We start from the raw sequence: 144,179 nt of genomic DNA on the forward strand, positions 1-144,179 counted from the left end.
AAAAGGCAGGGGGACAGTAAAGAGATGGGAGGATGTAGGATATTGCATAGGGTAAATCACATTACATGAAGAGGTACAAAAGACCTATTGCAATAGAGGGGAAGAAGGGAGGAGGTGAAAACTGCCTGAATCTTATCTTTCATAAGATTTGGCTCAAAGAAAGATTAACATACACACACTGAGTTAAGGGAATTATTAACCTTTCAAATATTAAAAGGGAAAGGGGGATGGGGGAGGAAATGGGGAAATAACAGAAGGAAGGGAAGGAAGAATCAACAAAGGGAAAGGGGAAGGATAGGGGAGGGGGGAGATATAAGGGGTCATACACATTGAAGGAGGTGGTATCCAGAAGTAAAATGCTAGGGAATATGGATAAAGTAAAAAGAAAGGGGGGGAAATACAAACAAAGGGACATGGAAGGCAATAAAGAGTAAGTAATTATAACTCTGAATGTGAATAGGATGAACTCTCCCATAAAATTTAAGTGAATTCCAGAGTAGATTAAAAATCAAAATCCTACAATATGCTGCTCACAAGAAACTCATGTGAAGCAGAAAGATACATATAAAATAAAGGTAAAAGGTTGGAGCAGAATATATTTTTCTTTAGCAGAAGTGAAAAAAGGCAGGGGCAGCAATCCTTATCTCAGACAAAGCAACTGCAAAAATAGATTTCATTACAAGACATAAGGAAGGAAACTATATCCTCTTAAAAGGTGCCATAGACAATGAAGCAATTTCAATACTAAATATGTAGGCACCAAGTGGTATAGAATTTAGATTCTTAAAGGAGAAGCTGAATGAGCTACAGAAAGACAGACAGCAAAACTCTACTGGTGGAAGATCTTAACCTCCCTCTCTCAGATTTAGATAAATGAAACCATAAAATAAATGAGGTGGAAGTTAAGGAGGTAAATAGAATGTTAGAAAACCTAGACATGACAAACATTTGGAGGAAATTGAATGGGGACAGAAAGGAATATATACCTTCTTTTCTGCAGTACATGGCACTTACAGAAAAATTGACCATGTACTAGGGCATAAAACCCTTATAATCAGACAGAAAGGCAGAAATAGTGAATACTTCCTTTTTAGATCATAAGGCATTAAAAATCATGTGCAATAAAGGGCCATGGAGAGACAGACCTAAAACTTATTGAAAACAAAATAACCTCATCTTACAGAATGAGTGGATCTAATAACAAATTATAAAGAGAATTAATAATTTCATCCTTGATAATGACAGTAATGAGCAACATACCAAAACTTATGGGATACAGCTAAGGCAGTTACTGGGGGACATATTATATCTTTAACTGATTACATGAATAAAATAGAGAAAGAGGAAATCCATGAACTAAGCATGCAACTAAAAAAATTAGAGGAAGAAAAAAATCAAAAATCCCCAATTAAATACCAAATTAGAAATTCTAAAAATTAAAGGAGAAATTGATAAGATCAAAAGCAGCAAAACTATTGAACTAATAAATAAAACCAAGAGTTGGTTTTATGAAAAAAATAAACTTGATAAACATTTAGTTAATTTGATTTAAAAAAAGAAAGAAGAAAACCAAATTATTTGTATCATAAATGAAAAAGGTAAACTCACCACCAATGAGGAGGAAATTAAAATTAATAATTTGGAACTATTTTATCCAACTGCATGCCACTAAATTTGGTAATCTAAGTGAAATGGATGAATATTTACAAAAATATAAGTTCCCCAGGTTAAATGAAGAGGAAATTAAATACCTAAATAACCCTACCTCAGAAAAAGAAATTCAACAAGCTATCATTGAACTCCCTAAGAAAAAATCTCCAGAGCCAGATGGATGCACAAGTGAATTCTATCAAGCATATAAGGAACAATTGTTTGCAGTTCTATATAAACTCTTTGGAAAAATAGGTGAAGATAGAACTCTGCCTAACTTCTTCTATGACACCATTATGGCACTGATACCTAAACCAGGAAGAGTTGAAACAGAGAAAGAAAATTATAGACCAATTTCCCTAATGAATATGGATGCAAAAATTTTAAATAAAATCTTAGCAAAGTGATTACAGCAAATTATCACTAGAATAATACACTATGACCAAATAATATTTATCCCTGGAATGCAGGGTTGGTTTAATATTAGGAGAACTGCCATTCCTACAAAAACACTAGACTATAGGAACAAATGGATTGTTCCTTAGAATAATAAGCAGTATCTATCTGAAACCATCAACAAGAGTTATATGCAAGGGGGATAAGCTAGAGGCATTCCCAATAAGTTCAGGGATGAAACAAGGATGCCCATTATCACCACTACTATTTAATATTGTACTAGAATTGTTGGCTTCAGCAATAAGAGAAGAAAAAGAAATGAAAGGATTTTTGAATTGGGAAGGAAGAAACAAAACTTTCACTCTTTGCTTATAACATGATGGTATACCTAGAGAATGCTAAAAACTCATCTAAAAAACTACTAGAAACAATGAGTAACTTTAGGAAAGTTGTAGGATATAAAAGAAACCCTCATCAAATTTTCAGTATACATATATATATATATATATATATATATATATATATATATATATATATATATAGCAAGATACAGCTGTAAGAGCTAGAAAGAGAAATTCCATTTAAAGTAACTTCAGGCAATATAAAATATTTGAGAGTCTACCGCCAAGGCAGACTCAGAAACTCTATGAAAACAACTATAAAACACTCTTCACACAAATAAAATCAGATTTAAATAAGTGGGCAAATATCAACTGCTCATGGATAGGCCAAGCTAATATAATAAAAATGACAATTCTACCTAAATTAACCTACGTATTTAGTGCTTTACCAATCAAACTTCCAACAAATTACTTTAATGAGCTAGAAGACATTGTAACTGAATTCATATGAAGAAACAAAAAGCCAAGAATATCCAGGGATTTAATAGGAAAAAAAGTGCAGAAGAAGGTGGCTTAACCTTACCAGATCTAAAATTATATTATAAAGCATCAGTCATCAAAACTGTCTGGTATTGGCTAAGAAATAGAGTGGTGGATCAGTGGAATAGATTAGGTGCAAAAAAGACAGCAGGAAATGATTCTACTAATCTGTTTTTGATAAACCCAGAGTCCAGCTTCTGGGATAAGAACTCTCTCTTCAATAAAAACTGTTGGGAAAATTGGAAGTTAGTATGACAGAAACTCCATTAGACGAACATCTCACACCCTATACCAAGATAAGATCAAAATGGATATAGGATTTAGACATAAAATTATATTATATTATATTATATTATATTATATTATATTATATACATTATAATTATACATTATAATGTATATAATATAATATGTAATATTAATATATTGAATAATATTATATTATATAATATTATAAGTAAACTAGGAGATCAACGAATAGTTTACTTGTCAGATCTATGGAAAGGGAAGCAGTTTATGACCAAGGAAGAGAGAGAGAACATCATTAAAAACCAACTAGATCATTTTGATCATTAAATTTAAAGGCTTCGGCACAAACAAAACCAATGTAACCAAGATCAAAAGTAATGTAGTAAATTGGGAAACAATTTTTACAATGAGTATTTCTGACAAAGGATTCATTTCTATAATATATAGAGAAATGAGTCAAATTTATATTTAAAAAAAACAAGCCATTCCCTAATTGAGAAGTGGTCAAAGGATAATCAAAGGCAATTTACAGATGAGGAAATCAAAGCTATCCCATAGTCACATGAAAAACTGCTCTAAATCATTACTGATTAGAGAAATGTAAATTAAAGCAGCTCTATCAGATTGGCCAATATGACCAGAAAGGACAATGTTTAATGTTGGAAAGGGTGTGGGAAGTCTGGGACACTAATACATTGCTGGTGGAACTAGGAATTCAACCAACCTTTCTGGAAAGCAATCTGGAATTACACCCAAAAGGCAATAAAAATGTGCATACCCTTTGATCTAGCAATACCACCACTGGGTCTATATATCCTGAAGAGATGAGGAAAAAGGGTAAAAACATCGCTCGTACAAAAATATTCGTAACAGCCCTGTTTGTGGTGGCAAAGAATTGGAAACCAAGCGAATGTCCATCATTTGAGGAGTGGCTGAGCAATTGTGGTATATGTATGTCATAGAACATGATTGCTCTATTAGAAACCAGGAGGGACGGAATTTAGGGAAGCCTGGAGGGATCTGCATGAACTGATGCTGAGTGAGATGAGCAGAACCAGAAGAACATTGTACATCCTAACAGCAACATGGGGGTGATGTTCAGCCTTGATGGACGCTCTCATTCCATCAGTGCAACAACCAGGGACAGGTTTAGAGCCCCTGCAATGGAGAATGCCATCTGTATCCAGAGAAAGGACCGTGTTGTTAAAACAAAGACCAAAGTCTATTACCTTCAATTTTTTTAATGGAAAAAAAGTGTCTTATGTACACAATTATTTTCTCCTTAAGGATATGATTTCTCTCCCGACACATTCGATGTATATGTAGCACGGAAACGATGTAAAGATGAACAAACTGCCTTCTGTGGGGAAGGTGGGTGGGAAGGGAGGGTGGAGGAAAAGATTGTAAAATTCAAAACCTTAAAGAAAATGGGCAGAAACTAATATTGTATATAATTGTAAAACAAAACATTAATTAAAAAAAAAGAGTTGGACCCGTCATCAGGATGTGTAAATAGTGAGGCAAAACTAAGTGTCTGAGGACCTGGGGTCCTCCGCCTCCAAGACACCGCGGCCATCCGCCGGGGCACGCAGCACGGGCTCGCTAAGGCCCAGGCCTTCCTCGGCGCAGCGCTCTGCATGAGGCTCAGCTCCAATTCGGCCTCCTCCACCGGGAGCATCCACGCGTGTGTGCCTGGGGCCCTAACGCCGGCGTGCAGGGAGACGCGCGGGCGGCGGCGCCCCCTGCAGGCCCCTCGGGGAGCGTCCCGCGGCTGCGGCGCGGAGCTCCGGGCCAGCCCGGGCAGCTCGGAAGGCTGCGCCCCCTGTCGGAAGCCCGAGGACGCTTCGGAGCCTCGGCCCGGCCCGGGGGGCGGGGCCGAAGGGAGCGGAAGCTCCCTGGGAGGCGGGGCCTCCGCGTGCGCGCCGCACGTCGCACGTCGCACGGGAGCTGCGGGCGCGCTGCCGCCTCCTTCAGTCCGGGCTCCCGGGATACGGCGAGCGGTCGGTGAGGGCCGGGCGGCGACGGCGGGGAGCGGGGCTGACCACGTGGCCCGGGAGGGTCGCGGAGCCGGGCCTGGGGCGGCGGGCGCCCACGCCGCCGCGGGGACCCTGGGCCGGGGGGCCGGAGCCGGGCCGGGCCGGCCGGCTCCCCCAAACCACGGCGGCAGACACGCCACCGCCGGCCGCTCGGCGCGGGCCGGCCTGCCGGGGGCGGGGCGACCGCTCCCCTCCGTGACGTCACGGCAGTCGCCCAGGCAACCCTTCCAGACCGCCTGAGGCTTTCCCGCCCAGACCGGTCACAGTGGGTGTGGGGACCTGGTTTGTGGGGGCTGCTCCCCCGTGTTCGCGCAGTTCACGGGAAGCTTGGGGTCGCTGTGAGCCTTGTTTCAAGGAGGCAAACTGAATGATGTAGGATAAAACATGTGGGTTCCAGGTTTTTGGATCATCAGAGGATTTGAGTGCGTGACACGGGACCCTTAAGGACCCCATTAGCCTAGCCCCCGGACCTGAAGCCTATTGTAGCTGTAATTTAGCCTAAGATTGTGCCACCAGAATAAGACAGAACCTCCTGGTTTTTTTGTTTTTTTATTTCTAATTCAATTTTCTTTCCAAAGGCCTGATGAATTCTAGGCCCTTCCCTAAGTCCGTAATCTTTAGGGCCATATGCTTGAAGCTTCTGCAACAGAACAGTTCGGATGCCTTTAAAACAATTCTGGATGAACGTAGTTATTTTTGCCTGAATGTTTGCAAAAACTTGAGTTTGTATGGGCAAAGAAGGAAATGGAGTTTGGCATATTTTGTCTTAATAAAATGCCTTTTTTTTTAGGAATTGCTATTTGTTTGAACTGATTGAGAAAACCATTGAAATCCATAGTACGTAGTAGAAAGGGGAGCATTAAGATTCTTATCTTGGATGCTCAGTGATCAAGGACTAGGTAGGTACTTTTCAAACATTACCTTTTTCCAGGGATAAAACACATATTGTCTCACAATAAGGTTCTTATAAAAACTGCCAACAGAACATTTTAATAAGGGCTTACTATGTGTCTTAAGTGCTGAGGATACAAAAAAAGGCAAAAGATATTCCCCTGCTCTGAAGTTCACATTCTGAGGGAGAGAAACACGGAAACAACTATATATGTATGTGTCTGTGTATGTATATAGGGTCAATTGGAGAGCATCTCAGAGGAAGTCAATGGGAAGTCTCAAGAGAACATACAAAACAATGTTTTTACATCACATTTCTGGAAATAATCAACACCCCTTTCCAAGAATTCAGTCCCTTTATCTTCAAACAAAAACAGTTATGAGATGACCTTGTTTGATGAATCTTGGAAATCTACCCTAGTGTAGTCCACTAACTTCCTTACTGAGGAGTTAAACATATTTGGTTTTCAGTTTTAAACTTGGACAGCTTAGAATTCTCTTTTGTGCTTTTTCTTCAGGCAATGGGGAAGAACAAAGGGAAAGGGCAGAAAATCAAGAATGTATTTCATATTGCCAGCAAGAATTTGAAGGCCAAAAATAAAGCAAAACCAGTTACCACAAATCTTAAGAAGGTGAGTGTTAAGAGTAAATATAATTTTGTTTACAATCCTTTTTTCATTAAGCATAGAATGGATGTGAAACTTTTAAAACGAATCACGTTTCTTAAACCACTAGAAATTTCTTAAGCACAAAATAAATTCAGCAACCCTGAAACAAAACCAAAAACCAAGCTAGATAAAATCAGCACACACATTTTTGCCTTAACAGCCATATGTAGCACTCCTTAACTATAATCTATCTTTTCAATGCAAGGAAGTTCATTTTTAAAAATCTCTTCTCAGGAGCAAAATTGGTCCTTAAAATTTACTGCAGTTTTGTCTTACTGTTCTAGTCACTTTTTTTGATTTCTTCATTGTGCTGGTTCATATAAATCTTTTTTTCTTACACTAACGTTCACTTTGTTTCAGCATTCCTTTTTTTAGACATTCACTTTTATATTTACTGGCTACACTTTTAACATTATGTGCCAACCTTGAATAAATAGTTTTGTGAGACCTTTTCTGTCTTTAACCTTCTTGAAGTATGTGCATTCTTTACATGATGGAATGAAGATAATATTCTACAAACTGTTATAAACCAAGTCTTTTGAAGTAGATGTAGAAAGTTTCTAATGTGATGTTTACAAATAAACACATCTTTCTGTTTGCTTTTTTTCCTTTTCATACTAAACAATCCTAACTAATCCTATTTACTGTTGAACTCTTTACTGTTAACCTCCCCCCAATCTTGGCATTATTCAGAAGGCAATTAGTCAATATTTATTAAATGCCTACTATGTCACCAGTACTGGGCTGTGAGCTGAGGATAAAAACAAAAAGTTTTAAAGGTCAATGCTCTTGAGGTTATCATCTTTTCCTAGCAACTATGCCATGTAAAGTTAACCCATCTCAGCTTTGTTTTGAGTATTGGGTGAAACTTAGTGCTTTATATTTCAAATGAACTCAAGTTCTTTAATGCAGTTCTTTTCCTTTGAAAAAAATTTTATTGATTTTTAAAATGTGCTGTCACTTTTTAGTAATGCCTAACACTAAAAAGACCAGAATTTAAAGAATACTTGAAAGGATCAAGCTTCATTATCTGATAACTGTATTTTTTAAAATCTCTAAGGCAACGAAAATAAATAATGAAAACTTAGTAAAAATCATAATAAAATTTTTTACCATTAATTAAGTAAATCAAACCAATACACTGGTCATGGTTTTTTTTTGTTATAACATCCTTTGAAGACAGAGTTCATAGTATCTTTGGTGTGAGGTGTTTTAGATCTTTACTCCTTTGTTAATATAAACTTTTAATATGATTTGAGGTTTGGGATTAAATCTTATTTTCTTTTCTTTAAAAGATAAACATTGTGAATGAAGAAAAAGTTAGAACTGTAAATAAGGCATTCATTGATATCCAAAAAGAACTTGCACACTTCTCAAAAGGACTGTCACTCGAACCACTACCAAATCATCTGGTAAGTTTGATAATAAACACCAGAAATTTGAATTAAATTAGACATCTTTCATTCTAAACATTCATCATGAGTTAATGAGAAATATGTACAAAAGTTAATAATTTGTCCTGACTTTTCCCTTAGGTTTCTCAGTGCTCTGAAGGTGAAACAATCAGTGTGGATGATGCTACAAGATTAATGGCTCAGTTGTAATATATTAGAAGTATTTGGATTCTAAAAATGGACCAACAAAACTGGTGTTTGTACAGTTTTATTTTTTTTAAATTGTTAATGTACAGGCATTGGCACATTTTAATGCAAACTACATACAGAGAGCTTTCCTAAAATCTAGGAAAGTGGAATGTCAAGGAAGTCAACAAAACATGAAAAACTTAAAGTGCTAAAACAGAAGGCACTTCACAAAATATGTTCACTGAAACAATTTATGTGTCATTTTATATCCTTCATTTTGCAAATGGCAGTGAAAAACTAATTGGACTAGAAGGATATAAAGAAAAATAGGGACAGCTGATGGCAGTAATGGTATAAAATATTTTAAATGATAAGAGACCCGAGATCAATTATTTTGTAGTGACCTAAAAAGACCTACTTAGTATTAACTTACCTCCCACAGAAGGGAAAAATAAGAGATGTTGGGATGATAACAACAACAATAATATGAAAATCATCCCCCCTTATCTCCTCCAATAACAATCTTGTGGCTAATTTTGTTCTGGGGGAAAAAACAACCAAATCATAAAACTTGCAAAGTCACTTTGCCCTGAAGAGATCAAACTCCCTTTTGTTCTTTTGGGTACAGTTTTGTGAAGTAATTAAACAAAAGGAAAAATACTCCCAGAGTCAGTGAACTAAAAAGTTGTTACATTCATTATTTTAAATACTTAGATTATGAAGAAGTCTAGGGTGTTACATAGTTAGAGGTAGATACAGGCCAAATAGTTCTTATGGAATCTAATAGTTTAGTATCTGTACATCAAAGAGATCGCACACTCCTTCATTCTCATCCAGGTTAAAGTTGTAGTCATCAGCAGGAGTAGGAGAGAGCCGTAATAGGGGAAACACTGTAAAAGAACACATTGAGATTTAAAGGGAATAAGAATTTCAGAATAAGGGTAAAATATGAATACATTACAATTGATGCAGATGAAATGAGGAAACATTTTCATGTTCACATAGTATTTTAAAGTTTATAAGGCATTTTCCCCTCAGTCTATGGTGTATAGGAAAGCTCATGACAAAATTTGTGAATCAGTTCTCTATTCTTTCTGTTGAGAAGGATGCATTGATTAAGTATCAGTAAGTGAAGTGCTTATTGGAAACTTAAGTCCTTTATATGAGATGGGAGATTTGATTTTTCAAATTTTTTTCTTTCTGAATTATTTTTATGGGCAATAGGTCCTATTTCCCATTACCTTTCTCTAGTTAACCCTGCCAAGAACTTGCACTTGTGGATTGTTCTTTTATGACTTTAAACAAATGTTTTTACTAAACCAGTTATCTGAGTGATCCTCTAGTTTATATTGGTATCAGTTCTTAATTTAGTATTTTCACTTCTAGGTAGATATTAAATAGGAATTAGTGTTTTGGTAACAGTGTAACTGTAGTTGAAAAGGACAACTGTTGAATTAGTGACCATAGTCCCAAAGCTTTGACTATGATTTCACTGTTCTCTGGACAGCTAATAGATTCACATTAATCTGAAAGGTATACACATATCCATAAAAAAACAACATAGTACCATGTAAAGTTCTGCATCTAGAGTCAAGAGATCCCAAGGTAAAATTCCATTTCTACCATTTGTGTGACCTTAGGGAAGTCAATCTCTGGGTCTGTTTCTTCATTTGTAACAAGTTTATATTAAAGGGCCTCAAAGTCCCTTCTAGCTCTTACTCTATGATCCTATGAAGTTTGCCACCCTTTGAATCCTGGGAGAAATTTAGAAATGAGCATAAACTATCTTAAGTACTACTGCAAATCACTCAGAAAACTACCTTTAACTTTTGTCCCATTTTTAATCACCCAATACTGACATTTAGAATAAAGAAAAATGTTTTACTGAATAATCAGACACTAGCAATATAAAAGGGCAAGTATGTTTCACTTTATTAAGAAGGAAAAAAATCTGTAAATGATATAATAGTACTTTGCATTTACAGAGGCAATGTGACCTCTACTGCATAGAGAACTAGTCTTTGGAGTCAGGAAAATGTGGGTTGACACTTGCCTCTGACACTGGCTTTGAGACTCCAGCCAAATCACTTTAACCTCTAGGCCTTAATTAAGAATTTTAAATTTTAGAAAAGGTAGTTTGTATTGACAAAAGGGGATTTCCAGATCTAGAATAAGTCACAGATTCAGTCCCTATTTTATATTTGAATGGAGATTTATGATTTAGAAGTACTTTATTTTACAACAAAGGGCAGTTGAATATTAGAAGTATTTAAATTTAAGATTTTGATGTGGGGCATTTGCTCAACAGGAAAATGAAAGAGAAAACACAAATCTGGCAGTTGTGCCTCTAGAGCAAGCTTTGGAAGGAAGTGACTTGTATTTCAGATTACCTGTCAATATCATTAACTATCCTATTGTTACTCTCCATAATTTTAGCTCTTCAAGATTTTAAACAAGATTATACACATGGTCAACAAATACAGTTTGGTTAGCATATATGAGAAATGTTCCTCACAGAATGACTGTTACTCTTCCCTGATAATTACATCCAATACTCTTGCCATATCCTTGCTCCTTCTCTACATACACACATGCACACACACTCTTATTAAGGAATAATTGATAATGTAACTTTTTATGAATAATCATAGCAAGCTAAATATTAAGGGTTAATAAATCACAGAAGTTTTGTAATAGTTCACTTCTATAAATTTACTTAAAGACAGACAATAATAAATGAGTTTAGGATACTTACCATCCGAAGACATTAATTCATCAATGATATCACCACTAATAGAGCCTGTGCAAAAAACGTGATGATTTTGTTATATTCTAGTGACAGTGAAAGATGACTTGATAACTAAATAACAGGCAACCAAATTAGCTCCATTATTATGTAGTCCAAATACTGGAACTTTTGAGAAGAGAAAATATTAGCTTATTTGCTTTAAGAAAATTCTCCTTGAGCTGGGAATGATAGTGCATTCCTGCAATCCATGCTATTGGGGAGAGTGAGACTGGGTAGATTACTGGAGCTTAGAAGCTTTAAACCACCGTGGGGCTAAACTGATTGTGTGTATACACAAAAACTTGTACCAATTAGATATTGTGGAAGGAGGATGTGGGAGTCAGGGTAGGAAAACCAGGCTACCCAAGTAGAAGTAAACCAGACCAAGTTGGAAATAGGTCAAAGCTTGTAGGCCCCAAAAGTGGTTACTGACTTGTTTCTAGCTAGGTGCAGACACAAAAGAAAAAAATGAGAAAAACTTTTAAACAATGCAAGAATGTTTTACTGTATATAGTATTAAGCTATGGATACTCCATTTCCCATAATTCACTTGAATTTTTCTCTTCCTAGTTTTATAACAACACATTTTAAAGGAAAAAAACTTAGACCTAAATAACTATATTTCTTTGATGATAAATCAGCAGATAATCAGGAGAAATCTTATTTTAGGAAATCAGCAGTTGCAGGATAGATATTAGGGTTCTAGATGAAGTAAAATTTGAGGCATACATATCAGTCTGAGTATTTCATCTGTGAATTTAGTTGGTATTCCCAATTCTTAATAAAATAGTGTTCAATTCTACTTCATTTATGTTTAAATAAATCACACAACACCAATGCAAAAAAAAAAAAGGCACTAGAGAGTTAAAACATGCAATAAAAGAAATAATTTATATCTCTCACTTATATATATTTAATACAGTTGACTATGAGGTATATTTCAATGGTACAATAATTACCTCTTCTTGTCTCTGACATCTACTTAGCCTCATCTAAGTATTTAAACTTTGGTGATTAAATTCCCATCCTCACAACTCTAAAACTGAATTCTTAAAAATAACCAGTAACCTAATCCTATAGGAAATCCAGGTACCATATTTTAATTAGCCCTTTCCAAAAATCAGAAATTTACAATCATTTAATTTAAAACTCTCCACCTACCTCAATGAATATGCCTGTCTCTTTTCTCAGTTCCTCTCCGTAACTGAGCACTCCCACAGCACAGTTCTTGGTCTCTTTTAGTTCTTTTCCTCAAAGAATCAATCGAACTCATAACTTCACCTATCGGCTCTAATTTGAACAAGCCCTAAATCAATCTGTAGCCATACACACTAGATCTGTATCAACTATATTTCTGTTGCATGACCAAACATCACTTCCAATTTAAAAATGTATAAAACTGAGAAAATTACCATTTCCTGAATTCCCTTTTTTCCCATTATTCTCCCAGTCAAGTACTCTTGAAACTTTGGAATCACCTTTAATTTCTCTCACCAACTTCTCCCTCTCCAATGTTGCCTACATATATATAATATAAATAAAATTTCCTTTTTATTTCTATTACTGTTGGAGAGAAGCAAAGAACCCCAATAGTCAAGACGTATTTCAGAATTTTATCAACTCAAAACTTGATAACTTCAAGAATCTAATTTATCTCTAGCCTTGACATTCACTAATTTATCATACATTCAACTGTCAAAATAATCATCCCTAAACCCAGTTTTTATCATGTTCAAAAACTTTCAATGATTCTTCATTGCCTAAAGAATTTTATCAAAACTCCTTAACATAGTATTTATGTCCCTTTAGAGACAAGTTCAAACATGGTTTTCCAACTTTATTTTCTTTATTTTTAAAACAAAAACTATGCATGTGATAGATAAAATAAACATTTGTTGAATACTTCCCAATCCAGGTTTGTCTACATGCTAGAGTATTTCTTTAGGATATTTCTTTCATTCTTTTCTTAAGCTGTTTCCCCTGCTGGAATGACCTACTCCAATCCACTCTCTGCCTAGACACATTCTACTTATCTTTCACCACTCAATGTGCTTCCAAGGAAGTCTTTCTTGCCCAGACCAGTCCACAATGATTTCTTTCACTTGGAAATCATATAATATTCACTGTTTGTCCTTTAGTCTTTAAGCTCTTTTTTTTAACTTCCCACTCAGTGGAGTTCAGAAGTTTGCATATAATAGCATTTAGTAAACATGAGTCCACGAATGAAATAAGACAGCAATTAGCTCCAAGCTGCCAAGTTCATTCTAGTTTGGTTTTCCTAAAGGTTATGAAGCTGGGTTTACCTGAATTTTTGTCTTTAATTTTCAGAATATTAGACATAATTCATACTTAAATATAAATCTGCATTTTAGATATAAATGGATTTGGGGATTATGTGCTCAACTGTTAAGATTATTTGTACCTCCTCTATTAGTAGGAAGAACCAAGTATCAATGTTATTTTTCTTTATTTTTCAATTTAGAAATCAATAAAAGATTTAGAGAATGCCAACTCTTCAATAAGGCAATATATTATATACTATGAAAATTCTCCTGTTCAAGGGAATAGATGATTATTGTCCCAGCCTTCAATGACCTGTCCGCAGTGAACTAAACTCCAACACTTTTGTTTATAATTCCATTAGGGAACTATTAGAAGCAAAGGGGCAGCTAGGTAGTCCAGTGGACAGAGCACTGGCCTTGGAGTTAGGAGGACAAGAATTTGAATCAGGCCTCAGACATTTAACACTTACTAGCTGTGATCTTGGCCAAGTCCCTTAACCTTGATAGCCTTGAATCCAGAGCCATCTCTAGCTGTCCTAGCCACTGGACCCAGATGTCTCTGGAGGAGAAAGTGAGGCTGGTGACTTAGCTTGGCACACCCTCACTCAAATTCAATTTAGATACTTGTCATGGCATCACCTATCTGATGTCATGATCTTTAGGAACAAAGGACAAACATCATCATCATTATTATTAAAAGCAACAAAATTTCCAACCAGTAAGGTTCTAAAGCATTAACACCTAAATCCCGAAATCCTCAAATTATTTAGCTAATTTTTTTTGAAATGAGTCATTGAATTCTAAACTAAATAAATGAATAAAAAATGTTTAATCCAAGGCAGTTATTAAAGCATGAAAAAGGCAAAGGATCTTATGGGCAAAGAAACAGAGTAAGGAAAATTTGTGAAACATTCAAAATAACATGAACTCAATGACTTCACTCTTTTCAAGTAACTGAGGTTCTTGATTGTGACTTGCTTTGAACTCTGATCTCAGTAATTTTGAGTATTCCTAAAGATTTTATGCATTTGATGAAAAAAGAATTGCCTTTCAATTTCTCTCTACATACTTTGAGAAACCAAAAACTTTAAACTTGGGAAGGGAAGAATAGCATAGGCAACAAAAACCTTGCTTTTTCTATGAATTTCTCTAATAGCTATATAAAATCTAATTTATTATATGATTGCTTATATATATACACTTGATTCGTTCTCTACTCTTTCTTTCTTTCTTTCTTTCTTTCTTTCTTTCTTTCTTTCTTTCTTTCTTTCTTTCTGCAAAGCAAATGGGGTTAAGTGGCTTGCCTAAGGCCACACAGCTAGGTAATTATTAAGTGTCTGAGGCTGGATTTGAACTCAGGTACTCCTGACTCCAGGGCTGGTGCTTTATCCACTTTGCTACCTGGCTGCCCCAGAAACAGTATGTTTCTAATACTTATTTTGTACTTTTCACAATGCTTAGTATAATAATGAGCATGAGAAAGTATTCAATAAAATGCTTATTGAATAAATATTAAGTTAAATATATTTAGCTTAAATAATGTAGATGTATAGTTTAAATAATGAATTAATTTTACTTTAATTGACAAGATAATTACCATGCTTTCTGATGCCTCTTTTCCTCCTCATATGAAATCTTAGCCAACAACAAAACCCAGAGGTGCCAAACTTACTTACCTGAGGGTGTATCTGAAACTGGTGTCTGCTGAAGAAGTTGACCTCTAGTAAGGGTATGTTGCTCAGGTAGATTCTGGGTCTCTATATTAGGTTTCTGTGGAGTCACTGGAGTAGAAACTTGAGAAGGAGGTTGTGTGAGGTCATCAGGTGGAGGAACAGGAAAAACCACTGGCTTAGAGGAACTGGATTCCTTATTAATAAGCAGTACGTGGATAGGTCCTGAATGACTCTTTAAATTGATCTGGTATTTCTTTTGTCCATTCTGGCCCTTTGGTTTTGTTTAAAAATATAATTTAAATTATTAACTTGGAATTTGCTCTTGTAATAAGACAAGAGCATACCAGCAATTGATAGGAAATTTGATATTAATATTTTTTCAGAAAGAGATGAAATGAGGAATTGGATGAAATATATTTAGTAACATGACAACATTCCCAGAAGGGATAAATATTCATTTTCAAATTACCCTAACACATATAAAATACAACTAAGCTAGAAGGAATTATAACTAAGTTCAGAAAAGAAAAAAATTGAATTTACCAAAGTTAGGATTGTGTGCAGAAAATAGTATTAAGGGCTTTATAATAAAAGTTTATAGCTCAAAATTAGCTTTATACCATTATAAAAGATTATAAGCACTAAAATGTGCAATTCTGCCACTCATTCCATCTCTAAAGTGAATACTTCTAATTTGCCTAATGTCTTCAGCTATATGCCTAAAACAGGACATATACAATCTAATCTCTCTTTATAATTATCTATATACTTTTTTAATACACATGTCTAAACTTTATTTAAAACTATATTTTAAGTTTAAAGTTACTAAGCAAATCACAATAAAAAAATACACTTCATCTTCAATGAGGGCTGTTTTATCATAAGTCAAACTTTTTCTCTCATTGAGACCACAAAGATAATAGTTTTCTTAAAGTTATAAATATGAAACATTTCAATTTACATGTATATTATACATATCATGAGAACTAAAAAGCTAGTTAGAAGGACAGTGTAGACTATATTTGAAGGGAATTTGAAGGGAGACTGTCTTGAAGCAATACAATTACATTACTTTTTTAAACTACGTTTAATCCATCTTGGAATAAATCTGAAGGAAACAAATTTTCCATAAGTTAGAACGGTGGATAGAGCATGAGGTATCACATCAAGAATACCATCACCCCCCCCCCGAAACAGTAAACATAGCTTTATTTCCCAGCAATTCATCTTTTTCTTCTCTTGGTTCACCTTGTGTAGTACACAGACACAGATCCACACACACACCCTCCACTTTAAGTCCTTGGCAGAGTCTGCTAGCTCTCCTTGCCCAGGAGTTGCTACTGCCTAAGACAGAAGCTCCAAAGTAATTAGGAGTGAATTCAGAGGAGAAAGCCCCAATTCTTGCCACAACTACTGCTGTGCTGTATCTCTGTGGAGGTTTAAACCAAAAATAGCAGGAGTGGGGCTCCTTATGCTTCCTGGAGCAATACAGGTTGAGGTGCTAATTTTACTGTCTTCCATCAAGTGGTCTTTGCCAGACTCACTGTGTTTGGGCCTGAGTCCAATTGAGTGCCAATTTTCTGTAGGAACTAACCATGTGGATCCACAGCCTTTCACAGGGCAGATGACAATAGTACCTCAGAGAAGAACATGAGCAGATCAAGGAGTACAGCAGACTCCCAAGTGAAAGCTCATGGCCCTTTATACTTTCAGATACACTTGACATATACACACAAAGTTAAGTTACAGATACACAGATTAATGATAGACAGTCATTAGTTGGGTGACTGAGCAAGTTACTTTAATCTCTGTCTGATTCAGGTTTCCTCATCTGTAAAATGGGATAGCATTTGCTTCAAATTTGTTGTGAGGATCAAATGAGATAATACACATAAAGACTTAGCACCGTGCTTCTGCTTAGCATAAACTATATAAATGTTAGAAATCCTTATCATTATTTTTATTATTTAAGATAATATGTTAGTGTACAAATTTGTTATTTCTTCCCCCTTGTCCAGAATTTTCATAACTTTCACTGACTTGATCATTTTATAAATTCTTTATAGTTAATTCCTCACATCATTACTGATTTCCTATTATTGACTTTGGGAAGAAAGAAATTATACTGATATTTATCTTTGTACTCAAATGTTAAATGACTTTTATTCACTTCCCCCAAAAATCTGAGCTTTAATTTAGTAATTATGCAGACATGCAGATTTATGGTATTAACACAAAAATAGACTTTGTGAAAAAACTGTCTTTTCAGAGAGATACATAAACATACCATTTCAGGAATAGGTACCTCCAGTTGTGTACCAGAAGGTGCTTGAATAGCAAGAAGTGTATCTCCTAGATAAAAATACACATTTAAAAAAATTTTTGAGGTTCCATTAATCATATGTATATTCATTTAATTCCAAAAGATTACCTATATATTGAGGAGATCTATTCTCTAGCTTGCTTTTCAGAAAAGGGTCAATAATAAATATGTTTTCCAAGCACTACTTAGATAAATAGACTCACCAGCATTCTACCTCTAGGTTAATAAAATGTTTGACTTGAAGATTATCTAAGTCAGATGAGGTTAGGATCTGCCCCACTCATCCACACACATGAAATCATTGATGCCAGAGTTATTTAAACATCATGTAGTTTCAGACTTTTAATCAAAAAACAAATTTACAAAAAAAAATGAAGACAATAATTAGATTAATCACTCATGGTTTTCAGTATACCTATTTCAGTTATGTTCAACTCTTTGTCATCCCTTTTGAGGTTTTCTTTCTTTTTTTTTTTTTTTTAGGTTTTTGCAAGGCAAATGGGGTTAAGTGGCTTGCCCAAGGCCACACAGATAGGTAATTATTAAGTGTCTGAGACCGGATTTGAACCCAAGTACTCCTGACTCCAGGGCTGGTGCTTTATCCACTATGCCACCTAGCCACCCCCCTTTTGAGGTTTTCTTAGCAAGGCACTGAGGTGTTTTGCCATTTCCTTTCAACTCATTTTACAGATGAGGAAAATGAGGCAAACAGGGTTAAATAACTTAACAATCTCATAGCTAGTGTCTGAAGCCAAATTTGAACTCAGGAAAATGAATCCTCCTAACTTCACTCTATCCACTCACTGTGCCACCTATCTGCCCTGGTTGGACTATGCTAAGAAATTATACCTAAATTAATTTACAAATTTAGTACTATAAAATTATCAAGAGGGCTAACTTTAAAATAGTTATGATAGCACAACATAAAATATATAAAACCAAGATATGAGAGTTGTTGGCCAAGTATTTAGTGTAAACTAAAGCACTAAATGAATGAGAATTATTATTATTATTATTGTTCAATAAGCCAAATGTCCCTGTATATCTCTTAATCATCCCTAGCAGACTTAGAAAATCATTAAGTTCTTATTAAGTGCTTTCTATTTACAAAGCATCATGCATAGTTCTAGGGAAACAGAAGAAAAAATGGAAAAATTCACCAGCAATACTTACCGTTAAAACAGTTACAGATATCTTCATGAGTTATATAAGAAAATGTACACATCACAAGTCAAGGAAATTACTGTGGTATTCTTCATGTAACTTCTAACTTGCAACAAGATTCCCCCCCCAAAATTCAACTCTTAAAAACATTTTTTTTCTTTTCCTACAAATTCAGAAATGTTCTCTACATAGCATTTTAATTTTAGGCTTGCCAGGCACTAGGAAAGAAAAGGTGGAGACCCTGAAGACTGATGATCAAGTTGATCAGGAACTTGCAGTCAGAGGAGGCAGAGCCTTCCCTGACATCATGAAAAGTTAAAAAATATTAATACTTATTCACTAATCTGGTAGATATGTAATTTCTGCATGATCCCAGTCATTTTCATAGATAAAAAACAGTTGAGTTTGCATATTTAACCTCAAATATAGGAAAAAAGCACAAAATGAGGCAGCAGCAAGCTGTTCTTTACCTCAGAATGTGTAATCCCTCAGAAACTGGATTGAGTATGCACAATGTGCATGTGCCTCTTGCCATTTCTCTTTATGTCACCTGTGTAATGTTTGTAGACTCATAGTCTAAAAGATGCATTTTCTTTATGTGTATAACATAGTATTGCTGATCTAGATTTTAACTGCTGAAAAACCACCAAGTGTTAGTCAGTATATCTGCCTTACTGAAGGTGCACACACATGCCATGCTCACACATGCAAGCACATTACCTCTATTAGGCTCATCCAGTGCAGATCCTGACTCTTGATACTGTTCCTACCTCACAGTTATGAACCCCTCCACAAGTCACTGAACTGTTGAATATTCAAAATAAAATGAGGGTATTCATGGGTTTGTTTATAAAACCCAGACTATCAGAACTAAAGGTGCTTGTTGAAGCTCCAAAGTGACAATTTAAAACAGACCAAAGACCTACTGAAAATATAATATTCAATAAAACTTTAGAAATGTCTGAGTAAGAATTTGAACTGGATGTGTCTTTAACCTTTTAGGTTTCATGTCATAGAAGACAACCATGTCCTCCATAAAATTACCATGAAAAGATAGGTCAGATTTGGGGAACATGTCAAGTACAGGCTAATAAGCTAGTTGGATCATGAAATAAATGTTATGACATCTTTTTTGAATTATAATTGTTGAAGAACTTAAGATAAATGCTGAATTTTGATTATTTAGATTGTTGATCATCTCCAATTTTTCCTGTGTTGTTTTAAGAAATGATTCTTTCCATGCCTCTTCTGTTTCCATCCTTTAAAAAAATTGAAGTTTTGACTTGCTAACATAGAGAGATATTATGATTCATAAGCCAATTTGTTCAGCCAGACATTCTGGCAAGTTAAAACTCCCAATTTGAAAAATTTATCTGAACAAATTACTGTAAGTATTGTAGATCTTAGCTTTCAGCTTTATAAAGACCTACTTCTGCACTAGAATGCAGTTCTGCTATGTATGCACAAAGCTGTAGTTTGTTTATAAGTTAAAAGGATATCTGTTATTAATGGAGTCATCCATAACATTTTTGATGCTTTGCTGTAGCCATAATTTCTGTTGATCAAGTTCTCTCTCTTTTAGTTCCAGATCTTCAATTTCTGCTTTGAGATATCTCAGTCTATCGATTACTTCCTTTGTATTACATCCAGCACCTACACCTCTGAAAAATAGAGAATATTCATTAGGTTAACTTCAGTTAATTCCATTTAAAAAATGATTAACTGAGTCATAAGACAATGATAACAGTGTTTATATTAATGTGATTAAAAACAAAAAAATAAAGTTACAAAAGCATTTGAATGTATTAAGAGAAACTATGAATATGAATATATTTACTTAGGAAAAAAAATCTCTCCATGAAAAGTTGATATACTATCTAAGCTCTCTATTTGCTTTGCAATAGAAGGCTAGACATGGCTTCCATTCTAAGGGGAGTAGTTACTGAGGTACTAAAAAGATCTCATAAGAAAGCATTTCACAGAATAGACACCCAGTAAATATTTGTTGAATTAAACACATTCTTGACAGCCTGCAACCCAAAGATACTTTTATAGAAAGGCTCCAGGGCATTGGAAAAACCAACATACTCTTATTTGACTTTTATGAGAATCCTGGCTAAAAACTAGGGAGGCCAAAAGGATAATTCTGATTGCTGTCATTTTTTTTTCTGTGAACAACATTCAAACTCATTACTGTATTTCATTAGCCTCAAGATATACTCATTAGCAGAATTTTCATGTTGGTAGCTATTCATTATAAGAAATTTCCATATTTTACAATAAATGTTAGAAGTGTTAACAGTTTGCGAAATAATTTTACTTTGAATATGTAAGACGTTTCCTAAGAATACTAACCACAGTACTGATTAGGTAGAGAACAATGAACTATCTTTTGGAAATGGACAATCTTTAGAAATTCATCAAATTAAATATTTCAATGTCCATATTTGTAACTATGATTTTATTGCCAAGGGACTGTCTTCTCACCAAAGTGTATCACAACCCCTCTATGACTAAATGACATTATGGTTCCACATTAAAGCCAATTTGGTAATAAACCAATCTGTACTCAGAAAAACTGATAGTAGATATAAAATCCATCACCAAGCCTATTCTTAAACCTTTTTCAGCATAGCAGGACCTAGTAGAGCTTGCATTCCATTAGCACAGTACTTTGAAGCAATGAAGGGGGATCTTGGTCCTACTTTTTTTAAGGGTTTAGGATATCAGTGGATTTAGGGTATAACTTCTAGAGTAGAAATTGCTTCCATTGATACATATAGGCCACTGGTCTGATAAATTATTGCCCTAGGGAATTTCCGGGGAATACTGAGAAGAGCTGTGACTTGTCCAGGGTCACATAGCTAGTATGTAAACATGTAGGCCTCCAATCCAAGTTTACTCATCTCCAAGACTGGCTCTTTATTCATTATGCTGTGCCAGCTTTACAAGTTAAATGAACTAAATAAATGAGTGTCAAGTCATGGGATCCATCAGTTATGTATTTGAGTACTTACTACATTTAAGGTGGCCAATTAAAAATTAAAAACTCCTTTCAATGAGTTTACAAAATTTCATTTGGGGAGATAAACCATATATCTATCTATCTAAAAAAATAACAGTATCAAGATATATATTTAAAAAAAACCCTTTGACCTAATTTCTTTAATTCAGAAAGTTCCCTGGTGAGGAATCAAGCTCAGCAACTACTTTATAATTTATGATCTCAAGTGCTTTGCCCCAGGCCACATAGCCAGATCCTGTATTCTGTCCATCTTCATCATGGGATTAGCTCTTTCTGCATCACACTTTGCATAAGGGTATATGTAGCTAACTATCAAATGATTGGGACAAAAAATATATGCTCCAGAAGGAAGTTTAGAAGAGGGAAAGTCATCATCTCTGATAGGAAATTTTTCACAGGGTAGAATTTGAATTTGGTCTTGAGAGATGATGAGGGTTTAGAGACAGAGAAAGGGAAAAGGCAATTTGAGTGGGCTGAACTGCCAGAACCCAAGCATTATGAAATGTATATTTGAAAGTCAAAGAGTTGAATGGTCTGACCAGAGTGGAAGGCTCATGTTGAAGAGTACTACACAACAGAGTGGTACACAGTAAGCTCAGGAACATGGACTGGGACCAGATTTTGGAGATAAATGGAAAGAAGAATCAAAATTTCAGATAATAACAATAATCTATAACTTACTTCCACTGGATACTATTTTTGGACTTTTTTTCAATTAAATCAATTCCTTCCAAAACATTGGTAATATCATAAATTCTTCTTTTTTGCCTGACAGCCAAAGTATCTGCAGCCTGTTTTTTAAAATAGGAGAAAAAAAAAGATAAGGAACAGTTTGTATTTTAAGAGAAAAAGAGTTCATTATAAGATCACAATATATGAATGCAATTCCAAAATTAATACAATGGGTACAACATATGCTCAATTCATCTCCTATTCACAAAAAAGAAACCAATAAAACATTCACTTCAGGGCCAACAGCAACAAGAACAAAGAGGTATCATCATAGAAAACACATGAAGACAAAATAAAAAATTTAGAATGCTACATATTGTTTTAGGAAAAATATTTCTTTACCTGATGAACAGAATTCTTACCTACCTCGCTTTTCCAACTAATATGACAAGATCTAATTTTAGAATAGTAAGTTGTAGTTACTGAAGGCTATTCAAATTAAAGTTAGCAAAATCAGATCTGCCAGCTAAATTATTTTATTTAGGTTAAAAAAACTCTAGGAAAAATCCTGGTTATCAGAGATTATTTGGATTATCTTGATGTATGCCATCTACCCTTTGATGTTTTAAAACAAAGTAAAAATAATAATGAAATATTGATGCAAAACACACAAAACTGTGTTGAGTGGAGACTTTTGAGTCACTTTAGTTCAAAACAAACATGAGACACTTACTAACTTTGTGACCCTGGGCACAAACATCACTTAATCTCTGTCTGTTCTGGTTTCCGCTCCTATAAAACAGATTCCTATAATAATACTTCTCTGGATTGTTGTGGAGATAAAAAGAAATATTTGTAAAGTTCTTTGCAAACTGTAAGTGCTATAAAATGCTAGTTATTATTATGAAGAAATCAAGATTTGACTAAGCAAAGGATTACTGTACTTTTGTGACAAGTTCAGTAATTTCAACATTTCTGTTGTTCTAAGCATTTCAATTGTGTCTTGACTCTGACCCTTCTTGGCATTTTCTTGGAGTGGTTTGACATTTCTTCTTTTACTCATTGTATAGATAAGTACACTAAGGCAAATAGGATTAAACAATTTGACCAGGGTCACACAGCTAGTCTGAAGTCAAATTTGAATTTAGGAAGTCTTCCTGACTTTAGGTCCATCACTCTATCCACTGGTGCCAACAAGCTGCCCATTTTCATAGTAGAAATGATCAAAAATTTAAACTCTAAAATTGACAAACTTTACATATTTTTTGGATTTTTATGATCAATTTCAAACTTTTAAGCAGTGACACTTCAAATCTATCTAATCATATCTCAATAATATTCCTAATAACTCTTAAGTGGACATTAAGTGAAAAGAAAGTTTTACTCTCTAGTAGAACGAGTTTGCTTTAGGTTCAAGTCAAATGAAAAATTAAACAAATTTTTCAATTAAAAATATTTAGTATTTTCCCCAAATTAAATATTAATACAATTTTAACATTTGTGTTTTTTTTATTTTTGAGATCCAAATTGCTCTACAGTATGGTTGAATCTGCTCACAACTTTACTAGTAGTATATTAGTATCTCAGTTTTCCCACATCCCCTTCAATATCTATTATTTTCCTTTTCTGTCATATAAAGTCAATTTGATAGGTGTGAAGTGGTACCTCAGAACTTCTTTTATTTGCATTTTACTAATCAATAGTGATTTAGATTTCTATTTTTTTATATGGCTATTTACAGACATGATTATTCAATCTGAAAACTGTCTATTTATATCCTTTGACCCTTTATCAATTGGGGAATGGCTCTTATGTTTAAAAATTTGACTTAATTCTCTACATGCCTGAAAAATGAGACCTTAATCAGAGAGACTTGCTGATTTTTTTTACATTTCTGATTAGTTATTTCCCTCCATTCCATTTCCATTTATTTTATTCTCTCTTTTCAATCTGTCTATGCTCAAAAGTATTTTGCTTCTGACTACTTATCTCTCCCCCACTTCCCCTCCCACTTTCCTAAAGCATAAGATAAATTTCTATACTCAATTGAGCATATATTATTTCCTTTTGAGCCAGTTCTGTTGAGAATAAAACTTGTTCTCCATCACATCCTGCATCTTCTTCCCCTTCATGTTGCTTTTATGTGAAATAATTTACCCTGTTCTACCTCTCTCTCTTTCACCTTCTACCAGTACAGTTCTCTTTTTCACTTTTTTTTTAACTTTCTTTTTAGGTAACATACCATCATATTCAACTCATACTCATACCCTCTGTTTACGTATTCTCCTTCCAACTGCCCTTAGGAGTTAAAAAAATCATATTCCTATGTAGGGATATAAACAGTTTAACCTTATTGAATCTCTTTTGCTCTCTCTTATGCTTCCTTTTTTTTACCTTTTTTTTGAGAGGTGGGGGGAGGCAATGGGGTCAAGTGACTTGCCTAAGGTCACAAAGCTAGCAAATATCAAGCATCCAAAGATGGATTTGAACTCAGTTCCTCCTGACTACAGAGTCAGTGATTTAACCTTAATGCTTCTCTTAAGTCTTGTAATTGAAAGGCAAAATTTCTATTGAGCTCTGTTCTTTTCATTAGGAATCCTCTATTTTATTGGATATCCATCTCTCTCAACTGAACAATACACTCATTTTAGCTGGGTAAGTAAATCTTGGGTATAATCCTGGTTTCTTTGCCCTTTGGAATATCATTTCCGAACTCTCCAATACTTTAATATAGAAGCTACTAAATCTTGTATTATCCTGACTTTGACTCCATGACAACTTCTCTTCAGTGGATTTTTGTTCCTCTTATCATCTGAATTGTTTCTTTCTGGCTCCTTACAATAGTTTCTTCTTGTCTTGGGGGTTCTGAAATTTGGCTATAATATTATTCAGAGTTTTTATTTTGGGATCTCTTCCAGGAGGTGGTTGGTGGATTAATTCAATTTCTGTTTTACCCTCTGAATCTATAATATCAGGGCAGTTTTCATTGCTATCTTCCTGAAAGAATTCTATAAATTAGGGACAGCTAGGTGGTGCAGTGGATAGAGCACTGATCCTGGAGTCAGGAGGACCCAAGTTCAAATCCAGCCGCATACATTTAATAATTGCCTAGCTGTGTGACCTTGGGCAAGTCACTTAATCCCATTGCCTTATATAAAAAATTTTTCTTAAAAATTTAAGAGGTCTATAAATTAATCTGTTTGATTCTCCAGCTTCTGAGCACAGGACTATTTGACAAAAACTGCTTGAAAAAGATTGTACAGATGAAACAACATAGAACAACATCTCTCACACTAAACCAAGATAAGGTCAAAATGGGTATGTGATTTAGATAAAAAGTTAATACCATAAATCAATTAGGAGAACAAGGAATAGTTTTTAAACTGTCTATGGAAAGGAAAGGAGTTTATGACTAAATAATTTAATCTATGAAAAGGAAAGGAATCTGATCAAATAAGAAATATGGATAATCTTGATTATAATAAAGTTTTGCACTTAATAAACCAATATAACCTAGATTAAAAGAGTGCAGAAAACTGGGAAACAATTTTTACAACAGCAGTTTTGATGGACTCATTATGCACTGATGGTAGAGTTGTGAACTGATCTAACCATTCTAGAGAACAATTTGAAACTATGCTCACAGGGCAATAAAAGTGTGCATACCATTTGATCCAGCAATACCACTACTAGATCTTCCAAAGAGATCACTTAAAAGGGAAAAAGACCTACATGTACAAAAATATTTATAACAGCTCTTTATGTAGGGGCAAAAAACTGGAAATTAAGGGGATACTATCAACCGGGGAATGGCTGAACAAATTGTGGTATGTGCATATGATGGAGTACTACTATTCTATAAGAAATTATGAATGGGTAGATTTCACAGGAAAACAACAAAATTACTGTGCTTATAAAGGGGAGGGAGCAAAAGGAAAATGTGGAACTTAAAATCTTGTAACAAAAGAATGTTGAAAATTATTTTGCATGTAGCTGAGTAAATAATTTATTTTTAAAAAGATGATGTGTTGGCTCTTTTTTTTTTTGATCATGGCTTTCAGGGAGTCCAATAATTCTTCAATTATCTCTCTCTGATCTGTTTTCTAAATCAGTTGTTTTTCCAATAAGATATTTTGCATTTTCTTTTATTTTTCATTCTTCTGTTTTTATTTCATGGAGTTATTAACTTCCACTTGCCCCAAATTCTAATTATTTTCCTTAATTTTTGTACCTTCTTTTTCATTAGGTCAATTCTATTCTCTAATAAACTCTTTTCTTCAATGAATTTTTGTAGATTTTTTTTTCTATTTGACCAATTCTATTCTTTAAGGACAACTTCTCTTCATTGGATTTTTGTTCCTCTTATCATCTAGCCCATTTTGTTTTTTAAGGTGTTTTTTTCTTCAGTATTTTCTGTGTCTTCTTTAGCAAACTGTAGGCTTCTCCTTTTCCCATGATTTTCTTGCATCAACTCTGTTATTTGGTTTTTAAAATCCTTTTTTGAGCTCTTCCAGGTATTCTTTTTTTGGGGTCTGAGACCAATTCATATTTTTCTTTGAGGGTTTGAATAGCAGCTTTGACAATTGCTCTATTCTTCTGAGTTTGTTTTTATCTTCTGTTACCCTGATAACTTTCTATAATCAGGATCTTTTTTGGGGGGGTGAGTTAAGTGACTTGGCCAAGGTCACACTGCTAGTAAATGCTCAGTGTCTGAGGCTACATTTAAACTTGGGTCCTCCTGATCACAGGGCCAGTACCTTATCTACTGTGCCACCTAGCTGCCCTGCTTATTTTTCTAGTCTTTTATTTGATTTTGAATTTTTTATTAAAGTTTGGGCTCTGTTCCAGGGTGGAGAAGGCACTGTCTCAAGCTTAACTTAAGGTGTTTTTTTTATGCAGTAGGTTTTAGAGCTAGTTTGGGGGGGGTGTCTATGAGCTTTTAGTTCTTTCAAGGTGGTGTGTTCTAAGGAGAGGTATTTAATACTCTCTTCACCTAGACTCTGATCTTTTGAGCAGCTAGCCTCAAGCCCACTTTTCTGCCCCAGACCACCCCAGTACCCCTACTCCCCTGTGGCCATAAGCTCTGGGGAGCATTAGCATCCTTTACATCCTGGACTGAGACTCAGATCTAAAATACACAATTCAACAAGAGTCCTGAGTCCAGTTCAGCAAAGGGACTTCTGTAATCTCCTGTCCAGCTGTCCAATTCCCTTACTGTCTTATGGGCTGAGTAGCTATTAACTCTGCTGATTCAGTTGTTGCCCCTAGTTTGCTGCAGTGCCACATATACTTGTATAGCCTGTGCTTTACTCTCATCCTGTTGCAACAGACCTTTCCAGCCAAACTTCTAAATTGTCTTGGGTTGGAAAATTAATTCACTAGCCCTTTTGTGGGTTCTGCCAATTAACAATTTGTTTTGTCACAGGGTGACTGGAGGACCATCATCCACTTGACTTGGCTAGTTCTTCAAACTCTACCATGTCCATGATTTCTGTGTCTCCAATATTAATCATGTATTAGAGGGGTCATCTTTTAGACCTCTTTCTTATCTTCTTTTTCCTTCAACTCAAAGGAATTGCCCTACTAGAACTGATAGCAACAGCTCTGCATAAGATTGGTTCCAAATTGCATATCTAGATTCAAATCTGTGTCAACAGAAGACAGAAATGAGTCTTGAAGAATCCCTCATAAATGGTAATGGGAGAGAGTAGAGTACATTTGATTATGGTACTTTCTCTTTTTCTCTCTACTTCTCTACAAATAGGTGTAAGGAGTTGACTTTAAATTCAGATTGGAAAAGATACCTGAGATAAGTCTGTAGGTGTGTCAAGTATTATACATTTCTTTTCACACTATCATGATAAAATGCAAAAATCAAAGTACTAGGTACCAAAATTGCTAGGTACCATTGTGTACTAACTCTTCTGATCTGACATGCATGGTTATTAGTTTTTCAGGGCTATACACACATACTTTTAAACCTAGATGATCTTATAACTCCTAGTTAAATCCAATACAGCTTATTCAGAGCTGAGTAATGTACTAACAAAGTCCATAGCAAGAATATTTCAGGAATTTAAAAATATTGCTTTCTACTCTCTTACTATATATGCTGACAAGAGAAAGATGACATAAAGCAGATAAGAACCCAAATAAGAAATAAAAATCAAAGTCTAGCTTTTCTGCAAATGATTATTTCTGCATCATCAGATAGTATTTTTACTGGAGAATAATCACCTTTGCTGGCCTTTATCACTAATGTGGGTACCAAAGAATGGAAAAATCACTTCATTATTTGGAACCTGTTTCTTCTGGACTTCTTCCAGAAGTATTACTTCCAACTCCCACCACTCCCATTCAATCATTTGCCAAATCTTTTCAATATTTCTTTTATCCATCCCCTTCTCTCTACTCACACTAAAAGGCAGTTAGATGGTAATTAACTATAATAGTAGATAGAGCATTGGCCTTGGAGTCAAAAGGATGGGAGTTCAAATCCAGCCTTAGGCATTTGACTTACTAGCTGTGTGACCCTGGGCAAGTCACTTAACCCTGACTGTCTCACATTCAGGGTCATTTCCAGGTGTCCTGATTCTTATCTGGCCACTGGACCCAGACAGCTCTAGAAGAGAGTGACTTTTGTGCATGTCATGGCATCACCTCCCTGATATCATGGTCTTCTTCAAGAACAAAGGACAAGGATCATCATCACTCACATTACCCTAATCAAGTCCTTTACACCTCTCATTTGAGCTACTGTAATAGCCTAAGTAATATCTCTACATTTCTCTCATCTCCAAATCATTCTATTTGCAGCTGCCAAATTAATATTCCTAAAAAAAAAATAAATCTGACCACATCATACTCCCCCACACCAAGAAACCTTAGTGGTTACTGAAGGATGAGAATGAGTGTGCCCATTTTATATTAAAGCTCTTTATGGCCAATTTTCCCCTTCTCAATGTACTGTATACCCAACTTCCAGCCAAGATGCCGGAGAGAAGACAGGCACAGTTCTAAAGTCTCCTGATCTTTCCCCATCTATCATATGAAACAAACCTCTTAAAAGAAATCTGACCCACAAAACCCAGAAAGAAAAGCCAGGAGAAAGAACATCTACCTCAGGATTTGTCTCTGGCAGCAGCATCGGCTGAATTTGGAGGGCCCAGGTGTGTGAGCAGAAGAACCAGGCCAGGTGACAAATGACCTCAGGCCAGGGTAAACAGAGCACTGTTTGAAGCACATTGATTGAAGGCAAAAGAATTCAATAGCTCCAACTCCTTACTTCAAGCAAAGGGAGAAGGCCTCAATCAAGGTCACAGACACTCCAGAGGAAGCAACTAACACCTCCTATTGGCCAGCCAGAGAAATTGCACTCAGTGAGTATAGCCTTTAGCAATCCCAAGCCCCTGTAAACCAGCCCCTCCCCCAACTCAAGGTCTTAGCAAAATGAAGAAGGGTCAGCGGAAAGGTGGATCCATAGAAAAATTCTTGGAAGGGAAAGACCCTAACTCAGAAAGACCTAGAACCTCTGAGGAGAATATGATCTCGTCTTCAGCACAGAAAGACTTCCTTGAAGAAATAAGGAAGGAGCTTAAAAATTTGGGAGAGACAACTAATACCTTGCAACAAGAAAACAAAACCTTAGAAAGTACAATTGGACAAATAAAAAAGGAAAATAAATCTCTCAGATCAACAATTGGACAATTACAAAATGAGAATAAACCTCTCACATCATCAATTGGGCAAATGCAAAAAGAAAACAATTCTCTCAAAACCTCAATTGGACAAATGGAAAGCTCTTTCAAAAGTAGAATTGACCAATTGGAAAAGGAGTTGCAAAAGGTTAATGAAGAAAACTCTTCCCCCAAAAAAAGAATGGAGTCTACAGAAACTAATGACTCCATGAGACAGCAAGAGTCAGTTAAACAAAATCAAAAAAAAAAAAAAGAAAAAATAGAAGAAAATGTAAAATACCACATCAACAAAAACACTCACCTTGAGAATAGATCGAGGAGGGGCAACCTGAAAATTATAGGACTTCCTGAAAACATTGAAAAGAAAAAAAGCCTTGACTTAATATTACAGGATCTAGTGATGGAAAACTGCCCTGATATCATGGAATCGGAGGGCAAAGTAGTTATTGAAAGAGTACATCAATCCCCACCAGAAAAAGATCCTAAAATGAAAACACCAAGTAATGTTGTGGCCAAATTCCAGAACTATCAGATAAAAGAGAAAATCCTGCAAGCAGCCAGAAAGAAACAATTTAAATATCAAGGAGCCACAGTAAGGATCACGAAGGACCTGGCTGCATCAACATTGAGGGATCGAAGGGCCTGGAATGAGATATTTCGCAGAGCAAGGGAGCTTGGAATGCAGCCAAGAATTTACTTTCCCACAAAGCTGAGCCTTCTCTTTCAGAGGAAAAAAGATGGACATTTAACAAAATGGAAGAATTCCAAAAATTTCTGATGAAAAGAGCAGAGCTAAACAGAAAATTTGGACATCAAACAGGAGGTTCAAGAGACACATGAAAAGGTTAAAAAAAAAGTGGGGGTGGTAAAATTAAAAAAAAAAATGCTATCCAGTAAGTTGAAACTGGCTATATCCCAGCATGGGGAAAAAGATTTTCAAAAATCTTGAGAATTGTAACTCTAACAAAGAGAATATACCTAGCCAGAAATGATGGACATTCATGACCTATCCATGACACTGCTATCTAAAGAGATGTAACTGACTTCAACCCCACTTGGGAGAAAGACTCTAATAACTCTCAGGAATTTTGACTCTATTTGATAGAATATACTGAACTAGAAGGGACAATCAGAATTTTCTATGACTTAGAATGATCTCAAAAACACTACCTCCTTAAAAAGGGGGACAGGAAAGAGACAGGAGGAGGGAGGGGATCATTACACTAAGAGGTACAAAAAAACCTATGGTAATAGAGGGGAAGAAGGGAGCAGATGAGAAACACCTGAATCTTCTTCTCATCAAACTTGGCTTAAAGTCAACCTACACATACTCAGTTAACTTATAAAACATCTAACCTTTCAGTATTGAAAGGGGAAAAGGGAAGGGGGGATGGAGAAAGGGAAGGGGAGTGGGGGGGAAGGGTGAAATAACAAAAGGAAGGGAAGGGAAAAAGGGAAAGGGAGAAAGAAAGGGGAGGGTGTGATATAGGAGGGCAAACACATTGAAGGGGGTGGCATTCAGAAACAAAATACTGGGGAATATGGATAAAGGGGGGGAGGGGGAAAAATACAAACAGAGGGAAGATAGCATGGAGGGCAATAAAGAATTAGTAATCATAACTTTGAATGTGAATGGGATGAACTCTCCCTTAAAACATAAGCAAATAGCAGAGTGGATTAAAAACCAGAATCCTACAACATGCTGCTTACAAGAAACTCATTTGAAGCAGAGAGATACATATAGAGTAAAGGTAAAAGGTTGGAGCAAAATATATTTTTCTTCAGCTGAAGTAAAAAAAAAAAAGCAGGGTAGCAATCCTTATCTCAGACAAAGTAGCAGCAAAAATAGATAGCATTAAAAGATATAAGGAAGGAAAATTTATCCTCCTAAAAGGTACCATAGACAATAAAGTCATTTCAATACTGAATATATACACACCCAGTGGGACAGCACCCAAATTCTTAGAGGAGAAGCTGAAAGAACTAAAGGAAGACATAGACAGAAAAACTCTACTAGTGGGAGACCTCAACCTCCCACTCTCAGATCTAGATAAATTAAATCATAAAATAAACAAGAAAGAAGTTAAGGAGATAAATAGATTGTTAGAAAAACTAGATATAGTAGACTTATGGAGGAAACTGAATGAGGATAGAAAGGAATATACCTTTTTCTCTGTAGTACATGGAACTTATACAAAAATTGACCATGTACTAGGACATAAAGACCTAATGATTAACTGCAGAAAGGCAGAAATAGTGAATACATCTTTCTCAGATCACAATGCAATAAAAGTCATATGCAATACTGGGCCAAGGAGATATAGACCCAGAACAAATTGGAAACTGAATAACCTCATTTTAAAAAATGAGTGGACCAAAAAACAAATTATAGAAAGAATTAACCATTTTATCCTAGATAATGATAATGATGAAACAACATCCCAAAACCTATGGGATTCATTCAAAGTGACTCTCAGAGGATATATTATAGCTCTAAATGCTTACATGAATAAATTGGAGAAAGAAGAAATCAATGAACTAAACATGAAACTAAAAAAATTAGAGAAAGAACAAATCAAAAATCCCTAATTAAAAACCAAATTAGAAATTCTAAAAATTAAAAGAGAGATTAATAAAATTGAAAGCAAAAAACCTAGTGAATTAATAAATAAAACCAAAAGTTGGTATTATGAAAAAACCAATAAAATTGATAAACCTCTGGTCAATTTGATTTAAAAAAAAGAAAGAAGAAAACCAAATTGCTAATATTATAAATGAAAAAGGTGAACTCACCACCAATGAGGAAATTAAAGTAATAATTCAAAATTATTTTGCCCAACTCTATGCCAATAAATTTGATAATCTAAGTGAAATGGATGAATATTTACAAAAATATAAGTTGCCCAGGTTAAATGAAGAAGAGATTAAATACCTAAACAACCCTATCTCAGAAAAAGAAATTCAACAAGCCATCATTGAACACCCCCCCCAAAATCTCCAGGGCCTGATGGATTCACAAGTGAATTCTACCAAACAATTAAGAAACAATTGGTTCCAATTCTATATAAACACTTTGGAAAAATAGGGAAAGATGGAACTCTGTCTAACTCTTTCTATGAAACCAATATGGTGCTGTTGCCTAAACCAGGAAGAGTTAAAACAGAGAATGAAAATTATAGACCTATTTCCCTGATGAATTTAGATGCAAAAATCTTAAATAAAATCTTAGCAAAACAATTACAACAAGTTATCACTAGGATAATATGTTATGATCAAGTAGGATTTATTCCAGGAATGCAGGGTTGGTTCAATATTAGGAAAACTGTTAGTATACTCAATTATATCAACAACAAACCTATCAGAAATCATATGATCATATCAATAGATGCTGAAAAAGCTTTTGACAAAATACAGCATCCATTCCTATTAAAAACACTAGAGAGTATAGGAATAAATGGACTGTTCCTTAAAATAATTAGCAGTATCTATCTGAAACCATCAACAAGCATTATATTCAATGGGAAGAGGCTAGAGGCATTCCCAATAAGATCGGGGTGAAACAAGGGTGCCCATTATCACCACTACTATTCAATATTGTATTAGAAATGTTAGCTTCAGTAATTAGAGAAGAAAAAGAAATTGAAGGAATTATAATTGGGAAGGAAGAGACAAAACTCACTCTTTGTAGATGACATGATGGTCTACCTAGAGAGTCCCAAGAAATCATCCCCAAAACTACTAGAAGTTGCAGGTTATAAAATAAACTCTCATAAATCCTCAACTTTTCTATATATGTCTAGCAAGATACAGCAAGAAGAGCTAGAAAGAAAAATCCCATTCAAAGTAACCTCAGACAATATAAAATACTTGGGAGTCTATTTGCCAAGACAGACTCAGAATCTGTTTGAAAACAATTATAAAACACTTCTCACACAAATTAAAATCAGATTTAAATAACTGGGGAAATAGCACCTGCTCATGGAGAGGTAGAGCTAATATAATAAAAATGACAATTCTACCAAAACTAAACTATCTGTTTAGTGCCCTACCAATCAAAATTCCAAAAAATTACTTTAATGAGTTAGAAAAAATTGTAAGTAAATTCATATGGAGAAATAAAAAGTCAAGAATTTCCAGGAGCTTAATGAAAAAAAAAGTGCAAAAGAAGGTGGCTTAGCCCTACCTGATCTAAAATTATATTATAAAGCATCAATCATCAAAACTGTCTGGTATTGGCTAGGAAATAGAGTAGTGGATCACTGGATTAGACTAGTTTCAAAAGACATAGCAGAAAATGACAACAGTAATCTGCTGTTTGATAAACCCAAAGAGTCCAGCCATTGGGATAAAAACTCCTTCTTTGATAAAAAACTGCTGGGATAATTGGAAGTTAGTATGGAAGAAACTTAGATTAGACCAACACCTCACACCTTTTACCAAGATAAGATCCAAATGGTTACAGGGCTTAATCATAAAAAACAATACTATAAGCAAATTAGAAGATCAAGGACTAGTTTACCTGTCAGATCTATGGAAAGGGGAGCAGTTTATGACTAAGGAAGAGTTGGAGAACATCACCAAAAACCAATAGGATGATTTTGATTACATTAAATTAAAAAGCTTTTGCACAGATAAAACCACTGTAACCAAGATCAAAAGAAATGTAGTAAATTGGGAATCAATCTTTACAACTAATGATCCTGACAAAGGACTCATTTCTAAAATATACAGAGAACTGAGTCATATTTTCAAAACAAAAAGCCATTCCCCAATTGACAAATGGTCAAAGGATATGCAAAGGCAATTTACAGATGAAGAGACCAAAGCAGTTCATAGCCATATGAAAAAATGCTCTAAATCATTAATTATTAGAGAAATGCAAATTAAAGCTTCTCTGAGGTACCACCTCACACTCTCAGATTGACCAATATGACCAGAAAGGATAATGATCATTTTTGGAAGGGTTGTGGGAAATCTGGGACACTATTACACTGTTGGTGGAGCTGTGAACTCATCCAACCCTTCTGGAGAGCTATCTGGAACCACGCCCAAAGGGCAACAAAAAACGTGCATACCCTTGACCCAGCAATACCAGTACTGAGTCTATATCCTGAAGAGATGATGAAAAAGGGTAAAAACATTACTTGTACGAAATATATATAGCAGCCCTGTTTGTGGTGGCAAAGAATTAGAAATCAAGTAAATGTCCTTCAATTGGGGAATGGCTTAGCAAACTATGGTATATGTATGTCATGGAACACTATTGTTCTGTTAGAAACCAGGAGGGATGAGATTTTAGGGAAGCCTGGAGGGATTTGCATGAACTGATGCTGAGTGAGATGAGCAGAACCAGAAAAATACTGTAAACCCTAACAGCAACATGGGAGTGATGATCAACCTTGAAGGACTCACTCATTTCATTAGTGCAACAATCGGGAGCAATATTGGGCTGTCTGCAAAGGAGAGTACCATCTGTATCCAGATAAGGAGGTGTGGAGATTGAACAAAGTTCAAGGACTATTCCCTTTAATTTAGGAAAAAACCAGATATCTTATTGTCTGATCTTGTTACCTCTTAGACTTCTTGTCTCTTCTCTAAGGATATGTATTTCTCACCCATCACACCCAATTTGGATCAAGGTACAACATGGAAATAAAGTAAAGACTGACAGAATGCTTTCCATGGGGGGGGGGGTTAGATTGGGCAGAAAATTGTAAAACTCAAATAATATCTTTAATAAAAATAATTTTAAAAAATGTACTCTATCCCCCAATCAACCTGACTCCCTGCTCTTCCTTGTAAAATGACATTCACCTGTCTAGGTTTCTTTCAATAGGCTTTCCCATCTTCCTTCCCTAGAAGGCTTTATCTTCTCACCTGTATTCTTTCCACTCTTAATTCCCTTTAATTTTCTTCAAAAGGTCTTTTCTAATTTCCCTAGTTAAGCACTTTTACAAAGGAATTCTATAAAACCACTAAAACCTATGTACTTAATATTTGCATCTATATAGTACTCATTTCTCTTCAATTAAAGTTTTATCTCCCAATAGAACATAGGCTTCCAAGAAGTAGGACTGTCCACCCCTTCATCTTGTATCCCTAGAAAAATGCCAGATTAATAAGAGCCTATGATTCTGGGGCAGAGGGAAAAAAAAAACAGAAAAAAAGGTGATTCCAGTCTCTGAACCCCATTCACGAACTGCAGTTTTTAATATAATGGGGGGGAGTCATAATTTATTTTTTAATGACCAAACGTTAATTTTCTTGATGTTTCTCTGAACCATAGGTGTTTTCAATACACAAAATAGCTCATTTTCTATCTGTGTTTGATACAATTTTAAGGGGCAAGATCGGTTACTTCCCTCTAAACAGGCCCTTTTAAAAAAAGTTTACACAGAGCCTTCTTAGCAGTTGTTCTCATGTACACAATACAAAGGCTTCAAACACCATAGCAACAGTTTGCTGGTTTGTATTTTATAATGTGCATTTTAATGAATCACTGCAAATTCTATTTATATTTAACTTGCTTAGCAAAAGGTTATGGGTTCTTTTATTTCCACCTTAAAAAAGTCAGAAGAGCATATCAGTTTTATATTTCTCACTGTTTAGTAGTATCAACTTTTGAAAATTTCAGTGCTACAACTCAGCATTATATCTTTTCAATAGTATTCATTGTCTTGAATACAGTTCAAAGCCCTAACTGATCATGAGTTTTCATAATTGAGCTTCTCAACAGTACAGTAACATTAAAATAACCATCAGACCAAATTCTTTTAGACTTGGAACCTTGAGAGGTTGTCTAATTTCTGTTATACTAGAATTTTGCATAGATAAAGAATATTTGTATAATTAAATAAAGAGAGTTCACTAGCATGTCTTCACATAGAGACAGAGAGGATAAAACACTGAGCCTGGGTTAGATTTCAAAGATTTTTTTACATGCTAATGAAAGGAATCTATATTTGATCTAAGGTAATAGGATACCACTGATCAAAACCCAACCATGACATCAGGTAAGTCCTAGAAAATTATTTGTATTACTTGTCTGGAATTATACAGTTTTTAAAAGTACTACAGGCAGAATTTACCCCAAGTTTTCCTGACCCTATGCCCAATATTCTGTTCTTTTCACTATATGGAAGGATCATAGATTCAGAGTTAGAAGGGATCTTAAGGGGCCAAATACCACTACCTCCTTTTATAAAAGAAAGTGAAAATATGCTGTCTATAAATCATTTTTAAAAAGGATAATTCACTGAAATGACAAACTGATTAGTAACTTCTGTATTAATATGATACTTTGAAAAAGTATCTTATAATAGTTACTCTGTTGAAAAAGAGAGATTTTCACCTGACACAGTCAACCCATAAGTATATAATTTGTAACCAGGCTTGGAGGTTGACAAAAGTTAGAAAACATATAGAGAAAATAGAATATACACAGCATCACAATAAAACATGACTACTAAGTTCAGCTATTCAGAGATAAACACTAAAATGCTTAGGATTTACAGTATGAAAATAACTGGATGATGAGATATGCTTGGTTTGGTTTAATTTTGAAAAGACATTCAAGAAAAAGCGTTTAATAACTAGACTTGAGATAGCAATCAGGAAAGAACAAAGGGCTGGATACATGGAATTGGCAGTCAACATAAAAGTGATAAATGATGTGAGAGAATAGATGAGCTCTTTGATGGAAAGAGTGTTAGAAAAGCAGATTGAATAAAATGGTTAAGAATGGATTATAGAAAATGGAGGAAGGGTATAGGCAGCTTATTCATGACATTTGGCAATAAAAGAGAGAAGAATGTCAACTAAAGGGGACATAAGGCAGTATACAAAAACCTCCTTTCTCTTACTGAATAAAAAATACTCCCCCCCCCCCCCAACTTTCCTTGCTACTTGAGCACAAGAGCACTAAGTATTAGTTGTTTCATTCCCAAATCCTGCTGTCTAGGAATCTGATTTCTTAGTGGCATGTTCATGTTTACTTGGATGGAAAAAATCTATATATTGTGTGGATTTCATTTTTGTGATTTTATCTATATTTTTGTTTAAAATATGTTAATGATGAATAAACAACATGCCATGCCTAAATATAATTTATATACATGTTTTTTATTTTTTAAAGTTCATAACCCAATAAAATGCTCTTCATTTTAATCATGACTCTCATTTGATATTCACAATAATCCTAGAAGTAGGTGTTATTATTTCCCCATTTTTAAAGATGAGGAAAATTAGTCAGACAGAGGTTCAGTGATTTCCCTAGGGTCACATAACTAATACATGGTGGGATTCAAACTCTATCGTGCCAAATAGCTGTCTTTTGGTCATCTTCCTATAGCTACCTAGATCTGGTTGGTAGGAAGTCCTTAAAACTTATTACAACAAAATTCCTACATGCCATCCTTTCCACTTGCACAATTTTTATAGCATCCTAATATCCTAATATCCCTCAAATGTGATCTTATTATTGGGAAGTTTTTCCCCCAATGGTGGAGGTAGAAACCCATTCATGAGTGCCCATCTTGTGCAAACTAATACAGGTTCTTCCAAAACTTTTCCAGAGTGGAGCTTCCACACGCTAATGGCCTTCCTCACTTTCTCCCAATATTGTTAGAATACCAGTGGAACACTTTGGTTGTCTACCTTTCAACTCTCATTTTGACCAGGTGACAGAACTGAGTCACATTCTTTGGTTCTTTGTTACAGCCCACACATAGCCACAATCACTATTATTACAAAGAAACCAAAAACAATAGGATAGTTACATTGCCATTTAATACAAATTCTTCTCTCCACAGTTGAGAGAAATAGTATATCTTGTTTTCTAAAAGTTAATCATTTCATGTTTAATTGTAATTTATCATACTATGTTGTAAAAAATATGTATCTTAACTAGGGGTTGTTAATGTGTTGGGGTTTTTTTTGCCATGAACTCCTTTAGCACTCTGATGAATTCTATCGTTCTCAAAATGTTTTTAAATAACTGAAAAAAACTATATTTCATTTAGAGGTTAGTAAATAATGAAAATTTTTCCCTCCATTCAAGTGCAAATGGAAATCAAAATGGATCTGATCTCAGGTTAAGAACCCTTCATCTAAGCTCATTAAAAACAAAACATGCTTTTTTTCCCCCCCATGGATTTTTATTTCATCATTCATAAAGTATAGATCACAAAGTATAGATCTTTTCAATTGGAAAAGAATACTTAAAATGATAGAATCTTAACACTGTCAAGATGACAGGTGAGAAAACTGAGACCCAAAAGGCTAAATTATTTACCAACAGCAGGAGTTCAACAAATACACAATTTCTTAAGGCAAAGAGTAATACATGAGCAAAAAAAAGTTTTGAGAATCAAGGGTCTCTAATCACATAGTTGATAAGTGCCAAAGCTGGAAGTTGAATCCTATTCTATTGGACAATTCTCTTTTCAATATGCTACTGCCACTTCTCCATTTTAAAAAAATCAAGGTTTGGGGGTAGCTAGGTGGCACAGTGGATAGAGCACCAGCCCTAGAGTCAGGAAGACCTGATTGCCTATCTGTGTGACCTTGGGCAAGTCACTTAATCCCATTGCCTTAAATAAAATTTTTTAAAAATTATGATTTGATTAAACATTGATGACATTTTCATATGTACTAGTTCTGCTTAGATTCTCTTTCCTTTTTTCTTCCTTTCTTCCCAAGACATTTTTTCTAGTCCCTAGCCGCCCCCTTAAATTTTTTTTTAGCTTAGATAGGGAGAATTTTGCATCATCAGTTTTTTTTCTTTGTAACTCTTGATATCTTTAGTCACTGTTTTCTATGTGATTTTTTTAATGCATTCTAATTCTGCAAAGTAGCTCACTGGTGGCTTGACTATATTCTTTTAAACTGATAATATCATTTGAAAATTTACTATATTGAGTTTATCACCAGAAGGGAGGCTATTCCTCTATTGAGTTCTTCCTTAATTTCAGCCAAAATTATTTTGAAGTTATTTTAATATATAAATCTTTTTTCTGTTTCAGTAAAGAAACACAAAAGTATTTGATACATTTTTTTCATCACAAATGGAATTTATCAGTTTTTCCTGATTTTATTGGTTAGCATATATAGAATGCTATATAGGGGAAGAGGTAAAGGTATTTTACAACACTGTCATCTTGATAAGTCATTAATTAAGCAGCTCATATTTTTTAGACATATTCTCCTATTCATTTCTGAGTCGAGTGAACTGTCCATTGATATACACAAAATCCATAAAACACAATAATGGGCATGTTATGTGGTTTGTCCATCCAATTACATACTGGTTAGTAGATATTCTAGACTGACTTAAATTTCCAACTTTCTGTAACCATCACTATAGAAATAGAATGCATAGAAGGCTATTTTGTATTTTCTTTGTTTCAAGTGACCAGCCTGCTTTCAAAAACTAAGACCATGGTAGTAAAACATATTGATAAAAATCTTAATTAAGGTTCTAAAAAAGCTGAGGCAAATCTTTATTATTAGTCATTGCCTAATGGAGAAATGATCTGAGGACATAAAAAAATAATTCTAGAGTTAGAAAATTGTGAGTAGCCTCTTAAAAAATTATTCAAATTGGGGGCAACAAAGTGGATAAAGCACTGGCCCTGGAGTCAGGAGGACCTGTGTGACCTAGGGCAAATCACTTAACCCCATAGCCTTGCAAAAAAAAGTATTCAAATTGTCTACAAACCAGGAAAAAAAAGCAATCTAAAAATAATTTAAAGTTGTCATTTTATTGCCATTAAAATTGGATAAATTTATGAAGAAATGGAAATTTTTTTCCCCCACTATGGAGCTGACTGTTATTACTGAAGAAGGGAGAAGGATTAGTCTTGTCTATGGTTTCTACCCTTAAATGAAACCTCAGGAGCAATTGCAGCTCCTTCATCAGTTTCACTGTGGTTCAGAAATATTCCAAACAGCTGCTAAGGTCTGAACTAATCTGCTTCATATGGAAGTTGTAAAATTGCCAAAGTTGAGAAGGAACTGGCCAAGCAGGTTTTCTGAGACCCTGAACACAACAAATTAGTTAGGCATCTTTAATGATGCCTTTAAGAAATAAGTTTTGAAAACTGCATAGTCTCTTAGTTGTATGAACAATAGGAATTAAAAAGGCAATTTTACTTTTAAAGCCAGGACCTACTAAAATGTTTGTGTCTCAGAAAAGAAAACCAAAAACACCCCCCCAAAAAAATCATGGGACATAAAAAAAAGGTTTAAAGAGTAAGGACCTAAGGGGTTCTTTGTGACTTATTAAAAATAAAACAAACCTGGTAAGCAACTAAATGACACTAACACTACTTTTAAATTCCTAGGAGGAAAAAAAGTTTGCCATGACCTCTATTCACCCTCCGGTCTAGAGAACTACATTTAAAAAAAATGTTTTGATATAACAATCAAGAAGGATCATTCTCACAGGCTCTCACTAATGTAATCTCTAGGTTCTCTCTCATATTCTCTCCATTTTCCCTTTCATTTTACCAGGCACTCAGTACCTTTTACCTGAATGGTCGACTGATGCAGCTAAATGGTGCAGTGGATAGAATGTTGGGCCTGAAGTCAGAAAAACTCATCTTCTAGAGTCTAGACTAGCTATGTGACCCTGGGCAAGTCACTTTACCTTGTTTGCCTCAGTTTCCTCACCTACAAATTGAGCTGGAGAAAGAAATGGCAAACCACTCCAGTATTTCTGCCAAGAAAACCCCAAATGAGGTCACAAAGTGTTGGATGTGACTAATTCACTGAACAAGAATATATTCTTTTTATGAAGTCTCTCAAACTGGCACTGATGTAGCCTGGTAAAATAGAAATGAATTTAGGATAAGAGGACCTATGTTGAAGTCTGGGTTAGCCTCCTCTTCCATTCTTCTTTGATCCTACTACTAACTTTGTTTTTCTTGTATTTCTTGGATAAGCCCTTTCCTTCACTGCTCAAAAACTTTCCATGTTTCTACACTGCCTTGCTGAGTAAAGACCAAACTGCTAAATCTCAATAAGAGACTTTCATAGTTTGTCTCCAATCTAACTCTTAAGCCTTGATAGCTAATGAAAATAGATTTCCAAATACGTCCCATGTTTTTACACCTTTGCTGATGCTGTTTCCAGTACTTCAAATACCCCCTCCCTAGCACTGTCCTCTTTGTTGATTTCCTACCCATTTTCTAGATTGAATTCATGAGACTTTTTCTTATTTCTCTCCCTAAACGACAAGGATCATGTCTGTATCAACTTAGACTGTTTTCTACTCCTTGTTTGCCTTCACTATATCGAGTCCCTCTCTCCCTACTCTATTGGCATCAGGGCAGGGATTCCATATTATAGTCAATTTTCAACATCAGAGAATTTTAATTTTTTCAGTTTTAAACATTCATGTGATTTTATTAATATTCAAATTTGCACTTTTTTGTTGGCAAATGCACACATTTGCATTATGAAAAGAGGTATGATTTGTGTGAATTTGTGGAGAGGCTAGTATCCTCTTAAAGGTGCATCACTAGTAAGGAAAAAACTCCTGGTACATTCATTGCAAATTTTCACTGCTTGCCTTTAAAACTCAAATTTTGTGTTACAATCATATCCCAAAAGCATTGTACAAGTCCTTTGGGCTCTAAGGTGATGTTGAGACCTTGCCATTCTCAGACAATGTCTCTCCCCCTTCACTTCCAGAGGGCCGCCAGGGTAGTAGAGAAGTGTATAGTAGTATGATATGTGGTATAATAGCCTTACATCACCATCTAACACAGTGGAAGAGAAGATTCAGGGTAAAAGAATATTCTAGTTTTAAGAATTTTATTTAGTCTATGATAGGGTATTGTAGACATTATCAGAAAGTGATTATTAATTAAAAAAATTAATTGGGATGTTAGAACAAAAGATCACAGAATTCAGAGGAATTATTAGTAAGGAAAAATGTTTTGCATGCTACCAATTTTATCATGGGTATTTTTTTTTATCATTTTATGGGTTATTTCATGGTTACTGTATTAGCAAAACTCTTTTTGTCCTCAGATAAATGTAAAGAGTCTCTTGAGAAGAGATGCTGAGTCCCAACTCTTCAGATATTCCAAAGTGGTGATGTGTACCTCCTTTAAGGTCACAATTACTAAGAAGAGAGTACAAATATTTATTTATTTGGGTTTAAAGCTTTTAAATCCATAGGACACTGAAATACAGATAAACTCAAATATACATTTATTAAGTACTCACTGACTATGAGCTACCATTGAGAATATAAGGAAAAACCGAAACAGTCCCCCTGCTCCCCAGGAGTTCACAATTTAACCAAAAAAGACATGTACACATATAAATATAATAGAGAAAAAAAACTGGGTACACGGGCCATCTTGGGCACCTGGAACTCCTCTAGAAACTATAAGGGATGCTATAAACATACAGTGGTCTCTTGGTATTTCTCCTTCTCCAGGGGCAGGGAAAGCAGAGTGCTATTATCAATTAGAAGAAAGGTTCTGGCTGATTCTCAATTTTACCCTCCAGGATCATGTAACTTATGGGCAGAGAGTAGGGAAAGAATGATCCTTCTTCAATCTGACAGCATAGTGACCTCACATATAATGCAAGAAGAAAAGGCTGCCTTTTCTGCTTCTGAGTTTGTTCTTTCCTGATCTTAATTAGTTCCTTTGTCCCAAGGGAAAAATGTTAAGGGCTGGAGATGACCTTGTGAGTTTAATAAGTCCAAGGTCTGGATAAGTGGAGCTGGCTGGTAAAAGGCCAAACTTCTACAGTATCAACAGTGATAGCCATGGAGAACAGGAATGACCCAAGGCTAGACATTTTATCAGTTGCATGCTCCAGGAATTGTTTGGACAGTGCAGAGGTGAGATCAAATGAGAAATGCTTAATCAGCAGTTCTGTACACTGCTTTATGTTTGATGAAGTTTAAGAATCAAATATCCCAACAGTATTCTTTTTTTTAAGGTTTTTGCAAGGCAATGGGGTTAAGTGGCTTGCCCAAGGCCACACAGCTAGGTAATTATTAAGTGTCTTTAGGCCGGATTTGAACCCAGGTACTCCTGACTCCAGGGCTGGTGCTTTATCCACTGAGCCACCTAGCCATGCCATCCCAACAGTATTCTTAAGGTGCTAAAGCCTATTTAAATGATTATTATTGCATTTTGTGAACCTTTTGTGTTTAGCATATCTTTTTTGTCCTGTACCTAACTCACATTGAATAAATATACATTTCTACCCTCTTCTTTTTGAGAATGTCCAAAATGTGAACCTAAGCCCAAGTATTAAATAATTCTCTAGGCCACAGGGTAAGGCTTTGGTGAAATGACCAATGAGCAGCAAATGGTGAAAAGGTATAAAATAGGAGATAAATGCAGCACTTTCCTCCTTTGTTCTGAACAAAGATAAAACCTGTAAACTACTTGTGGTGAAAATCAGTAATTTATCTTTCCCTTGAAAAAAGGGAGAGATCAAGAAAGCTAGTCACTGTTTGAAAGCATGTTAAAGTCTCCCTTTTTAGTACAACTGAGAATATTAAGTAATAAATATTTCCTCACTCTAAAGACTTTTTGAAGCAGCCAGGTGGTTCACTGGATATAATACCATGCTGGAGTCAGGAACATCCGAGTTCAAATTCTACCCCAGATACTTACTAGCTGAGGGACTTTGGGTATGTCATTTAAAATCCGTCTTAAGTTTCCCTATCACTATAATGAGCTGGAAAAGGAATTCCTTCCCAGTATCTTTGCCAATAAATTCCCAAAAGAGGTTATGAAGAGTCAGACACACCTGAACCAAGTTTTGTGATTTTTTTTTAAGGATTTTCAAGGCAAATGGGGTTAAGTGGCTTGCCCAAGGCCACACAGCTAGGTAATTATTAAGTGTCTAAGGTCAGATTTGAACTCAGGTACTCTATCCACTGCACCACCTAGCCACCCCCCCCCAAAAGGCCTTTTCAGATCTACCTGAATGAAGGCAATCATAACAGTGCTTAAACTTCTTGTACATATGAAGTTTAAAGTGCTAATTCACTGTTTTGAAACTTAATGAAAAGACATTTTACATGGTTCAAAGCATTTGTCTGAATTTTCCTACAATGGTTCTCTCTAGTCTTAATACCTTTGTGTGTCTATACTATATATCAAGAAAACTGCCAACATTTTTTGTAATCTAAAAAATATTCCTTCAGTTTCTAAGAACCTTTAATTTCATCATTGATTATTATTCTACCATTTAATATCAAAATACCCTCAATATTTGTGATTTTGTGGCCAAAAAAAATCCCTTTTGTAACAACTATTCTCAATAGCTCAACATTGTCTTTCTGATACCTTAACAACATTTGTTACTTTGTGCTTCTGTAATTGAAGATATTGAAATTCCTGAGCTCTTTAAATAAATGGACTGCAAAGGATAATCAGCAAGGTAAAAATTATAATTACATTAGATGCACCTTTTAAAAAATGATAGAACAGTATAACAGAATGAACCTAATTTATACTTGGGTCAGTATCATATTAAACATCTCTTTCAAGCTGAAATAACATGAAAAAGTGAGAGGAATGTCTAAAAACTTAGTTATATGTAAGAGAAGAATAAACTCATCTTGGTTCATAAAGTGATTAGTAAAAATATCTAAAAAGTTCTCTATTAACTGATTGCTTTTTCATAATAGACATAAGTCAAAATCCCTGGGCTTTCTGGGGAATTCCCACTACTAGTGAAACAATATTTATATGAAACATCAAACATTAGACATAATTTTTTAACTTTTGATTAGTAACAGAATGATTCTTTGAATGGCCAGTGATTATCACAGTGCCAGGAAAAACAGCAGCCTATTAAAAGGTGGATTGATTGAAATAGTAAAAGCAAGAAGGGAAAGTCACTTTATTGAATGAGTATATATTGAAAAGTATTTAAAACTGGTTTGCTATGAACTGATGCTGAATGAGATGAGCAGGAGTACACCCTGACAGCAACATGGGGGTGATGATCAACCTTGATGGACTTGCTCATCCCTTCAGTGCAACAACCAGGGACAATTTGGGGCTATCTGCAATGGAGAATACCATCTGTATCCAGAGAAAGAAGTATAGACTTCAAAGACCAAAGACTATTACCGTCAAATTAGAAAAAAAAAGTTATGCTATTATGTAATTTTACTATGTCATACTTTATTTTTCTTCTTTATGGACATCATTTCTCTGTCATCACATTCAACTGAGATCAATGTATACCAAGGAAACAATGTAAAGACTAACATGGGGGGGGGGAAGCAAGAATGGGGAGGGGGAATTATAGAACTCAAAATAAAATCTTAAAAAAAACTGGTTTGCTATTCCCATGGAGTAATTTCGCTAATTTAATGGCAATTCTTAAATCTGATTTAGCCAACTTCCCAGAGAGCCTCTTAACATTTCAAGAGATGTGGTGCAAGCCAAGGCAAAGCCCCAAATTAAAATCTCAGCCAAATTTAAGCTCCAGAGCTGTACTTTTGGGAGGGAAGGCATGGAATACTGAAATCAAGAAAAAATTCGTTTCCCAATAGGTTAAGAAAAATAAAGCACAAGGTATTTTCACAGCATCAGCTTTTACTCAGACGCGTTATGCGTCTGCATATGGCTGATACAAAAGTTAATGCAATTAAGTATACACTTATGGGAAAGATGAGATCTCAAGCCTCTTGGGTCTCTTTGTTACAAAACAAACGCGCTGTTCTAACCTACGGCGGCTTCACTCGCACCCCGTGGCCCTCCCCGGGGCCAGGTCCGCTAAGCTGCCCAGGACAGGTCCCCCGCGGCGGCAACAAGTGGACTCCGCAGGTCGCCGCGGGGGCCCCGAGGTCCGAGCACCTGGACCCGTCTAGGCACAGCCCCGCCCGGTCTCATCCTCAGCTCCGACAGGCTGGATGTGATCCGAGCGAACAGCTTCTGTCCTCCCAGGGCGGCGGGGGGCAGCGGCGGGGGGCCAGGCGGCCCCGCGCGAGGTCACAATTCCCTTTTTCTCTCACAGACCACCAGGCGGTTTCTCGGGGAGCAGCCCCCCCCCCCCCCCCCCCGCTGAGAGTCGGCTGGGCCCAGCGCCCGGGCAGAGGCCCGAGCGGCCCCCGCGGGGAGGATGCCCGGCCCCGGCCCCGGCCCGGCCCCGGCCCCGGCCCCGGCCCGCGCGGCCCTTACCGCCTTGAGATCCAGGACGCCGTCCTTGGCCTCCTGCAGCAGCGACACGAACTTGGCGGTGAGCAGCCCCAGGCTCTTCTCGTGGCGGCTGCTGGCCCCGCTCCCGCCGCCCGGGGGCGCTGCCGGCGGCGGCGGCGGCTGCGGGGGCTGCCCCTGGCCCGGCGGCGGCTGCTGGCCGGAGCTCCCGGGCTCGGCCGCCGCCGCCATGCCGCCCGCCGCCGCTCCGCACGCCCGCCCGGACCCCGCCGCCCTCCCGCCGGCCCAAGCGCTCGGGCTCCGGGGCTGGGGGCGAGCGAGGGAAGAGGCGAGCGGCGGGGTGGGGACGGGAGTTTAAATGGCAGGAAGTGACGCCAACGCCGCCGTTGCCGGGAGACGCTTCCCCCTCCGGGATTGGGCGAGCGGGAGATGGAGGGGAGATGCTGCGGCTGCGGCTGCGGGAGGGCCGGGCCGGCGCTGCCCGGGCCCGCGGGGCGTGAGACCGGCCGGCCTCGGCGGCCCGCTCCGCAGCCCTCTGGGCTTGGCGGGCCACAGCCCCCGACACCTGACCGGAGAAGCCAAGGTGCGAGAATACCGACCAGGCTCTAAGCTCATTCCCCAGGACCTGGTCAGCCCCCAGCCGGGGGTGGAGTGCCCGTGGGGGAGGTCCCGGGAGACAAACGCGAAGGAGCAGTCCGCTTCCAGCTCCCCCTTCAGCCGCAGGTGACAGGCCAGGAAGGCCTTTCTAGGACGCTGAAAGCCTGCCTGGGGAAGCTCTGGGATTTGACGGGTGTAGGTGGAAATCCTGTGCTCCACATCAGTGTATTTGTTCCTACTTTAAAGAGAAAAGGCTTCCCTCGATCCTCCCACCAGATGCAGCTATAGCCTGTCTGTATAAAACAACTCATTTTTTTTTAAACGGTTGTTTCACTTTTTACATAAAAATCACCTCCGAATATGCCCCTCTCTCCCTCTCCCCCCACATTTCTTTGAGTTTTACTGTTTGGGGTCAAGCCATGACAGCTAGGTGGACCAAGGGATACAGCACTAGCCTTGGAGTCAGGAGTTAGAAATTCAGCCTCCGACACTTGACAACGACTTTGGACCAGTCACTTAACCCTGATTGCCTCTAATCCAGGGCCAGTTCTAGTCCTGATCTGCTTTGTCATGGCATCACCTCCCTGTCGTCATGGTCTTCTTGGAGAAAGGACAAACATCAGCATCACCTGGGGCCAAGAAAGAGGCCTAATAATACCTCTGTTTCTTCAGGAATTTAATAACTGCTGTTTGCCTCCTGAATGTCATCTTCCCCAATGTGTTAGAATCCAATAACACAATCCCCTGAGTCCCTTCACCATCTGGTCTGAATCCTCTTCAGTTTCAGATAGGAGCAGGTCATTGAGAAGTTAATACTTTAGATGTGGGCCAAATGCAGTGCATCTATATCCTATATATAATAGCATTTTCATACAGCCTAAGATCTCATCAGTTTTTTTTGACAGACATTACACTTGCTTTATGTTGAACTTGAAGGTCACTAAAATTTAAAAATCTTAGGTAAACTGCAATGATTTTCTCAAGAATCTTTGCTTCTAAAAGTGGCAGTAGAAAAAACTACTTAAAGTATAAATCACAACAAATACTAGTTGTAGATATATACAAAAGTACTAGGAATGTTGGAGTGACTGGAGTAGGGCTGTATTTAAAAAAAGCTTCATGGACTAAGCTATTTTTCAATAGCACCTGGAAGGAATGAATGTGGTTTGGCAGACTCAAGAGGAAATGTGTGAAATGGCATTTGTGATATGATTTCAAGTAGGAGCAGGTGACTTAAATATGGGGAGTAAATAGATTTGCTATCTTGGAGTTAAGACTACAAGTCCAGCAAAAGATGGCAGCACTTAGGTAAAGAAGAACAAGGTTAAGGCCTGAAACTAATAATTAGGAGATTTAATTTTATCATTGAAACAACCAAGACCCATTAGGGTACTATGAGAAGGGGAGTAACATAAACCATACAATATTTAAAGAATGTTCTTGTTTCTGTGCATTTGATGTACTAAAGATCAGTCCAGTAGGAACTGATGTAATCCTTTCTGATAAATATTAATTAGAATATGAAGAATTAATTTATGAAAAACTCCACTGTTTCTTCAAGTCAATGAGTAAGATTAAGTGCCTTCTATATGTCCCTGGCACTGTGCCATTGAGATACAAAAAGAGACAAAAGATAATCCCTGTCCCCAAGAAGCTCAAATTCTAATAAAGGAGACAACCATTCAAATATATACATACACATATATATTAGCAAATATGTGTGTGTGTGTTAAATAAAAAATAAAAGAAGGCAATGGAAATAAGAGGAGTCAGGAAAAGCTTCCTGTAGAAAATGGAACTTTAGTTGAGATTTAAAGGAGGCCAGGGAAACCAGTTAAGCAGAGGAGGAGTACATTCCAGGTGTGGAGGCATGAATTTACAGAGAAAATGCCTGGGTTTGAGTATCTAATTTGCAGAACAGTAAGAAAGTCATTGTCACTGGAAAGAGTATGTGTTGGAGAGTGGGTTTAAGAAGACTATGAAGGTAGGACATAACTAAGATGGGTTTTGAACACAAAACAGTAGATCATAAGGGACTGTGGAAAATGAATTCAGATTCAGATGTTTAAAGCTGGAAACATAACAGCTAGAGCTATTGATAAACTGAGGATGGATCACAAATGGGTGGCAAACTATGATCTCTGAAAGAACAGAAGGCACAGGTAAGTAATTAAGTAATGAAGGAAGAAAATAATCAACCAAGTAATTACTAAATGACTTATGCTGGAGACACAAAGAAAAAAAAAATAGTCTCTGCCCTAAAGAAGCTTACTTTCTATTGGAGAGGGAGATATAGACTCTTTACAAATAAATAAGCATAGTTGTTGCTAAGTCATTTTCCAGTTGTCTCCGACTCCATGAAACCATTTGAAGTTTTCTTGGCAAAGATACTAGAATGATTTGCCATTTGCTTCTCCAGCTCATTTTACAAATGAATAACATAAGAGGTAAGTGACTTGCCCAAGGTTACACAGCTACTGGGTTCACATTTGAACACAGGAAAATGAGTTTTCCTGACTCCAAGCCTGGTATTCTATCCACAGCGCCACCCAGCTCCAAGTTAGTATAGGACAGGGCTGTCCAAAATACAGCCAGGCCACATAAGACCCACAGTGTGAGTTTCTGCACAAGACTGTGGGTTTTAATTTCACTTAGATTTTTTTTAAATTACATCACTAATAATCCTGTTGTTAATTTTCATAGGTGTTAAGCAGTACTACAGATGGAACATATTGCATGGAATTTTCAAACCATCTATGGGATACATTCAGTCTATACAATGCAGACTAGTCAGTATGCACCTATCTTTATGCTGTTTTGTGGGCACTTTGTTGTTTTGTTTGCTTTTATGCTTCACACCTTCACCTGTTATATTGATAACCCATGTTCCCCTACTTTCTAAGAATTAAAGATACCATGACTTTTCATAGTACTTGCTAAACCTAAGGCAAGACTACAAATTAACTATTATATTAGTGTACTATATTTTTTTATTCAGGGTATGGCCCTCAAATAATTATTTTATTTTAATGTGACTCTACAAAAACCTAAGGCCCTGGGTTAGGCTATGTACCAAATAATGATTTTGAAAAGGGGCACCAGGGCAGCTAGGTGGCGCAGTGGATAAAGCACCAGCCCTGGAGTCAAGAGTACCTGGGTTCAAATCCAGTCTCAGACACTTAATAATTACCTAGCTGTGTGGCCTTGGGCAAGCCATTTAACCCCATTTGCCTTGCAAAAAACCTAAAAAAAAAGGGGGGGCATCAACAAGGGAATCAAAACAAGTTTTTATAAGGAGGTACTACTGAGCTGAGAATGGAATGCAAGGGAGAGAATTCCGGGCATTGGGGGCAGCTTGTACAAAGACACGGAGATGGGGAATAAAATGGTGCGTTTGTATATACCGCAAATTGATGAATTTGTGGAGTATTTGAGGATAAAAAGTGTAATTTAAGAGACTAAGATGTCTCTATAAATGAGCAGAAAAAATAGAAGGAAAAATTTATTAAAGGAAAAAAATACTATTCTAGGAGGATAAGAAAAGAATTAAATTACAGGAAGTCATCAGTGTTTTGAATCTGAACAGTTTTAGTGAAATGTTAAAGATATGGAAGTGCATAGTCTTCAGGAAAACAAGTTCAAATCCAGTCTTGGCCACTATAACCCTAGGCAAATCACTTTACCTGCCTACCTCAGTTTCCTTATCTGTAAAACGGGGATTATTTTGAAGTTATTATGAGTTATCTCTAAAGTATGTTGCACACAAAATGCTACATAAATTCAGGATATCATTACTTCTACAATGTCTCTTGCATCTGTCTGGCAGCTAGGTGGCACAGTGGATAGAGCACTGGCCATGGAGTCAGGAGTACCTGAGTTCAAATCCAGCCTCAGACAATAATTACCCAGCTGTGTGGCCTTGGGCAAGCCACTTAACCCCATTGCTTTATTAGAAAAAAAACAAAAAACAAAAAAAACCCCAAAAGTTTATTTTGACAGTACATTACGAGAAGTATAAGTATAAATAATTTATTTAAGAAAAACTATGCACATATTTATAGCAAATACTTGATCAAAAAGGTTTTAAAAGATATTCAGATTGGAATATGTAAAGCACAGGAATTAAAATATTTGATTGCTGATAGTATGATTTGTATTAGACCATTTCACCATGATGATGTCTCAGCATCGTCAAAATTCTTGCTGAATATCACTTAAAGCAAAAGTAAGTCTCTTTATTTTTTCCTCCATAGCTTTTTTGTTTCGTGCTGTTTCATGAAGAAGTTGACGCATCTCATCTTCAACCTGGGAAACCTAAATTAACAACTAAGATTTAAAATAGTTTAAATTTTCTTAATATTACATATGTTTTAATAATAAATATTGGAAGAATAACATAATAAAGGTTAATCTGTCCCCTTGGAAATTTTAAATTATGACATTTAAAAATTACTATTATTAAAATAAGTGAAAATTAAAATTACTACAATGAATCTACCATATTTCCCCAGGTATAAGATGCACCCTAATTTGGGAGGCTGAAATTTGAAAAAAATATATTACGTAGAATTATTGAAATCAAGTTTTATTCATCATGAAATTAGAGAACCTTCTGCTCATAGCTTTCAGACATCTTTTGGGCAAGTCTGGTGTGGCATGCTTAGTCCATTCTGTTTCATGAACCTGAAGCACAAATTGTGTCCTCCTTTGAAATCAGTCACTTTTTTTTTTCCATCAGCAATTCTTGCCCCCAGCTGACCCATCTTTATGAACACAGGAATTCACTGGCCCTTTGCTCTTCAATCCATCTATTCACTTCCCTCTCTAGATCAGGCCATTTGGCTGACTTGCCTCTCATAGCTTTCTGTCAGGGCATTTTCAGTAGGGTTTCTTTTCCCTGTAGCCAGTCTCAGACTGTTTTCAGTTGAAGGAAGACCAGATTGACATTCAGCAGCACCAATTCCATTCACTTTTGCAAACTGGATCACTTTGAACTTGCATTCAGCACTGTATAAAAATCTTTTCTGAACCATCTCTGGCAAAACATAATCTACTATACCATAACAAATGTGAAACAATGAGCACAAAGACAACAAGCACAAAAAAGCAGGAAATGCAAGTAAAAAAAATCTACAATCACTGTATAAGACACTCCCAGTTTTTAGACTCCAACTTTGTCAAAAAAGGGTGTGTTTTATACATGGGGAAATATGGTTATTTAAAAATTAAGATGAGTTCTACAAATAGAAAATAGTCTAAAGATGGTTTCCAACTCATCCATTGTTAATAAAAATGTTTGCTTGAGATTCTGTATCCTCACACAAATTTTCTCCAATTTTCATTCTTTTATAGAATTTTTAAACATCAAACAATCTTTTCAATCTTTTTTTTTAAATTAATTTTTATTAAAGATATTATTTGAGTTTCACAATTTTCCCCCCAATCTTACTTCCCTCCCCCCCCACCCCCATGGAAAACAATCTGTCAGTCTTTGTTTGCATATTGTACCTTGATCCAAATTGGGTGTGATGAGAGAGAAATCATATCCTTAGAGAAGAGACAAGAAGTCTAAGAGGTAACAAGATCAGACAATATGATATTAGGTTTTTTTCCTAAATTAAAGGAAATAGTCCTTGAACTTTGTTCAAATTCCACAGTTCTTTATCTGGATACAGATGGTATTTTCCATTGCAGATAACCCCAAATTGTCCCTGATTGCTGCACTGATGAAATGAGCAAGTCCATTAAGGTTGATCATCATGTTGCTGTTAGGGTATACAGTGTTTTTCTGGTTCTGCTCATCTCACTCAGTATCAGTTCATGCAAATCCCTCCAGGCTTCTCTGAATTTCCATCCCTCCTGGTTTCTAATAGAACAGTAGTGTTCCATGACATACATATACCACAGTTTGCTAAGCCATTCCCCAATTGAAGGACATTTACTTGATTTCCAATTCTTTGCCACCACAAACAGGGCTATGAATATTTTTGTACAAGTGACGTTTTTACCCTTTTTCATCATCTCTTCAGGGTATAGACCCAGTAGTGGTATTGCTGGATCAAAGGGCATGCACATTTTTGTTGTTCTTTGGGCACAGTTCCAAATAGCTCTCCAGAAGGGTTGGATGAGTTCACAGCTCCACCAACAGTTTAACAGTGTCCCAGATTTCCCACAACCCTTCCAACAATGATCATTATCCTTTCTGGTCATATTGGTCAATCTGAGAGGTGTGAGGTGTTACCTCAGAGAAGCTTTAATTTGCATTTCTCTAATAATTAATGATTTAGAGCATGTTTTCATATGGCTATGAATTGCTTTGATCTCCTCACCTGCAAATTGCCTTTGCATATCCTTTGACCATTTGTCAACTGGGGAATGGCTTTTTGTTTTGAAAATATGACTCAGTTCTCTGTATATTTTAGAAATGAGTCCTTTGTCAGAATCATTAGTTGTAAAGATTGTTTCCCAATTTACTACATTTCTTTTGATCTTGGTTACAGTGGTTTTATCTGTGTAAAAGCTTTTTAATTTAATGTAATTGAAATCATCCTATTGGTTTTTGGTGATGTTCTCCAACTCTTCCTTAGTCATAAACTGCTCCCCTTTCCATAGATCTGACAGGTAAACTAGTCCTTGATCTTCTAATTTGCTTATAGTATTGTTTTTTTATGTCTGAGTCCTGTAACCATTTGGATCTTATCTTGGTAAAGGTTGTTAGGTGTTGGTCTAATCTAAGTTTTTTCCATACTAACTTCCAATTATCCCAGCAGTTTTTATCAAAGAGGGAGTTTTTATCCCAATGGCTGGACTCTTTGGGTTTATCAAACAGCAGATTACTATAATCATCTCCTGCTTTTACACCTAGTCTATTCCACTGGTCCACCACTCTATTTCTTAGCCAATACCAAACAGTTTTGATGACTGATGCTTTATAATTTTAGACCAGGCAGGGCTAAGCCACCTTCTTTTGCACTTTTTTTTCATTAAGCTTCTGGAAATTCTTGACTTTTTATTTCTCCATATGAATTTACTTACAATTTTTTCTAACTCATTAATTTTTTGGAATTTTGATTGGTAGGGCACTAAACAGATAGTTTAGTTTTGGTAGAATTGTCATTTTTATTATATTAGCTCTACCTCTTCATGAGCAGTTGATATTTGCCCAGTTATTTAAATCTGATTTTAATTTGTGTGAGAAGTGTTTTATAATTGTTTTCAAAAAGATTCTGAATCTGTATTGGCAAATAGACTCCCAAGTATTTTGTATTGTCTGAGGTTACTTTGAATGGGATTTGTCTTTCTAGCTCTTCCTGCTGTATCTTGCTGGACATATATAGAAAAAGTTGAGGATTTATGAGAGTTTATTTTATAACCTGCAACTTTGCTAAAATTGTTAATTGTTTCCAGTAGTTTTCTGGATGATTTCTTGGGATTCTCTAGGTAGACCATCATGTCATCTGCAAAGAGTGAGAGTTTTGTCTCTTCCTTCCCAATTCTAATTCCTTCAATTTCTTTTTCTTCTCTAATTGCTGAAGCTAACATTTCTAATACAATATTGAATAGTAGTGGTGATAATGGGCACCCTTGTTTCACCCCTGATCTTATTGGGAATGCCTCTAGTCTCTTCCCATTGAATATAATGCTTGTTGATGGTTTCAGATAGATACTGCTAATTATTTTAAGCAACAGTCCATTTATTCCTATACTCTCTAGTGTTTTTAATAGGAATGGATGCTGTATTTTGTCAAAAGCTTTTTCAGCATCTATTGATATGATTATATGACTTCTGATAGGCTTATTGTTGATAACAACAGTTTTCCTAATATTGAACCAACCCTGCATTCCCGAAATAAATCCTACTTGATCATAATGTATTATCCTAGTGATAACTTGATGTAATCATTTTGCTAAGATTTTATTTAAGATTATTGCATCTATATTCATCAGGGAAATAGGTCTATAATTTTCTTTCTCTGTTGTAACCTAACAATCTTTTTTGTGAAAAATCATCCCTTAAGTTCTTTGAAAATACACCTGGTTTTCTTCCTACTTCATTGTCTAATAAATGTCTTTCTTTTATAATTTTATTGCCCAGCTCCTTCATTGTTTTTAGTCCTCTGATCTAGCTAGACTCTTGCTATCTCTGATCTCTCTTCCTCAGATGGTTATTATACTCTAAAAGCTAAAACACTTATTTCTATGTGGATGACTACCAAACTGTCCTTCTGGTACTTAGTTTTTTTCTTTTTTTTTAGGATTTTGCAAGGCAAATGGGGTTAAGTGGCTTGCCCAAGGCCACACAGCTAGGTAATTATTAACTGTCTGAGACGGGATTTGAACTCAGGTACTCCTGACTGCAAGGTCGGTGCTTTATCCACTACACCACCTAGCCGCCCCTTGGTACTAGTTTTAATTAAGCTACAATTCCACATATGCAATTCTTATTAAAATTCAATTCTATTTTTTACTTTTCATTTTGACTCCTTTCACTTCCCTATTCCCCAATCCATTGAGAAAACAAGAAAAATTAAACCTATTGCAAATATGTATGGCTGAGCAAAAACAAATTCTCACATTAGCCATGATTAATAAAATATACTTTGATCTGCACTCTATCACTTCTCTATCTAGAGGAAGATAGCATGTTTCAATGATTTCTCTGTAACTGTGATTGGAATTTATTGTCTTGATTGGCAATCTAAGTCTTTCAAGGTTGTTTGATTTTATAATGTCATTATTAGATATATTTTTCTACTAGTTCACCTCACTTCATTTTGTATGAATTCAAGCAAGTCTTACCAAGTTTTTCTAAAATAACCCCCCCTTCATTATTCTTTACAGCCCAATAGCATTCCAACACATACATTTAGAATAATTTATTTAGCCATTCCTCAATTGATGGGCCGTCCCTCAACATTCAAATCTTTGCCACAACAAAAAGAGCTGCTAGAAATATTTTTGTGATATTGTCCTTTTCTTCTTTCTCTGGTCTCCCTGAATACATTTCACCCATCAATACCACTACTGTATCTATATCTCAAAGAGATTTTTTTTATAAAAGGGAAAAGAATCTTTTTGTGGTAGCTAAGAATTGGAAATTGAGGGAATTTCCATCAACTGGGGAATGGCTTATAAGGTAATGGCAATATTGTCAATATTGTATGATATTGTATGATCAGAAATACAATGACCAGTCCCAAAGGAGGATTCATGATGAAAAATGCTATGTACCTCCAGAGAGAGAAGTGATGTTGTCTGGATATAGTCCAAAGCATGCTATTTTTAACTTTCTTTTTTTGTTTTGAATTTTCTTGCACAAAATGAGTTACATGGAAATGTTTTACATTATTGCAAATATATAACCTATATCAAATTGTTTACTGTCTTAGGGAGGCCGGATGGGAAGGAAAGAGGAAGAGAATTTGTAACTTTTAAAATCTAAGAAAACAATATATGCCCAAAATAGTTTTTACATGTAACTGAGGAAAAATATGATACTGAAAAAAAATGAAAACCACAAATAATATGTATGCACAGTTTAAAAGCATTTGGGGAAGTTTTAAATTGTTTTCCAGAATGAATAAATAAGTCTACAGCTCCACCAAAAGTGCATTTAACATACCTGTCTCCCCATGGCTACTTTAGCACCAATTGCAAATCTACTACTTTCCTAATGAGCATTTCTACCTGTTTCAATAACACTGGCTACCTTTTCCCTAGTATTGCTTTCAATGACATTACCAGTCACCCAGGTCCATAAAATCATGGAGTCAGTCTTTAGTTTCTCTCTCCATTAATTTGATCCTACAGCAAATCCTATCAATTCTTCTTATCTGTCCATTCCATTCTATTCCATTCCCACCATTAATAGCAAGGTTTAGATCCTCATTAATTAGGTACTCAACTTCAAAGTCCAGTCTTAAAACTACAATTCTTTGCTTTTCCATGTTTTATTAAATGACTTCTTCCTGTTAGATATAAGATCCTTGAGGATAGGGACTGTCTTTCTTTTGTATTTATAATCTCAGAGCTTAGTTAAGAGTGTGGAATATAATAAATGCTTAAGAAATTATTTTTCATTAATTCATTAATGCTAAAGATAGCATTGGCACAGGACATAAAGCACCACCCTTGCAATTAAGAAATGGGTTTGAATTCTGCCTCTAACATATAATAGCCATGAGACTCTGAATAAATACCTTAAAATGGATAAGCGCCCAAGGTTTTTTTTTGTTTTGTTTTGTTTTAGATTTTTCAAGGCAATGGGGTTAAGTGGCTTGCCCAAGGCCACATGGCTAGGTAATTATTAAGTGTCTTAGGTCGGATTTGAACCCAAGTACTCCTGACTCCAAGGTCGGTGCTCTATTCACTGTGCAACCTAGCCGTCCCCCTAGTTTTTTAATCTAAAAAATGGAATATTAGCACTTTACCTCAGAGGGGTATTGTAAGCATCAGATCAGACAATGAACTTAAAGTGCTTTGTAAACTTTAAAACATTATATATATATGAGCTATTATTATTATTAATGATGCTTAGATTATTCCGTTTTCCATTTAAAACATTATATAAATATGAGCTACTATTATTGATGCTTAGATTATTCCCCGTTTTCTCAACTCTAATATAACAATGATAATAATACTAACAAAAGCAGGTATATAACACTTTAAGATTTACAAAGTGATTTACATTTATTATATCATTTTTATCCTTACAATACCCATAGGTTATTTCATTTTTTCCCCTTTTTTAAAATTAATTTTTTATTCTCATTTTGTACAAATGTTTTTTTACATTAATAAAATAGTCTTGTTTACAAGTAAACAAAATACCCCTCCTCCCCCATGAATATAGATAGACTTCCTTGGGCGAAAAAAGTAAAGGGGAGAGAAAAAAATTAAAATTAAAAAAAATAATAGTAATAATTGTAGGTATGGCCAGGTGGCTCAATGGACGAAGCACCAGCCCTGGAGCCATGAGCACCCAAGCCCATATCCAGCCTCGTAAACCCAACAATCACCCAGCTGTGTGACATGCAAGCCACCCGATCCCCACTGCGCCTTGCAAAAACCAAAAAGAAGAAAAAAAAGACCCAAAATAAAATAAAATAGTAATAATAGTAGGGGTGGCTGGGTGGCAGACAGAGCATTGGCCCTTGAGCCAGGAGTACCTCGGTCCAAATCCGGCCCCAGACACCCAAAGATCACCCTGCTATGTGGCCTCTGGCAGGCCATCCAGCCCCACTTGCCCTGCACCCTCCCCTAAATAATAACAAAAAATGTGCTTGAGTCTTTGTTCCAACACCAACAACTCTGTCATGGGTGGATCTCATTCTTTATGGTAAGTCCATCACAAAAGTTACTTCCATATTTTTCCACCGTTGCCACTGCTGATCGCAACTCCCTCCTTTCTTATTTCTCCACTACCATGTACTCTATTTTCTCTCCCCTTTCACTCTGACTCTGCTGTAGGGTCGTTGACTGGCTCAGCAGACAGATCCCTGGTCCTGGGACCAAGAAGCCCTGAGCCCCCACACCACCCCTTAGGCCCAGAATCCACCTGGCCATATGGTCCTGGACAGGCCTTCCAATCCCAGCCCCTTGCCAAGAAGAAAGAAAATGTGTTATATCTGACCACTGTCCCTCCATGGTCCATCCTCTCCTCCTTTATTCACATCCCCACCCCTACCCCCCCCCCCTCCTTCTTACTCCAGATGTCTATACCCCATTGAGTATATATGCTCCTAGCCATCTCTGATGAGAGCAAAGGTTCCCTCATTCCCCTTTGCCTCCTCCCTTCCATACCATTGCAATAGCTCATTGTAATAAAGAAAAATCTTATGTGAAATATCTTGGACTACTCCCCCTCTCCTTTTTCTTTCTCCCATTCCATTTCCCTTTTTTTTTCTATTGACTCCATTTTTACACCATATTTTATCTTCGAATTCAGCTTTTTCCTGTGCTTCAACTATAAAAGCTCTCTCTACCTGCTCTATTAACTGAGAAGGTTCATATGAGTATTATCAGTGTCATTTTTCTATGCAGGAATACATGCAGTTCATCATCATTAAGTCCCTCATATTTCCCCCCTCTCTGAGTATTTTGATCCTTCTTGGGCTCATTTGCAAAATATTTCTCAATAGTCTTCCTTTTGTTTCTCTGCTTGCTCATTTTCCCAGCCTGGACCTGGTTTGGGGTGCTTCCTGAGCTTTTGGGACACTCCCACAAGGGTCTCAGTGTGTGAGGCTCTGTCCTCCCTCCTGGTCTGTGAATGACCATAAGCACCTCCCTCTGCCACGGGGCTGAGGTGGGGGGGCCCTGCTGTTCTGTGGGGGGGCCTAGACTGTGATCAGGATCTGAATGTGGTCAGAACCCCAGAGTCCTGTTCCAGGGGCAGAGGATAGAGCTCTGCAGTCTCTCTCTTCACTCCCCTCCCTCAGCTCAATGGGCTCATGCCCTGGGGGCTCCTGCTTACAGGCTCAGCCCGCTTCTGTTTCCAGCTCTGGGCTGCAGAAAGACCAAGCTGCTCCCTGTGTGCCCTGAGGGCTGGGCTCCACGTGCTCGCTCTGGAAGAGGTCCCTTGCTGTTCCCCCACTTTGTGCCCGGTGCTCCTCGGGGTGCAGCTCAGGAGACTCCCCCGCTGCTGTGAGCCCCGGCTCCCAGCGCCCTGGGGCTGCCTCTGGGAGGCTGAAGTTCTTTGGTTCTGACGGGCCACCCCTCCGACCCCGGGGAGCAGAGCCTTTCTGCTCTTTTCCAGGTTACCTTGAGTAGGAGAACTGCCTCACTGGGTCCCTTTGTGGGTTCTGTCTCTTGAAAGTTTAGTTAGAGTCCTTAGCTGATGAGTTTTATCAGAGAGCTCCTAAGACTTAATCCCTTCTTGTTGCCATCTTGGCTCCACCCCTCCATAGGCTATTTTATAACCCACAGTTATAACCATTATTTTTACATTTTAAAGATGAGAAAATAGGCAAAGTGAGTTGAGCAGGGTCACAGAGTCAGTATTTCAGACTACATTAGAACTCAAGTCTTCTTGACTCTAGGTACTCTCCCTCTGGGAAAACATAGCTGTTTTGTTTGAAACTAAACTTTCATCACAATGTGCTGCTCAGAAACACTTGGTAATCCTCTCTGGTCCTCAAAATTTCAAGTTCTCTTGCCTATTTTCCAAAATCCTCCCAAATATTGCCCCACTCTATCCTAAGAAGAAAATAAACATAGTTCAGTGAAAAGAATCCTGTACTAGGAATCCAGAGACTTGGGCTCCTGACCTAGTGCTACCACTACAAAGCTGTATACTCCCAGGAAAGTCAGTTTTCCTAACCCTGCCTCAATGTTCTTTCTTTTCTTTTTTTTTTTAGTTTTTGCAAGGCAATGGGTTAAACGACTTGCCTAAGGTCACATAGCTAGGTAATTATTAAGTGTCTGAGGCCAGATTTGAACTCTGGTTCTGAGTCCAGAGCCAGTGATGCATCCACTGCAACACTGAGCTGCCCCTCAGTTTTCTAATTTATACAATGAAAAGGATGGACTAAATCAGAGGTGACAAACTCCAGAGTACCAAGGGGAACCACATGAAAATGTAATTGGGAAATGTTTAACAAATTAAATAAAACCATAATATTAATTTATGGTTTTCCAAGTCAATAAAACACTCATTAGGATACATTTCTATTTCAGTTTGATTCCATTAGGTTTAAATAAGTTCTCAGATCACTAATTTTCTGGGAAATACAATTTTTATTCAACCCCATTTCCTGTCATTCCCTACAAACAATCCTCAATTTCAGTCTACTCAGGGTTATTTTAATCTCATCAATTGGTATCCATAATCTTCCTCTTCTTCAAAAAATAGATGTAGAGGGAAATGCATTGGCTTAGGAGTATAAAACAACCTGTGTTCAAGTTTTGGTTTTGCTGTGTAATTAAGTTGCATTACCCGGGGCTAGTCACTTAACCTCTCTGAGTCGCAGTTTCCTCTTCTGGAAAATGAAAAGCCTCTTTCTAGCTCTAAATCTACAGTCTAAAACCTAAATTTCTTCATTCTCTAAAGATTTTTTCCTCTTACTGTCTTTACTATTCATCTTGGCACTAGCTATTTTATTTGTATTTTATTTTTACAACTGATTGCTTTATCTGCCTCCTAAGGAAAATAACTGCTCTTTGTTAGATAGAACTATCTTATACTGGGGTTATTTTCTTTTTGTTTAGAATTTCTCCACAGAATCTAAGAGAATGTTAAGCATATAATGTATATTTAATAAATATTTGCTGAACTGAATTTAAGAACTACATTCTGAAGCAAAATAATATCACCTACCTTATTCCATTTAGGCTGAATCTAAAGCTTTCTTATTTTCTCTTTTTTCTGTAAATTATTCAGGTGACATAATACCCATTCCTACAATTTGAAGTATCACATTTACTCTGGATACTGACTTGCCTTTCTATTTCTGACATTTTTCCCAATTTTCAATTCTGAATCCCCAAATGTCATACGGATATATTTGCATTTTAATTAATATTTCAAAATTAACAATCAGACTTAATTAAATAATCAAAATTAAAAACCATACTTTATTGTTTGCCTCTCTTAAACTTCCTCTTTTTAAAACTGTCACTGAAACTAAATAAATTAAGAAGATGTTTATGATGCTCCATCAGAAAAGCATTTCCTTTGGGCAGTATTTTCCAGGGGGCAATGATGGATTGTACTAATTCATCATTAGTCTTTTACCAAACACATTCTTCTGAAATAGCTCTGGCTATGCATAAGGATACAATGTATGGTTGTAGAACACAGTACACTAGTGGATCCATATTGAGATCAAAATTTAGTAAAGGGTCTCCTAAGCAACAACTCTAATGGACCTAAGAGATACCAGACAACTACTAAAAGGCATCATTCTTTACATTCGCAGACTTCAAATCTGTCCTCTTTTTCCTTCTCTACCACAATTACATGACTCACTCCACTTAATTCTAAAATGTTATCCTGCATGCAAAGGCAATTTACAGATGAGGAGATCAAAGCCATCCATAGTCATATGAAAAATTGCTCTAAATCATTACTTATTAGAGAAATGCAAATTAAAGCTTCTCTGAGGTACCACCTCTCACCTCTCAGACTGGCCAATATGACCAGAGAGGATAATGATCACTGTTGGAAGGAATGTGGGAAATGTGGGACACTAATGCATTGTTGGTGGAGCTGTGAATTCATCCAACCTTTCTGGAGAGAAATTTGGAACTATTACCCTTTGATCCAGCAATACCACTACTGGGTCTATACTACCCTGAAGAGATGATGAAAAAGGGTAAAAACATCACTTGTACAAAAATAGTCATAGCAGCCCTGTTTGTGGTGGCAAAGAATTGGAAATCAAGTAAATGTCCTTCAATTGGGGAATGGCTTAGCAAACTGTGGTACATATATGTCATGGAACACTACTGTTCTATTAGAAACCAGGAGGGATGGGAATTCAGGGAAGCCTGGAGGGATTTGCACAAACTGATGCTGAGTGAGATGAGCAGAACCAGAAAAACACTGTATACCCTAACAACAACATGATGATCAACCTTAATGGACTTGCTCATTTCATCAGTGCAGCAATCAGGGACAATTTGGGGTTATCTGCAATGGAAAATACCATCTGTATCCAGATAAAGAACTGTGGAATTTGAACAAAGTTCAAGGACTATTTCCTTTAATTTAGGAAAAAAAACCTGATATCATGGTGTCTGATCTTGTTATCTCTTATACTTTATGTTTCTTCCTTAAGGATATGATTTCCTCTCATCACACTCAATTTGGATCAATGTACAACATGGAAACAATGTAAAGACTGACAAACTGCTTTCTGGGGGGGGGTAGGGGGAGGGAAGTAAGATTAGGGGAAAAATTATAAAACTCAAAAAAATAAAATCTTTAATGGAAAAAAATGTTATCCTGGATATGAAAATTAAAAGATGTGTTGCATTACCTTTTCATTTGCAGCATCAATTTGCTTTTGTTTTTCGTTTGTCAATTGTAGAAGTTCTGTCTGATGGGCTACAACCATTGATTCAAGTTGTTTTCTAAAACTATTATCCATAGAATGAAGCCTTTCCAATGCAGCCCTACAGGAAGCACATACAAATTAGTCTTTTTCTTTAGTGACTTTACTTATTTCTTTATTATTACTTTCTAAAAGAATATTTTTTCTACTAACATAAATATCTGCTTCTAAACAAAAAAATTCCAAGTTATTTAAAAATAATTTTACTTTTGATTTTGAAGACTTTTGTCTCTTTCCTCAATGAGTTTCTTTTCCTTGGTTTCAAATTTTTCTTTCATTTGTTTAACTTGTGTCTCAAGACCACTTAGTAGTTCTCCTTTATCTTTCCACTTCTTATTAATTGCACTGAAATGAAAGTAAAAGGTTTTAGAAAGAAATCTTCATATTAATTTAAAAAAATTTTTTTCAACAGTTTTCAACATTCACTTTTTGTAAGACTCTAAGTTGCAAATTTTTCTCTCTCTCTCCCTTTCCCTTCCCCTTCCTCCCCTTGACAGCAAATAGTCTGATATAAGTCAAACATGTACAACCATGTTAATCATATTTGCAATTCAAAATCAGAACAAAAGGGAAAAATGAGAAGAAAAAAACACAAATTTTTAAAAAAGTGAAAATAGTAGGCTTCAGTCTATATTCAGATTCCATCATTTCCTCTCTATATGTGAATGACATTTTCCATTACAAGTCCTTTAGATCATTACATTGCTGAGAAGAGCTCTAAGTGTATCATAGCTGATCATCATACAATGTTGCTGTTGATGTGTACAATGTTCTAGTTCTGTTCATGTCACTCAACATCATGTACGTCTTCCCAGATTTCATGTGAGTTTCATGTACCATAGAAGCTTTTCATTCATTTAGAAGACAGCAAATTGGAGTGCTAGGCCTGGAGTCTGGAAAACCAGAGATCAAATCCAGCCCTAGTCCCAGGTACATAGTAGCTATGTGAGCCTCTGATTGCCCCACTTTCCTCATCTACAAAATGGGAATAATAACAACACCTACTTCTCAGGATTACTGTGAGCATTAAATGAGCTAATATTTGTAAAGTGTATATTAGAATAATGCTTGACTCACAGTAGGTACCTAATAAATACTAGTTATGATAATGATGATGATATTGTCTCATACCTGTAGGCTTTCCCAATTTCCTCAAGTTCTGCATCCTTTTCTTTCAACTGCTGTTTTAGGTCCTCTTTTCTCTCACAGTGCTGCTCCAGTTTCTCCAATAGCTCTTCCAGTTGTACAGCTTTTTCATCAAGCTGTTCTTGAGTATTTTTTTGCATTTCAATGATTTCTTCTCGTAACTTTCTAATATATTCATCTCTTTCCTGTAAATTCTTTGCAGAAAAATCAATACCTTGTTTATTTTTTACTGTCCCTGAAATGTCTCTGTGTTGCTACTTTACAAGATAATGCAAGAAAAAGATTATCTCAAGCTTAAGAAAACAATTTAGAAGTTTACCAAGTAAGGCATTTTAATGAAAACATTTACTTTTAAATTTATAAGCAATATAAATAAGCAGTAGTTGTTTATATTAAATGAGAACAAGGATTATCAAAAATTTTGATCCTTTATTTTTTTGCTATTATTTCACTAAGTGATTAATTAAAATAAACTAAGCAATCAATTATGAACTACAAGAAGTTTTTTTAAAAAAAAAAAACACTCCAAGGATTCTGTTAGAATTCCAATTCTAATGGTCTAGGACAATGAAATCATAAAATATAATCCCTTGTCCTTAAGAATGATTTTCAAAATTAACTCAGATTAAGCAGAAAAATATACATTATTATTATAAGAGTTTTTAGAAGGTGAAGGAATTAAAAAACTAAAAATAGGTGATGATTCATTCAAAAAAAGATTATGAATATGTGAAAGATATGAATATAGATAAAAATTAAATTCATGTTCAAAATCTCTGCTGAAAATGCTTGGGGGGGAGAGAAGAGGTGGGTATTTACATTCGTTTTATAAAAAGGAAGAGAAGGTTTTTAATGTCCAGGATGTTGGCTACTTGGTAATCTGGAAAATTGACATATGAGGAATATTGATGCTCTGTACCTCATATTCTCAAAGGAAAAATTAGGAAATACTTCAAGCATCCTGTTCTGTACTATTTGAGGAAAATGTGTTCCTTTTGGTCAGGTAATCACTACCTTTTCCTCACCTAACACTAACACTGATCTGCTGAAAATAGTAACTATAAATTCTATATCAAAATCCTACCAGATAATACTTTTCTTTCCCCAACTTTTCCCTTAGCTCCCCATGAATACATATAAGCATGATCAAATATCAATTTTGGTATCCACAGAAGTCTATTATCTTTTGATAAGGCATGAGAACATCAACTAGGGAATGAGACTAAGATATAAGAGGAAAAATTTTTCTGTGCTCTCTTCAACATTTCCCTCCAAACAACTTTGAAAAAGAATCTCTATCCTGGAGTAGCAGAGCCAACAAAAGATCAGGGAGAGACATTTTTCCAACACCAGGCAGCTTTGGAAGTTGGAAGGAGAGATCTGTGAGGGGGGTGGAGTCTGAGCCAGAGACCACATGGATGTAAGACCAGTGGTGAAGCTAGGTAGGAATGATAGAATCAGCAGCAGCTTCAAGAGCTCTCAAATCAAAGATGATAAAGATAACTAGGAAATGATCAGAAAGAGATAAAGGTGGGGTGGCTAGGTGGCACAGTGGATAGAGCACGGGCCGTGGAGTCAGGAGTACCTGAGTTCAAATCCGGGCTCAGACACTTAATAATTAGCTAGCTGTGTGGCCTTGGGCAAGCCACTTAACCCAGTTGCCTTGCAAAAAAAAAACCTAAAAAAATGTTAAAAAAAAAAGACAATTCTTTAAAAAGTAAAACTGGGGCAGCTAGGTGGCGTAGTGGATAAAGCACCAGCCTTGGAGTCAGGAGTACCTGGGTTCAAATTCGATCTCAGACACTTAATAATTACCTAGCTGTGTGGCCTTGGGCAAGCCACTTAACCCCATTTGCCTTGCAAAAACCTAAAAAAAAAAAAAAAAAAAGCAAAACTGACCAAATGGAAAAAGGGGTTCAAAAGATCACCAAGGAAAATAATTTCTTAAAAATTAGAATTGGATTAAGTGGAAGCTCATGACTCCATGTGACACCAAAAATCAATCAAAAAAATAGAAAAATGTGAGACATCTCATTGAAAAAAGAACTGAACTGGAAAATAGATTTAAGAATTATTGGACTCCTTGAAAACCATGATCAAAAAAAGAGCCTAGACACCATAGTTTAATAAATTATCTGCCCTGATATCCTGGAATCAGAAGGTAAAATAGAAATTTGAAAGAATTCACCAACCACTTCTTGAAAGATATTCCAAAATGAAAACTTCCAGGAATATTATAGCCAAATTCTAGAATTCCTTGGTCAAGGAAAAAATACTGCAAGCACCCTGAATGAAACAATTCAAATATCATGGAGCCACAATCTGGATAACACAAGATTTAGCAGCTTCTACATTAATGAATCAGATGGCATGGATTGATAGTCTGGAAAGCAAAGGAATTACAAGAACAATCAAGAATAACCTAGTCAGCAGAACTGAGGGAAAAAAATGACAATTCAATGAAATAGAGATTTTTCAAGTATTCCTGATGAAAAGACTTGAGCTGAACAGAAAATCTTATTTTCAAATATAAGACTCAAGAGAAGCATGAAAGAGTAAACAGGCAAGAGAAAAGATTACTTCATGGGAAAATGATCTCTTAATAACTGTATCATTATAAGGGCAATTAGGAGTATAAACAGACAGAGGGCATGGGTATAAGTTAACTATGAAGGCTGATATCATAAAAAATCCAAAAGTAAGTGTTGAGAAAAAGACTGCACTGAAAGAAGATGGAAGGGAGAGTTAGAATGGGATAAATTATCTCACATGGAGAGCTAAGAAAGAGCTATTACAGGTGGAGAGAATAGTGTGGGATCTGGGGTAGTAGGCAATGCTTGAAATCTGTTTTCATCAGAACTGGCTCATAGAGAGGAAAACATACATATTTAGTTGAGTATACAAAATCTCTTTTACCTTAAAGAGAAATAGAAAGAGAGGGGATAAAGGGGAAAAAAATCACCACAGAAAAATGGATTTACAAATGAATTCTACCAAACATTTAAGGAACTCTTGAGCAAATGCTATATAAATTATCTTAAAAAAAAAAAAGGTAAAGGAGCCCTACCAATTCCTTCTATGAATACAAAATATGGTTTTGATACCTAAACCAGGGAAAGCAAAATCAAAGAAAGAAAACTACAGACTAATTTCACAAAGACCATACATATAGCCAGATCGGATTTATACCAACAATATACAGCAGGTTCAACATCAGGAAAATGAAAAGCATAACTATCAAAAACAAAACAACCAAAATCTTATATCATATTAATAAATTCAGGAAAAAGTCTTTGACAAAATGCAATACCTATTCCTATTTAAAACACTCGAAAGCACAAGAATCAATGAAGCCTTACTTAAAATAGTAACTACTATCTACTTTAAACCACCAGCAAAATATATAACGGGAATGAACTTGAAGCCTTCCCCATAAGATCAGGGGTGAAGCAAGAATGTTCATTATAACCACTATCATTCAATACTGTATGAGAAATGCAATAAAATAAGAAATGCAATAAAACTATGACAATAAAACAAAAAGAAAATAGGAGGAATAAAAATATGGTTATGAGGAATGAAAACTATCACTCTTTGCAGATGACATGAGAATCCTAGAGAATCAACTTAAAAAACAAAACTAAAATAAGCTAGTTGAAACAATTAACACTTTTAGTAAAGTTGTAAAATATAAGTAAGCCCACATAATATTATCACCATTTCTAAATACTACCAAAAAGAAAAAATTCAACAGGAAGAGATAGAGAAATTCTATTTAAAATAACTAAAGATAATATAAAAATACATAGGAGTATATTAATCAAGACAAACTCAGAAACTGGGTAGCAGAGAGATACATATAGAGTAAAGGTAAAAGGTTTGAACAAAATATATTTTGCTACAGCTGGAGTGAAAAAAGCAGGGATAGCAATCCTTGTCTCTGACAAAGCAGCTGCAAAAATAGATATCATTAAAGGAAAGAAACTGTATCTTCCCAAAAGTTACCATAGACAATAAAGTAATTTCAATACTAAATATGTATGTGCCATCCAAATTCTTAAAGGAGAAGTTGAATGGGTTATAGAAAGACATAGACAGCAAAACTCTACTGGTGGGAGACCTCAACCTCCTGTTCTCAGATTTAGATAAATCTAACCATAAAATAAACAAATAAATAAATAAATAGATTGTTAGAAAACCTAGGCAAGGTAGACCTTTGGAGAAAACTGAATGGGGATAGAAAGGAATATACTTTTTTTTTCTGCAGTACATGGCAATAACACAAAAAATTGATCATGTACTAGGGCATAAAAACCTAATAATCAAATGCAGAAACACAGAAATAGTGAATACATCCTTCTCAGATCATACTGCAATAAAAATCATCTACAATAATGGGCAGGGAGAGATAGACTTAGAACTAATTGGAAATTAAATAACCTCATTTTAAAGAATGAATGGATCAAAAAACAAATTATAAAAAGAATTAATGATTTCATCCTAGATAATGACTATAATGAGACAACATATCAAAATTTATGGAATACAGCTAAGGCAGTTGTCAGGGGATATATTATATCTTTAAATGTTTACATAAATAAATTAGAGAAAGAGGAAATCAATGAACTAAACATGCAACTAAAAACAGAGAAAGAACAAATTAAAACCTTCCAATTAAATATAAAATTATAATCTCTAAAAGTTTAAGGAGAAATTAATAAAATTGAAAGCAAAAAAACTATTGAACTGATAAATAAAACCAAGAATTGTTTTTTTTAAGATTAGGAAAACTGCTGGTATGATTAATTATATCAATAACAAACCTCTCAGAAATCATGATTGTTTCAATAGATGCTGAAAAAGTCTGATAAAATACAGTACCCATTCCTACTAAAAAAAACTAGAAATCACAGGAATAAATGGATTGTTCCTTAGAATAATAAGCAGTATCTATCTGAAACCATCAACAAGCATTAAAGAAAATGGGGATAAGCTAGAGGCATTCCCAATAAGATCAGGGGTGAAACAAGGATGCCCATTATTGCCACTATTATTCAATATCATATTAGAAATGTTAGCTTCAGCAATAAGAGAAGAAAAAAGAAGGAATTAGAATTGGGAAGGAAGAGATAAAAATCTCACTCTTTGTAGATAACAATGATGGTATACCTAAAGAATCCAAAAAAAATCTAAAAAACTACAAGGAACAATTAGCAACCTTAGCAAAGTCATGGGATATAAAACAAACCCTCATAAATCCTCAATATTTCTATATACGACTAGCAAGATACAGCAGAAAGAGCTAGAAAGAGAAATCCCATTCAATGTAACTTCAGACAATACAAAATATTTGGGAGTCTACTTGCCCGGGCAGACTCAGAAATTTTATGAAAATAATTACAAAACACTTCTCACACAAATAAAAGCAGATTTAAATAACTGGGCAAATATCAACTGCTCATGGATAGGCCAAGCTAATATAATAAAAATGAGATTTCTACCTAAATTAAACTACTTATCTAGTACCCTTCCAATCAAAATTCCAAAAATTACTTTAATGAGTTAGAAAAAATTGTAAGTAAATTCACATGGAGAAATAAGAAGTCAAGAATTTCCAGGGATTTAATGAAAAAAAGTGCAAAAGAAGGTGGCTTAGCCCTTCCAGATCTAAAATTATATTATAAAGGATTAGTCATCAAAACTGTCTGGTATTGGTTAAGAAATAGAGTGGTGGATCAGTGGAATAGACTTGGTGCAAAAGAGATAACAGGAAATGATTATAATAATCTGCTGTTTGATAAACCCAAAGAGTCCAGCTACTGGTCTAAAAACTCTCTCCAGTAAAAACTGTTGGAAAAATTGGAAGTTAGCTTGGAGAAACTTGGATTAGACCAGCATCTCACACCCTATATCAAGGTAAGATCAAAATGGATACAGGATCTAGTCATATAAAGCAATATTATTAGCAAACTAGGAGATCAAGGAAGAGCTGACCTTTCAGATCTATAGAAAGGGAAGCAGTTTATGACCAAGGAAGAGATAAAGAACGTCATTAAAAACAAACTAGACAATTTTGATTACATTAGATTAAACCTTTTATACAGACAAAACCACTGTAACCAAGGGGAAAAGAAATGTAAATTGGGAAACAACTTTTACAACTAGTATTTCTGACAAAGGGCTCATTTCTAAAATATAGAGAACTGAGTAAAATTTATAAAAAAAACACACAAACAAGCCATTCCCCAATTGACAAATGGTCAAAGGATATGCAGAGGCATATCCCAAGACCACACAGCTAGGTAATTATTAAGTATCTTGAGGCCAGATTTGAACTCGGGTACTCCTAACTCCAGGGTCCATGCTGTATCCACTGTACCACCTAGCCACCCCTAGAGGCAATTTACAGATGAGGAAATCAAAATGATCCATAGTCACATGAAAAATTGCTCTAAATCATTCCTGATTAGAGAAATGCAAATTAAAGCATCTCTGAGGTCCCAACTCTTACTCCTCTCAGACTGGCCAATGATCAACATTGGAAGGGATGAGGGAAATCTGGGACACTAATACACTGTTGATGGAGCTGTGAACTCATCCAACCTTTCTGGAGAGTAATTTGGAATTAAACCCAAAGAGCAATAAAAATGTGCATACCCTTTGCTCCAGCAATACCACTACTGGGTCTATACCCTGAAGAGATTATGAAAAAGGGTAAAAATATCACTTGCACAAACATATTCATAGCAGTTCTGTTTGGGGTGGCAAAGAATTGGAAATTCAGTGAATGTTCAACAATTCTGGAATGGCTGAACAAATTGTGGTATATGTACATTATGGAACACTATTGTTCCATCAGAAACCAGGAGGGATGGAAATTCAGGGAAGCCTGGAGGGATTTGCATGATCTGATGCTAAGCAGGATGAGGAGAACTAGAACACTGTACACTGTAACAGCAACATGGGTTTGATGGTCAAGCTTAATGGACTTTCTCATCCCATCAATGCAACAATCAGGGACAATTTTGGGGTATCTAAAATGGAGAATACCATCTGTATCCAGAGAAAGAATTATGGAGTGTGAATAAAGACCAAAGACTATTACCTTTAATTAAAAAAAAAAAACCTGCTATCTTATTATGTAATTTTTCTATCTCTTATCTTTTGTTTTTTTTCCTTGAGGATATGATTTTTCTCTCAACACATTCAACTTAGATCACATGGAAACAAGGTAAAGATTAACAGACTGCCTTCTGTGGAGGGTGGGGGGGAGGGAAGCAAGATTAGGGGAAAAAATTGTAAAATTTGAAAATAAATAAATTTTTTTAAAAAATGTAAATTAAAACAATGATACCTCACATCTAACATGACAGATTGGGGCTAACAATATAGAAAAGAAAAATAACAAATACTAGAGAGGATGTGGAAAAATTGGGACACTAATGCACTGCTGGTGAAACTGTGAACCAATTCAATCATTCTGGAGAATAACTTGGAACTATTCCCAAAGAGCTATAAAATTGTTCATATCCTTTGACTCAGCAATATCACCACTAGGTCTGTATTCCAAAGAGATCAAAGAAAAGGAAAAAAGACCTGTAGTACTTATACAAAAATATTTGTGGCAGTTCTTTTAGTGGTGGCAAAGAACCAGAAACAGAGAGGATGTCTATCAATTGAAGAATGTACTAGTTGTGTTATATGGTTGTGATGGAAAACTATTATGCTTTAAAAAAGGAGAGGATGGGGCAGCTAGGTGGCAAAGTGGATAGAGCACCGGCTTTGGACTCAGGAGAACCTGAGTTCAAATCCAATCTCAGACAATAATTAAATAGGTGTGTGACCTTGGGCAAATCATTTAATCCCATTGCCTTACAAAAACAAAACAAAGAAATGAGTCAGAAAAAACTGGGAAGACTTATATGAACTGATAAAAATGAAATGAACAGGATGAGGAAATCATTTTGCACAGTAACATCATTATTTTTATGATGATCATCTGTGAAAAATTTAGTTACTCTGAGCAATACAATGCTGAAAAATTTCTACCTTCAGAGAGAAAACTGATGAACTCTTTTTTTTTTAAGATTTTTCAAGGCAATGGGGTTAAGTGGCTTGCTCAAGGCCACATGGCTAGGTAATTATTAAGTGTCTGAGGCCGAATTTGAACCCAGGTACTCCTGACTCCAAAGCCAGTGCTCTATCCACTGCGCCACCTAGCCACCCCAAAAACCGATGAATTCTTGAGTGCAGGCTGAAGCAATTTTTTTTCCCAAGGAGTGGGGGAGGGACAAGAGATAGAGATTTTGGAACTCAATATTTTTTTAAAATGAATGTTAAACTTTTTTTACATTTAAGTTGGAAATAGTCAATGAAATAAATAAAAATAAATTTTAAAAAGATCAACTGATCTGCAAAGCCTCTGGGGTTCCACTGAGAAAGAGTCCATATTATAAGAGTCAAGAAATACTAATAAACAATGCAGAGAATTTATTATGAATTCACCCTAGTACCTAGTTCACTGTTAGGTAATTTTAAAAATTCAAACTGTTTTTTACTTTGTAAAATAAACTAGTATTAAGATTAAATTTGGATGAGCAGGCGAGCTAAAAGTCAGAGAGAGAATTTTTGATGTTTATGGTCTAGAAAAAATATATCTAACAATTTTCTATTAGGAAGATTTTTACCTGAATTAATTTCAACAAATTATTGGAATTCAATATGTTTAAAAATAAGGACAAAGGAATTGAGTTACAAAAAGATATACAAAAAGCCATGTCAAAAAAAAATTTGTTTACAAAGAGCTGGTTCACAAATGATAGGCAAAAAGAATTGGCATGTTCTCCTGTCAATCCACGAAAAGTTAGCTTTAGAAAGATTAAAAATAAGAAAATATCAAATTGGTAGCTGAATAAATAACAAACAAAATGTGATGCTGTCAAAAATATAACATAAAAATTTCTATGATTACTTCTAGACAATCAATACAATTTTGTGTATAACTTGTAGTAGCTATTATAAATGTTTAACAAATCTATCATCTCAATATTTTCCTTAAGTAAAAGATAGTCTTAATATCAAATATGATGTTAAACTCACTTCTTTCAATTTTCTAATGGTTTCGGTTTGGTCTTCTATAATTTTGACCTTAATTTTTAATGAATCATTGTCACGCTCATTTAGCTTCCGAAGAGATTCATTCTCTGTTGTTAAAACTTCAATTTTTGCCTCCAATTTTCCACGATCTTGGGCTAGAGATGCTCCTAAATAATAAATGTAAATATTATTAAAATTTAATCAATACATTTCAAATACATTTTTTAAATTATAGAAAATTATTTTTTAAAAAGAAAGAGAAGAGCAGTTAGGTGGCACAGTGGATAGAGCATTTGCCCTGGAGTCAGGAGTACCTATGTTCAAATTGGGCCTCAGTCACTTAATAATTGCCTAGCTGTGTGACCCTGGGCAAATCACTTAACCCCATTACCTTAAATAAATTTAAAAAAAAGAAATAGATCTGAATTAAGAAAATTACAATACTTCATTGTGAAAACAAAAAAATCCAATATTTCTCCTTTATTATAGTGCTATTTTTCTTTCTTTAGTCTTTTTTAAATGGCTTTAAATATTACTTTTTCAATAAATAGGTATTTATTTTCTTTCCCCTCCCTGTTATTAAAAAACAAACAAAAAAAGGAAGCCCCTGTAATAAATATATAGTTAAACAAAAAAATAAAATTCCAATACTGGTCATATCTAAAGTCTGCCTTATTCTGCATCTTAAGTTCTCTCAAATGATTCACTTTGACACAACAATGTATGTCATATTTGTAATTGTTCATCTAATACCCAAATGATAGGCACTCTCATTTTTCTGTTCATTTCTACCTTAAAAAAAGATGCTATAAATATTTTTTTACATGAGGTCCTTTTTCTCCTTTTTCTCTTCCTTTGATCATTTTTGGGATATAAGCCTAGTAGTAGTATTGATCTGAGTCTTGAAGGAAGCTAGTGATTCTAAGGTATCAATATGATGGATAAAATATTAATAGTATTGGCTGTATCATAATTAACACTGCTTGTGTCATTAACATTTTTATTTGTAATCAGGAAGAACTGGGTCAAGTTAGTTACTTAAATTCTCTGTGCCCAAGTACTACTCTAAGGCTAAAAGTTGTTGCCAACCAGCATTGGTAGAGGGGAATCATCTTTATTGGGAGATCTCAATACCAATGAAATCATAAATCAAGGCCAAAAAAAATTAGCTTTCTTATCAGATATTCTCTGAATATACCTAAACATCTAAACAAGGTAATCTGCAGCCTTGTACAGTGGAGAGTACTATATTAGAAATTCAAGGTCCTAGGTTCAAATGCTAGTTCTGCTAATGACTACCTATGACCTTGGGCAAGTAAATTTAGCTTCTCAGAGCCTCAGTTTCATAGCTGCTAATTGAGAGTATTGGACTAGATCACTTCTGAAGTTCATTCCTGCTACAATTCTATTATCTCAACAAGGTGATGCCACATTTCCTTTTACTACTTTTGGTATCAGGAAGTAGAATGAAAATGAAGCAATCTTTTAATAAAAGGAAGACATCATTCCTGGTTACTACTACTATGTTTCTGTATGTGGTATGTGACAAAGGTTGCATGAATCTAATCATACATACAAAAATATAATAATAAAAAATTCTTCCCGACTCCCTGCTTAATTTCAATATTAAAATGTCCTTAAACAAAGTCATTATCACAGAAGGGTGATAACTCTGATAAGGAAATACTAAGTTCAATTTAAAAATTTAAATATACAAGAGATATGCCAACTGTCATAGTTCCTTTCTTCATGGAAATTACAATTAAAAGGAATTATGGTATGCAGATAAAGTAGAATTAGGAATATTATGCATAAAATGAAAGTTCTAGACAAAGTTCTCTAGGAAAATTTAAGAAAGGAAAAACTGCTTTCATTAGAAGTAAATCAGGGAGGGTGGGAAAGACATGACAAATAAGCTGGGACTTGAGAGAAGAGAGTAATTTCAACATATGGAGACAAAGAAGTATGTTCCAGTTGGGTAGACCAAAAATAAAAATAGCCTACACAAAAGAAGAAAGACAAGAGAAGATGAAATATGGGTATAACTAGTAGTCTAGCTCACTGCTGGAGTGAAGGATGTAGAGTGCCTCAAATGTCAAGAAAGGGAGTTTGTATTTATCATCTATGCAAAAGGGAATCAATACTTAGATATAAAAAAAATATTTTTGCAGATCTGTGAAGGATGGATCGAAGAGGGAAAAAGCCTGTGGGCCTGGAAACTAATGAAAAGGCTATTTAAAATAAAGTAAGAAGAAATGAGGGCCTGAACTACCACAGCAATAATAATTCACATTAATATACTGTTGTAGAGACAAATTATAAAGGGCTAGCTTTACAACAAAGTTATAAGATATCATTTAAGGATTAGATCCCTGGGCTTAATAGGAAGACCTGTATGGAGTCACAGAAAGTGAAGAAAGCACATAAAATCAAGATGGAGAATTAACAAAAGTCAACACTACCTTGCTGTCTTGAGTTAAAAGACATTTCTTTCTTACTCATAATAAATTCTTTATTGGGATTTGTTTGTAGGGAAGTATCATTTATGCCCAAACAGTGAATTATCAGTGCATCAGCACATCAATGAATCAGTGCATTAAAACTGAACCAGAAGTGAAGTACCTTGCCATATGGACCCTCAATGTAGGCACCAAGAGTGCTGACTATTCTAAGTTCAGTGCTATTTCCATTGGTGTTTGCTGAAATTAAGAAATAAAGAGATACTGAGAAAAGAGAATCAAAAAGTGGTGAGAGAAGAATTAAAGTCATTCCTCATAAAGATGATCCCTTTTTTTTCTAAAGCCTGGGAGGATGATGAACCATTAACATACTTGGAAGTTGAGAAGGGGGACTCCAGGGAAGATGGTAAGTTGAGTATTGGAAGCAGTTGGAAATACAGGACTGGAGCTTGAGGAAAGATGGGTAATAGCTTTGGAGATCTGCGAGTTATTACCACAACGGTAATAATGAAAGGCATGGAAGTGGTTAGGTTAACATGTAGAAAGAGATTAAAAGAAGGCTGAAGACAAGAACTTTCTATATATCCCAAAGGATATATAGACTTAACAGAGTTAGAAGGTGAATGGGATCAATAGAGTACACAAAGAATAACAGACATAATTTCCACTGTAAGTAGGAAAAATTTCTCTGTTCTTAAACTTTATTACATTTTAAGACAGTGTCTCCCTATCTCACCCAAACTGAAAGTTCAGCATTAACTTACAGGGCTGAGTGAGCTTACTAACCTGCTGTTTCCAACCTGAACTGATTTGGCCTTCCTTAGCAGCTTGAGTCAGGTCTGGCTGATGCTCCTAACCCCAAACCCAAGTAATCCATCAGTCTCACCCTCATTCTCCACTGAGACAGTGATTACATGCACCCTAGCTATTCATATCCTTTATAATGGTTTTTATCATGAATGAATTTTGTTAAAGGCCTTTTTTATATTTATTGAACATAAGTTGTTGATATTGAAGGGAAAACTTCTAATGTTGAATTGATCTTCCATGCCTGCTATAGAGTTCATTCAGTCAGGGGGATTCGAATATTTGTTGATCTATAACTATAATCTCTTAAGACATTAAGGCTCTACTCCTGAGTCTCCAGATTTTTTCTACCATACCATGGCAACCACTTTAACCTGAAAATCCATTCTGTCCCTTCTGGCTAATTCTTCTAAGAAGTTCAGTTAAAAAAAAAAGCATCCAGGCAAGTCATATCTGTCTTCATTCCTGGGCTCTACCATGGCCCCTCAAGGGTACCTTTCCTCAAAACCCCCACCATTCAGTTTATTTTTATGTATTATCTCCCCACCTCCCCCCCTCTTCCCCCGAATTTGTAGTCTCAAGGCTTAGGCACATAGGAAATACTTAATGATTTTTTGACTTTACTAACATTTAACATTTTTTGTATCTATATATTCATTAGGGAAACTGAGCAATATTTTTTTTTAGTATTATATTGTTGAGTTTTAAAATCAATGCTGTATTTGCCTCATTAAAAGTACTTTATTTCCTTGTTCATCTATGTCTACAAATATAAGGGTTTTTCCTTAGAAAGTTTAAAGTAATTTATCAATGAATCCTTTTGAGCAGGGGTTTTTGTTGTTTGTTTGTGTTTTGGCATGGTAATTCTTTGCTGACCTAGTTTATTTTTATCTTTGAGATTGGTCTATTTAAAATATTTCCTGTTCTTTCAGCTTTGATCATTTATATTTTTGAGAAGAATCAGTCTTCTTTAAGTCCTTTAAATTCTTATTCCTATAACTGGATGAACTATTTCTTAATACTATTCAGAATTTATTATGTATTTTCTTCCTCTTCATTTGTAATTTTGCTAATTCATATTTTTCTGCCTCTTGTAACTCTTTGCTAATGGGTTGTCATTATGATTGTCCCTTTCAAAGAATCAGTTTATAAATTTATCAATTCATTAAAAAAATTCATTTCCCATCTATTTTTACTCATTCTTTTTTTTTTAGTTTTTTTGCAAGGCAATGGAGTTAAGTGGCTTGCCCAAGGCCACACAGCTAGGTAATTATTAAGTGTCTGAGGACAGATTTGAACTCATGTACTCCTGACTCCAGGGCCAGTGCTCTATCCCCTGCGCCACCTAGCTGCCCCTATTTTTAATCAGTCTTTTAAATCTTTTTAAAAAACAATTTTCTAGACTATTGCTTTGTTTATCTTCAAATTTCTTTAGATACAAAGTGAATTTTGTTTTGTTTTCTCATTTATAAGCAGACAAGAGATATAAACTAGCCCTTAAAAGTTGCTGTGGGGACGGCTAGGTGGTGCAGGGGATAGAGCACTGGTCCTGGAATCAGGAGTACCTGAGTTCAAATCCGGCCTCACACATTTAATAATTACCTAGCTGTGTGGCCTTGGGCAAGCCACTTAATCCCACTGCCTTGCAAAAACCTAAAAAAACAAGTTGCTGCATATTATATATTTTAATATGTGTGGTGCTACATATTGTCATCTATGCTTTTATTGTTTTTCTGATTTATTTTTAAATTAATCATTGTTTAATAAATTAATTTTTCTAGTTTCAATATCACTTTATAATTTTTTACAATTTCAGTTTCAGTGAGTTTTACTCATTTATATATATTACAAAATTCTAATTTTATTGCATGGTCTGAAAATACATTACATATTTATCTTTTGGACTTGAAGGACATCATATGTTAAAATGTTTAACGACAGGGTCAAAGCTGCAAAGTACAATATAATAAGCTCTTAAAGGGCAGTAAGAGATCTTTGACTTTCATTTCTTGTATCCCCTGGGCCCAGCTGAATGCCTAACACACAAAGTTTTAATAAATGTTTGTTGACTGAATGACCAAAGTGAAACCATAACAGGAATGATGGACTGAGAGAAAGGAAATATTAAAGATTAAAGGATGCAATTAGAAAATTAGAATAGAATATGTTCTCTAAATGTTATAGAATAGACTATGTTCTACAATTAATATAAAATAGGAGGACTGTGAAAATGGCAAAGGTAGAAGGACAGGTGATTATGACCAGAGAGGGACATTTTCTAATTCTGATAAAGGTTCCTATAACACCCCCAAAATTTATGCCAATAAAACCAAAAATTCTAGTTTCCTGGGTTAATTATTTAGTTATTGTGATTAAAAAATCTGAGCATTGTTAAAGGATGTCACTGATGAGGTTTTTTTAACTGGCAACAAAATGAATTTTCTCCCATGATTCAGAATTAAAAAACATAAGCTTACTATTTTCCTTTTTCAAAAACTGAATTTTTACCCTGTTGTGCCAGCTCCTGTCCCCATATTTTTCTTTCTGCTCTTAAACCATCAATTATTGATTCCTGTGCTGTTAGTTGAGAAATAAGTTGTGATTTTTCCTGCTTGAGAAGTTCTATTTGAACATTCTTCTGCTTGTCCTCATCAATCATGGTTTCAAGGGTATGGATTCTATTCTGGATACACAAAACATTTTAATTAATTTTTTCAATGAACAGACATTCATTTTTCTCCTTCCCATTACTTTCTCTCCCTTCCCTCCAGAAATAAAAAAGCAAAAATCCTTATAATAAATATCCATAATAAAAAAAAATCAATTTTCACATTGGCAATGTCTAAAATGTAGTACTCATTCCGCATCCTGATTTCACCTTTTATCTGTCAGGAAAGTGGTTAACCTTGTTTGTCATCATTGTTGGGTTTTTTTCAGTTTTTTTTTCATTGTGTTACTTAGAAATTCCAAGTTTTTCAAAGTCATTTTGATTTTACAATGTTGTTAAAATTATATTATGCTGTTCTCCTGGTTTTACTTATTTTATTCTGAATCAACTGATACAGGTTCTTCTGGAAACCAAACAATAATGTTCATCCAGTACATTCTCCTAACATCTAGATGGTACTGGTCTTAGAGTCAGGTGGATAGGAGTTCAAATACAGCCTCAGACACATTAACTAGCTGTGTGACCTTGGGCAAGTCACTTAACGCAGATGCCCCACATCCAGGGCCTTCTCCAATCATCCTAGATCCCCCTAAGTGGCCACTGGAAACCGGTTGGCTCTGGAGGAGAAAGTGAGATTGGTGACTTAGCACAGCATCCCCCTCATTCAAATCCAAATCACGTGCTTGTCGTAGTAAATGATGGGTATCCTTTAGATTCTAGTTCTTTGCCACCAAAAAAAGATATATTATAAATATATTGTCACATGGATTATTTTCCTCTTTCTTTAATGTGTTGGGGGTTAATACCAAGTTAACGTTATCACTAAGTCAAAGAGTATGCAGAAAATATGGCAACAGAGGGCAGGGTTTCAAATTGCTTTCCAGAAAACTTAGACCAATTTATAACTCTACAAACAGCATATAAATATTTCTGTTCCTCCAGTATTTATCAGTTTTCTTTTCTTATCAACTTTGCTAACCTGATGAGGAGTATAAGGTGATATCTCAAGAGTTGTTTTAAATTTGCATTTCTTTATTAGTATTTTAAAACATTTTTCATATAAACATTAATAATAAGTATCCTTCCATTAGGAAGACCTGTGCATTTATCAATTAATTCTTATAAATTGATTCTTATTCTTATAAATTTTAATCAGTTCTTATATATCTCAAATATGAAACTTTGCAGAGAAACATGCTGTAACAATCTCTCCCCATCTCTCCCCACCCCAGTTAACTGCTTCCCTTCTATTCTTAGCTGCACTGATTTTGTACATAAAATATTAAAAACACAACAAAGGAAAAACATCAGTTTCTTACAATTTAAAAAAGTTAAATTTTTAAAATAAGTATAGAGACAGCTAGATGTTGCAGTAGATTAAAGCCCTGGCCCTGGAGTCAGGAGGACCCCAAGATCAAATCCTGCCTCAGACATTTAATATTTACTTACTGTATGACCTTGGACAAGTCACTTAACACCACTGCCTTGCAAAAATCCCCCCACAAATAAATAGATTAAATGATCTTTGAAGGTTGTCATAAATGATGATTAAATGGCTATTTCTTTTGTATACCCTTTATTTTAGTACCTTCAAAGAACAAGTTCACCTATAAAAATCAGGAAATACTTTTTCACCAACAAATATATGAATAAATCTCTAATTCAAGGGTCACTGTGTGTGTGGGGGAACCACATCAAACTCTTAATATATGTTATTTTTAAATGTAGACAAAGAAAATTAAAGAAATTTTTAAAAAATCATATTAAGATAATTTTTTAAAATATTTCCCAAAACCTGTATGAAAGCAAAAAGAAAATATTAGTCTTACCTTTGAATTTGATTATTTGTAAAAGTTTCCCAATACCTGTATGAAAAAATGAAAGAAAATGTCAGAGTCTTACCTTTAAATTTGTCATTGTTTCCAATTTTGACTTGGAAACTTCTGCAATTCTTGCTTTCTGTTCTTTTACCATTGAAGTCAGATCTTGAATTAAAGCTGATGATTCATTTTCTTTTTTCTGAGCCTTGGCCAGGGCATGAGTTTTCTTTGCCAATTCAGCTGAAATATTTTCAAAGCCATCCTTAACCTATATTTCAAAATCAAAGCAAAAAATTGCTTTAAAAATAGGGATTTACCAAATAATTTTAAATGACTAAGTGTGGAATGATTGATTTATAAATACAAATAATTATTATTAACAAAGTTTGTTGTATTGGTAAACTATTTTTGCTACTGCATTAGTGATTAAGTACTCTGTATAAAAGACATAATAATGAACTACGTATTATCTAAACAACTGACAGTTAAACACTAGAAAGCAACCGGAAACTCAAAAAGTTATACTAAAAAAAGTATAATACTTTATAAAATATTTTATAAAAACTTATACTAAAAAGGTATAATTACAATAAAACCACAGAACTCAGAAATATGGGAAAACAAAGGAAGCAAGCTTAGAGGCAGTATGGCTAGTGTAAACCCCCATAGGACTTGGAATGAAGAGAGATCCATATTCAAATACAATTATAGACATTTCTAACTATAATCATAATCAAGTCACTAAACCTTAAGTTTATTGATATATGAAATGGAGGATTAATCATACCTCTCAAGAGTTTTGTGACTCATGAGATCATGAATATAAAGTGTTTTACCAATCTCAAAAGACTGATAAATGTTATTACTGATAGTTTAATCTCATCTGGGTAACTGAAGTGATATGGTTAGGGTTAAGTGAGACAAAGAACTTGTCCTAAAATCAATTGAAGGTGCCAGCATAACAAAAAGGACTTTTTTGAAAAACATTAGAATTTCTTAGAACAAAAGAATCCTGTAAGAACTTGCCTTAAGGATTTAATTTATATATATAGATATATATCAGCAATTGCTAAGCATGCAAATCTCTTCCTTCTTTATCAGAATTTACCCTCCTTGGCTGATTCTAACTACAGGCCACATACCACTAAGAATGTGTAAATGAATATCTGAGAATGCTGATGTCTTTGTGCAAAGGCTTGTGGACAGAATTTATGAAGCTTTGTAATTCAAGTTTCATATATTTAAAAAAAAATGAGAATTTAATGCCTGTTATTTTGCCTCAAATAGGTCTGCCATAGACAGGGCAATGAAACCATTTGATTTCATATAGTTTGCAGGATCATCTTAATTTGGAATATTATTGATTCATTCTAAGAGGAATTAGATAAATTACAAGTCTGAAAACATTCTTATAGTTGGAATTTTATAGTTGGAAGGAACCTCAGCAACTGTTCAACCCAATACAAATTCAAAAAGGACTTCCCACTTGAAATTTTTGCTAATTTCACATCTGGACTAATTCTTAAAAAGTTGTGGGTTGGGGTGGCTAGGTGGCACAGTGGATAGAGCACCGGCCCTGGAGTCAGGAATACCTGAGTTCAAATCTAGCCTCAAACACAATAATTACCTAGTTGTGTGGCCTTGGCCAAGTCACTTAATCCCATTTGCCTTGCAAAAAAACCTAAAAAAAAGTGCTCCCCCCCCCCCCCGATATCAATTGCCCCATTCTTAAGTTCCTGTGCCTCTCCATCACTTCCAGATTCAAATATAAAATCCAGTTTGGCATTCAAAGTCCTTTATAGTCTAGTGCCCCTTCCCATACCTTTCCAATCTAGCACTGGTTTCCTTTATATAGTCCTTACATAAAACACTCTCTTTCTACTCCATTTCTCTGCCAGCTGCATTCCTGCTGCTGGGTCTATCATTTGAGGCTAATAGAACAAGTCTAATCCCTCTTCTACACAAGAGCACTCAGATCCTTGCAAGAGCTGTCACTAATTCTCTGAATCGTTTCCAGGGTAAATATCCCAATTGTATCAAACAGTCCTCTAACTATCTCAGTTGGATTCATTCAGATACTCCCTGATGTATAATGTCTCCTCTATATTTTCATATCCAAGAGGTGAAGCCAAGATGGTGGAGAAAGGGCAGGAAGTTGCCTGAGCTCACCTAATATCCCTTGAAAAAATTTTATATCATGCTTCAAAAATAAATTCTAGAGCAACAGAACTCACAAAAGGACAGATAACTTAGAAGGACTGCAGGAAAGATCTGTCTCGCAGGCAGTATCCAGCAAAGCAGGGGGAGACCCCTAGCTCCAGCACTGATTAGCACCTTGGTCTTGAAGATTTGGCTCAATAGGCCAGCAGCCCAGTGGGCCAGTTATGAAGCATTCAGATTTAGGAAAAAAGAATAAGTTTATGTTTATAGATGATTTAAAAACTGACATCTTAGCACTTTCAGCCTGCCTTTCTGCCACCCTGCCATTATCATTATTGATTTTTCTTTGCTTCATTAGCTGCTATGAACAAAAAAAAATCCTATGATTCCACACTTAATTGTGTTGGTCTTAGCAAAGTAATCTCAATCTATTACTGGGATCAAACTGCCTTTCCAATATGGTTGAGCCTAATAGACCTTGTGTTCTGTTGACATAACCTTGAAGAATCCAGTGACATTTCCAAATCAAAATAAGACATCAGAATAGAAGTTTGTTAAGGTTGTTCCCCAATAAAAAATAAGAAATCAGTCTTGAAGACAAATGATGCCTGATGTCAATGTATATGTACTGACAGATACCTGCTAAAAGACAGAGTATATCTAACATATGGTTTTGTAAGAAATAAGAGATTGTTTCAGAGACCTAGGAAAACTTGTATGAACTAATGTAGAAAGTGAAAAGAACTACAGGAGCAATAATATAAAAATGAACAAAAATGAGCTCACAAATAGTGACTATCACAATTTCCTCCATATTTTTTTTACTTGTTGATCTCATCAATTCCCATAGATTCAATTATTTTCTCTGTTAATGATGCTCAAATCTACTTGTCCAACCCTCTCTGCTGATCTCAAGTCTTTTTTTTCCTTTTGTGATCCTTATTGGCCCCCCCCCCAATTACATGCAAAAATATTTTGAGCATTCATCCTTTTATGAGTTCCATATTTTCTATCACTATCCCTTTCCTTTGCCCTCTCCATGGCAGCAAACAATCTGATATAGGTTGTATGTGTTCAATTGTGTTTAACATATTTCCATATTAGTTATGTTGTGAAAGAAGAATTAGAACTAAGGGGAATAAATGAATGAGAAACAACATATAGATGGCACTTTCTATAACATGTTTCTTTCAGGATTGTACTTGATTACTGAACTGCAGAGAGGAACTGCATCCATCACAATTGATCATCTCACAATATTGCTGTTAATGTGTGCCATGTTCTACTCATTACACTCAGTATCAGTTAATGCAAGTCTTTCCACAAACTCTAGTCTTGTATCTCCAAATATCTAGTAGATATCTCAAACTTTATTGTCCCAAACTGAACTCATTAACCTTTCCCAAAAGCTCTTACCCATTCATAACTTCTCTACTATAATCAAGGATACCAACATCGTCCCAGTCACCTCCAGACTCATAAGTGTCATCAACTCCTAACTCTCCCAATTGCCTATATCTAATCTATTGGTATGTCAATTTAGCCTTTGTTACACTTCTTTATATCCCCCTTTTTCTCTGATACTACCACCATTACAGGCTTTCATCAATTCATATCTGAACTATTACAATAGCTTGCTGGTTAGACTGCCAGCTCCTCTCACTCCCATCCATCCTCTACTCAACTGCTACAGTGACCTTCCCGAATTTCAGGACTGAAAACCTAACTTCCCTTTGCCTCATTCTTTTTTAAAAATTTTATTTAAGGTAATGGGGTTAAGTGACTTGCCCAAGGTCACACAGCTAGGCAATTATTAAGTGTCTGAGGCTGCATTTGAACTCAGATCCTCCTGACTCCAGGGCCAATGCTCTATCCACTGTGCCATCTAGCTGTCCCCCCCTTGCCCCATTCTTAAGTTCCTGTGCCTCTCTATCACTTCCAGATTCAAATATAAAATCCAGTTTGGCATTCAAAGTCCTTCATAGCCTAGTGCCCCTTCCCATACCTTTCCAATCTAGCACTAGTTTCCTTTATAGTCCTTATATAAAACACTCTCTACTCCAGTGTTTTCACTGTCTATCCCTTCATGCCTGGAATTCTCTCCTTCATCTTCACCTCCTGCCTTCCTTCAAGTTCTGAATATAATTCCTTTGCCTATTTATTTTAATTATAGTGCCTTTTTTCGATGGATAATCCAATTTATCATATACTAAGTTTTTTTTCTACATAGTTTAAGTGGTCTCTCCCATTAAACTCTGAACTCCTTAAAAAGCAAGGGCTGCCTATTGTATTTCTATATCCCCACACTTAACACAATGCCTGACATATAACAGCTATTTAATAAATGTTTGCTGACCAACAATTTTGAAAGACTTAACTCTGATCAATAAAATGACAAACCATAATGTCAGAATACCACTGAGGAAGAATTATGTCTACTTCAGAGGTAATGTTCAATATACCAAGTGGAAAATATATTTTTGGATAAATTGGGAATCTGTTTTCTTGATAATTCATATCTGTTATAAAGGTCTTGTTTTTCCTTCCTTTTTTTATAAAGGGGAAGAAGAGAAAATAAATGCTTGAACTTTTTTTTTTAGATTTTTGGAAGGCAATGGGGTTTTAAGTGGCTTGCCTAAGGGCACACAGCTAGGTAATTATTAAATGTCTGAGGCTGGATTTGAACTCAGGTACTCCTGACTCCAGGGCCGGTGCTCTATCCACTGAATCACCTAGCCAAATGCTTGGACTTTAATAAAAAAGAATATCAGATTGCTGATAATATAAATAATATAGCGCCTTGAACAGGGCAATCAATCTGGCCTCACATCTGTAAAATGAGGATGATTGTGGAATTGCCATTTACAACAAAGGCTTTTTGTAAAGAAAGTGCTTTGTAATGTGTAAGTACTACATTAACATAAGTTAATTTCACTACTGTGACAGTGCCATTCTTACTTCTTTAAATCTTTTGGCTTCAATAGTTAAGGCAGTACGAAATTCATTTTCAAGCTCTAAATACTTTTGGTTTAATATATTAATTCTTTCCTGAAATTCTTTCACTTGTTCTTCATGTCTCTTCTCTTCTTTGCCAATTTCTTTTGCCAAAGCATCCTGGAAATCAGGGCCATTCAAAGTCACTCTTGTTTCAAGTTCCTTCCTGAAATAAATGACAAATGTAAATAGTGTCTTTCACTTAAAAATTAATCAGAAAAGTTTCATTTAAAAATAAATCAGAAATTCTTTTCAATCTCTCCTAGTTTCATCTAGTTTTCATGGCTCATGACTTTTTGTTCAAACAGCTTCTCTTTTCTCTTCTACTAATCATTCCATCTTTATATCTATTTTATGAAAGATCATCTGGAGTACAATATATCTAGACTGAAAATTTTTGAAAGAGAAACTGAAGACTCTATGTTAATAAAGAAAACAAACTAATATTCTACTTAAACAGCCAATAATTTTTTTATGATATCAAACATTTTATTTAAAATTGGAAATAAAATGTGTCCATACCTAAGACCAGTAAAAATTCAGTGGCCTACACTACTTCCAAAACTTAACCTTGATATTTTATCAATATTTTTGCAATTTTGGAATTCAGTAAGGTATTCTTCCCAACCAAAAAAGAAATCAAACAGAAAAGAAAAAGTTGTATCTGGGTGTGTGGTTGAAGAAAAAGTTAGCCAAGGTACCCAGACTTCTGGAGCTATTTTCCAAGCCTTTACCCACTGTACCTTGAGATTTGGCTCTGCTTTTGAAGTACTGAGACTACACCTCATATAATTTTTGGTTGGACTCAGACCAGCAAAAGTTTCATGGGGACAGAAAGGGTTTTTCTATGAGACATTCCTTTCAACTAATATTGTGTACTCAAGGATAACTGTTAGACATTTAACTTATTGGGTACTTTAGAACTTTACCAAAGCCAACTCAGAGACCAATTTTAGGCATTTGGAAAAACTAAGATACTTGTTAACTCTTTTACTGGTTTGAAACTTTTTATCTTTTCCATTCAGGTACAACTTACCTATGTTCTTGTTCTTTCATTGCCAGAAGTTCATGAAGTTGTTGTATCTTTTCTTTCTGTTGATGAAAGGATGTTCTAAGTAGCTGTATTTCTCTCTCAGCAGCTGAAGCTTTGAGTTCTACCTTTTGAACTCGCTTCACCTGTATGAGAAAGGCAATTATGGTGGAAATTCTGATAGATTAGTTAGCACTCCTCCAAGGTTAATCTCAGAAGCCTGCTCAAGAAATCAAGAACAATGTCAATCAGTCTTGGGGTTTTTATCAGCTTTACTTAGATTAGTAATAATACCATATTCACAGATGATGAAGATATATATAAGTATCAAATGTCTGATACCAACTTTGGTGGTAACTATTTATCCACACATAATTCCCTTCAAGGAATGTGAAGAGAGAATTCTGTTCCTTTACAGAGATCCTTAAAAACTACCTCTATTCCTGAATTTTGGTCAATCTGCAGAATGTTTTAAAAGTCTCAGAGCTTTTATTGGTCCTTTCCATAGGTACCAATGTCATGACAATGTTGTGATTTCAGAAAGCAATGAAGGGGGGCAACTAGGTGACAGGTGGCACACAGTGAATAGAGTATCGGTCCTGGAGTCAGGAGGACCCGAGTTCAAATCTGGTCTCAGACACTTAATAATTGGACAAGTCACTTAATTCCATTGCCTTAAGTAAAATTTAAAAATTTTTAAAAATATTTTAAAAAAGCAATGAAAAACAGCATGGAACAAATTTTATTGGTCACATTTTCAAGGTATATTTAAATCTTTCATTGTGGATGTTAGATATTGTAGGCTTAGTGTAATGTACTTTACATTTCAGATAGATGGCTCAATGAATAGGAGTGCTAGGTCAGGCATCAGGAAGACTTGAGTTCAAATCTGGCATTGAATATGAGCTGTGTGATCCTGGGCAAATCACTTAACCCTTGTGTGCCTTAATACAATGAAGAAGGAAATGGCAAATTACTCCAGTATCTTTGCCAAGAAAACCCTGTGGACTGTACCAACATCCATGGAGTCACAATAGAACATTTGAACAACAACATACTTTAGATTTCAAACCTATGAATTTAGTCTAATTCATGTAACTTAAACTTAAAAATTTGTTTACTGAAGTAAACAAATACCTACCTCTGCAACCTGCTGCTGAGCTTTTTGTTTCTCCATTTTTGACAATGTTTGTTCCAAAGTTCTTAGAACTCTACTTTGCTCTTCTTCTTTATTTCTTGAAAGACTTAGTTCATTATTGAGTTTCTCAGTTTCATTCTTAAATTTCTGGACAATGGTTTGGAGCTTGGCTTTAGCATTTCTCTCCTTCAAAATCAACTCCTTTAGCCTAAAGTAAGAAATGAAACAATTTATAACTTAGCTTAAGACAAAACCTTGCTCTACAGACTATATTATTTATCAGTGGGCTGCAGACAATGTTATCCCGACAGTCAATTTGATCAGTTTGTGCCTATTCTAAAGGCATCTATGATCACTTGCCCACAGCAAGAGCAGTGGATCATTGACCTGTTGTTGTTGATTCTAGGCACCATGGAAACTAAAATGCTGGTTGTGTAGTTCTGCTTATCTGGAGAGATAAGCAGAGCTAGGTACCTATTTAGTGATCTAGTATAGTCAGGATGGCACTGTGCATACAATGCCCTCAAATGCCATCTGAATACATTACAGTAGTAAAGGGATATATCATCTTCTGACTCAATATATGGAACAGGACAATTATACAATCCTCAAAAACTTTTATGTATCATTGACAAAGTTCTTGAGGATTATACTTAAACTCTGTAGCTATTGTGAAAATTTACATAGCATGGTGATTTTTAATGCCATGTTATAGCAGAACTAACTACATCCTAGAAATCATGACCAGTAACTGTAGTGATCAGAATTCTGAAGACTTTCAAAGTTGTTTTCATTTATATTATAATAATTGTGTAAATTGCTCTCCTGGTACATTTCTAACTAGACATTTTGAAATAGATAACATCTTATACTAAATATGTCCAAAACCAAACTTATTATCTTTCCCCAATCCCCCATTTCCCCTATTACTTTTTAAGGGAAATACAACCCTCTTCATGTTGGCAACTTCTCCAAACCACTAGCAAAGTCTCTGATGACCTACAATAATCTCCACTATAAGATAAAGAAGTGAAATAAATTTTCTCATTATTTGAAATTACAAAAAAGTAGTAGAGGTTTACTCTTCATTAGATGTATTCATATTAAGGCTAGATGATCACTTGACAAGAAGATGTTAAGTGAGGCTTCTTTGGGCACATGGTTGGACTAGACAGAGATATTTCTTACCTTTGAATTAAAAATTGATTTCATAGGTATAAGAAATATTAGAAAACAATCTGGAGTTTTAATGGATTCCAAAAACATCAACAGCACTGAATCAACAGTATGATATGGTAGCTGTGAAAACTCATGTGATCCTGAACTACATTTAGGGAAGTTAAGCTTCTGGGATTAAGGATATGATAGTCATAGTGAGTTACAATATAATCTGCAATGGGGGTGTAAAAAGATGGTGGTTGTGTTTCATCCTTCATTCTTGAAGGCAACCACAGTTTCAGTGAAGAGATGCCATGACAAGCACATGAATTAGATTTGAGAGGGTATTCTATATGCTAAGTCACTTGCCTTTCTCTTTCGAAGTCATATGGGTCCAGTGGTCAGATATGAATCAGGACAACAGGAAATGACTCTGCATGGCAGGCAGAGTTAAGTGATTTGCCCAAAGTCACACAGCTAGTAAGTGTCAAGTGTCTGAGGCTAGATTTGATCTGAATCCTCCTGACTTCAGTACCCATGCTCTATTCACTGCACCACCTAGCTGCCTTGGATAGAAAGGTATTGATCAACCAATTCTACCCTCCACAGTAAACTCATAGGACTACACAATACAAATGAGACTTTAAAAGAACTACATGAATACCTTCAATACAATGCTTAGATCCTTCATGGAAAAGTCACAGAAATTACATAGTATGAAAGAATAAGAATTACATAGACTTAAAATGTAGCAGTAGACAATTAGAAAGGGTGGAAAAGCATAGAAAGGTTACAAAGATTACAATCTGCATTAGTAAATAACTTACTTCAATAAGATAATGATCTATTAAAATAAATATATTTAAGTTTACAAAGCACATTCCCTAAGACAATCCTACATATTATCACCTCCACTTTACAAATAAGCAAAATAAAGAACCAGGGAAATAAGATGATTCACATCAGGATCACATAATTAATAACAAGGTTCAAAAAAAAACTAAGGAAAGATCTCTACAAATTCTCCCATTCTGGGGAAAAGGGCAGGAAGACAGTCCAAAAAGGAAGAATAGAGAGGTAGAAGAATCAGAAAATGAAATGGTGTGGGAAACAAAGGAGAAGAGTATGAAGAAGGGAGGCAAAGGTAATCAAAAGTTTCACAAGTTTCAGTGAGATCAAGGAAGTGAGGATAACCAGTTTTTTTTTTAGTGATTTCTAAGGGAATTGTCATAATAAAAGTATTTAAGAGGAAAAACTAGATTACACAGCATAGAAAAGTAATTAAGTACTGAAATGAATGTAGTGAGAATGACTACTGGCCCCTATTTTCACTGGTTTGCAACTTGCTCATCTGACAAAAATGACTTCATTTTTTCATTTCCCCTAAGTAACCTGCTCACTAGTTTGCCTGCTTCTTTAACTTCAGAAAACAAAGAATAACACAAATCAACATTTCACTTGACTCAAGGATCACATCATAGTTACTGAGGGGGAAAAACAAAAGCATAAAGTGTAAACTAACCTATTTAAGCCTCTCAAATTGTTTTACAAATAGCAAGCTCAAGTGGACCATGGGAGGACAAGATCTTTTCACCAATCTGTTTCCTAATGGAGCATGAGTGACTTGTATTTAGTACAATGTTTGATACCTTTCCCCCTTACTTATTTGTGCTGGTAGCATCATTCATATCCTGCCAGACATGCATGGGTGTATTGGACTCTCTTATCTTCTTAATCTCATCAACTTCAATGCATTCAATAATCATTTTTGCAACTGATTCCAAAAAATTATGTATTCAGTCCCTATCTCCCATCTAATCCTGAATTAATAACTACCTGAATGTTGAATATGTATTTCAAACATAACATGTCCCAAACCAAAAACATTATTTTTTTTCCTTTAAATCTATCAGTCATCCTAACGTCCCTATTTCTGTAGAGGAAACCATCTGTCCTATTACTGAGGCTTTCAACTTTTGTCATCCTCTTCATTCTCCATCCCTTCTCATAACCACAGTTGCCAAACATAATGATTCCAACTTAACCACAACTTTGTCATCAATTCTCTTTTATCTGCTATACAGTCAACCCTCTTGTTCATTCCCTAATTACCATTTGTCTGGACTGCATACAACAGTCCCCTAAATGATTTACCTGTATCCAATCTCTCTTCTGTTCAGACCCATCCTCAACACAACTGTGAAATTGTATGAGAAAATAGGGTATAGGCTGCCAGATAGGATTTCTTTGTTTGCTGTTTTTTCCCTTAACTATAACTTACAAAAGATGATTCACTGGGTGAGATTATATGTAAATGGAAATCGTTTTAGCAATAGAGCTAAAATATTACTGTATTGGCTCAAGAGGTTTCAGTGACTTATACTACCTTTAGAACAAACTTTAAGTTCCTTTATGGGGCATATAAATGCCTTTACAATCTAGCTCCAACCTACCTTTCCAGATGAATTTCACAGTATTCTCCCCATGTGATCTCAGTTCTAGTCAGACTCTACTATTTGCTCTTCTCTGCTCTTTTCATCGACTATCCCACATGCCTGAAATGCTTCCTTTCTTAGTTTTTGGAATCCCTCACTCCCCTTTAAGGCTCACCAAACTCAAGGACTACCTTCAATGTAAGTGTACTGCTGATCCCCTCAGCTGTTACTATTTTTTTCATAATCCTGAAATCATTTTCATATTTTGTGCTTACCTATCTATGTATATGATGTTTCTCCATAGGAGTTCCTTAAGGGCAGGGATAATTATTGTTTTGTTTTTGTAGCTTGCATTGTAGTACTATGCATTTAATAAATGTTTGCTGAATTGAATGAAATAATGAATGAATATTATTACTTAATAAGATAGCTTAAATTTATATATTGCAGAGCAGCTAGGTGGCATAGTGGATAAAGCACCGGCCCTGGAGTCAGGAGTACCTGGGTTCAAATCTGGTCTCAGACACTTAATAATTACCTAGCTGTGTGGCCTTGGGCAAGCCACTTAATCCCATCTGCCTTGCAAAAAAAAATTATATATTGCTTCTTCAATAAGTATTTGCTGAAAGATAATTCCACAATCTTACATGAACTGATGCAAAGTGAAGTGAATAGAACCAGAAGAACATTGTACTCTTAACAACAATAATGCACGTTGAAGAACTGTGAATGGCTTCACTATTCTCAGCAATACAATGATCCACGACAAATCCAAAGGACTGCCTCCAGAGAAAGAACTGGTATTGTTTGAATACAGACTAAAGCATGCTAATTTTCACTTTAGTCTTCTTGAATAAAATAACTACATTTGGAAATGTCTTACATGATTGCACATGTATAATCTATATCTGATTCCTTACTGTCTCAGGGAGTAAAAGTAGGAGAAATAGAATTTAGAACTCAAATTTGAAGAAATTATTTTAACATCTAATTGAGGTAAAAATAAAATATATTAAAGATGCTTGCTAATTATTTTATAGTATTAAAAGTTCTTCTTTCATAGAAATTATTTAACCTAGAATCAACCTGGTAGGGAATGCAAGGGTTTTTTTAATATAAATCTGATAGATGTTGGAATAAATACAGTTAACTTCAGTTAATAAACAATTAGTCCTGATTATGTGCATTGTTCCAAAGCTATGCTAATGAAAGGCAAGCTAAACCTTAAGTTCAGTTACCAAGGTGGAAGCTTCTTCCATTCAGCCTTGCAGTCTCTTGACCAGGATTTCCTCCTTACCTCTCTGTGGTAAATAGGGCCATATTATGAATATCCTCTTCTTCTTTTGCTTGTTTCTGTAATTCTTTGATATGATCTGCAAGCTTCTTCTCAGCTTGTTCAGCTTTCCATCTCTTCTCCCTCTCTTCATCCAGTTCCTGCACAAGTGTCTGAAATAAAACCAAATTTATATAATATAGGAATATTCTAATGAGAAGTTAATGCTCCATAATAAGCCTTTAAAAATTCATTAAATAGTGCTGAAAATTTTTTGAAACTTGTGAATTACAAAATGTTTTTTAAAGTGCATACAAAACTTTTTTTAAAAGATAAAAATGCTTAAAATGTGTTTATTTTACATGTACATTACAACTACATATCTTTTTTGGTACAGATAAGGCTCACCCCAAAAAGAAGGAGGCTTAGACAATTCAACCGAACTGATCCATGAAAAGTCTGAGTAAGTTCTTGATCAATTTTAGTTGCATTAGAGGGTTTTGGTCACAGAAAATATCTTATGATTGGTGGAGAAAATTAAGTCAGTCCACTTGGGCTTTGTTTAAAAACACCAAATAAGTACAGAATAATCTAGTTTAGTGGTGTGAAAATACTGATAAGTAGCATTATTTTACTTTTAAGAGTTAAGGGTCAGGACGGCTAGGTGGCGGAGTGGATAGAGCACCAGACCTGGAGTCAGGAGTACCTGAGTTCTAATCCATGCTCAGACACCTAGCTGTGTGGCCTTGGGCAAGCCATTTAACCACATTTGCCTTGCAAAAACCTTAAAAAAAACACACAAAAAAACTTAAGAGTTAAGAGTCAAGTCCCTGGGGGGAGTGGAAAATCTCTCTCTGTCTTACCATCCCCTCTTACCACTAATGACCACATCATCAGAGAGACTGGACAGGAGCAGAGTGCTTCAAGGTTGATCTGTAAGAGACAATAGATCCAACCCAGAGCAATAGTCACTCAAACAAAGGGTGCTTCAGGGAGCATAAGACTATTTTGGCAGAAAGAAGTTGCAATTATGGACTCTAAAAAGGAACTAACCTTCAGAGTTCATCAGAGAACTCTATATCAAAGAACTTCTTACAGACTCTGATAGGAGAAAAGGACTTTCAATGACCAGGAGTTACAAGTTACCTTTACACCATGTGTTCTTAAATGTGTGGCCTCACTTACTGCCTGTGTAATCCAATTCTGTGCCCACTTTTTGTAACTATTGTTCTTACTGTTGTAAATGCCTTTGCTAAAAAGCAAATTAAGTTTGATTATCAGTGGCAAACAAATCAACAGGAACTTGTGAATGACAAGACTAGAAATCAGCCTCTCAGGACTAACCCTAGAACTCTGAGAATTAGCCAGTCACATTCCAGCCAATCTGCCCATGTGAAGAGAAGTTCGATATATGGTGATAAAAAGGGTTACATTTTAATATTTAAAAATATTTGCTGGACTCAAAAATGAAAAGCATATTAAAAAAATCTTTAATTTGCAGAAACCTTACTTTGAAAAAGTTCATTATAAAAACAAGACTGAATTACCTAGCTGTGTGGTCTTGGGCAAGCCACTTAACCCCACTGCCTTGAAAAAAAAAAGCAAGACTGAGATAACATAACAATCTGTTAAAGGAAACCAAGAAATAATTTATTCTTACCCCACCTTAGTTTTAGAGATGAGGAAGTTTGATCAAAGAGACATAAGTGACTTGCCCAAGTTATATAGTGAAGCAGTCCATACTAAAATTAGACCTCCACTTCTTCATTTGTAGAAATTTCAAACTTTTGTTCCATTACCACCAAAAATATTATGTCTCAATTATTAAAAACAAATGAGTGAGGCCTAAATTAATAAGGTTTTATTGGATTTTAGCTGAAATTAGTTATTAAAGTAAGACTATTCCTAAAATAAATTATTCATATTAAAAATTAGTTTATTTAAATACATAAAAATTATTCTATCTAAACAAATATATATATGTTCTATGATAAGCTAGTAAATAAATAAATTCAAGCTATTTAAAAATATTGACATTTAGTCACCTCATCCCATCCCCTCCCAATTTAGGTTTTAAAACTGTACCCTGTATGTAGATTCTTCTAAGGGCCTTAAACTTTTACTTTCTATTGTATTTGTTTGATTATTTTGCAATGTTAGTTTTCCAGTTGATTTTTCCACTGCTAAATCTGAGTTTCTTGAAGACAATCTCAAAGATACATTCTTTGTAGAGGGATCTTTTGATTTCTTGGTGCAACTCTGTTCTGTACCACTGAAAGAAAAGAAAATTCAGAAATATTTTAACATGTTGAATGTCTATACTATTTTCTCCCCAGTATTCAGGATTGGAATAATAGATTCATATACTTTCATTAAGATATTTTCCTCTGTCTGACCTTGGGCAAGTCACTTAACCCCATTGCCTTGCCAAAAAAAAAGTTATTTTCCTCAGAGAACCTAAGTGTACTCCTGAAAAACTCCCTAGTTAATAAGTACTTTGGCAATAAGAATAACAATTCTCCTGCTTAAATATTTTTAGTTCTCAGCATTTTCAAACAAATTTCTTGATTCTTGGCTTGAATCACAGAATCAAACCTACAGTATTTAAGTACTGGATAATATGCTATAGGTTGAAGAATTAGAAAAAAAAAAGTTATGAGGTACCTGTCAGAAAGTTTGCTTTTATTATGGTGCTGAGAAGTTTGTACAGCTTTGCTATAATGACGAATTTTTATTCTTCTAGACATTTTCTTACAGTTTTCTTTTCCACTTTCATAATCACTTTCCGAAGTTAGAGCTGTTTCTCTTTTTGGTTTGACTACTTTAGAAGAAGGACGATTTTGGGGAGAATTAGATTCCTATAATAAAAAAGGAGTATTTGAAAAATCTATTAAATAAAAATCTGAAATGTAAAAATATTCCCATTTTTACAATGGTAAAGGTTGAACAAACTTAATATTTGATTAAAATTTTTAAAAAATTACTAAGAGAAAAAGAACACATTCAGTCTAATCTGACGTTGAACAGATAACAGATATCTCTTTACTTATTATATATAAAATATATTTTTATTGGCCAATTGTAAAAATGGCTTTATAAATTATATTTGTTTGTGCTAAAAGTAGGTGTTAGTTATGTGAATGTTATTTAATGCCAAAGCATCATATAAAACTAACTTTAAAAGCATAGTTCACCAAATGTGTGTACATATATAGATGTACATACTCATTTATGTATATATGTATATACACACATGTATATATGCATATACATATACACACACAGAAAATAAGGATTTTTGCTACTAGTTTTAAATGAAAGCAATAGGGCAGAGAAAGCCACTGAGAAAATGAGAATGAAGATTCTAAAGCAGTCCTGAGGTTCAAATGCTCAAAAGATGGCATATGAAAACCTCTTCACTAAAGTCAGGAAATGAAGAATCTCCTGCTACTACCTCCCCTGCAGGTATTATCTAGGAAAAATCATTCCTCCTCTCTAATTTTCATCATAAGACAATCGAGAGGGTGAGTAGGGCTGATCTCAAAGGTAAACACTGCCACAGTTAGGTGGCACACAGTAGATAGAGCACTGACCCTGGAGTCAAGAGGACCTGAGTTCAAATACAGCCTCAGACACTTAATAATTCCTAGCTAGCTATGTGATCTTGGGCAAGTCACTTAATCCCATTGCCTTAAATAAATAAAATTTAAAAAAAAATTTAATCTTATAAAAAAGAGGTAAACATCAAGGATACTCACTATACAAGATTCTATTATTTCCTCATGTAGTGTTATTAATATTTAAATATTTAAACCACCTAAAATAATTGTTTCCTCATGTAGCATTATTAATATTTAAGAAGAAAAAATTGAGTAAGAATGAAAAAATAATTTAAATAGACATATTTTTAAATAATTCCCAGTTTTTATAGTCAGCTAAAATTCCTTTTCCTTAGGAAAAAATATAAGGCAGAAATTACATTATTGAGGAGCTGTGAAATCTGTTCTTCTAATTTTTTTATTCTTATCTCGCTGTTTAAATTACTTTCACCAAGCTTATTTCTTTCTGGCTCAGAAAACGAAGTAACTTCTAAAGAAGGACGGGATTTGTTATCAGTTGGTAGTCCTGAAGGTTTTTGATTCTGGGACAATTCCTGATTGATGGTGAATATGATTCCTGGTAAATTACCAGAGTTCTATAGAAAAAAAAAAGATGAGACTTTTTCAAAAAATTTTGGCAAATGAAAAAAGTTTTTCTATAAAGAGAAAAAAATTAGACCTCTTCTTCATTTTGCTGAGACTCAGAATAGACCAGATCATCCAGAAGACTTTCTAAACATTGTAGATCTGATGGACTGCCTTCTACCATATTTACTGGTTCACCAAATATATTCATCCCATCTAGGACTGTTAGCTGAGGCAAGGTCTGAAGGATGATTCCTCTATAACCTAAAGTTTAAAAAAAGTTCACATTAAAATTTAGCATTTAAAAATATTTAAAATTTCTGAGATCATAAACAGTATACTTTTTTTGTTTTTTACGCAAGGAAATGGGGTTAAGTGACTTGCCCAAGATCACAAAGCTAGGTAATTATTAAGTGTCTGAGGCCACATTTGAACTCAAGTTCTCCTGACTCTAGGGCCAGTACTCTGTCCACTGCACCACCTAGTTGCCCCAAAATATTTAATATATCTAAAATAATCTAAAAACATTATAATGAGCAGTTAGGTAGCACAGTGGATTAGAGCAAGTCAAATCTGGTCTCAGACATTTAATAATTACCTAATATTCCTACAAAAAGTCATTTAAGTCTTTTTTTTTTTAAACTAGATTAAAAAATTCTTTTGATCCCTGAAACCTGGCAAGATATCTTGGGGTTAAGGGCCCTAAATCACTCTCTGAATGGCCAACACTAAGTCCCAGGTCAAGCCACATAGTCATAGTTTGGGTCAGAGTGGCTCAAAGGGAATGCAACCAGCAACTGTTTCTGTTCTAACCAAAAATTCTGAGGGTCTTCCCATCCCACACTGATATGTTTGTTTTTTTGACTCTGCAAAAGAGATCATTCTTTTGTTTCATTTCTTTCTTACCAGTCTTAATCACTGAATGGGATAGTGAAGCTAAATTCAAGTACTTAAACAGCTTTGAATCTGAAAATTAGAAACTCATTACTTAAGCTTGTGATCTTATCAGTGTGATTTGATAAAAAGAGATTTAGGAGATTTGGTTCAATATACAGCTTTGGACTCTAGTTATAATGCTTTTCTCATCTGTAAAATGGAAATAAATTAACGCATATACTACCTATGGCAGAGGGTACATTTGAGAACTGTTAAGTACTGTATAAATGGAGTTATTATTTGTACTCTGGTGGTATAGGACTATAAATTCTCTTTGTAAATATCACCTTTTTTGGCAATTCAAATTACTTGTTTTATTAGTAAAATAATTAAATTGTTATCTATTTTTAGGTTTAAGACCAGAAGAAATGGCAGCTATAAAAATCTTCACATTTCAATTACCAAATAAACTTTGAGGGTGTTTTATATAGTGCTAAAAATAAACTGAACATACCTGGTTGATCACAGATTGGATTGTTATTTCCATTTTTCTCCAAAGTAAGATTTGTCAAGAAATGTAATCCTACCATGCACTGAAGTAAGTGATGAATACTACTTATGTAATTGCTATGTAGGTCAATGTGACTAATTTTATGCCTGGTTCCACGAAGGCATAAAAAACCTGTAATACACATATACAAACAAGTTATAAAAGAACTTTTTACCATGTTGAATTTAAAATGAACATTAAAATAGGTTTTATTGATCTTAATAGGTGTGTTGGCTTTAGTTACTCTATAAAAAGAGCCCATCTATCCCATTAAGTTCATGTAGCATATTAATAAGTAAAATAATACAGAGTTCAAATTCAGCATTAATCTGAGGTACCCAGATGTCCTGGCTCTTACCCTGGCTCTAGTTTATTCAGCTAAAATATTAACATATTGGAACACATCATATTGCAATATAGTCTGCCAATTCTATCTATCTCAACAAAATTGGTTTTTGTTCTCTCAAGACATAATTTATTAATGGGCATCCATTGAGGATACATTTTCAGCTCACCTTAATTTGACAAGTATTGAAAAGTATACATTGGTTTCAGATATGAATTAACTAAAAGTAAAAAACACATTCTCAGTCCAAATTTCTGGGGAAAAATCCATATTAGAAACATGGTTAATACTCATAAAATTTAAGCAAAAGCAAAAGTAACATTCCTTCATTTAAAAACTATATATCGGGGGCGGCTAGGTGGCATAGTGGATAAAGCACTGGCCCTGGAGTCAGGAGTACCTGGGTTCAAATCCGGTCTTAGACACTTAATAATTACCTAGCTGTGTGGCCTTGGGCAAGCCACTTAACCCCATCTGCCTTGCAAAAACCCTAAAAAAAACCCAACTATATATCACCTGTAGGATGTATGCAATCATGTTAGGTGCAATTAAGAGATACAAAAAAAAAAGGTGGAATCCCTGTCAACCAGAAGATTTTAGGATATACATGATCCTTTTTGATCTGCTTAATTGCTTAAGCCAATCTCCTTCCCTTGAATATACTGTTTTGTGAATATACTGTTTTGTGTAGTTTGTATCTACATATGTGCATACATGTTGTTTCTACCAATAGAATCAAGTTCCTTGATGTAGGGTTATTGCATAATTTTTGTTCTGGTATTCTCAGGGCATAGCATAGTATCTAGCAAATAGTAGGAGCTGAATAGAGGGTTGTTGCTTGATTGTTACTATTTCAAAATATTTTTCTGTATGTCCAAAAGCTTTTAGTTTTTTCTTCTAAAGGGATTTATCCTGAGAGATAATTCTTAATTACTAATGTAAGAATCCTTATTAAGGATGTTTATGTTGGTTAATATTGTCTATTATCCTTTAGTGCTTTTTTTTGTACTATTGAAAGAGGTATTTGGTATCTTTAAAAGTTTCACAGTTTTATTGAGTATATTTAGGCAATTGTAATTGTCCTTCTGCCTGGAGTACCAGGTGCCATTAAAATTTCACGGTGATAATTAGTAATGTTCATGCAAGTATCCAAATTCTGGTTGTCTACTCAAAAAGACTAAAATAAAGAAATGCTACTTTCACCATTAAAAAGGAATGATTCATATTCAGGAAAAGATGCCTGCGAAAGAGCCAAAGACAACCAGTTCTAATTAGAAGTAGGTATTTAAAAGCCTACTATTGAAATAGCTCTAATTTTCTATGATTCTACAAATTTTGCTAATGGGCTATATTCTACAATATACCCTTCCTGACTGTTCCAGTCCATAAATCTCCAAATTCCCTAAAGCATTTTATTTTAGCTTCTCTTGACAAATTTCATATTTCACTTGGTGTTAATAGTTACTTGAATACATGTATTCTCTCCCTATAGAAACTGTTTTACTATTTAGCAGGAATCAGGTCTTATTCTTCTCTTACATCCTCTGTAGCACTTAGCTCAATGTCTCATACACAGCTAGTCCTTAACAAACAATTGAAAAACAAATATTCAATAGAAATGATTTGTGATAAGGAGGCATAGTCACTGCATGTGTTTCACTCAACTAAAAGTAAAAGATGAGGTATGACTGCAGGTTCATATGTGATATAGAACTTAAAAATTATATTCATTATCTTCAGGATTTAGGAATAAAAGCAAAAATTTGTTTGGATTTCATCCCCAATAAGAAAGAAAATCTATCAACCTGAGATAATTAAAATATGGCATAACTGTTTTATTCCCCTTGCATTCTTAGAAACTTTTGGCTGTAATAGATATCGAGGTCCCAGACTGATTAGGTTTTTGTGAAAAGGGGGTTCAATACTCTTCTTCATTTGGTTTTTTCATTCCTTTTATTTTTATATGTCTACTCACTAGTTATTACTACATTAATCACTATATCTCTTCAATATATAACATTTAGTCAAAATATAGTTGTATATACACAAAAAAAGAAAAAGTAATCTCTACTCAATTATATGCCATACAAAATTTTTTATATTTGTTTTATATGTGTGTGTGTATGTGTGTGTATATATGTTTTTTTAAATCTTGTTTCAAACTGAAATTGATTTACATTCCTAAAATACTGGAACTGAGCCATTCCCTACCAAGTTATTCTCTGCATTTGCTGTACCTGCAAAACTCTCTTCGTGCTGGTTTCCAGCTTGGCTATATTTGAGTGACAGTAAGAAGGAACATAAACTTTGTCCACAAGGTGCCAAAGCAGTATGCTCTGTTAAGAGCACTGGTCAATACTTGAATATTTTATACACAAAAGTTGGCATCAACTTAACCTTGTGATGAAATGCTGCCTTAATTTTTTTAGCACTACAGCATTTATTTTCAAATCCACTTACCTTGAAGATCATGTATATGATTATAAGATAAATTAAGTCTAGTTAGATTCAATAACCTTTCAAGTCCTAAAAAAGGAAATAAAAAACCAATATAAGAATTACTTTATTACACACCTAAATGTGTACTGTTATTTCAAAAAACAAGTCAAAGTATTTTCTGGAATATCACTATTCCTTACGCAGTCAGAAAAACTAACAAAACCCATTATTACTGAGAATATTTTAAAAATATTTAATAAATTTAAAATCTGATATTGTGACAATAGGCTTGATGTTTTCCTTGCAAATGTATTCTGTCTGGTTGGAAACTCTAAGATTAATTTTCAATGAGTCATAATAAAATGCACATTCTTCTGACAAAAGACACAAATCAATATAAACAACCAGACTAATTTTAAGTGGTACATAAAATTAAGTACCAAACTCCCTACCTTCCACTTTTGTGATGAAATTACAGGCCAAGTTTAAAGTACATAAATTCGTCAATGTACTGAGTCCTTCAATCCGACTTATTTGATTTGATGACAGATCTAAATGTCGTAAGTTCAAAATATGACAAAGGCCTTCAATCTTGGAGATATTATTGCAGTGAAGATTGATTGAATGAAGTTTTGAGCTTAAAGATACTTCCAGCAGGCTATGAAAAATAAGACATGAGGTAAATTTTAATATGCTCATCATGTTATTTAATAGAAACAAGGCCCCCCTACTTCACTGTCTTTTTTAAGACTTTCAGTGTACAGTACATTTTGGAAACTAAATGAAAATGTAAATGACATATATAGCAGAAGCAAATATGCCTGGACATTTATTTATCTCAAGATGCAACAAGACCACAATAATGAAAACTGATAAGTTATATTGTGCTTTATGATTTGTAAGGAACATATAAAAAAAAGAAGTTGATGAATAATCTTGGTAGGCAGAAAAGACAAGCTGCCAAATTTCTCTTCCACTGGCATCTAAAAGCCCAGCCCAGTCTCCAACTACCTCCTGTACTTCCCTCACCACCAAGGTGCTACTAGTACCTCAAAATGAACATGCTCCAAATTAAGCTCATGATTTTTTTCCAAATATGAGCAGAGCCTTGAGTGAAATAAGGGCCCCTAAAGAGGTAGAAGTGAAATGGGTGTGGATTCCTGGGATAAAGAACAGATTTTACAAAAACATGAAAGTGGGAATTAGAATATCAAGAATAGGGAACAGCAGTTAAGTCAGTTCAGTTGGACAATGTGTGTGTGGGGGGATAACAATAAATTACTCTGTAAGGATAGGTTTGAGTCAAATTTTTGTGAAGGGCTGAAATAAATGCCAAAGAGTACACAGGAAATCACTGAAGCTTTATGAGCAGTGGAATGATATGGTTAGACATGTATAACTGCAATATCAATTTGAGAGCTGCAAAGAGGATAGAATGGATCAGGGAGAAACTGGAGGAAAGAGATACTGAAATAGTTCAGGAGAGATGATGATGAAGGCCTGGACTAGGGTGAAGGCCACATGAAAGAAACATTGAAAAGATAAAATATCAATTTTTTATTTTCTACTTGATTTCATTCTGTAATTAATTCTACTTTTTAACTTCCTGAGACATGTTTTTTGTCTCTATTAAATTCAGAAGTTTGGGGCAGCTGGGTGGAGTGCCAGCCCTGGAGTCAGGAAGAACTGAGTTCAAATCTGGCCTCAGACACTTTAATTACTAGCTATATGACCTTGGGCAAATCACTTAACCCCTCTGCTTTAAAAAAAAAAAGTTCATGAGTACAGATTCAGTTTTCCTTATTTAAGTTTACAAGTTGTTTTCCTAAAAATCACTTTAATTGAAAGAAACCTGTTATAACTATACAGCCTCACATACACATGTACAATTAAGGGAGGTCTGTTATTCTACTAATAAACACAATCCAGATGGCTGCAAGAAATCACTGTTCAACTAAGAATTCTTATCAACTAACCTTTCTGGACAGTAGGATGGAAACTGTTACCAGCCACAAATGTCCAATCATATTGTCATTGCCACCTATGATATTTCAGACTTTGTAATGTGATGCTTCCTATTCTCTATTCTTATACTTCACAAAACTATATTTAGTTAGCCCTACCTCATGGTGTTGCCCTGTCGAGGAATCCAATATCCATTTTATTGTTGACTCATCTTGCCAATATAATAAATGTACTCATAACTTTATTGCCTCAGTTTACCTTAATTTTCAAACTTAACACCTGCTTATATTTGTTCCACTTTCTCATCTTCCACTTATTGCTCAACCTCTTTCAATCTGACTTCCTTCCCTACCACTTGACTGAAATTGTTCTCTCCAAGGTCACCAATGAGTTTTTATTGAAAAATATCATAACCTTTTCCTTAATTCTCATCTTTTTAAATCTTTCTGCAGCTGACATTGCTGACTAGTCCCTCTTTTCAAGCACTCTTATCCTTTTCTTTCATTTCTGACCATCCATTTTCTGACCATATGGATAGTTATACTCCCAGGCCTTGTCCAGGGCTCTCTTTTCTCTATTTACTTTTTCAATGATCTCTTCAGAAACCATCCATCTGACTATCATCAAGTTTGAGAAGAAATGAAAAGGTTTGGAAAAGTCATGCAATCAGTGGGATGAGGAATTCCACTTAGGGAAAGTGTAAATGAACTGCTTTAAATTTACAATGGCCCCAGTAAGTGTGGTTTGGTAATTTCCACAGCTATGTTGGGCCAAATGTGATTTGGAGTGAAGGTGGTGAGATGGTGAGAATATCTGGGGGCTGTATCTTGGCAGGGTAAGATAAGCAAAACAATAGGGATCATGATATTTGAGTGGTATAGAATGAAAGGAGCTAGGTAGGTCAATGGATAGACCCTGGGTTCAAGAGGCTTTGAGTTCAAATCCAGCCTCAGGCATTTACTAGATGTGTGAACCTGGCCAAGTCACTTAACCCTGTTTGCCTCAGTTTCCTCATCTGTAAAATAAACTATAGAAGGATACTCTGCCAAGAAAACCCCAGTTCTGTGAAAAGTCAGGCATATACTTAAAAAACAAAAACTGAAAGATTGTATAGTCAACTGATTCATTAAAGGGTTAAGAAGGGAAGGGAAGGTAGCTACTTGTAAGGGTGATGGCCTGGAAAAGAACTAAAGAATGAGGGATTGAAGGTCATGCTAAAGCTGAAGGATAGGGCTAAGAGTTTGGGGGCAGAGGGAAAGATGGAATGATAGAAGATAATAAAATTTCTACATGATCTGTTTTTGTAAGAGTTTAATGGAAAAGAAACTTTATTCCATCCAAATCAGACTACTAGCTTATCTTATGCAGGGAACCCCCTTTGCACCCCATCCCATGCCTCTAACTCCTTCAATGCTTTAAATTGATAATTATTTTACCTAGTGTCTACAATGTGTTAGGCACTTCCTTCCCTCCATATCTTTTACCTGTTGAAACTGTATTCCTTCAAGGCCTCCCTCAAGAAATACCTCCCTCCATGCAGTATTCCCACACCACTCCTGCATCTCAGTTAGAAACAGCCCCTCCCTCTTTGTATCTCTCAACTTTCTCTAATTAATTTCCTACCCATATTTGATGTACTATAATCATCAGTATGTCTTATCTCCCTATAAATCAGTAAACTCCCTGAGGATGAGGAGCATTTTTTAAATTTTGTTTTCATCATCTCAGCATGGAGAGTCAGCCTGAAGAAGTGGAGTGAGTTGGCTTCAAGCTCATCGCTGGTTGTGTGAGTGTGGGGAAAGTCGCTTAACCTCTTGGAGCTCTCAAGACCAGCAGCAAGGCTGGAGAAGGTTGGAGAAGGTTGTCAGCTTCAATTGGCAGAGGGCGCCGGTCCACCTGGGAGATTCCTAAACTGATGAAAACACAGAACCAGGCACCATCCCTAAACTTGGCATCGCCACAGTGGGGAAAAATCAAGGACTAGAAATCAGGAGACACTGTGTGAATCTGCATCATGATAAGAGAGTCCGAGGATTCACCCATGTCCTCCTCTCCACCACTATACGTATTGGGTATCTGTCCCTTAGCACTTAAATTGGCATTTTAAGATTTTATAAAGTACTTTACAATTGTTATTATTATTATTATGTTATTGGATCTTTATACAACTCTGGAAAGTAATAGTATTATTATCTCTATTTAACAGATAAGGAAACTGAGGTAAACTGAAGTAATTTGCTCAGGATGAGCAGCTGAGAAGAAACGAGAAAGCAGTTTAGTGCCCTGCGCCAAGATCCCTCTAGTTAGGGAAAAAGAATTTCCCCATGATGAATTCCCCACACCAATGAAAACCTAGATCTTGACCAGAAAATAATAACTAATATTTACATGACAATTTAAGGCCCGCAAAGTCCCTAACATACATTATCCTGTTTGAGTCTGGCAGCAACTCCGAAATCGGTACTAAAAGTATTACGGCCGTCCCCATTTGACAGATGAGGGAAAGGGCTTTGGAGAGGTCAAGGGATTTCCTGATGAAATTAGGCGCGAAAGTGTCCAAAGGGCGGCCCTCGAAGCCCGAGCTGGCACGCACTGCGCAGTGGGCGGGGAGCCCCGGGCCGGGGCCGCGGGCCTGGAGCCGCCCTCCGGGGGGCCCGGCTCATTCTGCCGGCGGGAGACGCGAGGGTCGGTGGGCCGCCTCGGGTGCCCCAGCGCCGGGCTCTCCACCGGCAGCCACCAGGGCGCCCCTTACCTGCCAAGCGCCTTGTCCATGAGGCAGAGCTCCCTCTCGCCCCGCGCTCCGGCCGGCCGCCGCCGCCGCCGCCGCCTGCCCGGCCTCCTCCTCCATGGTGCCCAGCGCAGGCAGGAGCGAGGGGCCGCGTCCTGAGCCGTTGCTAGGCGACCTGCCGCGCCTCGCCGGGCGCTGCCTGCTTTACGGCCGCGCTAGTAAGCACAACTACCGGGAGCTGTCGTAAAGAGCGGCGGGCGGAGCGGGCTTCAGGGCACACGCCGCACGCGGATGGAACGCACGCATGCGTGTACCTACACGTGATAAACTACTAAAACCAAATTAGGGATTTATTTTAAAGTTACAAAATTTTAGAAGATTCACAAATGGCATTCCTCACCTCAAGTTCCTATACAAAAGTAAAAAAAAAAATTGAACTTAGGAATCAGGACAAGGTTTGAGAGAAGAATGGTTGTAATTGTGAAACTGAGGGGTTTTCAGTGTTATCAAAACAAACAATGTTTTACATGGGAGGAGAGGAAATAAGGATTTTTTAGTATGCGCCAACCTTGTAAAGTAGATGCTGTCCTAGTTTTACTGTAGGGGAAACTGAGGCAGACGGGTTGCGACTCGCCCATGGTCACTTTAGATGGGATTTGAACTCATGAAGAGGAACCTTCCGTACTCTATGTCACCTAACTGCCCCAAAAAGTACGTAACTATAAGTGAGATATGCAGGATAAATGGGACATGATCTTAGAGAATAGGGAAGGGAAGATGGAGCAGGAGGGAAAGGTGGAATTTTCCGCTTTGGAAGCAACTATGAGACTGAGGAGAGGAGGGACAGCATTCCAGGCAAGGGGGGCAAAGCCATGGAAATTCTTGGAATTTTGAGATAGTCCCAAGTATGCTGTTCATGGAACAGCAAGGAGTAAGCTACCACTAGATTAAAGAGTATATGGAAGGAAGTAAAGAGTAAAAAGATTGTAAAGGTAGGAAGAAGCCTGGTTGTAAGATTTTTAAATGCCAAACAGCAGATTTTATAATTTATCCTGGTGGTCCTAGTAAACTACAGAAGTTTGGAGAAGGGAGGAAGGAGGAGGAAAGGAATGATACGGAGAGACCTGGGATTTAAGAAAATCACTGGCAGCTGAGCATAGGATGGAATGGATGCAGTAGGGAAGATCATAGCCTAGGTGATGAGAATCTGAATGAACTAGGATGGTGGCTTCATGAAGAGACCTATATGAGAACTATGATGGTGAAAAATGAAAAAAAAATGATATTTTTATATGGGGTAAACAGAAGTGAGGGATTGAAGTTGAGAGTTGTAAACCTCCATGACTGTGAGGCTAGTTGCTACCTTCATCGGGAATGGAGGGTTAAGTGCCATAATAGAGTTTCTTATGGTTTGGAATCAGACACTCACTGTGTGACCCTGGGAAAGTCATTTACTATCTCCTAGAAGTGAGTAATATGGGACCAAAAAGAGAGAGAGAGAGAGAGAGAGAGAGAGAGAGAGAGAAAAGATTAGTTTTTATCTTGTCATTCTTTTGTCATTTTGTATGGAGTACAGTGGCTAGGCATTTAAAAATAGAGTCCCTGACCTCAGGGGAGTGTGCAAACTAGTAACCTACCTTTATCAAAGCTAGACCCCATTCTAATTCAAAGAATGAAAACATTCCCTCCACAAAAATCTTCTTCCAAACTTCATCAGTACTTAAAGGTGAACATTACAAGGAGGGATTACAACATGTACCTTTAGGTGGTATTTAAAGAAGCTATATGGGGCGGCTAGGTGGCTTAGTGGATAAAGCACCGGCCTTGTAGTCAGGAGTACCTGGGTTCAAATCTGGTCTCAGACACTTAATAGTTACCTAGCTGTGTGGCCTTGGGCAAGCCACTTAACCCCGTTTGCCTTGCAAAAAATCCTAAAAAAAACAAACAAACAAAAAAAAGAAGCTGTATCTACTGTACCATCCCTTTGGTCCCACATAGATAAAACAAGTTCCTTCCCTAAAAATCAAAGGAACTATCCCTAGGAATTTATTGGCCTAGAATGTTAAGGCTCTATCCTGCTCTTAATTGGCAAGGTTTCCTCTTGGCTTTTGGCTATGTTGAGTGGTTTCTTTATCTAAGGGGGTAAAAAAATATCCCCATTGCTTTATTAGCTTGTCCAAAATGGATTGGAAAAGGAAGAAATGTCACAAGAAGGTTATTGTCATAATCTATAATAGTAATCCGGGCAAGAGAAGTTAAGGATGGGGCTAGAAGGTGGCTTTTGTTCTTCACAAAATTTCTAATTTTTGTCCTTCACTTCCATTTCCACTGCTACAATATAAACCTATCCACTAATTATATCATAATTATACCATTACTTCCTAAGTGGAATCTTTCTCCTTTGGTTCCTTCTCCTCCACTCAATCCAATCACCTGATCTCCTCAGAGTACTACTTTGATTATGTCCTTATCTTCCTGAAAATTCTTCATTAGGTATCCATTGCCTATGAAATAATAATAGTATTTATAACACTTAAAAGTTTGCAAAGTGCTTCACTAACATTATTTCATCTTATTTTCACCTCAACCCTATTAAGTGGATGAAATTATTATGCCCGTTTTTACAGATGAGGAAACTAAGACTCAGGCAGTCCCAAGCTAAGGAACACCCAGTTGCTTAATGAGGGAGGTAAGGAACTTAGATCTTTCTGACTTCAAGTTTAACCCTCTATCCATGAACTACTTGGTTGGTATCCAAGGTTCCCCATAGCCTGACTCTTACCTCCCTTTCAATGTATTCTTTTGCTGCAAATGCTATGTTCCAGATAAACATCTTACTTAAATTTCCCCTTCATCTTCTATGCCCTTGTTCTGATATTCTCTTGACTTGTAATACTTTGCAGATATAAGCCCTCTCTATTTCTGTTGATATTATATTAGTGCTTCAAGATCAAGTTCAATCAATTGCCATCTCCTCTACAAAGTCTTCCCTTATAAACCTAAGTAGAAGTTATACATATCTTGTTAGCCCTTCCTCAAACTCTATAAAAGCTTCAACTCCACAATGTAAATTTGTTTTGTTGTATCAGTTTGCAACCTGTACTATTAGTATACCTATATACATATTTATCCATATATATATATATATATATTGAAAAGTCCATCTATATATAAATATATGTATACATACACACATTGAACTCCTCTACCTCATCTATAAAAGCTCCTTCTACCTACTCTATTAAATGAGGTTCATATGAATATTATCAGAATCATCTTTCCATGCAGGAATACATGCAGTTCATCATCACTACATCCCTCATAATTTACCCTTGTCCTCTTCCATGCTTCACCTGAGTCCTGTATTTGAAAATCTTACTTTCTGTTCAGCTCTGGTCATTTCAACAGGAACATTTGAAATTCCTCTGTTTCAACAAAAGATTTCCCCTGGAAGAGGATGTTCAGTTTTGCTGGATAGTTGATTCTTGGTTGCATTCCAAGCTCTTTTGCCCTCTGGAATATTATATTCCAAGTCCTACGAGCCATTAATGTAGATGCTACTAAGTCCTGAGCGATCCTGACTGCAGCTCCACGATATTTGAACTGTGTCCTTCTGGCTGCTAGTAATATTTTCTCTTTGACTTGGGAGTTCTGAAACTTGGCTATAATATTCCTGGGGGTTGTTTTTTTTTGGGGGGGGGGATCTCTTTCCAGAGGAGATCAGTGAATTCTCTCAATTTCTATTTTACCCTCTGCTTCTAAGATATCAGGGCAATTTTCCTGTAGAAATTCTTTAAAAATGAGGTCAAGGGTCTCTTCCTGATCATGACCTTCAAGTAGCTGGATAATTTTTAAATTTTCTTTCTGGATCTGTTTTCTAGATCAGTTGTTTTTTCAATGTGATATTTCACATTTTCTTCTATTGTTTCAATCTTTTAGTGTTGAATTATTGTATCTTGATTTCTTGCAAAGTCTTCAGCTTCCTTTAGCTCCATTCTATATCTGAAGGATTTTCCTTTCCTCAGAGAGCTTTCTTATCTCCTTTTCCATCTGGCCAATTCTGCTATTTTAAAGCATTCTTTTCCTTAATGACTTTTTGACCTGTCTTACCTATTTGACTTAAGCTGGTTTTTATCATGTTGTTTTCTTCAGCATTTTTGGCTGACTTCATTTTCATGTTTTTCCTGCCCCTCATTTCTTTTCCTAATTTTTCTTCTATCTTCCTTACTTGATTTTCAAAGTTTTTTTGAGCTCTGTCATCACCTGAGCCCATCTTCTATATTCTTGGAGTCTTTAGAGGCAGAAGCTTGAACTTTCTCATCTTCTGATTGTGTGGTTTGATCTTCCATGGGACTAAAGTAATTGTCTATGGTCAGGTTCCTTTTTTTTCTGTTTACTCGTTTCCCCAGCCTGTGCCTGGTTTTGGGGTGCTTCCTGAGATTTTGAGTATTATGGGGACACCCCCCCAACCACCACACACAAGGAACTCAGTGTGTGAGGTTCTGACTGCTCTCCTTTTCTGTTAATGGTCACAAGCTCACCCCTTTGCCCTAGAGGCTGTTGTGGGGAGGGGGTTCCTGCTCTATTTGGGGGAGGGGCTAGACTGTGACCAGCGTCTAAATGTGATCACAGCCTCAGAGTCCTATTCCAGGGACAGAGGACAGACCTTGGTATTCTCCCTCCACTCCCTTACCTTTGGTGGACTGAGCATTCAGGGCACAGCTGCCTGGAGGCTCCTGCTGGGTGACTCCATGGATCTGCTTCCATTTCCTGGGATGTGGGCTGCACTGAGTGCCAGTCATGCTGAGGGCCTGGGCTTCATGCTCACTCTGGCAGAGGTCTCCTGCTGATCTTCCAAATTGTGCTTGGTGCTCCCTGGGGTGCAGGTCAGGAAACTGCTTCTGCTGCTGGGAGCCTGCTCCCAGTCTCCCTGGGGCTGTTCCCAGGAGGCTGAATTTCCTTTGCTCTGGCTCAGTGCTGCCCTTACAAGCCCATGGAACACAGTTTCCCCACTATTTTCCAGGTTACCTTGGGCTAGAAAATTGCCTTGCTCGATCTTTCTGTAGGTTCTGTCTCAAAAATTTAGTCATAAGTTTAAGATATTTTTGAAATATTTTGGAGAGAGCACCTAAGAGAGGCTGTTCTCTTGCTGCCATCTTGGCTCTGCCCCCCCCCCCATGTGATCTTTACAATTTTACTTAATCTCTCTGAAGCTCAGTTTCCTCATTTTTAAAACAAGGGGATTGTCTTTTAAGGTCTTTCTCAACTCTAAATCCATGATCCTATAATCATAAAATAAATGAATGTTATTTTCAGTTCTACATTTTAGGAAAATAAATAAAGGGAAACTAAGATATTTGTAAAATAGTAGAATTCAAAACAGAACAGTTTTCCCAGCTTCTATCTTTCTCCATCAGTTCACACTACATTCTTAATTTAAAAAAATATTATACTTGTGTCCCCCCAAAGTATCAAGATTATTCTTTAGCAACTTTAAATTAATGAGTGTATTTTATCTATGGTCCTATGTCAGATAGAAAAGGAAAGGTCTGTTATTATCAGTACTGTCCAGTGAGGTAAAATGACCAGTACATCCTTCTTTTTTTAGTACAAATAGTGCTGAAAAGAGGAAGCATCTTGTAAGGGAGAAATGGCTCAAGAAAACGTGGTTGTATAAGTTCTATTTGGCCTCTAATCTAATTTCTTCAGGCTTCCTTACTTTGGGAAGTTTGATTACCCCATTCCTGATAGCTTCCCTATTCTCCACATCATGACTTCTAGAACTGAAGATATTGCTTTGATTAAGGTTCCCCTGGGAGTAAGATTGCAAACCTCATTCTGGGGAATCACACTTAGGTTGAAATTCAATACAGTTAGTTTCTACTAACTTTCTTATATAATTACCATATAATTCTTTTAAAATACTCCTCTTTGAACAATTTGGAATTATGCCCAATGGGTTATAAAACTGTGATAAAACTTTGATTCAGCAATACCATGGTTAGGTCTTTGTACAAAGATATCCCAAAAATGGGGAAAGGACCTGCATGTGCAAACATATTTATGACAACTCTTTTTGTGGTGGCCAAGAATATGAAAATCAAAGAGAGGTCCATCAAGTGGGGAATGGCTAAACAAGGCATAGTATATGAAGGTTTTAGAATATTGTGCTATAAGAAATGACAAACAGGGGTAGCTAGGTGGTACAGTGGATAGAGCACCAGCCCTGGAGTCAGGAGTACCTGAGTTCAAATCCAGCCTCAGACACTTAATAATTACCTAGCTGTGTGGCCTTGGGCAAACCACTTAACCCCATTGCCTTGTAAAACAAAACAAAACAAAACAAAAAAAAGAAATGGCAAACAGGATGATTGAAGAAAATCTTTGAAAGAATTATATGAACTGATGCAAAGTGAAATTAACAGAACCAGGAGAATGTTATATACAGTAACAGCAATATTGTCTGATGAAAAACTGAATAACTTAACTATTCTCGACAATACAATGATCCAAAAAACCCCAAAGGACTAATGATGAATCATACTATTTGCCTCCAGAAAAAGAATTGATATTTTTTGAATACAGACTGAAGCATGCCATTTTTTACTTTCTTTCATTCTTTTTCTTTTATTGGAATCCTCTTGTACAAAATAACTAATATGGAAATGCTGTTCATGATTGTACATATATAACCTATATCTGATTGCTTGGGAGGAGAGAAGAAAGGATAGAATTTGGAACTCAAAACTTAAAAATAAAGTGTTAAAATTGTTTTAACATGTAATTGGGGAGGGGTGGCTAGGTGGTGACCCTGGAGTCAGGAGTACCTGGGTTCAAATCTGGTCTCAGACACTTAATAATTACCTAGTTGTGTGGCCTTGGGCAAGCCACTTAACCCCGTTTGCCTTGCAAAAATGTAAAAAAAAAACATGTAATTGAGGAAAAAAGTGAAATGTATTTTTAAAAAATACTCATCATTCACTCCTGGATGGATAAAGCTGGGATGAAAAGCTATTTATCAATAGTAGACTTTTTTGTTTTGTTTTTTAATCTTCTAATTCAACATTTATTTAGTGCCTAATTTATTATATTTCTAAAGATATTTATTAAGTGCCTACTACAAACACCCCTGCCCTCTTGGGACAACCTGTATTCACATTATTAAAAACAAGATAAAACTGAGAAAGTAGAAGGCAGTAACAAATTGGGAGGATCAGGAAAGGCTTAGCCTGGTAAGAAGCAACTGAATCTAGGCTTTAAGGAACCTAAGGATTATAACAGGTAGTGGTAAAGAAGGTCATTAGATGTAAGGCTATATAACAGCTTGTAGATGGGAGAGGGAATTTGAGAAATAACTAATAGGACAGTTTGACAGAAATGTAGACTATGTGCAGGGATGTAATATTGAATAAGTCTGGGCATTTAAGTTTGAGCCAGAAAGTGGAGGACTCTACTTACCATGTTGGGAATCTGAACATTCAGCCTAAAAGTAAAAAGTTACCTGTAGACTAGAGATTTGGGGTGTGTGGATGTGAGACCTTTGTGTTATTCAGATTATTCTGGAAACTCAGACTGTTGTTACTGATTGATTATTCAATGTGTCTGACTCTTCAAGGCCCCATTTGGGAGTGTCTTGGCAAACATACTAGAATGGGGTTTGCCATTTCCTTTTCCAGCTCATTTTATAGATGAGTTAATTGAGGCAAAGAGGATTAAATGACTTGGCCCATGATCACACAGTTAGTAAGTGTCAGTCAAGATTTGAGCCAGAACTGACACTGTATCCATGGATTACCAAGCTGCTCCTTAAGGGTTCATCATCATCATCGTCATCATCATCATCATCATCATCATCATCATTCGCTACTTCTTAGGAGCCCATTAGTAGAATATTTAAATAGTCCAGATAGGAGAGGACAGAGACTTGAATTAGTGTACCTGTCATGTGCCAGGAGAGAGGGGGATGAATATTCGAGATGATTTTTTTTGGTAGAATTGAGGAAGATTTGCAAATTAATAAGATATAGGAGCTGAAAAAGAGGAAAACATCAAGGATAACTTAGAAAATGAGAGTAGGGTTGGTTGGTAGGATGCTTCTATGAGTATAAGAAGCAAAGATAAATGAGTAGGTATGCTTTCTTTTTTTTGTTTGTTTTTGTTTTTGAAAGATTTTATTTATTTTGAATTTTACAATTTTTCCCCCTAATGTTGCTTCCCTCCCCCCACCCCACCCCCCCAAAGAAGGCAGTTTGTTAGTCTTTACATTGTTTCCATGGTATGCATTGATCTAAGTTGAATGTGATGAGAGAGAAATCATATCCTTAAGGAAGAAATATAAGCATTCGATATAGCAGAATTACATAATAAAATAACATTTTTTAAAATTAAAGATAATAATCTTTTGGCCTTTGTTCAAACTCACAATTCTTTCTCAGCATACAGATGGCATTCTCTATCACAGATATCCCAAAATTATGCCTGATTGTGGTAAGAACAAGTCCATTAAGATTGATCATCACTCCCATTTTGCTGTTAGGGCATATAATATTCTTCTGGTTCTACTCATCTTGCTCAGCATCAGACCATGCAAATCCTTCCAGGCTCCCTAAATTCCTCCTGGTTTCTGATAGAAATCATCATACATACATACATACATATATATATATATATATATATACCACAGTTTATTAAGCCATTCCATAACTAATGGACATTCTCAATTTCCAATTCTTTGCCACCACAAACAAAGCTGCTATGAATATTTTTTGTATAGGTGATGTTTTTACCCTTTTTCATAATCTCTTCAGGGTATAGACCCTGTAGCAGTATTGCTGGATCAAAAGGTATGCACATTTTTCTTTCCTTTTCATCATAATTCCAAATTGCTCTCCAGAAACATTGGATGAGTTCACAGCTCCACCAGCAATGTATTAGTGTCCCTGATTTCCCACATCCTTTCCAACATAGATCATTGTCCTTTCTGGTCATATTGGCCAATCTGAGAGGTGTGAGATGTTTTAATTTGCATTTCTCTAATAAGGAGTGAATTAGAGCAATTTTTCATATGACTATGGATCACTTTTATTTCCTCATCTATAAATTGCCTCTACATTTCCTTTGACCATTTGTCAACTGGGTAATGACTTTTCTTTTTTTTTAATTTGACTCCGTTTTCTGTATATTTTAGAAATGAGTCCTTTGTCAAAAATACGACTTGTAAAAATTGTTTCCCAATCTACTACATTTCATTTGATCTTGGTTACAGTGGTTTTGTCTGTGCAAAAGCTTTTTAATTTAATGTAATCAAAATTGTCTAGTTTATTTTTAATGGTGTTCTCCATCTCTTCCTTGGTTACAAACCACTTCCCTTTCCACAGAATGGAATTTTGATTGGTAGGGCACTAAACAAGTAATTTAATTTTGGTAGAATTGTCATTTTTATTAATTAGCTCGTCCTATCCATGAGCAATCGATGTTTACCCAGTTATTTAAATCTGATTTTATTTGTGTGAGAAGTGTTTTGTAATTGCTTTTAAAAAGTTTCTGAGTCTGCCTTGGAAGGTAGATTCCCAGGTATTTTATATTGTCTGAAGTTACTTTGAATGGCATTTCTCTTTCTAGCTCTTTCTGCTGCATCTTGCTAATCATATATAGAAATGTTGAGTATTTATGAGAGTTTATTTTGTATCCTACGACTTTGCTAAAGTTACTAATTGTTTCTTGTAGTTTTTTAGATGATTTTTGGGGATTCTCTGGTATATACCATCATGTCATCTGCAAAGAGTGAGAGTTTTGTCACTTCCTTCCCCATTCTAATTCCTTCAATTTCTTTTTCTTCTCTTATTGCTGAAGCTAACATTTCTAATATGATATTGAATAGTAGTGGTGATAATAGACATCCTTGTTTCACCCCTGATCTTATTGGGAATGCCTCTAGCCTATCCCCATTGCATATAATGCTTGTTGATGGTTTCAGATAGATACTTCTTATTATTCTAAGGAACAATCCTTTTATTCCTATAATTTCTAGTTTTCATTTTGGGATCCCTTTCAGGAAGGGATTGATGTATTCTTTCAATAACTATTCTGCCTTCTGGTTCCATGATATCAGGGCAGTTTTCTATCACTAAATGCTGTAATATTGAGTCCATGCTTTTTTTCTCTTCAGTGTTTTCAGGAAGACCAATAATTTTTTGATTATCACTTTTAGATCTATTCTTGAAGTCAGTGGTTTTCCTAATGAGTTATTTTATATTTTCTTCTAATTTTTCAATTTTTTTTGGTTTTGTTTAACAGATTATTGTTGTCTCATGAAGTCATTAGTTTCCACAGACTCCATTCTTTTTTTTTTAGGGTAGAATTTTCTTCATTTATCATTTGCAATTCCTTTTCCAATTGGTAAATTCTATTTTTGTAAGAGTTTTCCATTGGACCAGTTGTCATTTTGGTATAATCACTTTCCTTTTGCATTGGTCCAATTGTATTTTCCAAGGATTTGTTTTCTTGTTGAAAGGTGTTAATCTTCCCTTGGGTTTCTTTTCCCAAATTTTTCAAATTTTCCAACTGATTTTTAAACTCCTTCCCGATTTCTTCAAGGAAGTCTTTCTGTGCTGGAGACCAAATCATAGTCTCCTCAGAGGTTCTAAGTCTCTCTGTGTTAGGGGCTTTTCCTTATAGGAAAGGCCCTTCTGCTGGCCTTTCTTCATTTTCCTAAGATCTTGTTTTTGGGGAGGGACTGGTTCACAGAGATTTGGTGTTGGGATCCCTAGAGGCTTTACTAACTGGGTTTAGTAACTCCAAAGTGGGCTGGTCAGAAGGGGGTGCTAGAGGCTTTTCTCACGGAGTGCAATATCTCCCCCCAGCCAGTAGGGTTTGCTAGAGGCTGGAACTTGTCTTCTAGCCTTTCTTGTAAGTCCCAGATTGTCAGTCCCACTGCTGTGCCTCCACTTTCTGGTTGTTTCTCACTGCAAAAACCTTGGGCTGATCTTAGGTTGATCCGGCTCTCATCCCACCTCGACTGGCTGTCTGCTCTCTGCCCCCAGCACACCCACGATCCCCGAAGACAGACCTTGAAGCAGGTGTTCTCCTAGCTTCTCTTTCTGGGTTTTGTTGATCAGATTTCTATTAAGAGGTCTGTTTCATATTATATATGAGGGAAGATCAGGAGACCTTAGCACAGGGCCTGGCTTCTTTCCACCATCTTGACTGGAAGAGGTTGGTCTGCTTTCCTTTTCAACAACTATTATCTATTGTGCCTAAACCAGTAGTACTCAAAATATCATTTTTTTTCCTGCTGAAGAGTCATTTCGAGTTTTTACTAAGTTCTTTGCCCTTCATGTTACGTATAATCTATACAATGTATATACCAAAAAATCAAAATATGAGGATCTGGGCAACCTGATCATTAAAGGGATTTACAATAGTCTAGAAGGATTCTACCTAGTCATATGTAGCAGGGAGAATTTCTTGATGGAGGGTATTTGCAAGGATTACTGAGGGGTTTGTTTATCAGTGAAGAAATCACAAGGTTCTCTGACTCAGTAGGAGTTACTGAAAACAGTTACAAGTTAATTCACAGAGTTCTTTAGAGAGGCAGCAAGGTAAAAAGAGTGAGTTTTTAAGAAGATAGTAAAGTTTAAGCAGAGAAGAAACAGTTACAAGCTAGATGGGAACATCAAGAACAATTGAGAAGAAGGAGGGCTAAGATCAACATGATTCAGAAGCTTAAAGATGGAAAGATCAGCTTTTTCAAGAAACACTTGGCGGGGGAAATCAGGTGATTGCTTTATATACTGAATTTCCTAGTGAAATTTTTTTTCTGTATGCATATTCCTTGTATTATTAAAATAACTTGAAATTTTGTAGTATGTCTCATTTGTTTAAGATTTTGCAACTTGAAAATCATTAAACTGGGATGTCCCTAATTGTTTTAGATTTTAGATAGATATAATCTAGGATCTGATCGACCCCAATTTCAGGTAGATTTCAATGTCTACCTTTGTGGAGATTCTTTCCAGTGCCTAATGGGGAAGCATGAAGAAAGCAAGAAAGACATCTGTGACTGTGTAATCACTTCTTTACTTTCCTGTTTCCAAAGGGTTATTAGACTAGACATTGACCATGCATTATATATTTGTAATTTAAATGTGTGGTATTCTTTTTTGTTTTTTTTAAATGTTTTCCCTTTAATAAAAATTTATTTTCTCTCCATTCCATGTTCTCCAACTCTCACTGGAAAATAAAAAGAGAACAAAAACCCTTGTGACCAATATGTATAGCCAAAAAACCCCAAAATTTTTCATTATGTCCAAAATCTATATCTCTATCTATTAGTTCTTTGTCATGTGACAAAAGTAAATGGCATGTTTCATTATGAAAGCTGTGAAATTATAGTTGGTCACTGCATTGATTAGAGTTCTAAAGTCTTTCAGAGTTATCTTTACACTATTATTGTAAAACTGGTTCTTTTCACTTCAATCCATATCTGGTCATACAAATTTCCCCACATTTCTTCCAAAAGCATTCCTTTCACCATTTTCATGACAGAATAATGTTCCATTACATTAATACTCCAAAATCACTCTTTTCTATATTGATGAGCATTCCCTAAGTTTCTAGTTCTTTGCCAACACAAAACAGAATGGCTATACATATTTTTGTACCTATAGGTCTTTTCCCTTTTTCTTTGGCATCTTTTTTTTTTTTTTTTAGTTTTTGCAAGGCAGTGAGGTTAAGTGGCTTGCCCAGGGCCACACAGCTAGGTAATTATTAAGTGTCATAGGCCAGATTTGAATTCAGCTCCTCCTGACTCCAGTGCCAGTGCTCTATCCACTGTGCCACCTAGCCGCTCCCCTTTCTTTGGTATCTTTGGTAAAGGTATCACAGGGTCAAGGATATATGTTGAGTTTAGTAACTTTTGAACCATATTTCCAAATTGGTTTATAGGATTCTTGTACCAATTCACTGTTATACCGGAATTTTATTACTGTACCTGGTTTCCCACAGTCTCTTCAACATTAGTCAATTTTTATTTTTGTCATTTTTGCTAGTCTTTTGGTGTGAGGTAGAACTTCAGAATTGTTTTAATATATAGTTCTCTAATTATCAGTGTATATGAAACTATCTATATTGGGTGTTCAGAATAAAAGTCACTTGCCCTCTCCCTCTCAAGGGAAGAAAGTAACAGATTATCCAGCTCCTTACCAAAAGCTTGTTCATTATCAGATAACAAACACATTTACCTCAACAAACAATAAATAGAAATTTATAAATTAAACAGATTAGACAATAAAGTAATCAAAATTAAGTGTATTCTCAGGGAGAAAATGATCTAATTTCGTAAGTTAATTGTGAGCAGTTAATGGGGTGCTGGCACTAAGTATCAAGGCACATGTTGGGGAGTCACATATAGTAGATATGAGATTTCTATTTGCCATTCAAAAGTTTTTGCTTTCTCTCTCATTCATTTCTCTTACAACTCCACTTTTCTTTTTTCTTTTCCAAGTCTTCTAATCTAAAATTGCCTCTTCTTTACATAGGCTATAGGCAGCTTCATGAATTGAGAGACCTCTCAAACAAGAATTGTGTCTCTTTCTATAACAACATAGCACCACCGCAGGGTAGTTAGTCTAGGGCCTCTGCAGTCCCCCTGGCATAGGAGTCAAATTACAAGTGTACAAATACACCAGACTGCTCATTCTCTCATTTTTTTCCACTCTTCCTCTCCCTTCTCATTCATCTCTGTCTGTTCCAATGACATGAAAAACATTTGTGGAGCACAGTTTCCTCATATTCTACATTCACTTATGATCTTTGTAATAGAAAACCATGTATTCCTTCAGTGTGACTTCTTTTTTTGAGGGATAAGCTCATAGAATAGAAAAGGTAATTTATCTTAAAGTAAAATTGTGTTAACCAGGATTTATGACAGCATCTTAAATGCCAGATTCTCCGCTGCATTAGAAGCATGTTTTTCCCACTTATCCTTTTCTATTGCCTTAATAAAACTTACTTAAAATACTTAGTTTTTTGTCTACTTCTTTATAACTCTAATTTCCTTGGTGTTCCCATGATCTCTCCATGTACACTCTCTTTATCAGCATAGACAAAGAATAGAAGCTTTGAATGGCAGCTGTGTAAGCGTTTAGAACTTGACTTTGGGCATTTCTTCTTTTTTAAAATTTCTACTGGTGCTTATTCATCTGCTTTAGTTCCTTACCTTTAAGATATGCATTCACAGGGGTGGCTAGGTGCTGTAGTGGATAAAGCACCAGCCTGGAGTCAGGAGTACCTGGGTTCAAATCTGGTCTCAGACACTTAATAATTACCTAGCTGTGTGGCCTTGGGCAAGCCACTTAACCCCATTTGCCTTACAAAAAAAAAAAAACCTAAAAAAAATATATGCATTCACTCAACATTTATAAAGCATTTGCAGCATTGTTGTAGGTTTTAGGAAACATGCTAAAATAAACATAACTTAATTCCAACTTTTGAGGTGCTTATAACCTACTAGGAGAAATAAGCATCATATACAAATAGGTATAATACAAGATAAAATTCAGTTACATAGAAAATATAAACAAAGTGTGATAGAATACAAAATAGGAAGAGATCACATCCAGCTGGGAGAGTTCCTCTCAGCTACCTGAAGCTATGATAATCCTCAAGAGTTAGAACAGCCAGATAGGAAATGTTAACCAGAAGGAAAAGTATTATCATCAAGGAAAGTACAGTGAATATGTATCTGGGAATACTCTTAGCTGATTTTTTACCTTTCCTAAGATAAAATAATTCATCAAAAAGAACATATTTTATTAAACATGTTATTTATAAGATGTTTCCTTATGATTTATAAGTCAAGGAAGTAGTCATAAATTTTTGGTTGCACTTGTGATTTCATATTCTTGAGCAATGACTTAGAACACTGAGGATTAAGTGACTTGTCCACAGTCAATAGCCATTATGTATCAGAGGCTGGACTTGAATCAGAGGCAGGTCTTAAAAATGTTCTACTAGACTGACTTTTTAGCTGTTAGTCTGTAACTAGGCACCATCTTGACATCTGGTTGCTGTTTTCGACAAGCTCTAGCAAGTCCTTTGATCCTTATTCGTATTTGGAGAAACACAGACTAGCTTCTAGAAAGATGGATAGACAGACAGATGGATGGATGGATGGATGGATGGATGGATGGATGGATGAATAGATAGAGAGAAAGAGAACATTTATCTCTAATTACTTACCGAGTACTTCACACTGTATTCTGTGCAAGGGATAAAAAAGCAAGAAAACAAATTAATCCTTACTGTCATGGAGCTTGGACTAAAAGGGAAGATAAAACATAATGGGGAGGGGTTGAAAGTTGGGGGAGGGAGGAAAGAGGGTACTTGAATAATTTCACAGTAGCAACTATAGAGCTAGATCAGATTAAAGAGTGAGCCAGAAGTGAAGTGAACATAATTAGGACTCTTGAAGGTAAGGTTATTCCAGGCAAAGTCTCACCCATGAATCAGGGGTAAAGTTCTTTACCAGAGGAATCCATTTGTCTCTGATTTTACTCACGTTCTGGACAGGTAACATGTTAGGGGTTATGACCTCAACTATCTTGGTCTAGGGTCAGACCTATGATGGGAATTGGAGATTGTGTCAAAAGTGCTCTGGCTCTGATATTCCTTTTGTTGCTTCTGTTTATCATTGTTGTTTTACATAAGAAGTGAATGTCCTCACTTATTACTCCAACTGCACTTTTTAATTTCTTTTATATTGCCTCATATTCTTGTCTTTTAATTATTTATATCAAATTCTTCTTCTGGTGCATTTTTTTAAATTTGTTTGCAAGGCCATGGGGTTAAGTGACTTGTCCAAGGCCTCACAGCAGCATACAATTTAATGCTGAGCGAAGGGAGTAAAACCAAGAGAACAATGTACACATCAACAACAACATTATGAGATAAACAACCTTGATGGAAGCAATTCCTCTCCATAGTCCAGAGAGCTAGAACAACTGTATTAGACTGGTGATGGATTATATTATCCCCAACCAGAGGAAGGAAAAACAAAACCAAACACACAGGGGAAAAAAATACCCTACCGAATCTGAAGAACACTTTATAAAAATTATCTCTTATGTATCTCTTTCCCTTAATCCTAATTCCTCATGCCAAAAATTACTATTTTGAAAATATTTTTAATAAAATATGTATGTAAAATGCTACCCTGACTGTTCTTTATTGAGGGGAGGGGGTGGGAAATTTCATAAATTGAAAATATGCATGTACAAATGGATGAAAATAAATAAATTTAGAAAATATTCCCTCAAGGTGGGGGGAATGGGTGTGTCACACTAAGGCAGGGCAGTGGTGTCCATAAGTGTTCTCACGTGCTGAGACAGGTGCAGCTTTCCCTCTAAGTGGAGCTCAATGCTATTTCCCCAAAAGATCCCCTTTGCTTTCTTCAGCCTCTGGACTCAATTCTTTATAATACAGCAGGACAGAAGTTAATGGCAGATATCTTTGACACAGAAGATATACTATGTTTTATCATTTGTTTTTTATTGTAAAGAGAAAGATTTCAGTCAAAGAAAAAAATACAAACTCACTCCCATTCTCTAAAAATTGTAAAGACAAAAACGTCAAGAAAATACTTTAAAATAAACACATCTTTTGCCCCAAAGTGATCTTAGTGCCAATATAGTAGCACAATAATATTCCATAGTCTTCATGTACCATAACTTGTTTAGCCATTCCCCAATTGATGGTATCCCCTCAATTTCCAGTTCTTCTCATTGCTACTGCTAGCATTTCTAAAACTATATTGAATAGTAATGGTGATAATGGGCAACCTTGTTATACCCCTGAATTAATTGGAAATGCTCTGTTTATTCTCTTTAAATATATTTGTTGATGGTTTTAGATATTTTAAGAAAAACTCCATTTATTCCTAAACTTTTTAGTGTTTTTAATAGAAATGGATGTTGTATTTTATCAAAGGCTTTTTCAGCATCTATTGAGATAATCATATGATTTTTGTTGGTTTTACTTTAATTATGCTGAGTTTTTTCCTAATGCTGAACCATCCTTTATAGCCTGCCTGCTATAAATTCAAGCTGATTAAGGTGTATTATCCTGGTAATAACTTGCTGTAATCTCATTACTAAAATGTTATGTAAGATTTTTGCATCAATATTCATTAGGGATATTAGTATATAATTATCTTTGTTTTGGTTCTTCCTGATTTAAGTATCAGCACCATGTTGGTGTCATAAAAGGAATTTGGCAGAACTCCTTTCTCTCCTACTTTTAAAAATAGTTTATGTAGAATAGGAATTAATTGTTCCTTAAATGTTTGGTAGAATTCACTTGTAAATAAATCTATCTGGACCTGGAGACTTTTTCTTAGAGTGCTTATTGATGGTTTCTTCAATTTCTTTTTCTGAAATGGGCTTAAGTAATTTATTTCCTCTTCTGTTAATTTGGTAGTTAGTATTTTTTTAAATATTCATCCATTTCACTCAAGTTGTTCAATTTATTGGCATATAGTTCAGCAAAGTAGCTTTGAATTATCTCTTTAATTTCCTCCTTATTGGTGGTTAGTTCATCCTTTTCATTTTTTATACTGGTATTTTGCTTTTCTTTTTTTTAAATCAGATTAATTAGAGGTTTGTCTATATTATTGGATTTTTCATGCTTTCCATTTTATTAATCTCTCCTTTGATTTTCAGAATTTTTAATTTAGTATTTAATTGGGGATGTTTAATTTGTTCTTTTTATAGCTTTTTTAGTTTCATACCCAATTCATTGATCTCCTCTTTCTCTATTTGATTCATATAGGCATTTAGAGATATAAAGTTCCCCCTAAAAACTACCTTGGCTGCATCCCATAAATTTTGGTATGTCTCATTATAATTTTCTTAGATATAATTATTGATTATTTCTATTATTTGCTATTTGATCTGTTCATTATTTGAGATAAAGTTATTCAATTTCCAATTAGTACTTGGTTTATTTTTCCTGATCCTTTATTACACACAATTTTATTGTATTATGGTCTGAGAAATATGTCTTTATTACTTTTGCCTTTCTGCATTTGAAGATTTTTTTGTGCCCTACATGGTCAATTTTGGTGAAGGTGTCATTTACTGCCAAGAAAAAGGTATATTCTTTTCTATTCCCATTAAATTTTCTCCAGAGATCTATCATACCTAAGTTTTCTAAGATTTCATTCACCTTCTTAACTTCCTTCTTGTTTATTTTGTTGTTAAATTCATCTAGTCCTGAGAGAGGGAGATTGAGGTCTCCTATTATTAAAGTTTTGCTGTCTTTGTCTTATAATTCACTCAGCTTTTCCTCTAGGATTCTGGATGCTCTACCACTTGATGCATATATGTTTAATAATGATATAGCTTCATTTCCAATGGTGCCTTTTAAGAAGATGTAGTTTCCTTCCTTATCCCTTTTAATGAGACTGATTTTTGCTTCAACTTTGTCTGATATTAGGATCACTACCCCAGATTTTTTTACTTCAGTTATGATATAAAATATTTTGCTCCAACCTTTTACCTTTACCCTGTGTCTATCTCTCTGCTTCAAATGTGTTTCTTGTAAATGACACATTGTAGGATTCTGGTTTTTAATACATTCTGTTATCTTCTTCTGTTTTGGGGAACAGTTCATCCCATTCACATTTACAGTTAAGATTACTAATTCTGTATTTCCCTCCATGCTATCCTTCTCCATTTATATTTATCTCTTTCCTTTTCTCTTATTCCTCCTCACCAAAATGTTGCTATCTTTCCCCTTTGACTTTTCTTTTAAAAATTTAACTTTCAGTTTATTTTCACTTATACCTTCCTCTTCCTTTTTATCAGTCCCTTCTTCCCTTATCTTTCCCATTCCCAGTCTTCCCTTTCCCTGTAGATAAAGTCAGATTTTTAAACTCAAGTGGAAATGTATCTTATTTCCTCACTGGGCTAAATCTATTGAATAGAATTTACTCAGCATTCACATTCTCCCTTCTTTCCCTCTAAAATTATAAATCTTTGTGCCTCTTCCCTTGGTACTCTAATATTATTAATCAGGTATCATCAATAACAGTTCGATTTTGGTTGCTTGATAAACTCCTATTGTTATCAAGATATTGCAGATTGTTTACTTGATTGCTTGATAAGCAGCATAGACTCAAATTGCATCAAATTATAATTATAATCATATTTTACCTTACCCCCTTTCAAGTACACACAATCCTCCTTACAAGGCAAAGTATCATCCAAAGCATATTATTTCTTGAACTATTTGTGCCCCTCCCCCCAGACCTATTTTTTTTCATACTTTACCTTCCTTCCCTCCTCCCCACCCAGGGTACTTAACACCTAGTTAAGTGAACCAAGGTCTATTGTCTCTCCCACTTTACCCCCTCCCCCCACCAAAGGTATTTAACACCTTGTTAGGTGAAGCACAGGTTAATTCAAACCCTGATCTAATTAACTGAAAGTATCCTGAAGATCTCTAAGTACTGGGAGGCTCTGGAGGTCTCACTGAGAACTTTACAAATGATTGTAAGTAACAGAGACACTGTGTCAGGTCCATGATACCCTAATTAAACAAGGTGCTTAGTACCTTGTGATTAAAGTGAATCAAAGTATAATGAGCCGCTTAAGTTTTCAGTACTTTTTGTCTCAAACTAGTGACGTGAGCTTGGACCCCTTCAATTGAGAGATAATACCCAATTAAACCTATATTCTTTAGATTCATTCTCTCCAATTATATTCTACCTTCTAATTATCCTTAGAGAAGTAATGCTCTAATAAATTAGAATTTTATATCTTCCCTTTTAGGGACCAACATTTGTTTAAGACAATTTTGTTTTTCAGTCACCTTTTTCATTTATCTTTTTTTTTTATGTAACTCTTCATTTGGTGATTAAATTCTCTGTTCAGTTCTGGTCTTTGTGTCAGGAAATTCTGGAAGTCTTGTATTTCATTGAACATCCACCTTTTTTTCCTGAAAGTATATGCCGAATTTTGTAGGGTAGTACATTCTGGATTGTAATCCCAGGTCCTTAGCTCTCTAAAATATGCTATTCCAGTTCTTTTGATCCTTCAATGTTGAGGTTGATAGGTCCTATATTAGTCTAATTTTGTTCCCTTTGTATTCGATTTTTTTTTCCTTTTTGCTGCTTGAGATATTCTGTCTTTTATTTTAGGTGCGAGAATTTGGCTATTATAGCCCTTGAAGTTTTTAAACTGGGTCTCTTTCTGGAGGAGTTTTGTGGATTCTTTCAATTGTTATATTTTTATCTTGTTCTACTAGATTAGGGCAGTTTTCCCTTATAATTCCAGCATGATGTTTTCCAGGTTATCCTATGGTCCAGGCTTTGTAGTAGTCCAATGATTTGTAGATTTTCTCTCCTGGTTCTGTTTTCTGGGTAATTTGTTTTCCCTAGAAGGTACTTTACATTTTCTTCAATTTTCTCAGCCTTTTTATTTTGTTTGATGGAATCTTGTAGTCTTGTAGATTCATTGGTTTCTAACTGTTTAATTCTAATTTTTAGGATTTTATTTTCTTCCATTTTCTTTTGTGTTTCCTTTTCTAGTTGGTTATTTTTACTTTTAATACAGTTGATTTCTTTGGTCAATGTGTCAAAATTTTCTTGCATGACTTTCATTTCCTTTTTCCTTTTTCTTTTTTCTTGCTTCCATTTTTTAATTCTTTTTTAAGCTTTTTGATGAACTTTTGTATTTGCAATTTATAGACCATTCTGATACTTCTCCAGTGAGTGATTTTTCACTGCTTTCAGACTTGTCAACTTTATCTGCTTTTATCAGCTTTGCCAACTTTATCAACTTTTCACTTTCTTCAGACATATCAACTTTATCTGTGAAGTAGTTTTTGATAGTGAGTGCTCTTTTAGCTTTTTTTGTTCATTTTGTTGTTGTAGTTCTGCATCTGGGTATATGGAGTATAGATCCAAGCTTTTATTTTGCTGGGGCTGGGTTCTGATCCCTGGATCATTGTTGACTAAGATGTTGCCCTTGCAGTGCAGGCCTTGCCTTTGCTGAGGTTCCCCCCCCACCCCCACCTTTATGTCCAGGTTCTGGAGTATTGTTCCTGGACCTAGTCCTGTCTTTTACCCTGGTGTTTTCAAGGTTCAGACTTTGTTTGGGATTAGTATCCTCCCTGCTGGCTTGTTATCTAGCTGCCAGGACCTCTGTTATTGTTAGCTGCTGGGACCTGGATTGCACTGTGGCCAAAAGCCTCCCACTAAGCTTTCCCTAGTCTCCTGCCTCCTGGACTTTACTTCCCCTTTCCCCACAGAGACAGACCTTCATTGAAGATCCTCCATATCTACTGTTGAAAACTTCTTTAAATCTTCTCTTTTTCTTGGTGGTATCTGTCAGAGTAGAGGTTTCATTTTATCTTTGTTAGGGAAGGGCTGCAGGAGCAGGCTAGCTTTGTGCCACCATCCCGAGGAAGGAATATTTCAGTACTCCTTTGAGAGCTATAGAAATACCTTTACTTATTACAGAACTGAGGAAGAAAGTCACTTCTTGAAAATATCCAATTGCCCTTGGAGCTGTATTTTGTTTGTGTTGTCCATTTCATCAGTATAGCGATTACTATACTCCTTGCTGTACTTTTGAGATCTGTCCTCCCAAAAAAACCTTCCTGTAGTTAAACCAGTGGATCCTTTTGATTAGCCATCCCATATTTTACAAGCTGTATTTTATTATACTACTTGATGACTTTAAAATGGTAACAATGAAGTTTATCTATGATATTTGTGATATATTTAAGTTCTAGTTAAGATGTTATATGTTAGACATTAAAAGTTGCATTATTTGTTAAGGGAGTGCAACATTTTTAATGTTTGACACTAAACAAAAATTAAAGAAACAATTAAATGTCTGGTGGTTCAGTGTTTTTAGATATTCCATGGTTTGCTATTGCATTGGGATAGTTCCTAGGCCAACTAAGTCACCCAGTAAACATTTGGACCTCAGACACTTCCTAGCTGTGACCTGGGTAAGTCACTTAACCCCTGTTTCAGTTTCCTCATCTATACAATGAATTGGAATTGGAAATGGCAAATGACTCCAATGTATTAGCCAAGAAAACTCCAAATGGGGTTGTGAAAAGTCAGATAGGACTTAAGAAACTTAGAGGAGTTTAGTTCAAATGCAAAATCTAAAATAGATCCAATATCCTCAGGAATGAGTCCTTCCCCTCTCACCACCTAAAGGATTATATGTAAAATTTTCTTTAAAACTTGTTCAATAATAGTGCCACTTAGATAATGATTTAACTTACCCTAACTTCTCTGTATGCATACTTAATTATTTGTGAATAAAGAATTATAATCAGACATGAGGCTGAAGAGGCATCCAGGATCTTGCTGTAGAAATGAGGTAGAAGGTTTTGACTACTGAGATCCAGTTTTTGACTAGTGATTAAATATGGGGGAAATTGTTTTCTTTTCCTGTTCCCTCTTGATTTCCTTTGGAAAAATTTGTAACCTGGAACTAGGTCTTCTCAATCCCAATATCTGATCTGTAGTTACCCAGATATATCCAAAGAATGTGGAAGGCACACAGAAGAAGAACTTTAGAAATGCCTGGAGTGGATGGTTTGGTGTGGGAGAACTTAACCTTTTTTGTTCCACTTTCTGTTTGTTTAATAACCCAGTGACTCAATCAACACACATGTTCTAGTCTCTAGGATATAATGACAAAATGAAGACTCCCTGCTTTAATGACCTTACAGTTTAGTTGGGGGAGACAATAGGTTTATACAAGACATGGTTATATTCAAAAAAAAGATAAGACATGTATCCAAGGTGACTTGAAGGAGAAGTCCTAAAAGGTAGGGCATGAATCAGCCCCATGTGGAAGGGGTTGCTTGAAGAAGTCTTGAAGAAAATTAGGGACTCTGAAAAAAATTGAGGAGGGAAGGCATTCCAGATACCAAGATCAGGCAATGCAAAGGCTATGAGATAGGATGCCATATTCGAGGAAAAGTAAGAAAGCTAATGTACTTGAATTCTATTGTGTATACATGGGAGCAATTGGAGTAAAGGCAGAAATTAGAGACTTGTTTCAGGCATTAAATGTCAAATTGAGTTTATATTTTATCCTGGAGGTAATATAGAGTCTTTTCTTATTAATAGTGACATAATTATATTTCTAGTTTAGGAAAATCGATTTGGTGTTGATTGGAAGATGAATTCGAGTGAGAAAAAAACTTGAGGCAAGGAGACTAAAAAATATATTATTGCAATAGTCCAGGCAAGAGGTCCTAAATTAATTAAGGTGGTAGCTATTTGAGAGAAGAGAAATGGAGAGATGCAAGAGGTGCTGTAGAGATTAAAATAAGATTTCAGTAAACTAAGTGACCATATGAAGTATGAATCCTAGAAATGAGGTTTTGGGGATTGTGATCATATCGAGTTCTAGATTTCATTTTTTTTATATTTGGAGTAATAGTCCATATAATCCTCTAGCTAACATTTGAACTCAACCAAGATGAGTTTGAAAGAGTTATTTTCTTCAGAGAGCTTTTTTATCTTCTTTTCCAGCTGGCCAATTCTGCTTTTTAAGGCATTCTTCTCCTCATTTGCCTTCTGGGTTGTTTTTTTTTCCATTTGGACTAAAGTGTTTTTTTTTTAACATATTATTTTCTTCAGTATTTTTTGGTATGTCTTTCACCAAACTGCTGACTCCATGCTCCTCACCTCTCTGGTACTGCAGAGTTCTTTCACCCACCCTTCAAGCTGTCCCCAGTGATCCCTGGGCCAAGAGTCTGGAAACCTTGAAGATTGTTCCTTGAAGACTGGAGCAAGTTTGCCTTGACCAGGCTACAATCCAACTGTGCAGCGGCTCTTTTCAATCCTTGGTCCTGGGGGGAAAAAGACCTTTCCTGTGGATCTTCTAAGTTGTTTAGGACTGGGAAATTGTATCACTCAGTCTTTCTGTAGATTCTGTCCTTCTAAATTTTGCCTAGAGGCATAATTTTATGGCTTTTGGAGTTCTTTGGGAAACAAGTTTCTGGGAATTCCTGCCCTCAGGCTGCCATTTTGGCTCCCCCCCCCCACCATGAGTTTAAACAGCTGAATGCTGCAAATATTGGAAGTTATGCAACAAGATGTCTACAAACTAAATGTGTTCATACAGGCCAGAGGGGATACTGTAGCCTATTTAAAAACTACGGTGCCATAGAGGAACTGAGGTGGATGAAAGAGAGTACTCTCTGGGATAAATTCACTTGGTGAATAATTATGCTCATTTGCCAGATAATTAATGGAGTAACATATCATCATTCTACAGTCTTAGGGAAATCAACACATGGGTCAATTTGGAATTCTTCCACTACTGGAGTATCACATTTAGGGTAAGCAGTTTCTCATTATCATGAAATAATTCTGTTACCTGTAATTCAAGATTGCAAATTCTTCTATCTATTCCTTCAGGAATCTGCAAGTCAGTTTTTCATTTAATTGCAAATTCCTTTTATTTTTAAAATTTCAACTATAATTAGACTGCCAATTTTGATCTAATTCCTCCAATATTATGTCAATTCACTGATAATTGCATAAGAATTGCCCATTTAAAATAACATCATAGGATCATGTATTTGGATCTGGAAGGACCTTAGAGGTCATTTAGTTCAACTATCTCATTTTACAGATGAGGAAGATGATACTCAGAAAGGTTAGGAAATTTGCCCAAGATCACAGGATATTAAAGAGTAGAACCAGGATGTAAACTTTAGATCTAATGATTCTATATTGGGGGTCTTTTCACTGTCCCAATTAAGAATCAAATGGTTCCAAAAACCATGTGATATTATTTTTCGTGTCTCAACCCTTTTTTTTGCCACTCTGTCATGGGACTAAAATCTACTTTGTGTTTGTCTTTGTCTCATTGATTGCTTTGGCCAAACCTTTGGTCACTGAGTGGGCTTACTGCTGATGCATCATCCTGCATTTAGCTAAGTTGCCTTCAGAAAGTAGTCCTCCATCATCATTGTACTTTAAATCTTTCGGTGCTGAAAAATAATTTTTTTTCCTTTAGTCCCAATGCTGAATATTTTGTGCCAAATTTGTGCCAAAATACCAATTTCACAAGGGTTCAATTATTGCTGCAGTTAATATTAGTTTCTTCCTAACTAAAAACAACTAAATAAGAAATAAAACACTGCAGAAAACATATATATATTTTTCAACATAACATGCCCCTAGACCGAAAAGAGTTAAGCCTTTTCAGCATGATAGAAACTTTTAGAATTTGCAGTCTTCTGGCCTTTGATAAATAAAGATCATCTCCACATCATGCTAAAGAATTACTGTAGAATTTTTGTGGACTATCATATCACAAATATGAAATTAAAGAAATACAAGCAGAAACATTAGAAAGGATCTTAGGCCGGAGCAACTTTCCTGGGTTAATTAAGACTGCAGCAGAAAGAAGGGATTTGACTGACCTAATCCTATAGTGTGTTGATTCCTAGAAGAAGAAAATAATATATTAGGTGAGATTATATTTCTTTCATATCAGAGGATAGAAATAATACAAAGACTATAATTCATATAAGGTCTTCCATATGTTACAGCATCTTTTGTTCTTAACTAAACATTAATTAAAATATGAACTTTTTTTTTAAAGTTTTTGCAAGGCAGTGGGTTCAAGTGATTTGCCCAAGATCACACAGCTAGGTAATTATTAAGTGTCTGAGGCTGCATTTGAACTCAGATCTTCCTGACTCCAGGAGTGGTACTCCATCCACTGCATCACCTAGCTGCCCCAAAATATGAACACTTTTTTTTTTAGGTGGGGTTTTTTTTGCAAGGCAAATGGTGTTAAGTGGCTTGCCCAAGGCCACACAGCTAGGTAGTTATTGTCTGAGACTGGATTTGAACCCAAGTACCCCTGACTCCAAGGCCGGTGCTTTATCCACTACGCCACCTAGCCACCCCAAATGTGAACACTTTCAAAGTATATAAATACTTCCCTCCTGCCAAAAGCTGAGCCTTTATGGGGCTAAAGTCATACTCTATGAAAGGGTATTAGAGGAATGAAATGAGTGCTGGATTTGGAATTGGAAGATTTGGTTCACATTTTAACTATGCTTGAGAGAAGCAAGTCATTATACTATATTAGAGGACATAGGAATGGAATGCAAAAGTAACTTAATGCACAGGGAACAACTAATGGGATCTTTAATTGAAGAATAAAAGTAGTGAAACTCTAAGTATTTGTTTTTCCATTTTTTGATACTATTTGAATGAACGTATCTATATCAACAAAATTATTTTTCATTGAGTATTACTTCATTTCAATTAGAAGGCCTATATTTCAAGGTCTTGCTGTTGGAGTGTTTGCCTATAATATTCAGGAAAGCTTCTAGGTGACATATTATAAAAACGCCAGGATTGAGATGTGATTTTAGTGATAGAACTGTGACAGTCATAAAGTGCAGTAGTTAACAAAGTGGGGCCCATGAATTCCTGGAAGTGCTCGAGACCTTTTAGGAGGGTCTGTGAGATCAAATATTTTATGTAATAATACTAAGACATTATTTACCTTTTAAAATATTCCTCCTTTTCTTATCTAACTACATATCTATATGAGGCTGAATTTTCTTCATCCATTTCAAACAAAGCAACATACCACAATGGATTAAATGCACCTGTCTTAATCAATGAATTAATATGCATTTATTAAGAGCCTATTAATATTCTTAGCTTATGCTCTGTAGAACCCCTACATGTCTGTAGCTTTATAATTTTATCTATTAGCCTACTTATTTATTTGCAGCTAGTTGGGGCAGCATATCTGGGGCTGAAGTCAAGGAGACTCATTTTCCTGAGTTCAAATTTGACCTCAGACACTTACTGTCTGTGAGATCCAGGACAAGTCATTTAATCCTACTTGCCTCAGTTTCTTCTTCTATAAAATGATTGGAAAAGGAAATGGCAAACTACTCCAGTATATTTGCCAGGAAAAGTAGCCATGGGGTCATGAAAAGCCAGATATGACTAAAATGACTAAATGCCACCAGCATTTCACTTATTTAATAGTTTGGTTTGAAAGTTATTTGTACAATCTTCTGCTTTATTTTTAAAAGGGATCTTTCAAAATTTTATATACCTATTAGAATAGGGATGGAACAAGATTTTTCAGTTGGTTACATTAAATAGGGGCGGCTAGGTGGTGCAGTGGATAGAGCACCAGTTCTGGAGTCAGGAGTACCTGAGTTCAAATCTGGCCTCAGACACTTAATATTTACCTAGCTGTGTGGCCTTGGGCAAGCCACTTAACACCATTGCCTTGCAAAAAAAAAACAACCTAAAAAAAATAAAAACATTAAATAGTGATCCAAAGTCGAATAAAATGCTATATAGAGTAACCACTGAAGCAATGACTGTAAAGATTATTTAGCTGAACTTGATAAAACATGTATCTTTTGCATCTTGCCAGAAGTATCAGTAACATATTAAGTAGATCAGACCATTCTGTTGGACCAGATGCAGCATAAACTAGACCACCTGGCTGAATTTGCAAGGATATCTTTGGTAGAGGCTTTGGTGATGCATCTTACCTATAGCATATCCTCAAGACAAATAGAGATGGTACAGTAGTCTTCTCAAAATTTATAGTTTAAACATGTTATGAACTGAATGCTAGGGACATAGCATTACTTGTTTTATTGTAATATAACTTTCTGGTTCCTGAGTTACTCGAATCAACTCAGTTCTGGTAGCAGAATGAAATTGATTATTGCCATGAGGAGTAACCTGATTTTTTTTTTCATTAAAATGTTTTATTGTTGCTTTCCCCCCATTTTTAATATTTCTGTCACTTCTCACTGACTCCCCCTTTATCAGCATTTTACCAATAACACAGAGGCAGCATAATACAGGACTTGAAATGTGGAAGACCTGAATTAATATTATACTTGAGATATTTATGAAATATATAATAATTTACTAGATTTAGCTTCTGTCAGTCTCAATTTTCTCATTTGTTAAATAGGAATAATTATAGTGCCTTCTTCACTGGGACAGTGTGTGGATCAAATGACATGATATATGTAAAATGTTAGATGTTAATAATTATAACTAGCCATTTTCCCAAAATGCCTAACAAATTATTTTTACAAAATTCCTTAATATGTGATATAGTATAACTAAGGAATTTAGTTGACTATTGGGGTTTTATATATTGATAAAGTTGATTTAAGGTTAAATCATTTGCTTAAGTATGACTGCTAAGACAAAGATCCATGGATTAGATTCCCATGTTGAAACTAACTAAAGTCAATTCTATTTTGTGACTATAGACAATGCTTCTTAACCTAGACAGCCAAGTCATATATATAATTATTTATATCAAAGATATTTTAAGGTACAAAGGACCTGAATGAATTGCTCAGGTATGAACTAACTCTAGTTCCTTAAGGGCAAACTGAAAGGGACAAAGAGGGACACTTTATGTGGGGGCAAGGAGAAGCCATACGAAAGTTCTAATTTAGACTCTCTTCCATATTGAATCTGGAGCTGTCTGTTAGAAATAAGGATCAGACACTTTCAGTACACTGAGTTAGTCAAGTAGCCTTTAATAGGCATATACTATGTGCCAGAAGCATAAGTTAACACTGGGGATGTAAAGAAGGTAAAAATGCAACTCCGTCTCTCAAAGAGCTCATAGCCTAATGGAGAAGACAGCATGCAAATGACATCAGAAATGCAAAAATTGGAATCCAGACCAGAGTTTGACAGCCACTCAATCCCAAGGGACAATCTGCTTAACCAAGTGCAGAAGTAGATTGACTAGAGAGTGGCCACTCTATGTCCAGGAAGAAGGAAATGACTCTTAAATCAGCAATTCCACATCCAGAAGTAAAACTGGAGCATATGCTTTGTAGATACTTTTTTGAATTCAAACCCACTTTTTAAAACTTGTATTAAACAGTACTTTCTAGTAGCAATCTTCTCTTGTGTTTAGGCCATAATACATGCTAAGTTAGAAGATATAGTTTTAATAATACTCCATTTTCTTTCTTGAATGCTAGGGACTTTTATTCACTTACCTTTAAATTAGGATCCCAAGTATTAATCTGAACAAAAATTTATTGAACAATCACTTCAAAGTAATTAGGCAAGTCAAAAAAATGATATTAATTTCATAGAAAGCTTGATATACATACACAAACTTATATGCCTTTTTGACCCTGTTTAAAGGGGGATGAAAAGTGTGACTCTGTGCTGTGGAATGTTTTTTAAAAATCAAACATAATTTTTATTGAGCTTCATTTCAATAAAAGAAACCTTGTCAGACCCTGCAGTGATCGTGGACAGGAAATGAGAACACAAAAGCAGACTTCATTGCAGTATTGATCTCACTAAGTAAAAGATTCTGAATGCATTGATCAGTTCCAATTAACCCCTTGTTTGCAAGACCATACATAATGTGTGGCCCTGACTTACTAAAGAAGGAATAGCAGAGAGCATTTTTGTCCTCAAGACAGCAGAAATAGTTTGTAATTCATACACTATTAAAATAATACACAACGTTCAGAATGAGGAAAGGAAGTAAAAAACCAATTTGTTTTGAGCTTTCTCTGTGAGGGTTTCAAAGGTATCTCAGTTGGCAAAATAGTGTGATGATATATCATAGTTTAACTAATCTTTAAAGTGATATTTATTTTTAATTATGCTGCATTTCAAAGAATGACAATAGTTTAGTCTCAGTAATATAGGTAAACTCATAAATATCAATATATCTGATTTTTTCAAGTTGATTCTAAATATGCAGAATATTTTCTCATGTCATTTTCAATATTATTGTAAATGGTGGAAGAGGAGGGGTGGACCTATTTTAATTTCAAGGTTCATTTTCTACATCTGCTCATTTTCATTCCCATTTGGGAAGGACATGGTTTTCTTTAGTCAAACCCTATTAAGCTAGACTTTCATTTAAAGTGATCCTGGATATACTGCAAATTGATCTCATTATAATAGAATATTGATGCTATCATTTACCATGGACATTAATCCTAGAAAAAGAAACCACACCCTTGTCTTACTTTTTTAGAATAAATAATAAGAATGTGATTCTTCCAACATTTATAATCTTCCAAAGGAAACCAGTTTTAAAACAAATTAGGAACAGATTGAAGATTTTTCCTACCGATTGCTACTAACTGGCTCTCAACCTTTTCCCTAAAACACATCTACTTTCAGCCTCTCTAAAAGGAAAATTGATCTCAGGCTATTTGCACTCAGTGTGCTGCAGCATTCAAAAAAAAAAACTGGGACTCTAAAGTCAAGGTATCCCACTGGTGATACATACCTATTATTTCTCAGTGGAGAGTATTAATTACCAGAGAGTTGACTTTTGACTATTTTTCCTTAGGATAAGCGAGATTTTTTTTTGGTATTTAACCTTGAAAAGATATTGAGAAATATATGTTGTGGGAGAAAAACAAAACAAAACAAAACATCAAAATGTCATCATTCTAGGTTTTTTGTTTTTGCAAAACAATGGGGTTAAATGACTTGCCCAAGGCCACACCTCTAAGTAAGTATTAAGTGTCTGGGGTCGAATTTGAACTCAGATTCTCCTGACTCTGGGGGCCAGTGCTCTCTCTACTGCACCATCTGGCTGCCCCTAAAAAAAAAAAAAAGAAAGAAAGAAAGAAAGAAAAAGAAAGCAAGAACAATTTTAAATCAAACTCTATTGGGATTTGTTGTAATATTCTTCAGTGACCTGACCCTCCCACAGGAGATAAGACCATTTATTCCTCCAGCCCAGTATGAGACTTGTTTGGTGATACAAAAGTTAAGTAGCTAAGAGAGAGATTTTTTTTTTTAACTCAAGCAGTTTACTGATTAGTGGTCCCTTCACAAGAAAAGGGTATCATGTTAATTATGACACCTAGCTGCTTCTGGAACAAAAAGGGAAAGAAGATGGGAGGGAAATCTTGATTTTATTTAAAACAATAATAATGTTTAATCTAACTTCTTTGAGAGGACAAAGTGATTATACTGTTTATCTCTTTTGCTAGCCTCTTGAGAATGGGGAGGAGAATGAGGCAAATGAATTGAAGTCCTGTACCCTGAAGTTCTAGTTCCAAATCAATAATTCACACTCTTGAGATCTCAGAGGTCACTTAGTCAAAATTATAAAATAGAACAGGAAACTCTTTTGTAAGATCCTTGCCAAGTGGTCATCCAATCTCTCTTTGAAAAGCTTTAGGGTGGGGAAACCCATTACTATCTGAAGGAAATATGGTAATTTATTAAGTCTCTATTATAAGCCTGTGCTAAGTACTTTATAGATATTATCTCATTCAACCCTCACAAGTCCTCTTATTCTAATTTTACATTTGGGGAAACTGAGGCAAATAGAGGTTTGGTTTTTTTTAAGTGACTTGACTGGGGGGTGGCTAGGTGGTGCAGTGGATAGAGCACCAGCCCTGGAGTCAGGAGTACCTGAGTTCAAATTCGGCCTCAGACACTTAATAATTACCTAGCTGTGTGGCCTTGGGCAAGCCACTTAACCCCCATTGCCTTGCAAAAATCTAAAATAAATAAATAAATAAATAAACAATCAAACAAATAAATAAATAAATGAAGTGACTTGGTTGGGTCATACAGCTAGTAAATATTTGAGGTGGGATTTGAACTAAGGATTTTCTGATTCTGAGCCCAGGATCTCCTGTTCTTCCCAGCTGCCTCAGACATAAGGTCAATGGCACTCTCGGACAGATTTGTTCATTTCTCCCTCAAGTCTTTTCTTCTCCAGGCTAAATAAATCAAATCAGCTGTTGGTTTCTATATCATCTTTGACCAAAAATGTTGAATGGTTTTAATGTTATCTATTCCTAACTGCATTTCTTATACAGAGTTTTTCAAACCCTGGTTCTTCAATTTCTACACTAAAATTAGTTTTGTGTTTCTGTGTTTGGTTTTTTTTTTTTTGACATTTGGTAGATTCTTTTCTCACTATAGTTTTGTTGAAGGGTTGGAAGGTAATATCTCTGAATCTATCTCCTTCCTTTTTTTATTTCAACCTTTGCACTCATGTTCATGGTATGATAATACATTTGTTTTCAAGTATAACCATGGATTCTGCCAGAAAGCAATCAGTATCATTTTCCTCACATCAACATTATAGAAGACTTTGACACCATTTTTGACAGAGAAAACTGGTCAGTTACAGCTAAACTCTGAAGGTGACAAGAGGCCAATACACACAAACCTGAAGCGATACCTTCTCATGTGGAATCTCAGCATCCTAACAAACTCAGGTTGCTGAAAGCTCAACACAGTGTGAAGACCATGATACATCAGTTGCTGCCACAAGATTTAACAAGAATTTAAAATTTGATATGACTTTTCATGTTACAACATACTCTGGGAATTCTTAAAGTAAAAGTAAAATCTCTTTAGAGATTTACTAAAGAGAGACAAGATAAATTAAGGGAGGGGGAAAGGGTAGACACTGTCCAAAAGGAAAAATGCACAAATTCTATAAAAATTCAATTAAAACTTCATTATACTCAATCACTGCCTACTACCACAAAACATTCTGCCTTTCTTGAATCTTTAGCACCTTGCTCATATTTTAAAAATTTAATTGTCTTTCCCTAAAGATCATCTCTATCATGTTCTTGATCCAACAAGGGTCTTAATCTCCTTTTTTTAATATTTAAAAATAATCAATGAAGGTACTTCTATTTTATGATCTTTCTACCCACTTTTTTTTAGGGTTTTTTTTTGCAAGGCAAATGGGGTTAATTGGCTTGCCCAAGGCCACACAGCTAGGTAATTATTAAGTGTCTGAGACTGGATTTGAACCCAGGTACTCCTGACTCCAAGGCCGGTGCTTTATCCACTATGCTACCTAGCCGCCCCCTTAATCTCCATTTAAAGTCAATATAACTTCTTGAACTTCATCTTTATTTTAGACAAACACAAAGGCAATAGGCTAAGAAAGGCTCTCGTCAGAAGGTGACTGAGAAAGGTATAATTCTAGGAATAAGAAGGTGAAAACCCTATTGTACCATTTCCTAATTAGGCAACATTTAGAATATTATGTTCAGTTCACTTATGATTACTACATTTTAGGATGGAGATTGTCCAGATGAGAGGAAAAATAGAATGATAAAAATTCATGTGTAATAAGAATTGGTTGAAATAATTGGGGATGGTTAGCTTGAAGAGTGACTGCTGGGAGGGACATGTAGCTCTATCCCAAGTATTTAAAGATTTGTCTCTATAAGGGTGATCTATACTTGTTCTATATACTCTAGAGGGAAGAACCAGAAGAAAATGGTTGTGTTGTTTGTCCTTCATTTTTTGAAGAGGATGAATGACATCACAGGGTGAGGATTGTATGTGGATTGGATATAAGTGAGGCAAAATTGGACATCACAGGGTGAGGATTGTATGTGGATTGGATATAAGTGAGGCAAAATTGGACAATGTTCTTAGCCTCACTCTTTCTTCCAGTCATTGAAATCCAGTGTCATGATGACTAGCAATGGCCTGGGATGCAGTGGATGACCTTGGCATCTTTGATGTCTGACCAAGCTCCAAATGCTCCATAGCACCTGCTTCAGCCACCTTCATGACTGCTGGAACAAATTGTTCTCAACCACCCATACCACCTGGGGAAGTCTTCACATGCATTAGAGGAGACATCCCCCTAATTCACTGATGGGTTTCAGGTCTTTGGTTACCCTCAGCCTGGTTAGGCACCTGTTTGATTTTACTGGGGTGTGGCTGCTGATCATGCTGCAAGTTCTTAGAAACATGGGTGAGAGAGTTAGGAGGTGGACCCCAAAGGTGGCTAAATAAACCCTGGCACCAGAGGTGCTAGTCCTCCTGAAGTAATGAGTTTTCTCTTGCTGGAAATCTTCAAGTAAAAGCTGATAATAATTTGTCACATGCGTTAGAGTGGGAATACTTTTTTATATAGGAGTTGGCAGACTGGATCAATTAAATTGTAAAACATTCAGATCTAAGGAAATCTTTAAGGCTAGGATCCTTAGATAATCACACTACTTTTCCCCAGACCTGAAAAGATTTTTTTTATCTTTGACCAACTCTTTTACTTCCTATCCTAAAATATTTAAATTAAAAAAAATAGTCACTTTTTAACATATAAGTGTGATAGTGGAATTGGAGAGAAGAGGAAGAATGAATAGCTATCTCTTGGGAAGGTAAATAAAAAGTTGAATTAATAGAAATTTTTTCTTTTGCATGAAAGCTATTCTTGGTTTCACTAATGTGAGTAAATTGTGTTAAGAATGGATTAAGGAATTCAGATTCCTATATTCAACTTACTACCCTTAATACCTAGACTATTCAGAGGAATGAAAAATCTAAAGTCTGCTAGCATAATTTTTTCTTTCTATTCTAACTTTGGAGCCAGGAAAAATTTTCTCAGGCTAAAATACAGACAGAGCAAATTGAATAAGTCATTGAGCCTATGGATATATAATAGTATACTATTATACTATACTATTATACTATAGTATGCTAAGAATTTAAAATTTGAAATATATTTTAGAATGTCTCAATTTTTCAAGTTGATTTTTAAGTTCATATAATTGAAAGGCCATCTTAATCATCACTAAATGTAAAGGAAACTAAAAACCAAAATCATAAAGAAATTCAGAACCTGGAAGCCCAATTACACACATAAGTAATAAAAATATTAGCAGTTAGATTTAATGTTAGGTTCCCATTTGGAATTTCTAAAAGTAATTATAATTAGTATTGATTTGAAAATACAGATGGAAAATAAATATATAGATGGTTACTCATTGCTTGGGACAGTCATTCCTGGCATGCATTTCTAGGTGTTTATTGATAGCCTCGAGTACCTACTAATTGGGAATCAGGCAACCATTTAGGGCCTGAAGTTATTACATTTGACTACTAAAGGGGTTACAGAGTGATACCTTTTCTTATACTCATGAAATGAAACTAGTGCCTTTCAAATGCATACTCAGACACCAAAAGACTTCATGGAACAAATTTCTTTCAATGGTTTTCATTGTTTTTTGGGGGTTTTTTTTTGGAGTGGTGGTGGTGATGGTTTGCAGGCTGGACTTGTCTGGACTAGTGATTTCATCAGTATAAGAAAATTCTAGTGTGGAGACTCCTTCCACCAATGGAAATAGGTAACAACTCTGAAATTTGTTGTCTTACAGTGTTATTTGGGACACTGAGCTATTAAAAGACATCCTTAGGGTCATAGTAGCCATTTTCATCAGAATTTTTTTCCTCTTCTTCAAATTATGTTCAACTCTGACTTCTATCCAAATGGATTCACTTCTATTTTCACATTTTAGGCAATTATACTTTCAACTTATATATTTATATGTTCTTAATATGACAAATAATTTTGCTAGCATTAATTTTCAGAAATCAGTTCTTTCTAACTGAAACCCTTCTACCATTAGATGTTGGGCTCCTTAAGGGCAAGGACTGTCTTTTGCCTTTTTTTGTATTCTCAGTGCCTGGCACTTAGTAAGTGCTTAATAAAGCCACTGCAGCAAGATGGTGCAGTGGATAGAACACTGGTCCTGGGGTCGAGAGGAGCTGAGTTCAAATCCCACCTAAGACACTTGACACTTACTAGCTGTGTGACCTTGGGTAAATCACTTAACATTGATTGCCTAGCATCCAATGCCACCAGTCATCCTGATCTATATCTGACCATCCAACCCAGATGGTTTCAGAGAAGAAAGTGAGATTGATGAATTTGCACAATACCCCCTCATTCAAATCCAATTCACACACATGTCGTGGCATCTCCCTGATGTCATGGTCTTCTTTGAGGATGAAGGACAAACAACTGTAGTCAGAAGAATAAAAATCAATGTAAATAGTCAGCATTCCTTGAAATAGTACATATTAAAATGTTAAGAATCAAGTATTAACCTTCTATTTTTGTGACCAAATTATAGACCACATTTAAAGTGCCAAGATTATTAGGGTATTTAGCCCTTCAATCTGACTTTGAGTAGATGAAAAATCTAAGTGCTAAAAATTCTAAAGTCACTAAATTAAGACATTATTTCTCTGAAAGTTAATGGTAAAGAAATTCTGAACTTAAAATACCCCATTAAAATATGAGATAGTGCTAAGAACTGCTTATTCATTGATTAATTGGAGATACAAATATAAGCAGAAAGATAGTCCTAATCCCTAAGAAAAGACAATACATTAAAGGAAACTGAAAAGTGAGGGTCAACAGAAGTTACCCATATAGGGGTCTCTTGGGGAACTGTGAAGAATAAGAAGTAAAGGTGAAAGAGGAATGGAGGATAGTTAGCTTAGACCTCCCCAAAATGGATATTCTCCCATGGGAGAAGGGACCTGCAAGATGATGAGTTGCCCAGAGTGAGAGAGCCAGAGGTATCGATCGTTACTGCTGGAAAAATAGCTTAAACCATCTACCTTATTGAAGGTGAACTAGAAGAATATTTTTCTTTTTTGAATTTTTTATTTAGAAGAGTAATTTTCAGATGTGAAGGTAATGTTTTCCAAAGCTATAGAATCTCAGAGTTGGTCCTACATAAAGCTTATATTTCATATACTATGTTACTGAAAAGTACTCATTCAGTCTCTTCCTAAAGACCTTTTGTTATGTTGAAATCATTAATTTGTGAGACAGCCCTTTCCATTTCTTTACAGGAAGTTTTTTCCTATTTTGAGTCAAAACTTCTGACCTATACTTTCTCTCACTTAGTTCCATATCTGCCCCCTGGGGGCCATAATCTTTCTTCAACATAAAAACTCTTTAAATATTTTAAAACTTAACATTCAGTCACTTCATAAATGGCACAGTTTCCATTTCTCCTCAATATGCTAATCATCTGCATCTGGGTATACTTTTACATAATATCTCTTCTAAATTTCAGGATACTAATTCTGTTAATATTAAATATGTGGTCCAACTAGGATGGAATATATAATATAAATAACATTGCCCTAGTTCTGGGTACTACAATTCATATAGCTTAAAATTTCATTATCGGGGCAACTGGGTGGTGCAGTAGATAGAACACCAGCCTTGGAGACAGGAGGACCTGAGTTCAAATGTGATCTTAGACACTTA

At 35.6% G+C, this 144,179-nt stretch overlaps 3 protein-coding genes across 13 annotated transcripts; 1 reads left to right on the top strand and 2 right to left on the bottom strand.

Moving 5' to 3' along the window:
* The first annotated feature begins 5,093 nt into the window (after positions 1 to 5,093).
* On the top strand, positions 5,094 to 8,416 carry RBIS (ribosomal biogenesis factor). Of its 8 annotated transcripts, none has more exons than XM_074206857.1 (5): positions 5,094 to 5,180; positions 6,003 to 6,111; positions 6,622 to 6,735; positions 8,067 to 8,183; positions 8,307 to 8,416. In XM_074206857.1, exons 3-5 carry the CDS (start codon positions 6,625 to 6,627, stop codon positions 8,373 to 8,375), a joined length of 297 nt encoding a protein of 98 aa, XP_074062958.1. In that variant the 5' UTR covers positions 5,094 to 5,180; positions 6,003 to 6,111; positions 6,622 to 6,624; the 3' UTR covers positions 8,376 to 8,416. The 8 variants fall into 8 exon arrangements, with proteins under 8 accessions (XP_074062958.1, XP_074062961.1, XP_074062963.1 ...); XM_074206860.1 differs by having other exon boundaries at positions 5,096 to 5,176; XM_074206859.1 differs by lacking the exon at positions 5,094 to 5,180 and adding an exon at positions 5,439 to 5,634.
* A 607-nt stretch (positions 8,417 to 9,023) lies between these two features.
* On the bottom strand, positions 9,024 to 47,434 carry LOC141502227 (transcription factor E2F5). Its single transcript, XM_074206865.1, has 8 exons — positions 47,153 to 47,434; positions 22,291 to 22,400; positions 20,084 to 20,245; positions 18,594 to 18,637; positions 17,385 to 17,449; positions 15,101 to 15,368; positions 11,110 to 11,154; positions 9,024 to 9,244 (listed from the first exon to the last, which is right to left on the bottom strand). Exons 1-8 carry the CDS (start codon positions 47,357 to 47,359, stop codon positions 9,135 to 9,137), a joined length of 1,011 nt encoding a protein of 336 aa, XP_074062966.1. The 5' UTR covers positions 47,360 to 47,434; the 3' UTR covers positions 9,024 to 9,134.
* A 4,317-nt stretch (positions 47,435 to 51,751) lies between these two features.
* On the bottom strand, positions 51,752 to 107,214 carry LRRCC1 (leucine rich repeat and coiled-coil centrosomal protein 1). Of its 4 annotated transcripts, none has more exons than XM_074206854.1 (19): positions 107,077 to 107,214; positions 102,812 to 103,017; positions 102,381 to 102,446; positions 99,539 to 99,706; positions 98,243 to 98,412; positions 97,944 to 98,159; positions 96,629 to 96,822; positions 96,050 to 96,236; positions 93,989 to 94,137; positions 89,102 to 89,306; positions 87,967 to 88,106; positions 86,895 to 87,096; positions 81,859 to 82,044; positions 79,797 to 79,971; positions 74,026 to 74,189; positions 64,912 to 65,120; positions 63,988 to 64,125; positions 63,706 to 63,841; positions 51,752 to 52,039 (listed from the first exon to the last, which is right to left on the bottom strand). In XM_074206854.1, exons 1-19 carry the CDS (start codon positions 107,094 to 107,096, stop codon positions 51,917 to 51,919), a joined length of 3,054 nt encoding a protein of 1,017 aa, XP_074062955.1. In that variant the 5' UTR covers positions 107,097 to 107,214; the 3' UTR covers positions 51,752 to 51,916. The 4 variants fall into 4 exon arrangements, with proteins under 4 accessions (XP_074062955.1, XP_074062953.1, XP_074062954.1 ...); XM_074206852.1 differs by having other exon boundaries at positions 87,967 to 88,022; positions 107,077 to 107,198; XM_074206853.1 differs by lacking the exon at positions 97,944 to 98,159 and having other exon boundaries at positions 107,077 to 107,198.
* Positions 107,215 to 144,179: the final 36,965 nt, after the last annotated feature.

This window comes from Macrotis lagotis, chromosome X (assembly GCF_037893015.1).
Source record: "Macrotis lagotis isolate mMagLag1 chromosome X, bilby.v1.9.chrom.fasta, whole genome shotgun sequence".
Lineage (NCBI taxonomy): Eukaryota > Metazoa > Chordata > Mammalia > Peramelemorphia > Peramelidae > Macrotis > Macrotis lagotis.

What these genes read in the sequence shown, in the direction of transcription:
- RBIS (XM_074206857.1), top strand. Translation starts at nt 6,625, where the DNA reads ATGGGGAAGAACAAAGGGAAAGGGCAGAAAATCAAGAATGTATTTCAT. An exon ending in TTACCACAAATCTTAAGAAG is followed by an intron (nt 6,736 to 8,066) that starts GTGAGTGTTAAG and finishes TTTCTTTAAAAG; the next exon opens with ATAAACATTGTGAATGAAGA. An exon ending in AACCACTACCAAATCATCTG is followed by an intron (nt 8,184 to 8,306) that starts GTAAGTTTGATA and finishes CTTTTCCCTTAG; the next exon opens with GTTTCTCAGTGCTCTGAAGG.
- LOC141502227 (XM_074206865.1), bottom strand. Translation starts at nt 47,359, where the DNA reads ATGGCGGCGGCGGCCGAGCCCGGGAGCTCCGGCCAGCAGCCGCCGCCG. An exon ending in TATCTGTAACTGTTTTAACG is followed by an intron (nt 17,450 to 18,593) that starts GTAAGTATTGCT and finishes ATTTTTATCTAG; the next exon opens with GAGATACACTTCTTGCTATT. An exon ending in AGGTACCTATTCCTGAAATG is followed by an intron (nt 15,369 to 17,384) that starts GTATGTTTATGT and finishes ACAAAACCAAAG; the next exon opens with GGCCAGAATGGACAAAAGAA.
- LRRCC1 (XM_074206854.1), bottom strand. Translation starts at nt 107,096, where the DNA reads ATGGACAAGGCGCTTGGCAG. An exon ending in TAGAAGAATCTACATACAGG is followed by an intron (nt 94,138 to 96,049) that starts GTACAGTTTTAA and finishes GTTTTATTTCAG; the next exon opens with ACACTTGTGCAGGAACTGGA. An exon ending in GAAATTGGGAAAGCCTACAG is followed by an intron (nt 64,126 to 64,911) that starts GTATGAGACAAT and finishes CTTTCATTTCAG; the next exon opens with TGCAATTAATAAGAAGTGGA.